The 144,179-nt window shown below is 40.6% G+C and overlaps 1 protein-coding gene across 1 annotated transcript; it reads left to right on the top strand.

Annotated features, from left to right (window-relative positions):
• Positions 1-33,926: 33,926 nt before the first annotated feature.
• Positions 33,927-142,830, top strand: LOC104567912 (phospholipid-transporting ATPase VA). The gene is given in 22 exon segments (XM_010214771.2): positions 33,927-34,611; positions 74,843-75,047; positions 93,865-93,950; positions 99,792-99,898; positions 100,008-100,139; positions 102,554-102,687; positions 104,144-104,396; positions 114,851-114,879; positions 114,881-115,072; positions 116,405-116,599; positions 118,223-118,784; positions 123,771-123,874; positions 124,043-124,169; positions 125,913-126,097; positions 127,466-127,787; positions 129,623-129,699; positions 133,524-133,649; positions 137,979-138,179; positions 139,724-139,804; positions 139,902-140,006; positions 140,605-140,792; positions 141,490-142,830. Coding segments are annotated over 22 exon segments (4,563 nt in total). The 5' UTR covers positions 33,927-34,168; the 3' UTR covers positions 142,199-142,830.
• Positions 142,831-144,179: the final 1,349 nt, after the last annotated feature.

The raw sequence follows: 144,179 nt of genomic DNA, 5'->3' as shown, positions 1-144,179 counted from the left end.
GCATGTAGGTAAGTGGGACAGAGTTGGTGTTTGAGACAAGCATGGACAAGCTCCTAAACCCAGCTGAAGCTACCACATGTCTTATTAGTGGACAACTGAACTAGCTCAAGATTGAAAGTAGAGTGCTACTAGTTCTCCCTGACCAGTTTGCATGTTTCCTAGATGAAGTATGATTTAACATATGGGCAGTTCTTTTGTGTGTAGATTCAGTGTAGTTTTGCTCAGATTCACCAGTAAAACGAAACCCATAAAGATGTTTGGCAATAAGTGTTTTCCTTAGACTGTTATTCTCATTACCTCATCTTCTGTTTCACATCTTCTTTTATGGGAAACCTACTGGTAGGCTGGGGTGAAACTTTTCCGGCTCTCCTGTGGTTTTAACTAGCCTCTGTTTCTCTTCTCTTCCTGGTGATGGATGGCAAGCCAATCTCCATGACACTTCTTCAGTAAAGCTGAGAAAATTATGCATTCAGGAAAATTTATTCCCCAAGTACTGCAGTTGAAGGGATCATGACCCTAAATTTATTCATTAACTTAAATTGTCAACAATTTTCATAGCAATTGATTCTTTGACCTGCAAATGGTCAGGAACTGTCAACACATGCAATGTAAGGCTAGCATTTAGTGAATCATGGCAGTTAAGCTTCTAGAAGGTTTCTCCTTCTCTGGGCAGAACTGGATTTGAAAGAGAGACTTCTTTTGATTTATCATTAACTTCAACTGTAGAAAGATCATTTTGCCTCAGAATGGTGAAATCTGTGGAGCCAGGGTTGCTCTGAGGATAGAAATAATGCTTTAAAGATTAAGTTCGGAGTCACTGATGGAATGACTTACAGTTTATTACAAACCAGCACAATGGGACTGTGAATCTTACATCTAAAATTCAAGATTCATGTATACTGATTTAAAATATAAAGCAATTTTGCACAACTAAAACATGAATTCAACAGGTCTGTACATGTAAAGGTGTCAAGAGTAAGCAATGGCTAAAAATGTCCTCTAAACACTTATTTCCTATTAGCTCACACTCGTGGTAAAGTCAGAATGATTGTGGCACTCATGTATTAGGTGCAAAGAGGAAAGATGTCTCAGATACTTCCTAACTGAATAGAACTTCATTCTGTATTTCATATTAATTACCTTTGTGTTTTGAACTTTGTTGACTTCCATATGTTTCTCAAGAGGAAGTTACTGCTTTGAAATATGAACTTCCAAGATCACATCACTCCTGACTACTTATGCCACCTTGCTGTCTGGATTTTGTCTTTTTGTTTGTTTTGTCTGTTTATTTATTTTCTGCATATCTGAGGAGAAAAATTGGCAGACATCATGACACTTGTTAATCAAACCATATTTGAACAGGGGACCTGCTGCACAAAAGATCCTTGTTTTAGAATTGATGCATCCTCTTTTTTCCCATCTCCACCTTAATATTCATTTCAAAGAACTGAAAAACAGACTTAGTGATTGTCAAGATCTGTTCAAGGCCAACGGGTCAATGTTCAATCTCCTTAAAAAGGCCTTCCAAATACAAAGCAATATACTCAGATGTTGCACTTGAGTCTAACTTAGTCTGGGCTTGGTTAATTATCGACTGGCACAATCCACCTGGATCCTGTACTTTGCTGGAGAGCTGTGTTCTTCCTTTTATACATTGCCTATAGCATTTGTCTGCTCTTTGATGTGCAGTGCTGGTATAAAAATGGCATGAAGACAAACATGCTTTCTTTTTCTGCAAGCTGTGTCTGTTCTTCCTTAGGCTATGGAACCATTTTATATATGGGAATAGCAGAATGCAAACAGTGCATGGACTCTGACAGCTGTAAAACCCGATTTCGTAAATACTGAATTTTCTCAATTCCTGTATCTTTTGCCTCCTCCCACATAACATACATTTTCTTTTGATAGGAAAATGGGGCCTGAAGTCTATATAAAAGCATTGCTCACTAATACTGTATGGCAGGATAGCATATGACCCATATTCAGTGAGTACACACCTATCCTTTTCCTTAGTGTGGAGCAAATCAGGATTCTAAAGCAGAGATAAAGTTAAATTTCTCTAGTGGGAAAGAGAAAAACATCTAAGGGAGAGGTAATCTAAAGCGAAGGTTTGTCTCTTGCACAGTGTCTCTGGCACAGAAGCAGATTTAATTGCTGCATATAAACTAAAGGCTTTTCTGATCCAATAAAAGGAATAATTCCTTCTGACCAGATAAACCAAGAAGCCCTTCCCGAGGCAAGATCCCACTGAGGCAGACAGGACAGAGTGAAGATGCAGCCTTCACAGGATGAGATGAATGACCCATCTACTTCTCCAAACTAAGGAAGTATACATTAAGCAAGCCTCTTCCCCAGCAAATAGTTATTCTCTTAAATCTCTAGCAAAATTGATGCTTAGGAATCTTGTCATTGGTAGGGCACAAAGATAGGCAGACTTCTGTGCAAGGTTCAATTTTCATGCCTACTGGAAATAAGCAGGGAAGCATTATAAAACACTTTGATGGCTGCCTATGACTCCCCCACATTTTTAAAGAAAGCATCTATCCATATTGTTCTGATTATATTGTTAATATGTAGATAGATTATGAGAGAATATATATCTTCATTTCCAGAAATAGGAACTCTCCTCCTTCAGTCCTTGTTTCTTCTGCATATATAACATCTTTAATTTTAGATCAAATGGATTAAGTTGCTCATATCCCTGCCTTGAGGGCAGAGCTTGTTTAAGGACACTGCTGGGGTAAATTATTATGATGCCACCAAGAACAAAACTCAATACGTAGGACTATATGGTTCTCTTTGAATTAAAGTTTTGGAACAAGCAAATACCTAGCTGATCTCACACAGTCTTATTATGCACACCTATGGCTGTATGAAACAAATCCTTATGATAAACAAGTTTCCACAATTATGGCTGTGAAAGAACATGAAAAAAGGAACATGAAAAAGGAAGCTTCATTTCTTCTACGTAACAAGGGAGGAGCAATAAAGGTTACTATGCATACGGCTAAATTATCTAGCCAATCTTTATGAACCAATGAGGGACATCCCCTCCACCACACACACACACACATACACACAGTAGAATGTATAGAAGAATATCTGCCCACTATCCTGGTCAAACACTCATCTTAATGTATTTACTAAGCACAAAATAATTAAAAGGATGTAAGCCTCCTAGGAGATCTAAGGATCTAAGGAGAGAAGGATCATTCATGCAGGCTATTCTAAGTCAAAATTATATATTAGGAATTAATTTCAGGTTTTCTCCATTTCTACCTCAGAGATGGCTTTAAGGAAAAAAATCTCTATTACATTTCTGGGTATATTAGAAATCTAAAATCTGAAAATTGCACTACTTAGCCTGTAAATGCCCAATCATCAGAACTGATAGATATCATCTGGGTAACTATCTGATTGAAGGTTGAGAAGGAAAATGAGATTTTTTCAGAAATTCTCTCTCTCATCCTCTTCCAACAGGGTGCTTCAAAGCAGGGTTTCTTCTTTCAAAGCAGAATATGAGAGTCCCTTTGCCCGAATCCTTTACTCCTCACCTTCATCTTCAGTAGGGTGCTGTGTTTACTCTAATCCTAGAACTCTATGCCTGCCTGTCCATACCCAGATGCTCAGACCCCTTATAATATTTTGCTGAAATACACAAATCTAGAGACCAACCTTGAAGAAAGCCTGAGTATCCTGCCCGGTAACAACCACAGGGGGAAGAAAATTTTATTACAGTGACATGGAAATTACATAACTGCTTTTAAGAACTCCAAAATAGCTATAAAATTATTACAGGAAAAAGCTGCACATGACTCATTACCATAAGGATTTAACTCTCCAGTAAAATTATCCAGTAATTCAGTCCAAGCAGCTGCAGCAAATTCTGGGGCTCAGCAGCTGGGGTAGACCCAGTTATAGAAGCTGAACTGCATAGAGACTTGATGAACCTGTGTAGCACCAGAAGACTGCCTACCTGCCTAGTTCTACCCATGGAAAAAAAAAAAGAAAAAAAATAGCGTGACCTCCAGTGCTATCTCACCTAAAGCAGTAAATGTTGCTACCATTAAATGTAGCAAATTGAAATGAAAATATGGTTTATTTCTATAAATCACCCTGGTGCCCTAAACAATTCTAAATTCTACTCACTATATCCAACACCGTGGCCTATACCACACACATATAAGACGCTACACTAAAATCTCATACCATAAATCACAGGGAAAGTCATTTCAAAATGTACTGGTGACCAGATTGCTCCAACTCCCCACCCAAGCCAATCACATTGATTATAGACCTTTGAGATAAATGGCAGAAACTTTGATAGTGCCCCCTCTGCTTGGTTACCACAGCCCCCTTTTATAGACAAACAGGCATTTTAGGTTATGAGCTGTGAGACTCCACGGCGAGCTGAATCATGTCTCGAACGCACTTTTCTATCCCCACATGCTCAGATGTGTGTGTTTGCTCACATGAAAACCATAGCGACATGAAAACCAACCCTGCTTAAATGAAGAACTTGCTGTCTCACACTTAAGTGACACTAATCTTGCCAAAAAAAAAAAAAAAATCCTGCCAATACTGCTCTGAGTAACTCCCAGGCTGTCCCAACTGCCCCACCATGCTCCTTCCCAGTCCATCTCTGGGCTCTTGCTCACCTATCTCCAGGCAGGGGAGAAGGAAAATGTGAGTGCTGCAGGAACAGCTGGAGACAACAAGAATTAAAGTTCAGTGTGTGGGGCAGAGAGGCTTTGGTCCAAAGTGGGATCCAAGGAGAATAAAGCACATGGGTTGCTTACTCAGAGAAAAAGAAGAGCTCTCCATTCTTCCCCTGCCATGGAGATCGTGTGCCTGCACCATGCAGGGGTCTACAGATTCATTTTAATTCACACTTGGAACTTGCTGGAGTGCAACTCTCTACCCATTGGCCCCTGCCATGATCCCCTGTAGTGCATTCATACGGGAAAAAATAGTGCTGCAAAAATTAGAGCTGCAAAAAAGCCAGTGTAGATCACTTGAGCAGATTTAACTGAGAGAGCAAGGAGAATCCATTGCATAAATATTTTCTAGTGCATGATAAATACAGCAATAAAAAGGTTCTATTGGTCCTATTCCTACATACAAAAGGCATTTACATTGGTAGGTAGGTTCACTAGCTCTCCCCAGCTATGTGAATTTTCTCACATACATGAACATGTACAGAATTACACCTCTCCCCTTTCATAATCTGAACCAGAAGGAGATTGGCATTTGTGTATTTGGCCAGGGATTGCAAGAGCTTGGCCAGCACCAAGAAACATTTGGCAATAGATCTGCTACATTAGGGAGAGAACGGTTCTTGTCTTCTGCCTCTGCTTTGGGTTTCAGTTCTGCTTTTAAGAGTCTTTCTTTTTCTTTTTTTTTTTCTTCATGAATCACTGTATTTTAGGCAAAGAAGTTTTATAAGGAAAAAGAGACTTTATCAAGAGACCTCAATAAAAAGAGTGATTGTCCAACATCCTCTGAGCAAGGCCCATGAGTCATGAGACGTGGCAGGAGGGCAGTTCTTCACCCTCCCAAAAAAGTCAGCAGAGAGGGAGAGAATGGGCAAAGCTGAGCACTATTTAAAAGCACTTTTTGCAGCATTCTCCTGAGAAGCTCAGCCACCACCTTACTCCCAAGCATTTCCTACTCACTGCTTGCAGTAAACGGAAGCCCCATTTGCTGCAAGGGAGCATGCAGTTGAGAGCAGCTGATGGGCTGGTGCAGGTGCCTGCAAGAACTGCAGGAGCTCAGCAGGCAGGTGGGAATATCCACAGATCCCAGAGTGAGTCCCACCAGGCGCGAAACTCACAAGTTTTATGAACTCTAGCTGCTATTCGGACAAATGCAAATGTCCCTCAGCAAGTGTGCTGAGGGACAAGCACATGCCTTACACGGCCTTGACAGTTAGAACACACTGCATATTTCTGCACATTAAGGTGTGCCGTGATAAAGGGCTTGCACAGACAAGAGGGGCAGTGACTGCAAAGATCACGGTGCCAGCTGGCGCTGGGACTGCGCTTTAACCTCCTATGGAGAAGAGCAAGAGCACCCCTGTGCAACGCTCCAAGATGTGGCCTCCCAAAAATGTAGCCATGTGCTCAGCTGAGCCCTCTCTTTAGTGCCTGTTACGGAGGAGGCTTTTTGCTGGTTTTTTAAATAAAATATATGTGTGTCTCTGTAAGCAATATACATCAGGTGCCCAACAGACCAGAGCAGCTTCTTCATTGCTGTTCTTCAAAATATTAAAGGCAGCAGCAATTATGAGCTTTATCATCGCAAATGTTCAGTCCTAAATTCCCAATTAAAGTACCTGGCAATTAAGCAGCTCACACTCTGTCACTGTATGGTCTGATCATTTTATTGGGGCTTTATTTTGTTTCTAGTCAAACTGTTCTTTGAACTGTAGATAATCTTATTCCAAGTTGTTATTTACTCTTAAGTGCAGTCTCTGAACCCCTATCAAATATACCTGATATTTATTGCTGGTTTCATTTGCACTGGAATACAAATAATTTGGACTCTGTTTAAAATTTTCTAGTAGGATGTTGGCACAGATGTTGTTCATCTTAAAATAGATTTGTGTTTGTTATTCGACTGCCAGACTTTTGAACAGGTGCCCCTGAAATAAAGTTCAAAGATCCTTAACAAGAATATAGCACAGTAAAAGGTTGTAAAATACTCCATTCTAAGGTTATGGATGGAGACTACTACCAAATTACAGTTTTTGTAAATAAATCCAACTGCTCTACCTCATGTTTGTGTACAGACTTAGGATAAATACTTCAATAAGGAATTAATCTTATTATAATTTTTGTTCTAATTCCCCAGGTGCCAGCTCTCTCCTCCTTTCAGTCAGCCTAGCACCATCTTCTTTATCCTCTCATTAGCAACTGGAGGATTTTCCAAGCAGCTGCCCAGCCTGAGAAAAACCTTCGAGCAATCTCTGAGAAATAAGGGGAGTCACGTGCTCTTCAGACAGACAGGTGGGGACAACATTACTAAAACATAAGAGCTGAACAACAGGTATACTGGCATGTGATCTCAGAAAGGGTGTGCTTCACCAAATTGTATCTTCCTAAAAGTCAATGCCTTTTCTGAGAGAAAAAAAAATGTCAGGCACCAAAACAGCTTATCGCACAATTCCACATAGTACCTGTGCAGATCTCAAAGATTGCTGTCTGTGTTACACGCTTCAAGAGCTAAAGAACCTGGCTGGCATGTAACCCCAAAAAATTGCTTTGGTCTTCTCATGCACACGTGACTTGAGCAAAGGGTGTGAATTAGCATTCAGTTGGTACCACAAAGGCCAAAGACCAAAGAAAATTGCCCTTTACCCCTTTGCCAATTTGCATTTCCTTTGCTCAGAGTGGTGTTCTCGCTGCTGAGGAAAAAGCAGCAGAGGAAGTGTTCAAAGAGGAACGCTTGCGTTCTTCCTGCACAGTGCTGCCCACTCTTTCCCCAGGCTGCCAGAGCAGTTTATTGCTTCTCTCGTGTCGTAGCAACTTACAGTTTGCCGGCTGCGTAGCTTACAATTAGCTTCAGAAGTCCCCTATAAAACAGATGGGAATCATCTTCCCATCAGAGGTGAGGAACGTATCTGCTCCCTCCGTCCCACTCACTGGAGCATGGGCCTAGGCGCAGACTTCTTCCCACTGAGTCTGTCGACTTCATGTTTTCTGACCATGGCATTGGCAGGCTGCCCAACCGTAGCTCAACATTGGCTTAGTGAAGAGCAAGCTTCCTCTACCTGCTGTAAAACTAAGGCAGCATTTCAACACAAGACAAAGTTCTTCCTCATAGCTTCCAGGTAGATCACACTGTAAAGCAGAGCACAGCCGTATGTGCCCAGCAGGTATCTCAGGCACTTCCCCAGCAGAGCAGGAAGCCTCTTACTCAGAGAAGAGTTAACAGACAACAGTGCGTGCAGAGAACATGGCATGGGGCTCAGGATGTTTAAAGCTTAACTGAGATGTGACTGTGAGCCTGCTCACTGAAAAGTATCCACAGACTTAGCCACTAAGCCAGAAAATACCACTTGTTTTGCAACCCTGTCCTTTTAATATGGACAACACAAAAAGTCAGAATTTTCTCTTCCAAAACACTCTGAAGTGTTTTCATCATGCCTGCCATTTAACTGTTTAGGACTTGGAGGACTGGCCTACAGACCTATCTCCTTCTATCCGGCTGTTGTAATTGGGCTACAGAGGAAGAGTGTTGTGTGACATCCTGACCTATTGTCCCATAAACACAAAGTTACCTTCCAATTAACTCACTGCTCCTCCATGAGCAGTCAGGCCCATCCATGTAAACAAAGAAGAAATTTGGTCCATTTTTCTCAGGATAAAATTTCTTCAAAGAACACTGTGAATCTTACTCACATGTCCTGATAGACATGTGCTCATCAAAATGAGTGTAAAACATGCTTTTCCATTTCAGGCCTTCTGTAAAGGAGGTCCATTCATATGAAGCAACAATTCACAACAATATGAAGGAGGATGGGATTTGGTATTTTACAACCAAGTTGTTGTAGAAGTCAGGGGACCTTGAAGCCCCAAGGTCACCCGTGATTCAAAAGTGAGAGTGAGTCGTCTTGGTTGTGAAGAATGATGATACTCAGCTGCAGGAAAGCACATGTGTGCGCAGGCAGGAGCCACACATGTACTACAAGCATCAGCAAGCTCTGGTCATGCTTTTGTTGCCAAGTGCAGTTCAGCACGGAGACCCTCAGCCCCAGCACTCTTGGTATGAAAGGAGCTAGAATTTTACAGAGCACTCTACTATGTCAGACATCCCCGGGCCGCTCTCCTCCGCGTGGCACTGCACAGTGTATGCTTGCTGTCAGGCCTGCCTCCACAGCTCTGCCTAGCCCACAACGCGGCTTTGCTACAAACTCAATCGGATATTTTTGTACAGCTCTGTACTGTACAAAATTCCTTCTCTCAGCTCTTTTACCACCCAGAATCTGAAGGAAATCTCTAGGAAAGACAGTAGGTCATGGGCTAAAGCTGCACATAGCCTCAGATATAGTACTTACCTTACAAAGCTCTTTTAGGAGGCCAGTGTGAAGAGTGTGTGCTGCCACTTTTTCAAGAAGCAAAACTTAGAAAAAAATGTGAAAAATACAGACATTTTCCAATATAATCAGTCCTTCAGTGCTCAGAGGGGACTGTAACTGCACGGAAACAGAGTGGTCTTCACTGGTAGAACATTGGTTTGGGTCTTGAGGGAAAGGAGTCTGGGTTCTCCCCCTGACTTTATCAATGTGGAAGGTGCTGGTCTAGTACTAGGTTCTGTCTGACTCCTTCTGCTAGTGGAACAGGGGTGGTCACAGTCATTAGCAAACTCTTTCAGACCTATCTTGAACAGTCTTATGCAAGACCAAGATGTTAATGTGAAAACTGAGTTCAGGAAAGGATGTCATTTTGTTGCTCCCCTAGATAGGGGATAACTTCCTTCAGGGAAGTGTTTGGAGCAGTTCTGGTTTGTCTTATCCAAGGCAGTGTAAAGAGAACAGCAAGGCAAGGGAGGCAACACATTTTCTGAGATAGTTCACCTGGGACTACTTATTATTAGGGGCAATGCCGGTGCAGTACTGAACAGGGAAGATGGGAAAAGTTTCAATATGATGCCGTCTGCTGCTGCTGAATGACAAGGAGTGACAGCTGGGCAGGGAGCACTAACTAGAGGAGCCAGACATGGGAGGGGGCAGAATGACACCATCAGCCCCCTTTCCTTCCCTCCTCCCCACACTTGCCATTAATCTGTGCCTAAACAATGAGGTTCTGATTCTGCTGGGAATCTTTTTCTTTTTTTAAAAGAGAAAAAGAAATGTGGGATTTGGACTCCTCCACCTTTGCTGGCTGATGAAGGTGGATGGAGAAGTATGAGATTCTTTGCAGGCTGTCAGACAGTGCAGCAAGCCTTTGCTTGGACAGCTGTCACTTGAAGTTGACAATCTGGCAAGGACAGACTTGTACAAACTTCCATATTGCATTTAAGACTGTGATGCACTAGAAAAGCTAGATGTTCTCATCTAGCTGGCTTCAGCTTTGCTTATGTCTCTGAGATTACACAGATGGCACTGACTTGCAATCTGCTCCTGGCTATATCTGTGAATTAGCTACCGAAGTGAAATCTTTAGAGCTCCCTGATGACTTTGACATCTTTGATCACCAGGTGCCATCACCTTCCTGCCTCCCTCTGGGCAGGGCTGGCTTGTGAGGACATTTGGGTTTGTTTCTGTGAGATCCCAAAAGGGATGCATCCTATGTTTAGAATTTTTGAAGCTGGCTGAGATGCTCAGCCAAGCAAACACCATTCATTTCAGCAAGGAGCTGCTATTAAATCCCCAACTCACAGTGCACAGTCAGGGCTGTTTAAGTGACAAATGATTCAGAAATATACTTTAATCTACTAGGCTCCTAAAATGTTTTGCTTTTTAACTATAACAGGTTCTGCATCTTCAGATAATTGCGTTGGAAGAGATACACTGAATCCAGACTTGCAGGGCTCAGGTTATATTTCCACTCTTGGCAAGTTACAGCTCTGTTTTAAATATACACACACACATATATATATATCTCGTCTAGAACTGGTTTGTCCTGAATTGTGACAGAAGCCACTCTAAAATGCTCTGCCATAAAAAGCAGTCTCTAAACAGCCAGATCTATAGAAATGAACCATACACACACTTTAGAGATCAGGTGACAATGATATGTACAAGTTAAAATTTCATTTACCATGCGGCATTAGGAGAAGAGTAGAAATGAAAACATGAGTGATGTGTAGTTTAAAGGTAATCGTGTGTTATCCTTTCATTTTAAACAGAAGTAAGTAACAATGCCCAAACATACAGAGTATATAACTTGATGGCAAATTGATGTGCTGATTTTTGGGGTTCGGCATGGATTGTTTACCCTAAGACTACTGAAAACTTATATGTAACTGGAATATGTGTATATATATGTACATGCACCTAGAAGAATGAGTGGGTTTTGATTTTAGTATGCGCATTATTAGAATATAACAATAGCAAGCCTTGCCCAAACAAAAGAAAATAAAATAAAAAGTTAACATAGCATGGGTTTGGAGTTTTGATAAGGTTTCTAAGGTAAGGAAGAGTTTGTGAACTGAAAGGTGGGGAGGCACTCAACAGAATTTTAGAGGCTCCAGTCCTTTTCTCCAGTGCCACATTGGGCTATTCACTAACTCTTCTTCAGATGCCAGGCAAAAGGAATTGGCCAATTTACCTCGGCTCTGACACTTACATCCTTGTGGCTTTGGGTCAGCAGCCAAAACTCCAGAGAGGGTGCCTCTTACAAAGAGAAAAAAATTATACAGTACTGAGCTAGCTTTAAGAGGCACTTCTAATGTGGTAGTTGTGTTGATCTCCAAGACTAATCCCAGACACTTTTATAGGGAATTAAGATATGCTGGAACACAGGCATCTCAGTCTCACTCTGATGGAAATAGACTACAGATTGTGGCACATTTTTTGGATTACCCTCTTTTCCCACATTGTTGAAGTAAGCAATTATCAGAGAGACATAAATGTCTACTTTCCAATACCAGTGCTACTGTCTGCCATTGGGAGGCATAGATGTCACTGTGATCCTAGAGATCCTGTTCCTCCATTCACCTAGAGGTGAATACCATTCACCTAGAGCATGGTACTGCCTCCAACTGGATGTCTTCTCACTCATGTCTGCACGTGTGTGGGATGCAGCCCGGTCAGGTGGACCTCTGGATTATCTGAGGACTAAGAATTACTTATTCATCATTAAAAACTCATAAACTGAAACAATAATGAAGCATTTTCTATAATTTGGCTTATGACTGCAGGCCAGCTCAGCATCCGCATCTGTTTTTTGTAATGTTTCTGGGTTTCGTTTTATTTTATTCTAACTAGAAGGACACCTGGGCAGAGGATGGAACAGAACTGAGCAATGGGCTCTATACGAATTGTACTCTCAGGTACCATACTATTATCCCACACTAGATTTCGTTGCTACCCAGAGCTATAACAAAATGATGTCATAGTTTTCAATTTGTGATCTTCTCCAGTCATTCCTGCTAAAGTGCAGTCCTCTGTAGAGATTTCCCAGACATAGACTGCTGGAGAGTTCATATACTCCTTTGTTTTTCACTGTAACCAGACACCTCAGCAATAAATCTGTAAACCACAAAGACAACAGTTTCCAAGCCATGGCACCCATCAGGTGCTTCTGGGGAAGTCAAAATAAGAGGGCAGCTCTCCTATGCTCTCCTATTACCTAAGAAGGCCACAAAAGCTGTCTGTAAAAAAAGAGATCCCGCAGTTGATAAGCACATATGGAAAATAGTCTGAATTGCAGAAAATCTTTTTCTCTTATATTTCAAGGATTTTAAGACCATTACACCTTTACCTTATTGGCCCTGGAATGTATCCTATGCCATCAAGTAACTTCAGTCACTCTATTCACAGAGTTTTTCTACATGCAACCTCCAAACACTTACATGGACATTAAAAGTTATCTTCCCCTAAAGCCCCATGACCAACTGCATTAATCTGCAGATTTTGCCATTGGCAGTTCATTACCAACTGCATTTGGCTCAGACCTATCATCTCAACTAGAGTTTGATTTTACTTCAGATCCGTCCCCTTCAGTGCTACTGAGGTTATCAATATTTGAAACTGCTCTAAGTCACAGAGACATGCCTTAAAGGAAGGCATAAACACAGTATTATATGACGTAGCCAAAATATGAGTGAACAAAAGAAGTTCAGGGTTGGAAACTATATTCTGTCCTTACAGCCTTGCTGTATCTGAAACATTTTAAATCACTTAAAATGCTCTCTCACACTCAAAAGAGCCACCGTGTTTTCTCGCTGCCTCAATATGTGGCTGTACATCATACTACTCATATTCACTTTTCCTTGTTTGCTTTGGAAACTCCTTGGCAGGAATTTGTCTCCAACTGTACATGGCATCTGGATCTTGTGCTTTGATTCAGTGTGTTTGTCTCACATTATTCTGGATGAAAAGGGTAGTTCAGTCAGGCAGGTAACTCCTTCTTCATTCCTGAATACCAGTTTTCCACTCGTTCAAAACTTTGCTGGAAAAGACGCACCTTAGATTTTTATGAGGATCCTAAAGGGGGAGGCTGTCACCCTCAACTTCCTATCACACTCCAGAATAAACAACTTAATGCAAAACACTCAAATCAGTTGTCATGCAACAGCTGCACTTTTTTAGGCTGTATTGATATTTTTTTCTTTCATTTATTTTTTGGTAACTGAATCAAATGGCAGAGAAAACTGCCAGGAATGTAGCAAATATGTTCCTTGAATATCTGACCCTTTCATTTTTCAGCCTGATTTTCAACAGATAAAAGACTTTTTTAATCACACTGTGTCTGTTTGATCCTGCCTGTCCCATCCCCAAACCCCTACAATCAAATTTGATACAAGAATTGAAAACAGTGATATGAAGTTCCAGTTACCCTTATGAGATTAGGCTACCACGTAAAGGGAAAGATCATTTAAAACACACCCAGCAACTGGGTCAAGGGAGCAGTAGCATTAGCTCAGCCCATTAATCACCAGAAATCTCACATGATAGAAAGAATTTATTAACAGCCCAATTCAGAATAAAACATGAAATCAGAACTTGTACTTTATTAGACACCTGAGTATCTAGCCATGAGACACAAATCCATATGTGAACCAGGCTTCATTACGTGGTCTGCTGCTAGAACTGCTCATTTTAAAACAAGTGTTAAGAAAAGCCCTCATCCCCTTCATTAGCATGACTCCTTTGACCTCGCTGGCTTCCAGCATCTGCATCTATCCTTCACTCTTTAAGGCTCATTTATTTACTGGATGCTACCTGATAATGGTTACTGATGCCAGCCGATAATGGTTAGGCAGGTAGCAAACTAGATAAGGCTCATTTCTTTCCCCACTGCTTGCAGCTTAATGAGTGGCAAACCAGACAAAAGATATACAATAATCTCTGTTCATGGATTCTGCACTCAGCTCCTATGAGAAAAAAGGAAAAAAAGATATTAAGAAGAAAAAGGTGTTATGGACTTATTAAGGGTAGGTGGAGCCTTTCCCTATTTATTTTTGTTGCAAGATTTTTATAAAACATTTTTTTTGGAGGCAAAAAAATGGAATGTTCATGAAAACATATCCTTTACATTTAACTTTTCTGCATACATTTTTTATTATTTCTGAGTAAAGTACCTCATATTCAGCTAAGACTTGCCTTAAGTCCTCCTCTGTTCTCATGTACATTCTTCATCTTTTTTTTTTTTTTTTTTGCCTGGTATTTACATCTCCACTTCAAACCAGTGCATTTATGTCCTGCTCTTAATTCATGGAGAGTTCCAGTGCCACAGCTGAGCACCAACATCAAGGTTTATTTTGAGACAGCACCTTGCTCACTGGTCCTCAGGGACAGACCTACATTAGCCTGTAGTTCAGATCAGAAGGATGTTTTTAAGAAAATTCGCCTGGCTATCCCCACCAGCCATGTTTTTCTCCACATGACTGTGTGGTCCCAAAACACAAAAAGCGGACTGGGTTCAGATTAAAACTGCCTTTACAGACCACATCTACTGCAGACCACTATGACCTCTAAAGAGTGGTCAGATCATGGAACAAAACTAGAACTAGCCCAAAGAAAAAAATCCTAGAAATGTTTACTGCATCAAACTGTTTTATTCTATAGATCTGATCTTGCAATCTTGAAAATATAGCCTGGCTCTACCACAGTAGAAATGATCATCTCAATTTTAATCATACCTCTTTCAATGACAGTGGCATCACTGGACATGAGGGGAGAAATTGCCCCAGAATCTCCATGGAACATTTCTATAACGTCAGTGCATCAATGTTTATAACTGATATAAATGCACCTTCAGCACTTTTTCTCTGCTCATTTGACTTACTCGCTATACGTAAGGGTGAGTTTGCTCTTTCCTGAGCCTATTTTATGTCTAAGTTGCTTTCCAAGTCTAAGTTCATTAATAACAATTTGAGATCAATCCAGCTGAATGGGATCCACTCAAGCTGAGAGGGTTAAAGCTGCATTGCCTCTGGGGAAATAAAATACAAAAAGCCAAACAACAGAGAAAGATCTCAAAACCAAGGTTAGCTCTGCTGTTTGGGAATGTGAAGATTGCACCCTTTTTGTATATATCAAGTTGACTCACTGTGTGAAAGGGAGGGCTGAGTTCTTTTATTAAGTTAATCCTGATGCAACTTGGATGATTACACATGGGGTAAGTTACACAGAAATAATTAAAAATGGACTGTCAGAGTGTCAAGCTACAATACAGATGTAGTAGTTTTCTATTACACTTGTGATACATTCAGATCTAAATTATCTTGACATCACTATTATTGATTCTGACACTCATTAGACTACAGTGATACATAAGAGAGCAGAAATAATGTTAGTAATCTCTCTGAGGAGTTTTGTTTTGTTTTGTTTTTCATTTTTTAGTACTGTGGTATTTCTGTGGAACTAAATTAATGAAGTTACAAGGATGAAGACAAAATATGAAGAGACATCTGCACTTTTAAGTGCTGCTGCACAAAAAAAACAACAAACTGCTAAAAGCATTTACTGTAGCTCTATATCTGAGGTTCATCCTGTTTTAGCTGGAACTGGAGTCTGTAAATAATAATTCAGCAAATCAAATTAATGACATTGAAAGGAATTACAGAGGCATCTGGGTTACACATTTATCTAACCATTTATGAGTTCCCTTAAAATGGCACTTGATGTTTTTGCAAATTGAATTAGACACAATCTCATAGTGTACATTAGCAGAAATTAAATACTGAACTACTTCCAGAAAACCTACATCTCCAGCATGCCCTCAGAAACATTTTATTGATGAGCATAAAACAGTTTAGATGATAGGCTCAACAACAGTCTGTGCATTTTTATTGAGACGAGTGAACTTTACATGGGAAATAAATCACAGCTCCAACAAACATGAGTGCTCATCTTCCTCTGACCTTGCACACCCGACTTCCCCAGGGACCCACGCAGTTAGTCCTGGCTTGCTACTGAGTTTCACATAACGTAAAGGCCATGCAGGAAAGACTGCTTCAATCAGAACAGCGTCATGTTATGGACTACAAACCGTGGAGAAAGCTTGGAGACAGAAACCCTGGCCACGGGTTGTTCTCCCTCCTGCGGCGCCTCCTCACTGATGGGACCGTGGGATGGTTTGGCACAGAGCTGCTGTAATCAGCTTGCACCCGTTTAGAGAGGGCTTTTTAGCAGAGACCTTTGTTTAAAACTATCTTTATAACCCCTTAATGACTACTGCCCAAGGAGTACAAAACGAACTGGGCTTTCCTTCCATTTCTCATTTTTGTAACTTGCTTTTACACTCATCATCACCACGTTTCAAAAGTTTTTTAAAAATTAACTGTTTGATAAGACTGTGAACAAAGTGCAGCAAGTGCCGCTTCCCAGGAGACCATGGCCACCGAGGGAAGGAAGTGTCCCCTTTTCTGCTTCCAAAGCCCCTTATATATAATAGCTGGTTATAGTAAAGCTCACTATGCATTAATTGTGATTTACTTGTTTTCCATTGCTCTGGATTACAGTCTGACAACCACCGCAAGTAAACACTTAGCTGTAAATAGAAAAGGTACAAGAAAAAAAGGTGTTTCAGTCAAGATGTGCTAGTCAAAGTGTTAACTGAAGTGAACTGGAACTGGAACATAACAAGAAGCATCTGGTGTTTAATGTAGTCATAGTGATTTTGTAATTAAAGGAAAATAGCTACTATGCTGAGGCTGTAAATATCAGGGAGCTCTGGTCTACTTATCGGTCTAAATCACTGACAATTGCCAAGCTGGCAAAGCAGTATGGACTTTAATGATAAAAAATAGTTTGTGTCAGCATTCACGGACTTTGGTAGAGGTGTCTAACAAAAACAAGGGTGTGTTTTAGCATTGCTTCTCTACACTGGACAGGATGGAATTTTAGGCACGTTATAACAATAGAGAAAAAAAGTGATTTCTGCACACTTCCAGGTCCTGTGAGAATATGGGAATTTTAAGACTTTTTATGTGCAACAGTTTATTCTAGTGCCATAGTCTATTTTAGTTTATTCTTGCTTCAAAACTATGCCACTTTTCCCTTCTAGCTTTGCAGGCGTGGACATAAAACATTTGAAGGAAAGGGGAATTCTAATAATGTCCTATCAGATCTATTTTAGAACCAGTGTGGCCAATATGCTGCTGTTCATACCAATCTAAAGGATCCAAATCAATGGAAGTTTATAAAGATTTTTTAGCTCTCCGACAGCTTCTCCTCCCATAGCTCACAATGGGAACCTGAGCCAATGAGGCCATTCATGCTGCAATGCCTCTGCATACACAACAGTGAATTTTAAATGTTTCATTCTTCTTTGCATGCTTCTAAATTACAGCCAGCATCCTGCATAAAAACCAGCTATATTCCTTTATTATCAAAGCAGTTCCTGGGTGATGTATTGGAGTCTTTGGATTAGCTTAGAATGGACATGTCTCCTGTAGGACTGGACCGCAGTGTGAGTTATGATTCTCTCTGGCCTTCAGCTGGGTGCTCACCTGGCTTCTGTGCTCTCCTGTCTGCTTTCTCCCTCTGTTTACAGGTGACAAACTACTGGTTTGTGCACACCAGAAACATTTTTTTGTTGTTGTTGTAGCTGCCTGAAAAGGCACTGAAGTTCTGCTGCCTTTGGATTAAATACAATACAAACACAGCTGAAGCCTAATTCATAGGACTTGAGCGCAACTTGAACTAGCTGCTAGCCTGGGGAGGTTCCACCATGCTTGGCCCTCAATGCTGTTACTAGTTCTCTGCCAAGGCCAGTGCTCGGAGCAGTACAGAGCACCAAGGGCTCCCCACCTGCATCAGGTACAGGACCCGAGGGGTGGCGGGAGTTACAGGACCAGCCTTCATCCTGAAGCTGAGTTTACACATGCTGTTCAGTCATCTCTGCTTCCAAAGGTGACCTACAGCAAAGGAACAGGCATGGGGGGATGACGGAAGAAGAAATGGTGCAAATGTCAAGGATGCGAATCACAGGAATGAGGGCGGGGGTAAAACAAAGGATCTAGCAATAGCTATATTTTTATATGAACTTCTCAGGTCAGTGTGACATAGAATATTTATATTCATTGAAATACGAACATGAGGTCCTGAATAAGATTAACAAGTGTGACAGAGCACTGGAACAGGCTGCCAGAGAGACTGTGGAGTCTCCTTCTCTGGGGATCTTCAAAACCCGCCTGGATGCCACCCTGTGCCACGTGCTCTGGGTGTCCCTGCTGGAGCAGGGGGGTTGGACTAGATGATCTCCAGAGGTGCCTTCCAACCTCAGCCATTCTGTGATTCTGTGAAGTGAAATGCGCTGTTACACTGACACACATCAAGAAATGGCCCCCAAGACAGGCAGTCCCTGAGGAGCTCACTAGCTAAACAGGCAAAGTGGAGAAAGGGGTGGAGTGCGGAGGTGATCCATCCATGAGCTAGAGCCTGTCACTAAAGACAGAGCCAGGAAATCACCTGCATTTTTCAAGTGAAGGAAATGTTGGAAAAGAAATCTCAAAAGATGATTTTTTTATTATAAGATGTGCCAAATTGAAAGCTAGAAAAATAAATGGAAACTGCCCTTTCACTTCCTAGTCTAAAGTCACTTGCTAATTCAATTCCAAACTCTATGTTCAAGCTTATAGCCTTTGACAGAAAACTAGAGTGGACCTTTATTCCCTGTGAATTAATGTTTTCTACATTTTTGGTTTTCAAAACTTCCCCACATGTGCATTTGTAGGGATTTACCTCTAACTGTTAGTTCAACTATAACTTAACAAGGATTTGTGACCAGTCGCTATTGTATTAAAATAAATCTGTGAAATGCAAGAGCTAATCCTCAAAAAACTATGAGAAATATGCCAAATTGTTCAAACTTGCACAGAATGCCATAATAGCAGATATGAAACCTTTTTTTTTTAACTATTTAAATCCTTAAATGAACACAGGGTCTGCACAGCTGCTGTGTTCTGGATGATTACTTTGAACATAGTTCAGCCTAATTTTGTTCATGCTATAAATCTGTTAGCATTAGGTGTTGTTACTCCTTGTACCAACCCCAAATCTTCCCATATAGCCAGAACCCTTTAATCTGTGAGTCTTGAGACTGTTAGCTGAAATAGCTATTAGGAAGAGGAATGTTTTTTAGCTGTTGGGTTTTGGGTGAAGTAAGAGAGAGAAGGGGGTAGGCTTCAGGAGAGCGGGTAACAAAGTGAACTCACCCAAGTTCAACAGCAGAAACAGGCACCTCGAGAGAGAGAACTGGACAGAAGCCTTCAGGGAGGAGCAAATTTCCTAAATAGATTAGGGTAAGATGAGGAGCATGAGGGAATTGACTGTGGTAGAAGACATATTAAAGGAACTGGGAGGAAGAACTGGAGGAGAGAAAAAAAAAAAAAGACAGTCTGGGGTAAGATGGAAACTTTTAGAGCTACTGACCACTCCTGCAGCATTTTGGTGCTGTAGAAAACCTGGAAATCTGGAGACCAATGTGGTGGGGCTGGGTATTTAGGGAACAAGAGAAGAGCCTTCCTTTTGGGACCAAGGCCAGCTAGGTCTAAGACTAGGTTGTGCTGTGTGAAATACAAAAATGGGCTTGGGCCTATAAATATTTATATCCAAGGAAAGGACAGAGCAAATGGAGCAAAAATGAAATTTAAAATAAGCTCTTCCATCTCCAAGACAGAAAAATATCAGCCGAAAGTCAGATGACTAGTTTTTAAATCTAACACTTTTGTTAAGAAAATCTGTGGAACTGGTGCTGCTTTTGGAGTCCCAGTCTGATTCCCTAAGAGTGCAGAGGAGTGAGGAAAAAGGGCACATGGAAATGGGAATGGCTGTTTTGAACAAGTGTCCTTCATCAGGTTATAGGCCCTTCAGCTTGACATATTGCAGAGGGCTGGTTTGGACATTAATGCTTCAGAAATTTCTAGGACTTTTTTTTTTTTTTTTTCCCAAAGGTTTTAGGAGACTGTCACCAAAGGTTCAAAATGCAACAATGTAGCCAAGCACATGTTAGTGCAAATGAATGTTCCAGTTTTATAAAGATGATGGAAGACCTTCAGTGAGTGGACCCTGCAGAAATGGCCCTCTCATGGGTTCATCATTGTCAGTGGGCAGTTTGCTCCTTTGCAAAAGACAACGAGCTCTGCAGCAGTTCAACAGAGAAAATTACAAACTCTGAACACTTTCTTCAATGTTATGTGTCAATAACTCTGATGGATTTTCACAATTCCAGGCAATCTAATGCTAATTCTCATTGATATAGGGTATGTGTTACAACAGACTCTGGACATGTTGCCAGTCCTCTGCGGAAGTGATGTTTGGAGCAAGATCAGTGAGCTACCCATCACATTGCCTTATGTATTTTTGCTGTAGTTTCTGTCATGGGTTGCTTGATGAGTAATAAAAGACATTTACAGCACAGTGCTTTTGCTAGGCAGTTTTTCATGGCAATTGAGCTTTTCTTGGTTGCAGCCACACCATCTTCTATCCAGAAGCCTTATGCTGTGCTAAAACAAAATGGTGTAAGCCTATGGGACTGCTAAAGAGCAATTCACCCCATCACATTCGAATACAGATACTAGTTAGATGGAAGGGGTAGAAGGTTACTCTGGACCTGAAAATTTAAGGCTATCATCACCTCATAAATTGAAGACAATCAGAGAATCTCCCTGTAGTTAAGGCTTTTAATAACAGCCTGATGTTATTTTTTCTTTCATCCAAAATTATTTGTCAAGATGAGAAGATTATTTCCTCGCCACTTCATTTGGCAGTGTTTAATATACAGATTTTATTTTCAAAATGTATATTTAGTCTGTATCTCCATTCATTCTTCTGAACTGACTTTGCTCTTCCAATTTTTCCACCAAAGGTGTAGGACTAATTATTCAAACTGTAACACCATTTTTATGTTGTGCGTGTATATATATGTATGTTAAATAGGTATGACTATAAAAAACCCAGCACTTAAGCAAATAGGCCAATGTACACTGTTTTTAACTTGCTCCTTACTCAGAATAAAAAATGACACTGGTTATTCATTGGAGCATGGGCCAAAATAAATCCATTTTTAAATGCTGGTGTCTCTCACTGAATAAAAATTGAAGGACTGTACTCTGACAAGAGTACAGCCACCTACTTATGGCATGTCAGGATAGCAATAAGTGACTCACCGCCCACCTACGCTCCAAGGATACCAAGACCTGATGTCTCTGTCAAGAAGCTGTCACAACACTGAATTTAGACAAACATTTTTTTCCTACTGCCCACAGTCTGTACAGTACTCACCACTTGTTCACTTTTCCAGGTCATCAACCCCTAAAACATCCCAAGGTGAAAATGCGTGGGAGTACCATAACATAAACACTTCTCTTTATTAGTAAGTTTGTACTAATATTTGCTTTAAAATCTGTTTGCTGATAAATGCCAATTAAATAACAACTAGCAGCACTACTCTGACTCTCCCGTTGGGTCTTTTGGATGCTTTAATTTGTGCGGCAATCAACAAATCCCACACAATTTTTTATGTAAAGTGATTAAAATCCCCAGTAGGAGAAAGGGAAGAATTTACATAGTGGGAAGAAAGTGGGAGGAAACATCTGGAGCAGCAGGTAGATTATGAGAGTTCCCAGCTGTGTCATTAGCTTGCTGATGATCTGAAAATGAAGCATAACATTGGCTTTTTCCTTGTGATGATCAATGAAATGCAGAGCATATTCCAGCTGTGAAGATATTCAAGAACTGGTCTGTCTGATAAGACATCAAGCAGTGTTTCCTGAGTTTTCTTTATCCTTTGAGGAGCTGGTATCTGCCAGTGGCTTGAACAATGCCTAATCTGAAGTGTGTTTTATGCACTTGGTAATTAGGGTAAATGTAGTTGGCAAGTGATAAAAATAAATTTTTTGTTCCACAGTGATGACAAAGGTTAGGTGGAGAAGAGAATGTAAAGAGAACAGAAAAAAAAAAAAGGTAAAATGAAAATGAAGAGGAGAACATGCTTGTAAAATAATACATCAAATGGACTAGGGTCAAATCTCTGCAGGACGCCAGCAAAGCTATGCTGCCTCCTTCACGATCCTCTCCCAAATGCCTGCTGCCCATTTTGCTCTCAACCATTGGCTGGACATTGTATGAAAGAGTGTTAAGTGGTACAGGCCAAAACCACTCCTGGGACTATGCTACAAATTAAGCAGTATGGATGACCATATGCTGGGGCTTGTGCCGAAGTCTTCTTCCTGCTTCATTTTTAAATGTGGGGAGTCAAAGGAGATTGGGTTCTGTCCCAAGTTGTTTTGGGGGGCTTATACATGGAGAAGCTTGAGGTGGGGGGGAGCACATCACAGAGTCTGACTGAACTCTGCTCTCTTTGCATCATTGGCCTATCAGCCAAATCAAGCCACTTGATATTTAGTTACATGTTGTCACATAGGTGTCCAGTCTTCTAGATGTACACAAAGGAATCACACCAACCTGCTAAAAGCTATGATCTCAATTCCTACAAGCAATGACTACTGCAACATCACTGGGGCAGCTGGAGCCCCTTCATGAAGTATCTTTTATGTCTTAGCTTTACAAATATTCAGCCAGGGGCAATGCTAGTACCAGCGCACTTGCAAGCCCCCGGAGTCGTTCTACATGCACAGCATAAGCAGTTTCCTCCATCCTTTCAAAAGGGAGATAAATCCTTCAGAAAATGGCTGCTTTGTGGTAGATGGATTTTTACCACTGAAGTTTAAGGGTGACAACGCAGGTCTAACATTTAATACTCAGGTAGCATTTAATTTGCTGATTATTTCAGTGTATATGTCCCGTATATGTGTCTTTGCAGTACCTACCGGCTATGGACTAGCAGCTCAGATCTGGGTGCCTTCTCTTGCCTCTTTCACCCCTCCTGCATTGCTGGAAAAGTTTGAACTTTGGGAAGTGGCAGGGAGTCACACTCTTTTCACTGGTTTTAGGCACCAAATAAAGTAGGATTTGAACTAGTTCCTTCAGCAAAAGGTAGGTGATAAAAAATAATAATCCTTAAACCCCTAGATACTCAGATTGTGTTATTATTTGAGAATCTTTGTTTTCATATAAAAAACTTATGAATTTAGTCCTGATTGCCTGAAAATGTGGGTCTCAACACTTCAAATATCAAAATATAAAATAAAAAAAGACCCAATTTTACTATTTTTCTTCTGCACATTACAAGGGCTTAGGGAAAAACAACAAAAAATATTATTTTCATATGCCAATCTGATACAAAATGTTCATACCTAGGTAATAAGAAGGATAATCTTTTGAGAGTGGACATGAGCTAGTAGATGTGGACAATGTAACAGTAAATTCAGATCAGACTATGCAAGCTAAATGGTGATGGGCTAAAATATACGTTCTTGGGTAGGTTTGAGAAGAATTATAGGAGGCACAGCAGGAGAACAAGAGGGAAGTGGGTGGAAAGAGGATGAAGGCCATGATGTGGGTTCGTGAGATATTCTTATTTGCACTGAAGTCTGTGGTGAAGATAAAGCCAGATCTACACTAGGAGTGTTATATGAGGTAGCTTTGTATGGTTAGTCTATACCATGGCAAAATGCCCATCCTTTGGTTATCACAGAATCACAGGATGGTTGAGGTTGGAAGGGACCTCTAGAGATCATCTAGTTCAACACCCTTGCTCCAGCAGGGACACCTAAAGCATGTGGCACAGGGTGGCATCCAGGCGGGTTTGGAAGATCTCCAAAGATCTGGGTTTATGGGCTGTAGTAGCACAGCTCCCCTTCTGCTGATACAGTGACACCTTTAAAGAAGGGAAAAAAAAAAGAAAAAAAAAAAGAAAAAATCATCCTGGTAAAACAGCACTTTTGCTGACATGTCTTAATCTACATCAGAGGTTTGTGCTGGCACAGCTAAGCTGGTCACAACTCACACTTCATCACTCTCCTGATTGATGTCCATACCTTGCAACAGTTTGTCAAGCAGATCAGGCCAAGTCTGAGCCAGGAGAGAGGGAGTCACAAGACCAGGCAAGGCAGGTCAGCAAGCAGAATAGAGGTGAGGTTTTCATACTGTAATCTCAGAGACTGAGTAATAGGGGAAAGAAAATCAAAATATTTAAGCAAACAGTATTTTCCACTGCCTACAGGGTGAACTTTTAATTCCAACCATAGAAACACAGGGAATCTTTTGGTTTAAAAAATAAATCTTTGTTTTTCCTTGCTTTGTTACATGGCTTTTTTTTTCTGCCTGATGGTATTTTGTTGAAAGAGAATTATAAGATATATTCTTTCTTAATATGAAGATGTATTAGCCTGTAAAAGTGAAAAGTAGCCTGTTTGTGTTGAATATGTGGATCTTAAAAATTCATGGTCTGGTGCTTGATTACATGGGACAAGTACTTTATTTTAATGAAAACATTACATTGCCATTGCAATTCTCCTCCACCCTTTAAATTTATTATGCTGGCTGCTCTTCAGTTTTCTTTTAACTACTGTTAAAACACCACCCTTTCACTCACATTCCTTTTGGTTTCTCACAGATTATTTATTTGAAATAATAGTTATCTTAGGTCCAGTGCTTTTCGTGTAAGGAATACTGGAGCTTGAGTTCCAGGATGGGATATCAGATAATATAAATTATTGCTGTGGATTATTGGAAGTGATTAATTTAGTTGTGCCAACCAATGCTCTACTTAATTCTCTCAGTTTTTAATATTACTATACAAAGCACTGTATATATGATAGACACAGTGTCAGTGTGCATGCGTGTGGGTATGACATGCATGCAGAGGTGTGTGTTCATACAGTGTATGTATGACAGGTATTTTGTATGGTATGTATAAGCTACTTTGTATGGTATTTATAATCTATATATGGTCACTCTCAGTCATCCAGGGAGAATTAGGATTACCCAATAATGCAAAAACACACGTAGTAAAAACCTGCTTAAATCAGGCCATCGGGACATGCAGTGGGGGGAAGACTGGAGTAAAGAAACATATGTGGATCAGTGATGCTGCTGACAAAGCAAAAACAGCATCTTCCAAAGCCAGGGAGCCTGCCCAGCACCGCAGAAGTGCTCTTTGCAAGGAGCCAGTCTGCACATCTCCTGTCCTCTGGACCACAGCAAAAAGCAAACTACCTGTTTTTTCCACTCCTGAGATGAACTTAGAGACCAGAAAAATGCTAGCACTGATTTTCTGGTTTTTCAAAACTGGGAAAAGCTATTTAGTTTTAAGAAGTTTCCCCTCCCATTTTTAGTACATGGTCTTTGATGTACCAGCTGCCATTTATTGTATTAATGCTGAATTAGAAATCAGCTTACAGGACTTTCAGCTGCCTCTGGAAAGCTGTGATGTACAGTCCTCACTTGTACCGAGCTGTGCCTGATACTTGCATATTCCCCATCTACATGCACCTTTGACAAGCTATTGCTTGCTACATGGTAGAGGCCTACAGCACAGTAAGATGCTTATCTCTGTGGAATCCCCATTTCACTATTACACCAGGACGAATAATGAGCACCTCCGAGCCTTGATCAGGTTTTTAACCATTGGAAATTCATTTAATGAGATCTTTTAAACTGACTTCAGTAGAAGATCGATCCAACTTATTTAGCACCGCAGAAACATTTGGATAGATACTCTATTAAAAGCAAGATCCCACTGAAGTCCATCAACTTTATTGAGTTAGAAGCATGACTTAGTGCCTACAATCAGTTGTGCATAATGCAAACAGACACAGTAATGTTGTCATATATAAACAGTGTTTTAAAGGTATGAAGTCTTTCATAAATCAGTGCTTAGAAGTTTTAAGGGACTAGAAAACAACTATTTAGTTGGACTTTAGCTATCAGCACTGCATTTGGGCACAGGTGCAAAAGCAGTGCTTGTCAGGAGTTTGGGTTTCCATATTACATGAAAGTCCTACTTTTTTAGTTTATAGGTAGTTTATAGTCAAGCCCTTTTTAATTTAAATATTTTGCAAGCAGCAAGTTCCTGAAATCCTTAAGTTGAGGGTTTCTCTGATAATATGGGCAAACAATTTAAGAAGCTTGTCAAGCTGACTGAGTAGCAAGATGGGCCCCAGCTACCAGGTATAAGCACTGCTGAGTCAGGAATCCCAGCAAGTCTTTACCCCTGTCTCCAGGGCCGGTGGACGAGCAGACTGTTCAAAGATTAGACTTCTCATGGTAAACCCAATGGGCACCCTGGAGAATGTTGCCTTATATTCAGTGGAAGTTCTTCAAACTCATTGTTTCTGTCAAAGACATTCAGCTCTTTGAAAGTAGGTTTCTTTTTTTTTTTTTCTGATCAGTTCTACTGACAGATGAGTTCTCCAAAGGCAGGAAAATCGTCCTTTCACTCTTTTGCTATTGGATTTTTTCTTCTCTTTCTTTGTTTTCTTACCATTTTGCTTTCATACAGTCCATTTACACCACTTAGTACTAAGTCTGACCATTCTGAGTCAATGCTAGGGCAGGAGACAATAAATCAGTGCTACATCAGACCTATGGCAGACTTAGGATTTTCTTAGTCTTCCTAGGACAGAAAAGAACCTGAAAACATCTCTTTTTATCTGTATACCTAGCATTGAACCGAATAGAAAGTTTTTTTTGTTTGTTCATTTGTTTGTTTTTTAACTTTTCTGGTTACACAATCCAACAGGGAACCCTACAATAATGACCAGTCAGCAAAGAAATCATGGGATAGAATTGGTTTGCACAACTTTCTCTTCAAGCAATACTGAATAATGAACAAACAGCAGAAGAGTCTGCAACTTTCCTTTGTTAAATCTCAAGCAAAGGCATAGCTTTCCTCAGACAAATTGCTTGTAAAAACACATTCAAGTGACTCTAATTGGCCTTTTGGGGAACATTATCAAGAAACCTAGATATAGGAAAATATAACTGTGATGGGTCATTAAGGTCTCTTAATTTGAACCACTGCTATCCTAACTTGGCATTCAGGAGCAATATCCTGCAATGGTATTTTCTTTTCAAAGAGACATAAAATTGTGGGTTTGCCTCCATGTGTACAGGAAATCCTATGGCAGCTTCTATATGTATAGAATCATTACCAAGCCATTGCTGTTAAAAAATACCAGAACTGCTTTAAAAATCACAGTGCTTTAACAATCATACATTGAATTTACTTATTTTTATATTCTCCTATTTATTTTGTTCTTTTAGAGTTCACAGATTCAATCTTTTTTTTTTCCAGCCATGAAGATTTCTTGCCTTAGTGAGCTAGGATTCTTATAAGATCCCATTACATGAGGATATGCAGTTTTAAGGACAGCAACAAATATTGTGAGACTCACCATAAAATAGGAGGAGTTGGCAGTGGTGCAGTAAGGATATTAACTTTCGTTTCCTCTCAAACTGCAGTTTCTATAAATAGCATCTGCCTGGCTTTACTGCTTCTGCAGTTAATTATATAGGTTTTCCTGCACTTACTTTACTGCAGTGTCTCTACGAACTGGTACTGTAGTTGATGGATTGGATACGGTTGTTCCATAGTAAACATCTCAGATGCAGAATTCTAAAAAAAATCTTATTAAAGCAAGTACAGATTTAGTGAGGAGGTTAAGGGGGTGAGGAGCTGTCTCTGTATTCCCACTGCAGCATGGACAACTCATATTCTCTGTGTAGCATCACTGTGTTTTATATTTTTTGGCGGGTGTGCCTAGCACTCTTGAGTGGCCACAATATCACATGTGTGTGGAGAACAGGAGGGTGCAGTTTCCCAGCAGTTTCTCCTTGAAACATTCCCTGTTGTGTATGTCAATATGGTTCAACCTGATCAACGGTGGAGAGCTGTGCTCTGCACACACTACTGGTGGATTTGCTTGGGCAAGGCATCAAGGGTGCAGTGCAGTTCACCCCTCTTTGGATAGTTATCAGGGGAGACACCTTACTCCAGGCTAGTCACTTTTTTTATCAGTGGAAGCATTTTCAAGAATGTGCTTCACCTAACCTACTTACCTACTGACCTGCTTTAGCAGACATTAGAAGTGCTCTACAAGTGCCAGTCTCTCTCCACAAACTGTGGTGAGGACTTAGCTTGGGTGCTTGTACCTTGCCAGATGAAGACCACCCATTCCTGTTCTGGCTAGACAGACCTTTTCAGAGTACCTGGAGGCCATTATCGTAAAGTGCCACATTTTACAGTTCTAAATGATGATAAATAGCTCTATCTGGTCAGGCCCTCCAACTAAAATATTACTGATCAGAATTTGCACAGTGGTATCTTCCACATGTGCTATGCCTTTAAGCTAAATACATCTAAGTACATTTAATACTCTATTTCTTTACTTTCCAGCCTCTGCAACAATTTAACTGAAGTTTCTTATCCAATGTTTTATACAGTAGTATGGATCTTCAAATCCTTCGTCACCAGTCCATGCAGCATCACCAAGGGTTGCAATAGGATCATAAAGCAGATGTGGCAGGTCAGGTGGTAAAGGCAAAGGTGTTGTACCCATCTGCTTTCCAGGTATGCTTCTTTCTACCCAAGGCACCAGCAAAAGGTCCACACTCCGCAAAGCTGCGCCCACTTCCCGCTTTAGCACCAATGTTGTAGACACAACTGGTCTGTGTGTTTCAGATTGGGCTGCTGAGCTGGGTCTGCCTGTGGAAAGCTGGAGAAGGAGAGATCCTGCAACACGCACTCGGTAGGATGTGAAATGCAGGTGCCCTCGGGGAGCAGTAGATGGGAGACATTCAAGTGGAACTCATGCAGGGTGTGAGGGGTCTACGTAATATTGCTCTCACTTCTGAAAGATAAAAACTGCTCCATAATAATGTCTTACTGTTATACTGGAGAGCTCCAGTAGGACTGTTGAGGCTCTGCACATATCTATGCTACAACCCTGCTCATATTGGGACGCCCTTCTGTGGGAGTCTAGTAACTAAGAATGGGATTTAGAGAGTGGCGATGTTACATTTTCCATTTTGTTGCTTTGCAAAATAGATTATGCATAGGCATATATGCTTTGCATATGTAATAAGCATGTGAGTGTTTCTATGTATCATCTCCCGCAGAATGAAAGAAGTAGGGATGATGCCATTTTGTCCTTTGTTCCTTCCCTTCCAATCCTGGCATTTTGAGCAAGCTTTTCACACTGAAAGCTTCTTGACTTCTTTCTACCAGCTGGAAACAGGAGCCAGATGGGACATGTCTCATCTGCAAAGGCAGAACAGATTTTGTCTCATAAGTGGTACCATGTCTTTAGCTATTTTTGCAACTCTTTGAGTACCACATTCTGACTGAGGCCTCTGGGTTCTCCCATAACATTAAGCATATTATTAAAATAAGTAATTTGGAATAAAGGTATTTTTTATAAGAATCCTAAGAATCATTATAAGAACTTATTGATGTTCTTGGCAATATCCAACATTAGAAATCTTTATTTTAGGGTTACATAAGTATTATAAAAGTAGCCCAGTAAATTAGAAAATGTGTTAAAATTAGATTTTCTTAACATCTTGATGGCAGGAAGAAGTTAGTTATTAAAATGGAATATTGATAGCTCCAAGCATTCAAAAATCATAATATTTAAGTTGAATCATGATTTTTTATTTCAGTAATATGTCGTAGTGTTTTCTTTTTTCTCCTCCTGAGTCTTTTTCCTTGAGGTTCAAACCATTCCATGCGACCATCAGGCCAAAGGCTTTTTTTCGTAGCCCCTTATAATACGCACTCATATATCAATGGAACTGCAGGCATTATTTCAAATATAATCAGAGTTGGTGGCTCTGAGAAGATGAAAAATGCTGATCTCCCTGCTCTAAGAAACCAGTCTGATCACAGAACAAGAACTGGATAGTGTTTTCAAAGGATACATGGTTCCTAAAAGGTCACGTTAATACAATGATGAACTTTGGACTGGACAAGACCGAGTTCTTAATGGTCTCGGCTATCAAAGCTGAGCACTATGCATATTATAATCTTAACTTATGCTTATAACCTCCCTCCTTTTCAGCACTAGTCCTTGATCAAAAAAAAAAAAAAAATCCACTCCCCAGCGCATAGGAGCTACGCAGGGCTCTGCACTGTTGAAGAGAGTCAGGCAGTGTCAGAGTGCCTGGGACGAGCTTTAAATTCAGATACTGGGCACTGGACACTGGCATCTGGTCACTTGCAGGAGAAATCCGGGAGCGGGTACGCAGAGAAATGCAGAGAGGTCTGGGCAGTGAGATGGAGAGCAGCCAGAAGCGGCCATGAGTCACTGAAGGAAGAGCTTTGCCCAAGATGGAGACATTTGTGGGTGGTAGCAATAGCTAAATTTGTGCATAGAGCAATCCTCAGACATTCTTTACTTTTAATATATTGCTCCAATGACCCAACAAAATGGTAAAAGGCCAATGTTTTATTTTAGGTTATCCAGTAAATCTAGTCTCTAGCAATGACGGAGCCTTCTCCAGACAGCCCACGTTTCTAGAGAGTAATCTCTTGTAAGTACTGTGCATCACCTGGGCTCATCTAAAGCCAACCACCTGCTCCCTCCTTTCCTCTGGAATCTGCCATAAAATGGAGACTCTGGTGTATCCAAATTAGCAAGGACTACAAATCATACTTGTCTTTGCGCAACCCCAAAGCTAGGGCCAGATTTGTGCATGTGCATTTTATACACCTGGAGGGTGGAAATTACAGCCTGCCTCACATTTGCAACCTCATGTATCTGGCCAGTGGGGGCAGGAAGAGCTCAGATAAGTGCTCAGATACAAACATACGCTTGTTTTTATTAATCATGGATTACATGTCCTTAGGTTTTAGAACAAACATCCAAGATTTAGGGTCTCTCACATGACTGAGAGGCTGTTACAGTAAACATAAAAAGTTTCACTACCTAGTGATATTCTGGCTTGCCTATATTAAAGAAACACCTTAGTAGCCCCCCCCCCCCAAAAAAAAAAAAAAGAAAGAAAAGAAAAAAGAGAAAGAGGCCAGATCGGTGGTACCAGAACAAGAGTTTTGTCTGCTCTGGACCAGTGAGGTGTTGCATACTTGCTACTCCTTTTTTAGGCAAAGCTTTTCAAGGGTGACCCTTAGTGTTGTTGTACAAAGTCTCTAAACTATTTCAAAAGTAAAGTTTTAGCAAACAAACACAGAAATCTTCAAATCTCCCACCCAACTATCTGTTATCATTTTGCTGCTGTATCTATTTGTAACACTCAATTACCTGAGCTGGGGATTACATAAGAAGTTCAGCTTCTATTTAATTTTGTTGAACTGAGTTTCTCTCCTGGTCCTCCTTTGTGGGAAAAAAAAAAAAAAAGGAAAGAAAGAAAAAAAGCTTGTTAATGAGAACTTGAAGTTCTAAAAAACAGAATGCAAGTAAAACAGCTTTTAAAATACAGCCCAGTGGCTTTTAAAGTACTTCTCACAGTTATGGGGCTCTAATTGTCAATTTTGGAATACCTGAGGTTGAAGGTTCAGCCAGTGTCATTGAGTCTAAGCACAGTTCATCCCTGGTTAGGCTCTCAAAAACTTGCCATCACGGGCATTTTCCCCAAATGAATAACTTAAGGTATATGTGAGCATTTGTCTTTTTTTACCTTGAATTCATCTCTGTGGTTGAAAGCTTAATGTTACTACATATCCAGTTCTTAAGTCACTTTTGCTCACCATTTGCTGGACATATAATGGAAAACGTGGCCTATACACCATTTTTATAAAGCATTAGAGTGTTGACTCACCTGTTTCTCAGTGGCTCAGCTCAGCCAACAAATACTTTTACTTTTTTGAAATATCTGTGTGCTGTAACATCTCTGCTAGCATCTACAAAATAATACAAAAGAGTTTGGGCCACACTTCAATGAAAATTCTATACTCTATGCTGGATTTTCAACTGCTCAGAAACCAAATGCAGAGCCAGACTCCCAGATCCAATTTGCCTGCAGAACCTTAACCGAATCCTAGGGAGATAATGCAGGCATTTTCCAAGTTGATGGAGTTAGGCATGCATTCCCAGGCTTTTCCACATATTGCAAGGTGTAGATTTTGCCTTTTTCCTCAAGGAGGGGGCTCCTGTGTGATTGGTACACTGCCACCACCCACAGGCCCCGTGCTCTGATGCTTGCTACGCCTCGTGCCGCTCGATTTCTGCAATCTCAGTGGGCTGGATGGGTTCAGCACAGGCTCAGATGGGCTTTGCAACTGGTGAAGGCAAAGGCCAGGCCCACATGAGGGAGAAGAGGGTGGGAGTGCAGTGCCGAGATCTCAGGCTGGCTGGAGCTCCCATGAAAGCACAGCTTGCCTTAGCTGCCTTATGTCGATGGTTTACGTGTCAGTACTATTTAATTATTTTGCCAGTAATCATCACATAAGACAAGAGGAAATCGTCCTATCATAAGGATCTGCAGAGTTTGCTTTGAGAGGTGACATGCATCAGAAAGGAGCAAAGATTACTGTCACTTCTCATCTAACCCCTGACTGTCACACAGACAAGTGAGGGCAACATCCTAAGGAGGGTGAAATCTGCGTGGTGTTTGAGTCCTGATCCTGGAGGAGCGTTAGATGACTGAGATACCAGAGCCCCCAGCATAGTGAGTCCCAGAGGCAGAGAGTCCAGTGGCCCAAAAAGGCCCAGCAACACTTTTGGGGAAGTATCTGCAGAACTTACTGCTAACAGCACCACTTAAGTGTCTCCAAGTGATGAAGTTTCTGGGTGTTGGGCACACCGCAGAGTAACACTGAGTCCTCCTTATACGATTTCAGCACTTCCGTCACATGGCAGTAGGATTTTTCTTCATTTCAGCTTCGACTGAAGTTAATCTGAAGTGTAAAGCAACTTGGAAACTGATGAACCAAGGCAAAAAACGACATAGAGAGTTTAATAATTTGGTATTTATTAGGTTTGCTTTTCTTTTTCACCTTTTTTTTTTAAAGGAGTAACATTTATCTATTTCTTTCCTTATCAACAACAACAACAAAACAGACTTAAAACCCCAAACAATTCTCCCTTCTCCCCTTGCACAAGACCCCTGGTGAGGAGCCCTAGGTGCTTTCTACTGATCTCAACACGTCTCCAGCTCCAGCTCTCACAGCATCAGGCCAGAGGATCGTGCCACAACACGCATCAGTCCTACAGCACAACCTGAAGTGATCTGTGACAGACTTTATGCACCCTTTTCCTGTGTATTCCTTGCTGGCTTTTCGGTTACCACAATCTGCAGGAGAAAATACACCCAATGGTGCCTAACACGCTCCTAACAAACACGTTATTTTGGGTTGCAGCCTTTGGGGTTGGCATCACTCCTCTCTGCTGTGACCGTGTTTGCCTGGTGTGCCAGGCGCGGAGGCGGATCTGGGAGACACCCGGTTACTCCGTTCACGCTGGACGCATGGATGAGGAAAACGGAGGGCACGCGGTTTCCCTCGGAAGACTCTGAAATGAGTCAGCCCATAAGAACTCCCGTTCGCTCCGGTGCTCTCGGAGGAGAGGCGCCAACAGAACTGCAAGCACTCAGAAGCGGGACTGTTTCATTTACTTGGTTACTTAGGCTCAAACCTCCTCCTCCGCCTCGTCGCAAGTAACGGAAAGTCCGAGGCGGCGCGTGAAACGTCACCCGCCGCCGCAGCGCCGCAAGGGGCGCGGGCGGGGGCCGGCGCCATCCCCGGCGCGCGCCCTAACGGCCCGCCGGGCAGGGCGGCGCTCGCGCCCAACGCTCCCGTTCGCGCCCAACGCTCCCGCTCGCGCCCAACGCTCCCGCTCGCGCCCAACGCTCCGCGCCAACGTCCCGGCGGAAGCGCGGCCGGCTCCCGCCGCGCCGGCCCCGCCACACACACAAACCCGCGCGGGCCGGGGCGAGGCGGCGAGAGGAGGAGGGCTCGGCTCGCTGCCGGCCCACGTCCCTCCCCGGCCGGGGAGGGGAAAGCGAGGGCCGAGCGCGGCAGTTCGGAGAGGGCTGCAAGCGCCCTCCTCCCTGCCCGCCCGCCCGCCCGCCGGGAAGAGGAAAGCGAGAGCCGCGGCGGGCGATGATAACTTAGAGGGGAGGGCGGGAGGTCGCCTCGCCGCGGGGCTGCCGCTCTCCCCGCAGGGTTTCGCTGCCTGTGTCGGGCCCGAGATGTCCCAGGGCAGCGGCGGGGCGGAGGGGGCGCCCCCGATGCCACCGGTGGGCAAGGAGAGGCAGAGGAAGAGGAGGCGGAGGAGGAGGAAGGAGAGCAAGACGCGGCTGGTGCGCTCCAACCTCCTGCCGCCCGAGGCCGAGGCGGAGAAGTCCAAGAGGACGGTGCTGGCCAGCAACCGCCTCAAGACCACCAAGTACACGGCGCTCTCCTTCCTGCCCAAGAACCTCTTTGAGCAGTTCCACCGCCTGGCCAACGTCTACTTCGTCTTCATCGCCCTGCTCAACTTCGTGCCGGCCGTCAACGCCTTCCAGCCGGAGCTGGCCTTGGCGCCCGTGCTCTTCATCCTGGCTGTCACGGCCATCAAGGACCTGTGGGAGGACTACAGCCGCTACCGCTCCGACAAGGAGATCAACCACATGGAGTGCCTGGTGTACAGCAGGTGAGGCAGCCGTGGGGCGCAGGGGCTCGTGCAAGCCCGTGTCTGAGCACATGGCTGCGGGCAGGTCCACGCCGAAGCGCTTTAGCTCACCCCAAGTGCAAGGTGACGCCTGGTCATCCTTGGGACCGGCGTCTCCTGCCTCTTCCTCCCAAATTGTGGGTGTTCCTAAAGTCCCAGGCATCCCAGGCGTCAGGCGAAAGCTGGCTCTGGTGGGAATGCCACAGTGGATTACTGAATTATGAGTAAGCGGCATTTCTGTATATGTATGTGCTCTGGTCTTTGTAGCGTTTTACGTTTTGAAGGGAGGACGGTGCATGGCAGAGTGAAGTGTCGCGAGCGCTGCTTGGTTTGCAGGCCTGTAGGGGAGAACTTTGCAGGGCGAGCGGTCAATTATACAGGGCTATGTTTGCAGGCATTAATTTGCCTTTAGTAATATGAGACCTTACTCAAGTTATCTGCTATCAAATCTTTGCTGAGCAAAGGAGAGAGGCCAAAGGCTTCTTCCTTTGAGTTGGAGCGGGAGGTTTTGCGATGTGCAAATTAGCGAGGCCACGCTCTGTTTGCTTTTGTAAGGAATGCAACACGCTCCCTTCACTGGACGTTTACTTTAAGTGAATCCTTTTTATTTATCGTCTTTGCTGTCACCACTGCCTGTGACTTTCCTACCTCCCTCAGTGTTAGGTTCTCCATCCCCTCCAGACAGAACCAGACGGAAAGCTTTTTTTTTTTTCCTTTTTAATGATCTGGGCTATACTTTTGGGCCACTTCCTTGGTATCTGTAAATCAGACTGAAATGACTTTTGTGTTAACGTTTTCATGTACTCATAATCCAGCTTCACAGAACCTCTATTTTGTTTTGAACTTTGCCAGAGTCATCTCACAAGTAGCTAAAGCCGCGATTTTCCTGGGGGTTGAGGGAAGAGCATAGTTTCCACAAGAGCAAGTTTTAGTTCTGTTTCATGCTTCTAGATGTAGCAGAAGTGAAACACGTGCCAAGAGGCTTACACTGATTCTCCAGGCTGTCTGGGAGGGGTCCTCTGGGCTGACATATGCGGGAAGGCAAGAGAGTAACTCTCCTCTTGCAGAAAAGCCATGTAGAAAAATAGAAAACTAAAAAGCCTGCATTTTCTACATTCAGCAGACTTAAGTTTGTTATTTCACAGACTCATATCGCACAAGAAATCTCAGCCTGGGATATACCCCTGCCTATAGGTGTGCATGTGTGAGAACATAAGTCAGATGCTTATTTACATAAATTAAAGTTAAAATAACAAACCCAGCCAAATTACACGTGTAGGCAGCACTAACAAAAGGCCCTGCCTAGTGCCTAGCTCATCTATAGCTGCCCTTAACTCTGAATAGTTCTGGAATGGGAGGGCAGTGCAGCAGGATAAAGGACTATTCTTGAAGTAAAATAGTGCTAATGAGAAAATTAAAACATAGTCCCCATCAGATAAAAGTGGTTTAGAAATGAGTTGTCTGGTGTCCTGGGTTCAAAAATGAAGTACCTGTTGCAGAAACTGTTTGAAATACCCATGAATGCTAGTACTGGGATATTAACTCTGCAATGTTTCTTCTCTTTGCAAATTTTCTTAGCCTTGTCTGCTGCCAAAAAAAGGAGTGACTATGACAAAAGTTGCCCCTTTGGTGTTAATGTCACTCGTGCTGTTTTGGGAGTCCCACAAAAGCATACAGTAATGCTTATGCTCTGCCAGACCAAAAATCAAAACTGTTCCTTAGACTGCAGAATTTGGATTACTTTTGAGTGACATTTACATGGATTAATTTGGGAGAAGTTTGGGTAGCCTCTGTATTTGCATGAAAGGCGCATGTCGCCTTAATCCCTGTGGGACAATGAATGTGAAAGCTCAGGGGCTCTCAGTCACCTATTCAAATAGCTTTCGAGGAGGAGCAAAGGGTAAACAGAGCAGCCTGCAGAAGCAGAGTAGCAGCTCCCCTATTTCCACCTTTAAGCGGTAATTAGAAATCAGCCCCTGTAGCCTGCCTTCCCCTCCCCCCAAAAAAATAAATGGCAGTAAAATAATTTGGTTTTATGTTTTTAATCTGCCTTTTTCTTTTTTAGACTTCCTTCAGCCTTTTTTTTTAAGCTTTACAAAGTCACTTTTTGGACACCCCCCAGCCCCAACTAAGTTTCCCAATACCCTGCATGACTTCTGTAGATGAAACTTGAAAGAAAGAACTGACTGAGATATTTGTGTCAAGGTTGCTGGGTGTGAGTTTAGAAATGCTGTAATGCCAGGAGCCGGAAGGTTGTGATTTCATTTTGTTTCCTTGTATTTTTGCTTCTGGACAAAATGATGAAGGATAGATGTCACATAAAAAGCAGTGATGACAGCTTTTCTCTTCATGTTTATTTTATGATGATCACTTTATCAGTTCTACTTTTTCACCAGGTTACTCTACGCCTCTTTCCCCCCCCCCCCCTTTTTTTTTTTTGCTCAGTTACTTCCTTATGGTGTCATACAGGCAGATTTGATGCAAATCCTGTCCTCAATATAGGTGCTTCTGTAGGTAGCGAGGGGCAGGTTAATGAACATCACCACAGTCATGTGCTCCCCTAGAGTTGTTGGAAATGCTGGAGAGCATCTCCTCTCTTTCAGGTAGATACTTCACAGGCTTGAAAAAGGCCTCCTTAAAGATGGGGTATGCCTGAGTCTCAAGTAGGTCCTCTGCACTGGGACAGGCTCCCTCTTCTGTCACCCTCCCACACAGCTGAAAGAGGAGAACCACTTCAAACAGAGTATAGCAAATAGCAGCTAATTTTAACAGTCAGCAGGATCTTTTACTTCACTGTACCAGAGTAAATCCATCTATCTTATGTTATGTACTCTTGTCTCTTTAGTGACCGAGATTCAAGTGAGGTTGTGTGGTCTGTCATATATCCTCCATGTGCTGTTTCCCTAGCTGATGAAGGACCAGTCCTGTATTATAAACAAGCAGCAATTAATGATGTGAGATCTACATGGTGGAGAGAACTTAGGGATAGGCAGAGCCTACTACTGCTCATGACAATTCATCAAAAAGCGGCTCCAGCAGCATGAGAGCAATGTCTCCTGCGAGTTTCCCTGCCATAACTTACACAGACAGCCCCCGTTAGGAATCTGAACGTTGTGTGGGGGAAATGCTTTTCTCCTGCCCTGCAGAGTGCTCAACAGCTGCTGTGCAGGCGAGGTTTCTTCCTCCCGCCTTCCCAGTGGTGTGGACTCAGATGACCCTTCCTCATACAACCGCTGCTGAATCAATGACTCAGTGGCTGATAGTTGCCAAACTTATCGGTCGAGTGCAGTAAAAGATGATGCAACCTAAAGAAAAGCTAGAGAGAGAGTTCTAGCTTCTTTTCAAAGAAGGAGAAGAAAGCTTTAACTTAGAAACTCTGCATATTTTGCAGAGTCCTTCAAAAGCTGCTGCTTTCTAGAGTTGCTTAGTGTAAAGGGAAAAGACCTGATTCTTTGAGTTAATTGAAATGAGCTGTTTGAACTGGCAACTTGTGTCAAGGAATGAAGCGTGCTGGAGAAATGCTGACAGTTAATAGGACTGTCTCTGGAGGTCTTTAAAGAAACCTCTTGTGTTTGACTCCATAGAGGAACTTAGGCACTTACTGGAGGAGGCAACTTCACCTAAAACTTAGATTCTGTTCAGGTGCTTAAGTCAGATGCCTAGATCACAGCTAAAGCTCTTGCTTAGTCAGTTTAAATGCAGGTTTAAACCTAACCTGCAGAAAATTTTGTGTGGATAACCTTCACAGCTCTGCTACCAGCTTTCCTGATCTGCACTCTCCTTCCCTGTTCCTCATTTCTACCACCCAGGCATGGAGGTTGAACAGTGGAGATCACAAATGCACAGATTTTCTCATAGTGAAATCTTCTTAGGTTAGCTTCTTTTCTGGGTTCTTTTGGACCTGGCAGGTGACTTTCTTTTTGCACTTCTTGACCTCCAGTCTTTACCACCTCTGGCTACAGATGTGGATCGCACATGTAAATGTCTGTTCCGAGTAATTCTAGGACATGCACATCACTGCTGCTGCTAATATATGATAGAGCTGCACTTCTTCTAGGAAAAGAAGTGTTAATATTCTTATGAGTAGGGGCTTTGTTTTGGCGTGCTGCTGAAAAACACAGTATACATTTACATGGTTTGTAAATAGAAGACAAATAGTGGTAACTGCAATCACAAAAAATAACCATCAGTCATTCAGGAGGAAGTTATATTTTGTACCTCACTCAGAGCTGTGTTGGTGAAATAATGTCAGCTAGTGTTTTTCTAGGAGCCTTATATTCCAAATTTTGGGGTTTTTCTTTTTCAATATACTATCTCATTCTTGCTATGTCCATTTAAGGGTATAGCTAAAGAATGTTTCTGGCAGAGTAGCTTCTGGTCCCAAGAACTGCAGACAGGGCAAGACATTCCTCACCTTAAGAAATAAACTTGTCTCATCCTTTCCAGAAAGCAAAGGTTACAAGATGTGATTCAGAAGGAAACTACCTGGGATTACTCAGTTTCCTCTCTGAGCTCGGTGCGCCAAAGAGCTGACAGCAGAAAATAGTAGTCTGATCTGTGTCAGTGGAGTCAGTGTTTCCTTCAGTTTCAGAGAGGTACTGTTTCTTTGCTTCAGTTCAAGCAACTCTGGCAGTGAATAAACTTCCTGGGAGGTGTAGCAGAAGCTCTTAATATAGTCTAAAAGGAGTGCAGATTCATTCTGCAGAGTTATCCTAGTGTCAGAGGAGATCAGTGCTGGTCTTTTCCTGTAAAATGTAGCCAGCACATAAGAAACCATCCATCCCTGCAAGTTTATGCATGCAGTATTTTCGCTATCCAATGTGCGGCAAATTTCCTAAGTGTACAAGTGTCACTATTTGAAAAAAAAATGCTCACCTCTCATTACTAAGCTGCTAAGTTTGTATAGCATGGATGTCAGGAGAGCAGCTGTGGGCTGCTTCACAGGCCTCTGGCTAACTGCCAAAGAAGATCGCGTTAATCTCCACTGAAAGCGCTGCTGATGTCCCTGCTAACTTTTGCAGATTCAGACAGCGTTTTGAAGGGATATCATAGCTTGTGTTAAGAAGACATTCAGCAAGTATATCTGGCCACTGTGTGCACTCATCCACTTGTTCTTTTGTGTCAGTATTATCTTGAGATCGTGCTTTTTGGTAGAGTTGATTGAAAGAATCTACTTGATTCTTTTAAAGTACATTTCCAGAGAAGCTGCAGAAGATAAAACAATTGCATGCATGGTTTAACTCTGCCTGATATTTGGTTCTTGATTCTGCTAGTTCTAGGTCTAGTCTAATGAGCAAAATTGAAAATGTATATATTGGCATCCCGGCATGCTACAAAACAATATTTTATGGAACTGCTCCTTAACCAGCATGGTAAAACATGACTAGGACATGCAGACTGCTCCTGCCAAAGTAGTTTTGAAGAGAGTAGAGCTTTCAAGCTCTGCATGGGAGACTTTAACTGTACTAGGGGAGCAATAGAGGATCATTCCTGTGCAGGGCAGTTGCTGTGCCCAAGAGCAGGCTGCAAGTGCCCATCCCTGGCCCCACATCCCTTGGGGTATGTTGTGTTTATGTGCAGTGAGGGCAGTGCAGCTGTCAAGCCAAACACATGGCTCCAGGGCTGTGCATTATTTTCAGGATTTACACTGTGTGGGCTTGGTTTTAGCAACCACATATATTGAGAGCAGTTAAGCACATGAAAACTGGAAGACTGTTTCTCTTCGTATAGCTCTGGAGGAGAACCAGTTTCTCCAGCTTAACTTCAATCTTGCTGTTTTTATTTGGGTGTTGGCACTGATACACATATGAGTGGCCAGTAACCTGGTTGGACCCAGATGAGGTCCTCAGCAGAAACACAATCTGGAGCCTGCTGCTAAGGCTGCAGAAATACACTCTGTCTGACACTGTCTCACTGGGAAGTGGCAGCAAGACTCTACACACCCTGGGCAAGGAGAACGTGTTTCCGTGGATGATGTATTTACAAATGCGGAGCAGACACAACACTAAGACACACGCTGAGCCCTTACTAATAGTGTGTGGAGACACAGGCAGCAGTTTTCTCTGATTTGTGACAACCACAAGCATTGACCTGTGGCAGAAGGCGTCCCGGAATGCAAATACTCAAAAGGCACTTGCTTGCAGCTTTTCCTGAGATGAGTGTCTGTGGTGGTGTGAAGGGGAAAGAGCACGACATCCTGTACGAGAAGCTTGAGTAGCCTTACTGCTGAGCTCAGCTGATAAAATGAGTGCAAAAAATGCATTTTTGACAGTGGAAGATTTGATAATGATCAAAAAGGGATCAGGGTAAAGCAAACTTCAGACTTAATTTGAGGAAAAAGACCCACACAGCCATAAATGAGTTAGTTTAGTCTTTCCTGCATGACCATGAGGTGGGAATGAGGGGTTTTCAAACTAAGAGTTCTCAGTGAGTGAAATATCTTAAATTCGTAAGCAGAACATCATCCTTTTTACTATTGCAAGGATGCAGCTACACAGCCTGCATGTGGAATACTGCTAATGGCCAAACCTAACCCTTACAAGTCCTTTGCTCCTATAGGGCAATGTTTTATTCAGTGCCTAGAGTACTGCAGGTGAAGATCTCTACCATGGTCATCCTGTAACCTGAGGGCCTTGCTGTTTTGTCAGAGGACAGTCCTGCACTGTCAAGGCACACATTTTAGAGGTAGGAAGCATCTGCTGTCTCCTATACTGTTTTATTATAGTTATATTCATGTGTGATTACAGCTTCCCCAGAGTGGTGTGACAAGTAGGCCAGACTCTCCAGTGCAGCAGCCAACATTTGCATCATGTCCAGTCATTTCATAAACCTGGACTCTGCTGGAGATTTGTTATAATAGGCATGGAGGTCACTTGTTTTGTTTTTATGTTCTGGTTGCCGGGAAATACTGACCTACTTCAAGGAAGAGTTTAAACGCTTGACTGACAGCTGCACTCCAGTTCTGATGTGTCTGTGCTGCCACTTCATTAACACGGAGTGTGTGAACACAATTAGAGTTTTTGGTATGTCTCTATTTTTGAGGGAGCTTTTAGTTTAGTCCTTTTGAAGGGAAAGAGAAAGGCAATTATGAAGTGACAGCATTGGTATCCTTAGTTCTTTTTTTTGTTACCTATCTGATGCTTGCCAGACTTCTCCTGAGCTGCATAGCCACGTACCTATATGTTCCCCCCTGCATCTGTTCCCCTTCTTGCCTCCCCTTGGACCGTTCCCTTGAGCAAGAACCTCAGTGTGCCTGTTTTGGCTGTGTTAGCTGATTTCGTTTGTTCACCAGTCCTTGGGACAGTTTGTTGTGAACTCTCCCAAGACACTCAGACCAACACATGAAGTGCTGAATGTCTCCTAAATACAGAGGATGTTTGGGATCTTTCAAAATCCAGACACTGACTAAGGTGCCTCAAGAGAGATGCCCTTGAACAGACTTTAGGAGGAAGATTAACAGCCAACCTCTTCAAAATGCAGGAAGTTCAATAAGTGCATAAGAAAGCAATTAATTCTGCGAAAAAGTAAATTCTAAAAAAATTCATCTAACTCACACAAGTCTGATGTTGCAACAGTAGTGCGTTATTTCTGTGTGAATCTACAGTTATATTTAGAGGTTCGGATGCTTTCCAGGCTTTTTTTTTCTCTCTTTTTGGAATTTCCGTGTTCTCACTCTCAGCTTCCCCTTGTTCCCTCTTTGCTTTACTGAAAAGTGGGAAGCAAAAGCTTAATCATACAACTGTATGTACCAGAATAAACACACATTTCATAGACGGTTTACCAGAATAAACACACATTTTATTTTTATCTGCACACTTGAAAGCACTTTGATCTTCCTCCTCTCACTATCATATGTTCATATTTGATCAGCGGTGCTTGGAATCCCTGTTCTCCCGACAGGCTGTTTCATGTCTTAGCTCTTCTGCACACGCAATTAGCTGTCTTCCCCGTGCAGCGCGGCGAAGCACCCATGTGTGGCTGCCTGGCAGGAAATCCGCTCGAGCACTAATTAGGCTCTCTCTGACCTGACAAGGGTATTTCCTGAGGCAATTTATCAGGTTCTCTCTGGGGCGCATGAGGTGAGATTTATTGCACGTCACTTTTAGCTGAAAGTTTTGCATACAAGTCATCTAAACTCTTGCCATGGACAGCAATTTGAGGTGTGGGGAGAGAGGGAAGGATCTTTCCTGTCTATTTGGGACACAGACACTAGAAGTGGTTGGGAGAGGAGGAGTTCTTGCCTCTGTCCAGTGGCAATACAGCAGAAACCTGATTAGACTTACTCAGCTAAACCTGAGCAAGATGAATTCCACCTGTAACCTCAAAAGGACTACATTTTAATTCCTATCCATGCTCCGTGCAATTTTTGGACTGTAGAGAATGACCTGTCCTGCTCAACATTTTTAATGATTAATTTAAAAATTGCACTTTATAAATCAAGATGTAAGTATATTCCTCTGTCTGAAGAAGGAGTTAACTCAGTCTGCATTGTTTCATCTCCCGCCTATTCTGCTTTCAGCTTTATCCATTAACATGTTGTTCATACTTCTGAATTATATTTATGCAATTCATCTCAAAGCTGAGAAACAGTGTAAGAGATTAGTTGTATAAATAATTTTCCTCCTTGAATAACTAATTATATTTACACTTCTGTGGAGTTTTTCAGTCTACCTAAACAAATCTTGGTGTTTTTGGTTGTTAATTGCTTTTTAACCTCAAATGCAGCTTTTGGGATTGGGCGTTGAGACATAAGGTAGAAGGTGCCTAGTTCTGCTGTCTTCCATTTGTCTAGAGGTACCTAGTGGACTGACTAGAAGGGCTGTGGAGTGTCAATGCAAGAGGTCAATGCAGGCACTGCTATTAGTGGGTGAAAGTGAGGCCTCTGTGTCACATATCTCACAAATACCACATGTGGTTATTGGGCTTATTTTTATGTCCTGTAGAATCAGATATTAAAACTTGCAAACGATAATGCGACGTGAGCAGGGATTGAACCGGGTGGGTCAGTGGTGAAATTACTCAAGTAACTTTGAATGTCACTCATTCACCCTTGGTCTCCATGTTACTGTGTTGGAGTTTCAGCGCCTGCGTGGCTGTGAGCCTGGCTATGTGCAGGCACACCGCGAAGCCACGGAGGTGCAGCAGCGTAAGGCGCCTAGCCGTGCCAAAGTCCTAAGTTTTGTTCGTTTGACGGCAGCACTGATACTGTGCTCTTCCTGGTGGTTCAGGCTCATATATACTGTCTCCTGTGGTTTGTTTTTTTTTTTTTTTTTCCTTACATATGTGCCTCATTTATTTTCAGTGCTCTCTGTCTTGCCTCAGGGATAGGATCATGGCTGTATGTGGGAGATCCTTTTTTTGTCAGATCCTGTGGGAGCTCTCCAAAATACAAGTTTAACAGAAAAACTGTGCCAGGACTAAACCAGCTGTTAGTGAAGTAGGGCTGATGTTTAATCTCCCTCACCCATTTTTCAACAGCCCCATTGAAGGCCCATGATACTGCCTCAGTTCCAAGAATCTGGACAGTGGACTCCGTCTTCGAAGTCTGACCAATGTTATATAATCTACATATTGACATATTATCAGTGAAATAGCTTGTCTTTCTGGAGTGGGACATCTGCCAGCTTGGTCTAGAAAAGTGCGTGTGTACCCATAACACTCTGCATAGAGTCTGCCAAAGAATATTGGAGCATAGGAACCCCAGCCTGGCCATGCGTTGCTGTGCACATTGCAAGCAAAGCATCACTGACATGTGGAGGAATTTGGGAGAATAAACCGAGCAAGTTTTGTATATTTGTGCTGTGGTCAATAGCTAATTTATTTTTAATCTGGGGCTTTTTCTCCAAATAATAAGTCAGGTAGAAATTATCAGTTATTATCCCGATTTCAAAACTTGTTTAGCATTGGTCTGATCATTACTCGTGAGAAAACAGATGTGACTCATGAGAAAATTTGAATCCAAAACATTTGATCCCTTTTCAGACAGAAGTACTAAGGAAGGTTCTAGCGTGATAAGGACAAAAACAGTGAATTTTAAACAGATGAAGTATCATCAGGCATGTATAGTATCTTCACCTTTTAAGTCCTTTGTTACATTTACATTTTAGGGTAAAAACTCTGTAAAATCCTGAAAAGCCCAATGGAGCACAGTGAGCAGAAGAGAAGGACGAAGGTTCCTGACTTTATTTTCAATGGCATGTATTTTGACTTTGAGGATTTTCGTAATGCTTATTTGGTCCTGACTTAATTGATTTATGTCCCTCCTCTGCTGCTGCTGCTAAGTTGGAAACTTTTCGTTCTGTATCTGGCATCTTGTCCTAGGTTGTTTAACTGTTGTGCTCTATCACTGGCTGTAACTGTTTTGTGTAGTGTGTCCAGCCTTTTAGTCATAATAACATTCCCTTGAGCTGTCCTATCTGGTAACTTCTGGAAAGATTTTTTTTTTTTTAACCACTATCCACATTTATAGAAAATATGTCTGAGCTGATACTCAAGAAAAACTTGAGCATTTTCTTTTAAAGATCATAGTGCTTCCCTCTTTACTAGCAGAAGGAAGTTTAGGAACATAACCACCTCTGCACAAGCGGGTAAGGCACATGGGTTCAGTGCTCCAGCTAGTTGAGCGGTGTTCAAACCAGATGCAGACCCAATTGCTATTCTTTTGAGGGCAGAGTTCTTTCTTTTCCAGATGTCCAGCACTTCTGTGAAATGTCTCCTCATAGGTGTTTTTTTTTTTTTTCCTGATCTGCTTTAGTAACTAATTAGTTCTAATTAGATTTCACAGAAGCTGGTTCCATGGAAGACATGGACGATATGAAAATACAGGAAGAACATACATCTGCACAGGAAGAATGCCCAGAGTTCCCTCTTAACTTTATAGCTGTGCCACACATTGTACATATTTGTGGGAGCTCTAAGGTATACAATACACAGAGGGAAATTATAAGCCACGTATTTAGAAAGCTTAGACTTTTATCTTTTTGCACTGATACAATTCAAATAAAAGGCAAATGAAGTGAAATAGATTTTTAAGGCAAATGAAGTGAAATAGATTTTTTCTTAAATGGTAATTTCCCACTCAGTTGCTTGCACAAGGCATATTTATACTGCACACATTTAGCAAGAAGAAGTGCTGTCCCAGCTGCTGTATCCAAATACCCCCAGAGCACCATGCAGAGGTGCTGCCTTCTCTGGAGCAGCATGGACTGCTGTGCTGTCCCTTAGGAGAGTCAAAACACAGCCAAGCCCACATGAGCAACAGCTTCCTGTCTGTGGATGGCGCGTAGCTCATGAGAGTTTGGGATCCTGCACCCAGCTCTGTTTTATGCGGTGCCGGAGTGTCTTTAGACTGAAAAAAAGCCAGTGAAAATTTTCAAGACATGCCAATGGAAATTGAGTGACTACATTTAATCTTCAAAGGTTATTTCACTTTAGCTGTGATCAATTGGATGGTAAACCACAATTTTCATTACTGGCAGTTAATGTAGCAGTGTTTCCTGAGCAATTTCGGATGAGGAAATAATTCGGAATATACGGAGCCCTTGTGAAAGCTTTTTTTCTCCTTCCTCTTTTTTTTTTTTTTTTTTTTTTTTTGAGAGTGGAACACACATACAGTATAGGTGTGATTTATCACATCAGCATAGATCAGATTACCAGAAGATATATGCTGCGGGGTTGAAAAACAAATTAAACTGACTGAACTTAAGAGATTCAGGTAAAGCAGGTGTAAACAAGTGCAACTGCAAGTTGTTCTCCTTCTACTGCATTTCCACCATCTAATTTCATTCTTATTGAGAACCTAAGAGGTCTGAAAAGGCTTATTTGGAATTCTTAGCAAGAGAGCAACACATTCTTACCAGGTTTTGTAGGCTTCCAAAAAGTGGCCCATTGGCCTCACAGCAGCTTAGGAAATTCATGTTCCAGGGTCATGTTTATGCTGCTTAAAGTCAACAGGAGAACTCTCTTTGAGCTGTGAGTTTTCTCTGGCTTTCTAAAATAAGAGGCTTTCTAAAATAAGGTCCTTTTTGCTAGTCAGACATAGCAGAATCTGAATTTCCCAATAATGATTGAGTCAAATTTTATTAAAAATGCAAAGTGCTAATAAAAAGTAAGTTGAATTAAAACCTTTTAATAGTTGTAAATAGTTATTAAAATAATTCTGAATTAACTATTATACATTATTTTAACAAAATAATTGTGACATAGTAAATAACATTATTACTACTAAATAATAGTAAATGTTTGTAAAATACCATTTTGATCAAAACTTATATTTTTAATATGTTCCTAGCAAAAATTGTGCTTTAATTATGTATCAGTAATATTGCAATAGAGCAATCTTGTAGAAGAACAGAGGATTTTCAGTAAGTATAAGTAGCAAAAAGGCAGGCTGTACAGATACCTGACGGAAAGGTGAATATTATGATACCTCTAAACAGCTCCGCTGCCTAACATGGCATGTGTCTCCCCTCGATAAGGAGACATTCCCAGTTCCCTAAAGGAAAACACTTCAGGCTTCAGAAACTCGGTTTGAGACTTAGCTTTATTCAGTCTGACACCCATGATATAGTGTATTAGGTCAACTGCCATGGCCTTGACCTTTGTAACAGTCTGACTACGCCTGCGCCTGCCCCACACCCTCCCCATGGGGCTTCGTCCGGGGAACCAGGGAGCACCTTTACGTTGCCCAGCAAGGAAGGGCCTGTGCTGGCAGCGCAGCAGGCTCCTGGGTCTGTGCAGCACCCCACGACACAGCTTTATTCAGACTAGGCTTTCAGAGATGCTCAGCAAAGCTTGTTAGCCTGCATGAGGCACGTCATTATGGTTGCTGATGGTGGTGTTGCTTTGAGACAAAAGCTGGCTGTAAGGAGCTGGTTCAAGTATCTCCCAGTCAAGTCTCCAGAAGCGAAAGGAAAGATGGAGGTTAAAACATACACTATCATAGGTAGCAACATAAACGTTCAGTCTTTGAACTAGGAAAATCTATTTTAAAAGGTGATTGGGAGTTCAATAGACCTTAAAATGTTTATGAAAGGAACAATTGCTGTCTTTTCCTTCTCTGTAATGGAGCAGAGGGCATTTTGTAAACATCAGTCAGTTTGTTTTACAAGGTGAGTACAAGGAGAAAATTGAAGCAGAAAAGGATTAAGGCACCTGTCTAAGATCACTGGGAAAACTGCTGGAAAATACAAAGGAGGAATCCAGATGCTGATCATTGTCCTTTCTCATAGGCCCAGTCAGATTTGCTACCTTGTGAAGAGAAAATGTGTCTTGATAGTTAGCAATGATCAAGTAGGTGGCATTTGTGTGTGAGAATCGATGGTCCTTAATTCCACCTGCTACGGATAGGTAAGAACAGAGGCAGCCTTCATGGATCACTAGCATTCAATCTGCCTCCAACTCCTTCAAGATATTAAAAGAGCACTTTCGTAGCTTTTAGAAAGTTGAATGCTGTTTAAGGTCCATAATAATCTTTGATGCTAGGGAAGTATTTTTCTTCTATCAGTGTTGTGTGTGTGGTGTTTTTTTTTTTTTTTTTTACTTGGCAAGCAATTGTGTTTTGGGGTTTTCTGTTTTGTTTTGGTTATTTTTCTACAATATTTAGGATGAGGTAGAAATTAGCTTTGCTACAAACACCTTGCAGATACACATACATAAAATGCTTGAACTTGCCAAAACAAGTTATTTTTTGCATCAGCATTCTTGATGTGTTTTCTTCTGCTTGCATGTTTTCAGAAAAGAATGCTGCTTACCAGCTGCTGGGGACAAAACACTGTTGCTTTTAATTGGTGCTTTAGAGGTCACTTACGGAAGAGGCCTTAAAGGAAAATACACAAAAGTTTATTATTTGAAGGACTTTTGGATAACAATAAAATATTTAAAATAAGGCAAAAGATAAATGTAGTTCGGACTCTCAAGGGACGAAAGAGGAGCTATTTGAGCTTAGCACCTGAGCCTTGAGGCTCCTCCTGCGGAGGCAGGAGGAGACCGAGGCCGAGCGATGGTTTTAGTTTACCTCCAGCACTTGATCTCTTTTTTTAATGATGGGCAGTTTTCTGTGTTGTGACAGGCTGCAGTTTTGCTTCACAAGCACACGGGCTCGCCTTCCGGCAAAAAGGGAATGTCGCCTGTGAGGGAAAGTCAGCTGTCCCAAGGGGAGCTGTCATCTTCACAAATGAGAGCTTTAAACAGGACATCAGCCAGTGAAGATGAGATTATGGAATCCTTCCTGCTCATCCAAAACCTGCTCGGTTCTTTTGTTTGTTTGCTTGGAATTTTTGTTTGTTTTTTGATCCAGCATCTTGTTAAGTTACTGAGAGGCCTTCAAGCATTTTGGGGAAAAGAATGGCCTTGTGCTTTAAATATGACTGTGGGGAGTCAGCGGATCTTCACCAGGGTCCTCAGCCAGATCTTGAGCAAGTTTCGTTATCTTTTTATGCTGCAGACTCATAATCTATAAAATGAGAACAGCATGATTTACCTCATGGCATTTCTGAGGTTTGAACTGGGTCTTTTAAAAGATGTCATTGTTATGACTCAGTCCCCCTTTAAACTGAATGGGAGTTCTGTGTTGTCTTTTTCCTTTGCCAGGGATAACTTTCCTTTTCAAAACAGCTTATTGATGTAGAAAAGCATAATTTCCTCTGCCACCACCACCCCGTCAAAAAAAAAAACACTCCCCAAAGTCTCTGGAGGTGTCTTATAAAGAAATAACCATTTTTATAAATGCTTCTTTACTGAAAAAAAAAGAAGATAATGCACAATAGCCATTGCTTACAAGTAGATATACAAAAGGTTAGATAGAAAGGAACAAAATAAAAATGTATGAAGAGTAAAAAGAAATAGGGGTAAAAAGAGAGGATACTCAGAAGTTCTTCATTGTGTTCCTTAGCTAGAAGTAATCCTGTGAAATATTTGTTTCAAAGGTCAAATAGAAAATGACTTCAAAGCAAAAGAGGCCTGTACGAGCTTCATTTTGGACATATTTAAGAATGTGAAAAACTCTGCTCATGAAGCATCTAGCAGTTTTTTACTGTAAGGAACAACGAGGCAGCTAGTAGTGCAGAGTCTGGAGTATTAGAATTGCTTGTGTCCTTGGGCTTCAAAAAACCATTTTGAAAAACTTGGTCGAAAGGAGTGATGGTAACTGGAGGAAACATTAAACCTAATTCTCTGTGCTATTCAGTTCCTTAGGGCTGTACTACGTGGCAGCGTAAAGGACTTCAACATCAGTATCTGATCATAGGGAGAACTGGGATTCCCAGAACGGGAGCAGATAAAGCATTAACCACCCTCTGTAAGCACCAGCAGGCTTCATCATTTAAACTGCTGAAGCTTCTTGGTTTTCTCTGAAACATCTATAACATTTATCTTGCCTTAACTTTAAATGTTTGGATATTAGTCACACAGTCCCACCCAACTCTTAGACCTCCTCACGAGCCAGGGCAGAAAGATGAGCTGTTTGACCAACCCATGTTCCCTTGCAAAGAGTCACCCACCTTCCTTCACTTTCCACTGGCTGCAAGGGAGCCCAGATAGATAAACTAGCACAGATGAGATCCCTCACTTTGGGTCAGCTCAAATCAGATGGAATGATAACATTAATGATAACACTTCATCTGTCTCTACAGAAGGGTGTGTGTGCATGTGTTATCGGTTAGCTTAAGGTTAGCTTAGCAGCACAGGAAAGTACTTACTCTTGCACTATTCATAAGAAAATTGCATCACACAAATGACTGCTACCTGCCAGTTTGACTTTGTGTTAACTATCATATTTAGACAAAAAGGTATGCAGCTTTAGAGGTCCCTATAGCTGGTGCAGCTCCCCTGCTCGCTTGTATTCTGCTGCTTTATGCAAACAGCACGTCCTTCTGGCGAAGCTCTTCTCTTAGCGCTGACTACATCACCGTCCTGCTCCCATGGCAGTGGGATCTCTACAGAATGGAGTCCTCAGCAAAAAGGGGGAGTATCTGAAAATGTTACAAGTTTTTAAGTGTTTGCCCCACACCCATGCTGTTAGTGATATATTCGTTTTATATACATTAGACCGTTCCGAGCAATATGGATGTAACTTCGGCCTTGCAGAGGGGAAAGAGAAATTGCTACGGAATGAATACAGTTGACAATTAAATTGTGATGGTGTTTTGGGAAAAAAAAAAGGTTTAAATCCAGTGTGCATTTCTTTAGATTCTTTTGGTGATAATGGCACATCCTTTTGTCTCTTTCTGAACTCTCTGTTCTTCCTTCTGTTTTGTTCTCCAATAAAAAAATGAAGAACAAGTTTACAAATAAGAAAAGGTGGATCATCTTTTGTTTAAACGGAATATGTGTTTTATTCGTTGACCCAGAAAAATGATCCATTTTTACAAGCTTTAAACTTTGTCAAATTCTGTTGAAAATATTATTTCTTACTAAAGAAAAAAAAATGAAGGAATTATTTCCAGCTAGGCACTGCAGAAGAACTTTGGATGAGCACTTCAGGTCTGAGAATGAATGTTAGAACACAGGAATGTCCCCAACCCTGACACTGTCTGGGTACTTTCCTCCTGAAATACATCCAGCAATAGATTTCCACCTGCATCTACAGATCCCAAGAGATGTAGATTTTGTGGAAAGTAAAAACAAGTTTATAGTGAGTTGGCTTAAAAATATTGGGTTGGTACATCAGTAGGAAAAAAAAAAAGATGTGCAAATAAAAAATAAGATACAATTCAGAAACCTCTGCTCTCAGTTACACAAAGTGAAATGATAAATTTTGTAATGGCTGGTGCTCGGGACTGAGGCCCACTTCAAATTGCAAAGGCTGTGATTCAGTCTGCTTCAGAACTTGCCCAGTTGAGCTATTCGGATCTATCTATCTCGGCAGACTTGTTGGCCCGGCCTGATTTGGCACAATTTTGGAACGTTGCAAACAGAACAAGTAGGCAAAATGTAATTTAGTGCACTCCACGGAACGACTGAGCACATTTTTATCACACTTACTGCTGTCACCCCATTGTTTATTTCTAGGCCATGCAGAGTTAAACAAATGAGGTTTTTTTAGTTTTTTTTCTTCAAGTCGAGAAGCCATAAGTTTATTCTGTAAATACAACTTGAGTGGACTTGCAGGAAAGGGTGAATTGCATGTTTTCCTTAGGGAGTGCTGTGCAGGTAAATAATGTTTCAAATAAAAGGAGCCTTAATTATCTTTTCCAAATAAAACAGAAAAAAAAAAAAAGCTCTTTCTTTCCTCCAGATTACCTAATGGTTTTCTCTTGGGTGGGGTGGGAGGGACAACAAATAAACAGAAAATGGAAGCGCTCCAGCTGCCTGTAGAAGCTTTGTTTTCCCAATGTGCATCAATCTCTGCGCTGCTTTTGAGGAACAGCAGTGATAGGGATTCCTCAGATGGGAAGTGACTGGGGTGCGACCCGCTGCAAAGAGCCCTGTTTTCAGTGATAACATGGCAGGTGTTTTGAAAACAAGCTGCTTCATCCCTTCAGATTGCCTACAGCCTACAAATGCCTAATTTATCTTCTGCGCAACTAAGTGGAGAAAAGGGCATAAGAATGCTGATTTTTAAAAGACAACCTTATACAACAGACCACCTTCCCATTTCTGATCTGTCACTGCAGCAAAACACTTGCACTTCCTTTTCCCCCTGACCTTTGCTTAGGCTCAGTTCTCATCCAGTGAATCTTGATCTTTCTTTGCCTAATCATTTCCCTCAGAAAGCCTCTCCTTGTATAGATATTAATAGATGAAGCCACTTCTCAGCCTTCTCCCTGTTAATTAAATAGATTGACCCATGACATAGAGACACCCAGTATTATCTTTGACATTCACGATAGGCCATGAGCTCAAGTTTTACTTCGATTTTCCTCCCACCAGTTTTACATCTACTCATCTCACCAAGCAGGGATCTTTATTAAATGTTAATCCATTCTCGACAACCTGAATTATGAATAGGAACCAAAGAATGCAAGGTTTCTCCCACCTGAAATCACTTGCACAAATCATGTTATTTCCACTGGGTGCAAAATTATTCCTCCAATTCTGATTTGTAAAAGGGCAAGAACCAGAAGTAAAGTGTACTGGTAGAGCAAATAAAAATAGTTTATTATTTTAGACCATCACTACAATGTGATGCTTTGTTGCTTTTTTACTCTAGAACAGAACAATATCTTTCACTGCTCATTAACGACAGTATTTTGCCTTTAGTTTTCCTGTAAATCAGCCATCAATACAGGGGGAAAATCAGTGACAAATATTGTGCAAGATATGAGCACTGTGAGAATCAAACCCCTTCTTCTCTCCCGCCCATGTTAACATAGAGACGTCAGGGTTATTTCAGAACCTTTTGCTTGGCAGAAATGTGAACTCGCTAGAGATCTGTTCCAAAGCACACGGAAATCAGAGAGAAAGAACTTACCAACTTCAGTGAGTTTGGGATAAAGCACTGGGACTTTCCTGAAAGGAAAAAAATTGCAAAACATATCTAAGGCATCTTAAAGCAGACCGCTTTGTTCTCAAAAATCGCTTTTAAGGAGCTGCTGGAGACTGAAAATGTGTATGATTTGATTAGTTTGAAGTCTAGGATTTTTTTTTCCTGCTTATTCTTTTTAGCTGGTGGGAAAAAAAATGGTGCTTTGTTGCAACTTTGCTCCAAATTGATCACAGATAAATTAATGAGCTTTGATGTGGCCAGCAAAGCATACTTACTGATTTAATAACAAATACAAGTGTTCTTGGAAAAAGCCTCTCGGGCGTATACTGCAATTGTATGTTTGTTTTTCTCTCCTTTTTGAATAGTAATAATAAAAATATATGTATATTTTTAGGAATGTTTCCTCAAGCTGATTGTTCTGATTCGGCTAAGCATAAACTCTGTAACAGAAAGGATAAACAAGAGTAGCTTTGTACTTGCTCCAGAGCAAGAGACGTTGCATTCGAAGTCCGAATCCTAAAAGCTACTGAGAACTTAAGCTGGCCAGCACTTCTGTTGCTTGATACCAGCATGTCTTGCACTGTCCAGAATTAGAAAAAGAACATATATGGGTTAGAAAATTGTCTTCTTTTCCTAAAATTCAAGGGCAAAATAGTAACTTTAACTTTGCTTTCCTCTGGTTGTTCCTAGCCTTTCCTCTTTAGATAGGGAGCTTGCAAATTATCGAAAAACCCTTAAATGCAATGAGAGAGCAACTGAAGTGTGGGATTTTGCCCACTCTCTTTAGGTGTCTAGTTTGCACCTACAATTTACATACTGAAAGACTTTTCCTATATATCTTCAGGCTATTCATTTTCACTGTAGAGAGCTAGGGCATTGGAAAACTTTTGCACAGAGATTATTTCTTACTAAAATAGATCACCTGAGATCTCCTTCGGGAGGTGGAGATAACCAACTGTGTCCCCTTATTACCGACTGACAGTGTGTTTTCAATTGTTACGTGCCACCAGGAGAAACACAGGGCTGTGTAGAGTTCACTGTAGAGTCAGGGATTTCATTCTTAGAAACAATTTATGTTTTTATGTGCCTGACCTGGTACTGGCTTATTCTAGTTCCTGATATGGGTCAATAGTCGCATTCACAATGCATCATAGATCTCTTACTATAACTAAACTGTTTGTTCAGACTACTGCTACAACAGTAGTTTGTCTTGCTAGTTTGTGTTACTCTGAAATCATGTGGCCTTAGTTTTCGATGGCCAATTTTATACCTACTCAGTCTTGTCTGAAGGCTTTCCTCATGTTTAAACAGCAATTCTCCTCCTCTCAATTCTGCCCGCCTGTAAACAGGCCAGTTACTCTCTGGAGTTTGTTTCCTGGGCTAAGAAAACCAAGGAGAGGTGGGTATAAGGAATTTTTCCTTGAATGACTTTAAAAGCTTAGAATGAGAACAAGTTTTTTGACAGACCCGGTACGATTTCTTTTCAATATTTTGGTTACTGGAAGTCTCAAAGCAGTTCTTCATTCTGAATCCCTTTGCCCCTTCCATAATGGTGTGATTCCGTTACAAACCCATACGGCAAGGCCATCCATAACATGCAGAACGGGGATGGACTAGGGCCTTGCACCTTAGCAACTGCACTTCTCTCACTATGTTTTCCACTTCAATAGTCCAGTTTGGAGCTCCAGACTCAGGAAGGATAAGGGATCTGTAATTTCAAATTTCCAATAAATCCTTGGTGGTTTTTGAGAATGCAAACTCCCGCTAAGTTTCTCGTGGTAAGTTTTATTTTGAGATTTTTGCCCTTGTTTTTATTTCTGTTCCAGTGGTTATTTTTGTCGGGGAAGTATTTATGAGTGCCCTTAAAATGTACGCTGTGCGTAGCTGCTGAATTAACAAAGAGCTGATCCACTGAAAACTGAAAGCCCAAAGATTTTTTTATCTCCTCCAGCCGTCTAGTAGATTTCTATCGTGGTTGCCTCGAGAACAGAACAAAGTTGTCGGGAGATGCAAAACCCTAATATTAGTTTGGAAGGAGTAAATATTTATATAGGGAGAAGAGTATGACTTATTTAAAGGCTGACCTAATTTATTATTTAGGAAAACCAGCTTTCTGTATCCACCCTGCAGCCAAGAATTGTTCTTCTTTTTCCTAGGGAGTATTATCATTTCAGAAATGAACCACGTAACCCAGAATATACTGGCAGGGTCAGTCTCCCAGAATGGAACTAGTCATTAAACTCATTTATGCTCCTAGCAGATCCTTGTGGAGGTCTTGCCGCGTGCCAGCGATGAGGCCGAATGGCTGCCAGGTCGCCCTTCTGTGGCAGTGACTAGCTGGCGCACGCCACGTTTGGGTCGCTACCCGCAGTGTCCCAGGAGGCTCGTCCGTCATAGCATCTTCCCTCTGCACTTCTGTTTAATATTAAAAAAAAAGGAAAGATCTTGGGAAGTGTGAAGGTGGTAGGGAAAAAATGCTGGAGATTAGAAGCCTGGTAGAGTTTCTTCCTTGAGGATTTATTTTTTTGTGTGTGTTCTGAGCAGGCTAATAGCAGCAAGGTAAATACCCTGCGTGCTGGTAGCGATTCAAGTGTTAGGGAGGACTGAACAGTCTTGAATGAAGAACTTCTCCAGAAGCAGCTCTGCAAAGCAGAGCGGGGATAGCAGCGTTGTGGTTGCACCCTCTGCTCTAGGCACAGCTATTCCCTGCTAACGCAGTCACCGTGCGACCCCCTCGCACCCTTCAGCCGCACGGTGTAACTGCCTCCGCGTCGCTCAGGTCCCTGAGGATGATCCAGATGGAGCGGTTCTAGTCGCGGGATTCTCTTTTTGACTGGCGTGACTTAGGAGCAGAGACACTAGCAGTGGTGCCGGCAGTGGGAGCGATCACTGCTGCGGTGAGCAGCCTGCGGCGAGCGAGAGGCGTTCAGCGGCGAGGAGGCATCGCGGCGTCCCCCGCAAGCGGTGCAGGGAAGAGTGAAGTGCTGCGGGCTGCTGTGCGTGGGCTTCGATGGGGCATAGAGCCATCAAGCCTTTCCCTTCCTCACATGTGAATAAAATGCAAGTTTTTATTGATGGGGTTAGGTGGTTTTCTATTCTATAGGTGGCTATCTGGGTTTCTAATAGTCCCATGGTCCATACTAACGTACTTAGTGACTAATTGCAAAGCACTTGATGAGTTTTCATCCTGTTGCTTCTGATGGTGTCCCTCTATATCCCACTATGCTTTCCTTCTTTGATGTAATAGCTCCCTGTACCTGTAAGGTTATCACATCTCGGTGAATAATTTGAATGCACTGTGCAACACAGTTATTTTTGTATTTCCTCATAAAGCCCTTTCCTTGTTTTTGTTTGCTGAACTCTGGCCAGATTCTCCTCCTTTTCATTCCACTGCTGAGGTACCTGTCAAAATTTCAAGCTTCAGAGCGATGTGAGGAAAAATCCCTGCTAGATGGTGGGATCATCTCTTGTTTTCAGCAAATTATGCCAGCCCTCCCAAGCTGCTTGTCAAGATAGCATTTCCGTCCTTGGTTTCATCTCGTGTGAAGGCCCCGCGTGCGTCAGTGCGCTCTCAGGTCCCCACCTCAGCCATCTAGACCAGTGACTTGCTCAAGGGGTGTCACATTCCTCTTCCACCCACACTCTGCAAGGCCACACTTATGTGCAGTATTTCATAGGTCACTTTAGTCCTTCCTCACATGTATAATTTCTTTCGAGTGTTCAGCAGAGGGGTCCTTGGTGCTCTTTGCAGTGCTGAGAAGCCATATATTTAGTCTCTGCATCTCATGACTTTCCAGTCACTTAGGAATAGGAATCTCCATCCTCCTAAAGGATGAGCTTTCTTAAAAACTGGGTGAATATAGCTCAGTACTAATAAAACCGTCAGCTTTATTTAACGTAACTCTGCCTGTGTAATAAAACAGACACAAGGCAACTTACTCGAGTAGGTTCTATACTTGATGTATTTGATCTATCAAGTTTATGGTGGTACATACTACTGCCTGCAGATCATTAGCTTTGATGGTGGCTAAAACTGGAGTTAATCAAGCGCTCTTCTGTGACTACCTGTCACTGCTCCATACGCTGTCGTTGATTATTCACCTATGTCAACAGACTTTCAAGTACTATATGTCATATTATACTGCTCTTTACACCTGATACCATTAAAAATAACATTTCCAGCAAGCTTCCATGAAATGCTATACTGAGCACTTACAGTTGGACTTTTATGTACTCTATTTTTTCTTCATCAAACTTGCAAGCTTTTGAAAATGCGATCATATTCTCCTGGTAGGTGCTTTTCTATGTAGGTTTTTTTCTGCAACCTGATTGCAGTGAGAATTTTGACATGCAAGTCTTTGTGAGATCTGTGTCCCTCATCATTGCTACTCATTTTGTGTTTAAATTATTTCTTCATGTATCATACCTGTACCCTAAAACTATTTTTCTAAGTTTTGAACTTACATTATCCAATTCTCTTTTTTAATGGGAAAAAATGAAAGAGTGTTGAAAATATCTACATAGTCTTCTGTTACCCTAGGGACAAAATCCAGACTATGCCAGTTCAGTTAAGAAATGATCATAATAGTCCACATCTTTCCATAAACTCTAGAGTTTCTCATGAACTGCAACTTTTTTAAAATTTATTTTTATTAAAAACTGTTTAAATACAGTCTAATAATAATACAGTGTTTTTATTTACACATGGCTTTGTCTCCATGTGAAGAGGAATACAGTGACTTTGCTCATGCATAAAGTTGAATGAGACACATTAGCAGTTAAAATAGTCATGTTCCCCAGATAGCTGTAACTTTTCTCATTTTTCCACTAAGATATTTTAGATAAATATAAAAGTATGGATGATTCTGCTTGGGGAAAGGAGTACATGGCTTTGAATAAAAAGGAGCCAGAGATTTATACTATAAAGAGATTAGAGAATTTGCCTCCATAAATTGTAGGTATTGCTACTGGATCATAGGTTTGGCTAGATTATTAGCTTTGCTCCAAGGTATTATTAACCACCTTTTGAATTTCTAATAGATTGTGTCTACCACAGTTAGACGAGGAATAATAAATGTGGTGCTTGTTCCTATTGAGCTGTCTATTCCCTGTGATATTGAAATGCTCACGTCCTGTCCATGAGATATAAGACAAGTTTCCATGGAAAGCAGAATGACAACAACATTATTAAAATACCCCAGTTTTTCTAAGATAGCATAGTTCTGGCACTTGAGGAGAATAGGGAAACTGCCTACCAACTTCTTAAAAGCAAAATTACATGATTTAAAATTATTTCAATGTTTCATGATCTGACAGTTTCGATTCTTTTCTTGCTGCTGCATACTTCTCTCCTTTTAGTAAATGGAGTCATCTGTGTTCTCTGACTTTTGGATGATGATGGTCTTGACCCAGTGCCAAGCACAACTTGCCTTGGTTTAGAGCTCAGTTCTGGGCCAGTGCTCTGCCACGAGCTCCACACTCACTGATTGTGTGAAGCTGTAGGTGGTAAACTGCTGGAAACTGCTGGAATTTGCCTAAGCCTTTCCCAGGTTCAGTGACAGATTCATGATCTGTGGAAAGCTGGGACTGCTTGACTCTCAGTACTGTATTTTAAGCCTGTATTTCTCATTCTAAAGCTGTTCTGTGAATGCTAGCTCCAATAAATATAAACAGGTTTTGAAGAAAGTCCAATGCAGGCTTCCATGACTTCAAATGCATGTAATATGTTGCTGGGGAAATGCCGAATTCTGCCTGAGTGCCTCGGTTCAGCAAAATACTGGGATAATTTCAGGGGCAGCTTTCAGCAGACTGAGCTCAGATGAGCTCAGTGTTCAAACTTGGGTGTGTTAGAATACTCCGCCCACTGCAAGATGAAAGCATTTGAAGCAAAAAATGTTTTTTTCCATCCTAGTGGCAAATCTTTGTGAAGATTTCTGACTCAGAGCTATCTATCAGTACGTACATATGTAAAGGTAAAATACCTTCACAGAAATACCTGGAGTTCTGCTGCATGTCCTGCTTATCCATCTGCTGCTGTACTTCACGTTTCAATTAAGGGCTGAGGAAGACACAAAAATGGGCTACTTTTTAATTACTGGATTTTTTTTTTGCATTAATACCCTATAATAAGAAATAAAGAGAGCACATTACTAAGGTGTGCTGGTCATAAAATTCCAATTTGTGGATATTGAACTTTTTGGCCTGGTTTATGTCATTCTTCTTATCCTTCAGGAAGGCACCCTTCAGTCCTGCCATCCTTGGTTTCCAGGCTGATATTTAAATGAATTCTGAGTCGAAGCAGGAAGAACGGGTCCTGCTGCACAGGAACATAAATGCAATGTTTCCCATTGAAACTAATATGGAAGCAAAGTATGAATGATAACAAAGTGTGCTATTGGCTCTTTAGTTTCACATTAAATGTATAGAATCAGGAATTTGAAATTTCTCGGTGCTTGCCCAAGTAAACTAAGGTGGCTGGGAAAGCCACAAGTAGGAATGCTCTGTGTTCTGACTGTAGCATTCGTATTTTCCTCAGTGGGAATGCTCTGCTTTGAGAGCAGCAAACATTTTGTTATTTCATAACAAATCTGTCATTTTTAAGCTTTTTCCATACTGTTTAATTTCATTCTTCTGTTTATATTACTTGAAGGTGTTCTACTTGTTCACTCATCTGTTTGGCTGTTTACTGAATTACAAAAGAGTCAGCTGGGTTCAGTTAGTGCACACACTACCATTGTTTCAGGTTACTCTAAAGTAGGCTAAGGCAAGACACAATGGTTATTTCCATGATTCTCCTTGTATATTGCTGTTTTGATTAGATCTATGGCCATAAAACCATTTCAATGAAAGCTGAGATTCTGATCTTATGAAATACTGGCAAAATGGTTTTGTGTAACGCCAGCATATTATTAGTAGGATCTGCAGAAGCATTTTCTGAAGCAGCAAGGCATCCAACTTCCTAGTAACTAAAGTGAAATTCATAAAAGAACAGGAACAAGCATCTTTCCATTAAAAAAGGAGCAAGCATCTTTCAGATTGCACTTACTGCCTTTATGTTTAGCAAACAGGAGACTTAGGCTCTGTTTCTAACTCTTCTGCCAATTTTCTCAGCCTCTTTCTTCCTCTCTTCATAGCTGTGCAAATTATAAATCCTGAAAAAACTAACTTGAAATTTCATCTGCCTGCATTTTACTGTGTTTAGTGACCATAATGGAGCTTTAATTTTATTTTCTCCCATGACAGCAAATATCGTTCTAGGACACTTAAAGGCAGAGAAACAGAAAATATTCAGGATAAGGAGGAAATGGTATCTTCCCTCCATTCTGTATTTGAGCTTTTCTGTGCAGGAAAGTAATCCCATGTCAAAAACCAAATATTAATGTCCCACATCTAAATGCCATTTGATACTACTGTGCATGCTAAGCTCTACTGTTTTGTTTTGTTGTTGTTCGTTTTTCTGTAAATTCTTTTATTCTCTCTTTTTTTAAAAAAAAAAAAACTTTATATTCATTCTGTATAAGTAGGGGTAAGAGAGGTGGTTATGTCCCAACTCACTGGAAGGAAAAGACTGGGCAAAGAGATTTCTTTTTTCCTTGGTTCCTGGGGAGCCACAGAGGAGCTAGGTGGTCTCTCTGATTTGAGGTGCATCTTTCTCAGCCTTGAAAATAAAATGCAGCATTTTGTTTCTGATAATTCCTGTGCTGTATCCTTCTCCCTGTAAAACACTATGCTGTTTGCATGCAAGTGAGTATGAATAGTTTACTGAGAAATACTCCAAGTTAGATTCTCTCTAATGCCTCCCATCTGCTTTGCAAACAGTTTTGCTGAGAGTGCAGCCCTCAGCATATATTCAACATATATTCAGCATATATTCAAGGTGAGTTCTCTGCTACACCTGCAAACACTGTTGTGTTTCATAAGCTGACAGGCCCCCAGAAGTGATGGGCTGCATCAGAAGACAGAACTGTGCAATATAGCTGTTTCACAGTCCCTCTGATGAAGCATAGGAGCCCCCAGAAAAGGAGCCCCAGTCACAGAAGCAGCAATGTTTTATCATCAACTAGCCCTTCATTATAAATAACTGACTGAATTTTTCCAAAACCAGAACATTTGCATTTTTATTTTTTTAAGTTAAAGGTCTTTTCCTTGGGCTGCCTCGTTGTATGTTTTCAAGTAGCCATCAGCTCCCTTTCTCTGCTTTTCTTCCTCTTCCCAGGCTTTATGTGTACACCTCACCCTTTCCAGCTCTATGTTTGGGCACCACATGCACCTCTTCTCCTTGCCCAGATCTGTGGAACAGATTCAGCTACTCTTTTGCTCTTCATCACTGTCTGAGACTTGCGTGCAAACTCAGGGCTTTTCTGAAAGGGCGTAAACCGGGCCTGAGGGGGACCTGCTCACTGAGGTGAAGATGGAAAGAAAAGAGAGAAATTGTTCTTCTTCCTTGTCAAAAATGAATGAGTGAATTTCAAGGCTAGCGAACATATACTGTTGGAAGACATCTTTTAGTCTGAATTGCTTTCAGGAAAGTTAATTGCATTGTAACTAAGCTAGGTTTGGTTCCACCAGTGGCTGTCCTAGAAGTGGTTACACTGAGCTAAATGCTAAATGGAGATCCCTGCGCTACCGCAGACTGAGGCGGATGAACAGAGTGATCTGAACAGTGTCCTGGTCTTGTGCAGCAGGTTACATTCGTGATGGAGCAGCACATGAACAGCAGTGCTCACTTTCATGCATTTTGGAAACCAGTTTCCTAAAGTCTACTCTGGGATTGCCAGTCTTTCTCAGGGTTTGCTTGACACTCTCCAGAAACTAATACTTAGAGAGATGTAAACTAGGAGTTAGTATGTATTTGGCAGGCACCTTTATCCTTGCAGAGTGCAGTGGCTCCCATTTATTTTGAGAATTTATCAGTTTGGATTTTCTGAAGGAATACTTGGTAGTCAGATGAAGTCTTTGGGGCTGCCTACCGCATTGCATCTCTGATAAAGATCATGTCACTATTTTGGTTCTGTCCTGTTCTTTGAAAAGACGAAGGAAAATGATGCTTTGTATGCTGAATTCTCAAACAAGGTTTTGGGCCAACAGCTTTTCTTTTTTTTCTGATCTTAAACAAAAAATGATTGAAGACGTCTTCTATACTCCATAAATATTCTTCTTATTTTTATGCAGAATGAATGGATACGAGTCTAAAAATGTGGAGGAAGCCTATTTGTTTAGATTACTCCTTCCCACCCCAGCCCAAATTAAAATATTTAGTTTAATCCTGGAGTATTTATACATCCTTCTCACACCACCCTCTTGCTCTCATACCACAGCTGAGTTAATGAGTAGGTCAGAGGTTTCTCAAGGTTCCTCTGCCTCGGCCTTGGTCTCCACAGATAGCTAAAGGAAGCAGCCTGTTCCGATCCCTCTCTGCGCTGTCGTCCCGAAAGGAAAGATGGACGAACATCCCCGAAGAAACTCATGCAAAAGACTATTCTGTTATTTGTCTCATGGTACCGCTGAAGAGCTTGGTGAGAGATTAGGGACCTCTTGGGTGGCAGAGACAGAGAATCCCTCTTTAGAGGGAAAACTGTCCCTCGAGACCTACATGATAGAAGGTGAAACGTTAGGTGCAGTTCATTTGCCTGAACAGAGCTGGCTGTGGCCATTTGTGATGCCTTGGGATATTCAGCCTTCCACACCAGGCTACAAGATAGGAAGCAGGAGCTGGGAGAGATTCATAGAGTGGCAGCTGCAGACTGGGCACACTGGGCATCCCACATGGTCCCGGCTACTTCGTTTAGGTCACAGAAACAAACTCGCTGTGTCCATGAAATTCCTGTCTGTTTTCTGCCTACCGTGAGCTGCTGTAGGATGCAAAGTCATTATTTGCTGGCATTAGAGAAGGAAAGTGACTGTAGCAGTACCTGTAGGACCAGTGTGGAAGCTGACAGAGCAAACTGGAAATGAGGGTCTTGAGGAGAGTTTGGCATTAGGGAGAGAAAGGAAAGCGTAAGTTTTTGATGTGGTATTTTCTACGGTGGGGAGGGAAAGAGTGAAAAAATGAACTTCAATCACATATTTGAGTAATGTAATTGAAAATGGAGATGTGCAACAGAGAAGCAGACTTGCTATGCGAAGGAAGTTTGAGTGTGGGCTTTGATTGATTTAATTTGGAATGGTAAGCTGAGACATCAGATGTTTGATTTTAATGCTTATATTCCTGACGTTTAAAGTTGTATTTTGCTTTAAGGATACGACACAAACCTTTTGGTCTCAGGTTGCTGAATACTGGCTTTTCTCTACACAGCCAGGGTGGCCTGCCACCTGCTGAGGTGTTTCAGAGCTCCCAGACTCTTTTGGGCTATTTGTTCTCCCTGTGCGCTTCAAATCCTTCCAATAAATAGTCCCTTTGTAATTGCTCGCTCTCAACTTCAGTTTCTGGGGGTTTGAAAAGCAGAGTTGTTTGCAGTTAGTCACTTTTTTTTCTTCTTGCCATGCTTTTTCACGCAAAGAAGGTATGAATTTTAACTACAGAGAAGTTTTTTTCTGGACTTTGGCCAATAAAACTGTTTTTCTGCCTGAATTTTGAAATAAAAGTAGGTACCTTCCTGAACCGGGGCCTGGATTTTTAGCCTATTTTTGGAGTTCAGTGAATAATAAGTGAAATCATTCATGAACATTCTTTTTTTCTGGGAATAATATTTGCCAAGAACTTTAGTAATTACCAAGAAAAGTTTAACTTAATGAGGTATCCCATTCATGCAGAAAGAGTCAAAACATAGTATTCATTCCTATTAGTTGGCTTGCTTATTTTTAAAGAAATAAAGTACAGGCTTTCAAAAATGATTTTAAAAATTTCCATTTGCAATCTGAGTGTTATAAAAAGTGCTCAAGAATGACACTATCTCCTTTTAACAGGGCAATAGTGAAAAAAAGAAAAGATTGTATTTGTAAGTGACCGTCTTTATCATTAAAAACATCCATATGCATACACAGCTGCCAACCAATGCACTCATGAAAACATTTAGGCTATAACTGCCTGAATGATTAAAAAATGTGAGATAATTATTACAGAATGATATTTTTGTTGTGAAATTGCATTCTCTGTTAAACTAATGGAAAAAAGCTATCAAAATGTATATTGATGGGATGTGGTTCTATAGAAATTGTCCGTTTTATTGATGATAGTTCTGTAGTTGTAGCAATGATTACCTGCTTCCCTGCAGAGCTATCTAATTACCAGTTGTCTGAGTAACTAAGTTAGCAGGTTCTGATGTGCCGTGTTTGTCAGCGCCCTGTACCTCATGAGCCATAACTCATAGCACTTGGACTGTAAATCAATGGGATAGAAGGAGAGTGCATTTATCTCTGTAAAAGCAAAAAGTCCAAAGAACCGTTCTGGCTTAGAATTTCATATCAACTATATTCATTGATTGGTGCCATTGAGCTTGGGTTATTAATGAGATGAAGATCAACCACCTTGAATTCAGAGGAGCAATAGGTTGTGCAGAAGCAGGGGCTCTCGATATAATCAGATTGACATTGAAAACACTTAATGAATTCTCATCCTAAATTTTTTATATGCAAGTACCAGCAGTAGTCAAGTTGTTGAATCTGAACTGCTGAAATGTTTCTTACATTTCATTTAAGTAGTAGAGCGTTGCATTTGGTGGTTTTCACTTCTTCAGTGTAGATCTCTATCATCTGTTTTTCACCAAGAACTTTGAATACAAAATTTGCATCCATAGACATATTTGTTTTGACTCAAACCCTCAAGGATTGATATCAGTATATGTGGTTTGCATATAATTGGCCTTCTAATTCTTCTCTTATGGGAACGAGGAACATTTTTTTATTCTATGAAGTTGTATAAAAGCAAAACAGTCCTATAAAAGGATGAGTATATCTGCATTCAGATTGCAGCAGGACCTAGAGCTTATGCACACCCTCATTTCAAGCTGATGCCAAGTCAGGAGCAGATCCATGTGTGTGCTGAGTTGTGAGTACTGAGAATTGTTCCCAGGCCCTGGCTTAGATGTGGCCTTGTCAATCTTAATTGAGAAAGCGTTCTTGAGAAACACCTTGTTATTAATTTACACCAACATTTAAGAGACTTTCAGACTTCTGTTTTGTTGTGAGAATGATACAATATCTCTCAGCACTAATGTATATCTTGAGGCTGTTTGATTTTCCTTGCATTAGTATTTTTGTCTTGCTGGGGCAAACAGTGAAAGGTAAAGACAAACCACATAACCTGTGGGAGCAGCTAAATATAGAAAAATTAAGCTACACATAATTTAGGATAAGTCACTATGCTTAAAATGTTAATTGAATCAGCCTGAAGTACAAGGTAAAGCCTATTCTCCTGCTAGCTACACAGAAGAATTAGGGCTCTTCTGAGGTATAATGTCTTTTACTGCTCCTTCTCTCTTGGGGATGTGCTTATCCTGGAAATAGATGTTTATACTTCAAATCAGAGGCTCCCCAGGGATTTGTATTCGTATTGCCTCTCACAAAGTAGCTTTCTAGATCTAAATTGAAAATGTCAAACAGTTCTATCACTTTGAACACCAGTACACGCACGAGTGAGAGCACTGCAGCAGACTCTAGTTCTGCTGTGTTTCATTTACATCTCTTCTGAGAAATCACATTGCTCTTGTGTTTAAGAACTTAGACAGAGAAATATAGGGAATCAATAATAGTAAATACTATAAAGGGCATTAAAAAGATCTTAATATTTGTGTTCCAGGGTCTTAGCTTATCCTCATTTGCCTTCAAATTAGGAATAAACTTATGGGAAGCCAGTTATCCCAAAATTGCTGACCTCTTTTCTGCTGAGCCAGGTGGCAAGAATGACTGTGGAGTGACATGAGCAGTGGCCCAGGAGTGAGGCAGCCTCCCACCCTGCTGGGGACTTGTATTAGGGCTTAGGGCAACCAGTCACGTCAGACCAGCACAGGGTCCTGAAAACATCTGCTCAACAGAAGTTTGCAAGTAATATTCTGTCCAACTTCTGAATGTTTTGGGGTCTCTTTTACTCTCCGATAGGCATGGGAGGACAAGACCAATGTTTGCACATAATTGCTATCAAACCTTTCTTCCATGGTTAGTAAGATTTATGAGCAAATACTGTTTTTTTTTTCACTCTATCACCATCACAAAAGCACAAAGCTATGTCCAGCTGGCTTTGCCTGCAGCCTGTTAGCCTGTTACCTGACCATGACTGTCAGATAAAACTGTCTGTTTTGCCATACCTGACTAGGAGTGCTTGTTGCAGACATCCGACTTTCAATGGACAGTACATAAATTGTGGTTTTATCCAGGATAACAGGTTAAATCTTCCTTTTTACCTCTCCGTGTCAAGAGAGGAAACTGTGCCTGAATTGGCAATTTCCATCTGATACATCTTCTCTGACAGAGAGGAACCTAATTGCTTAGAAATGCTACAGTTAAATTTCGTAAGAAGTAGGATATTATGCTACAGCTCTTTAAGCAGTTGACTTCTGTGTGAGAGGAGCAAGGTCTTGTCTTTGGCCTAAGCTGCATTGTGGCAGCACAGCTAGAAGCATTTTAGAGGCAACAGGTGTAGAGCATCGTCACAGTCGGTGTGAGATTAAGCACTGCACCCTGAGACCCACTGTGATATCTGTTGGTGTTTGGATAGGTAAATATTTTTACTATTCTGAACTTGAAATTTAGATTATATCCTTCATATGTAAATGTCAAGGTATAAAAGCCTTTTTTTTTCTTTCCTTTACTCTTTAGGTAGTTTCAGGAATGGAAGAGGACACTGTGTGACCTCTTCCAGACAAGAACAGAAATGGAAGAAAAGGATAGAACTTCATAATTTCAGGAGGAATTGGAGAACAAGATCAAAGATTTATGTTTCAGCCTGAGAGACTAATTTTGCCCATTAAATACTAAGTTGGTGAATTATTAACATTCTTTTCAACAATGGTCGTCTTAACATAAAGTAGCAACTGAACTACATTAACTTCTAGAGTCCTTTTGTGTGGTGATTAGATTAACATGTGAGCTTCAAAGCTGACTTAAAAAGAGATGTATGTGTATGCCATAGCTATGTGCAGGAGGATATTTGGGGGAAAAAAAAAAGTCTCCCAAACTGGATATCAGTCAACAACTCCAGCAGGTCTCTGCACGTAATTACCAGGAAATACCTTTCCTGATAAAATCCATTCTACTGTTACATGTTCAGCTAAAAGAACTGGAATTACTTTTTTTTTTTTTTTAATTAAAACTGCTGCATTTAGGAAATGCCTTTCATTTAACAGCTAAGCTATTTCTTTACAAACAGCTTTCTGTGTCTAGATAAATTATATGTAGTGAATACATTAATGCATTCATGACCTGTGCCATGTAGTCCTTAGATCAAATAGGCAAGGGTGTAGAATCAGATGGAATGAGAAGGAAAAAAAACTTCCATTGAAGGGTCTGAATCTTGCTAAAGATTAGGATTTCCCTCATTAACTCTGCAGAGCCATGCTAGGTTTACTGTTTTGGACATACAGGTGACATATGATAAGCTTATTTTAAGTACTCTGCTGATTACCAAAAAACCCTTAAATGCAATGAGAGAGCAACCGAAGTGTGGGATTTTGCCCACTTTTTCTAGGTGTCTAGTTTGCACCTATAACTTACATACTGAAAGACTTTTCTTATATATCTTCAGGCTATTCATCTTCAGTGGAGAGAGCTAGGGCATTGGAAAACTTTTGTACAGAGATTATTTCTTACCAAAATAGATCACCTGAGAGCTCCCTCGGAAGAGTTGGTGCTTCCCCTGGAATTGTTCGGCACAGGCTCTGGTACCCAGTTAGGGAGACTTTGTGCTAACCCCTACTTACCCATCCTGCTAGAACTAGGCATTAGATAATCTTCTCTCCCAGTGTATCTATTTAGTGGAAGAATTATATGAATTTATTAGCATTCTCGCAGTAAACAAAGGAATACCTAGGATCATACCCCTTAAAAATGTGGATATTAGATGGAACTCCAAAGCAGTCTCTAAGTTGGAAAATGCAGTTCCAGAAGGTGGCTTTTCTTTCTTGGGTTTGTGTAAAGTGAATGTTCTGCTTTTATGTTTCTTGTTATCGCAACAACAAGTTTCTTGGCTGAAAAATCATTTATTCCGGGTACTAAAATGTTTCATTATTGTGAACAATAGTAAGGTCTTTATCAACATAAGGTATAATGAGATAACACTGCCAAAGAAGTTCAATGATTGCTTCCCCATTCTGAACCTGAGGCACTGAGCTTCCCTGACTGCGTATTATTTTGCAGAACAAGTTTGACTTTCAACAGAAAAATTAGTACTTTTCAGAGAGCTTGAATTTATTAAAAGGCACATTTATACCTCATTATTCCCAAACATATGTGTGTGTTCCTAGTCCTTCTGTTAGGAATAACGTCCTTAACATAGAGTTGCACTTGCTAATCCAACAACAACAACAACAAAAATCCATGAAAACAAGGAAACTTCTAAGTCCTCTTAAAATAATGTGCAGATTAAGGGGTTTATTTAAAAACATCAGTCACAGAGAGGTTTTGTTCTCTTAAACATTTCTCAAGAACATACACTGTTAATCTGCTTCTGTCTGATTAATATCAGATTCAGAGCCTCTCCATGATTTATTTTAATAGAAACAGATGTTATCTTTTATGGTGGGACGAAGACATATTCTGGGCATTATGTAACCTGCTTTGGCATTAACTTATGCTACGTATTTTTCCTTAATTCTGCCACAACATTGTAATTGTACCCAAATGGTTCCCAGTATGTTTCCATAGATATTTAGCATGTTCAGACTTAAAGTAATACATGCATTAGTCTCATAGATAGCGCTGGTTTTAAACTCTGAAACCTGCTACCCCTGTAGCTTTCAAATTGTGATTGATACTGCTTGTAGCACAGTAGTTTTGTGGACTGCTTTGTACAAATACCTCAGAGGAAGAATGTAAAGAGGATGGGGCCAAAATCTTCTCGATGGTGGCCAGTGGACAAGGGGTAATGGGTACAAAGTGAAACACAGGAAGCTTCATCTGCATATGAGGAAGAGCTTCTCTTCTGTGAGGGTGACAGAGCCCTGGAACAGGCTAACCCGAGAGGCTGTGGAGTCTCCTTCTCTGGAGATCTTCCAAACCCGCCTGGATGCCACCCTGTGCCACGTGCTCTAGGTGTCCCTGCTGGAGCAGGGGGGTTGGACTAGATGATCTCTAGAGGTCCCTTCCAACCTCAGCCATTCTGTGGTTCTGTGGACTGCTTTATTGTGAGTATAACAGAGCTGAAACAGGTGGCCTGGAGAGGTTCTGGAGTCTCCATCCATGGAGATATTTAAAAGCCATCTTTTAAAGCCCATGGTCCTGTGCCGCATATTCTAGGTGAGTCTGCTTGAGCAGGAGGTTTGGACTAGAGGTGTCTTCCATTCTCAGTCGTTCTGTGAGTCTATAATATATTTCAGTGCTGTCACTGGTTCTGGTTTTGCAGCTTGTGAAGAGCTGCCCCAAATCTGTACCTGCCATCGGTGCAACAGAGTGTCAGGCAGCTGGGTCACGGAGTTAAAAGGGAGGGTCAGGGCAAGGGCTGGCAGGAAAGAAGAGCGGACAATTTGTGAAATCCCTGAGTGTGTGAAAGACCTATTTAGAAACAACCAGATACTAGAGCCTCTCCTACAGACCGCTCAGCCTGCTGTGGGATTTCTCCTTGCTTTGTTATTTGGGCAAGTCTCCCTGTCTTGGTTGTTGTGTTGTGCTTATCCTCAAGGGTGTTTTGGTTAGCTTGTTGCTAACCAAGAGATTCATCCCAGCACCTGTAACCAGTTCACAAGAACTGGTTAAAGAATTGACTAGTTCTATCCCATCCACTTGCTGTCTCCTGCGATGGAAAGAAAGGCCTAGGTTGACATTCAGAACTGCTCCAAAGTGCTGTGTATTTGCGCTCTAACTTTGACCTGCCTCTAACAGAGGGCTTTTCCTCAGAGTTTGTGTGTCGCCGTGTTTCTTTTAATGCCCACTGGCTCTACAACTGGTTTGCACTTGCAGAGAAGGCAGAGAAGTCTACTCTCTTTTGCAGTGAGGACAACTGGCCCTTCAAAAGCAGGCTACCTGACAGGCTTGGATTTGGAAGCCAATTTTTCTTTGGGTGTTTTGGGAGGCTTAAAATCCTCTAGTCTGTGTTTTCAGTCTATACATGGAGTGACATACTGGGTAAGTCAGACTGAGCAGCCCAGGAGATATACATACATATCCGCTATCTTTTGCTAAATGCCGTCTCAGAGGCCTTCCTAAGGCAGAAGTAAGAGATTTCTGGGCAGTGTTACAAATAAGTAGAGGTTCCCCAACCACTCCGTGCAAATGCATGTCTGTCATTGCCACTCACAGTGTTGCCAGTGGAGAAATACAAGAAGCAAGAGGTGATTACCCAGTAATCATTAGGTATAAAATTTCAGGTATTAAAGCCTTGCACAAGTGGAACAGATTATAGCTGTGTGGCCTTTCATATTTCCTACCTAATCTTGCTTGCTGTTTTTTTCTCTAGACTTTTCTAGACTTTGGAAGAAAAAAAAAAAGCCTAAATTTTATATGCATATCAAGTTTAAGGATCTTTTAAAATCTTTAGTCTTTTAAAGATTTAAACTGATGCTCATAAAGCCAGAAAAGTGCAATTATTGGCATAATTTTCATCAGGTCAAGCTTCAGGAGAGACCAGATGAAGAAAGCGCTTGGTTAAAGGGGAAATTAAAAACAAACAAACAAAAACCAAAAACATAGAAAGAAAGTAATATCTGAGTTTCTGTATTTTTTAAATGTTGATTTAAAATTTAGAGACAAAGTTCATCGATATCTTGGGAGATTTTGGGGTGGGGTGTTTTTTTTGCTGTTAACCAAAGCCATTCCTAAATTTGGCACAAACCTGCAAGCTATTCTGGTTCAAAGTAAATCATAGGCTTATGCACTAGGCAGAATAATACCAGTTTTTAGATAGCAATTAGAGTAATTTTCTCTATGTACACACATTTGAAAGCATGTTGCAAACTTTCCCTTCTGTGTTCAGAAGTGGATATGCTGGAATAATTGTGTTTCACTGCTGCAGAAGTACCTTAACCTCTAAAGGAGTTTAAACTGCCATTGCCCCAACTGCTGTTGGCTGGCGGTGTTGGAGCCAGGGCTTTTGGAGCCCGGACAGTCAGCCCTTCAGGCATCCATCTTCAGATTTCAACCAACGCCTGCCTATAAAGACATGCACGGAAAAGCAGAATGAGTGGCAAGTTCTGTTTCAGGTAGTGACAGAGAAAAAGGAGATTTCCTTCAGTTAAGGGTTTGCAGCCTGAGCTGCTTGTAGATGTGTTGATGGAGATTGGGTTGTGGGCAGGAGGCTGGACATTTTCCATATGTAAGCCCAACACAAACCACAGAGTAGTTGGGCAGAGCTGTCTGAGCGTAAGTGTTCATCACAGTAGTTTAACAAGAGTAGCATTATCTATAGCTTCTTGTAAAATGGCAAAAGTGTGTGGCAACGTGTGGGTTTAGAAGACCTTTATCTAAATCTCCAGTTTTGAAAGATAAGAATTAGTATCTCTGACCTCTTCCTGGGTTCATGCAGCTTTGGTTTCTTGCAGTATCAGTGTTAAATTTGTTAAAGGTGCTCAAAACTATCTTGAGACTTTTCATAAGTAAGATAAGTCAGTCGAGTTGTGGGGTGTTAGCTGGGTAGTTAGTTGTGGGAAGGTATTTCCCAGGACTCTGGGAGAGTCGCTCACTAATCCAGGTGTTCCCATCTGGTCCTGCGTTCCTGCCAGGAGTCTTGGAGCATCTCAACAAAGTATTCCAGGAAACCAGGTGATGTTCCTTGCGAGTTCAATATCTAATTTAATGCTTAAATTGTTGATATCCTCCAAAGTTGGTCATTACTGTCAGGAGCTTAGCTAAAGCATCTGCTTAAATGGCATGTTTGTTGGAAAGCTGAAAAATAAACCATTTGAAAATATGTACCCATCAAATCATAGAATCATAGAATCCTTAAGGTTGGAAGGGAGCTCTAGAGATCATCCAGTCCAACCCCCTGCACACGCAGGATCACCTAGAGCACGTGGCACAGGACTGCATCCAAGCAGGTTTTGAGATATGTAATGATGTTGTACATATTGTCACCTCTATTTAAGTTAGGTTGCCTATTGCAGCAGACCTATGCAATGTCCTTAGAGACATAGCAAGAGTTCTGAAAAGCATCTAGAAAAATAAAGTCTATGAGGTTACTGTGAGGCAAAAGTACTCAAAGCACTGATCTTAAAATAACATTTGTCAAGCATTTTTTTATGCCCTACCTTAAACAAACACAAAGGAGAGTTTAAATTTTAAAGAGAGCATGTCTCTTATAAGAAGTGTGGCATTCCTAACTCTTTATATCATATAATTTATGGAAATTACTGGCACAATGTAACAGGAAGAATAAATATTTAGTAGGCACTAAAAAGCTTGGGTGCTAAAGTCTTGTCTCTGGAGAAGTCTATGAAAAAGTTCTTCCTGTATTAGAGTTGTGGCATTTCTAATAGGCAGAGGCACAAAAGTTGTCTCCAAATGAACTAACTTTGTACTCAACAGAACAGAATGAGCAAGTTTAAGGAATGTTCCTAAGGGGCAGACATTTCGGTGCTATAATACCGGCACTGACACCCTGAAGGTGGCATTGTCGCTGGATTTTGGGAATAATGTTTGCAGAGGCAGTTCATTTGGTGCCGTGAGAAAATTCAGAGCGAAAACCTCTTGTTAGCAGAGAGAGCTGGATGAAGCAGACTCTAAAGCCAAATGATCCCTGTGGATCTACTGACAGGGCTTTCCCCCGGGGCCTGGGCGAGCGCGCCCGGGCTCCTGCGTTCATTCTCTCCTAGCAGAGGCACTGCGGTGCAGGACACCCACCCTTCCTGCCACAGGCAGGCTATGTAGGGCGGCCGTTGCCAAACACGTGGGAGATGAGGAAATGCCAAAATAGCAATGCTTTTTGAACAATGGAAGTCACATAAAAATACGAGTCCTTACAGCATAGTGCAGGCCTACGTGCTATTCCTGGATAGGGAGCGCTTACATAGTGCCCCTCATTGTACAAGCCCTTGAACAGCACCCGGTTTCGCAGTTAAATGCGAGAGCATCGAGGGTAATGGCCACACGTGAAGGGTTCAGGCCTCGCAGGCTGCACAGCTAAGGAACTCTTAGGAACCTAAGGAACCTTAAGGCTCTGCGGTGCAGCGATTTGCGCTGCGTTAGGGCACGCTAGGTTTCCAAGCCATCCATCCTCATTAGCAGAGGAAATTAAATGCTGGCTCCAGCCTGAGTGTGAAGGGAATGGGTAATAGCTGCAGCTAGTATGTGAATCACTTGCCCTTCTTAGACTCTCATGTTTCACACTTAGCTCTTATGCATCATTTGTAGCCTTTATCAAAATAGAAAGCACAGCCGTGATTTCCTCTTGTCTTTTTATAAACTAGGTGTTAGTAAAGGGCGGTGAAGAAATTCTGGGGTGTAAAACTTGAGCTGATTCATCTATTCTATGGCACCCAAGATGTTATTGCTCAGGGCTCAGGCTAAATAAATGAATAAAAGCGACTTGAGGTACTAATTCCTTTAACACCCTTGAAGGCATGACAAGGATGAATTAGGCATAGCACCACTATCAGTAACTCCAAACAACACCAGCATTTCTCCTGCATTTCTCCATACTTACAAGCCTGTTCCTGTTACTGCAGAAACTGATGTATTTTAGAATAATTTACTTGGGAAGAAGAGAAAATGGCACACACCCGTGCACGCGCGCTCGCGCAGCCCGTGTCAGAGCCCTGTCCTGCCCGATGAGAGCTGCCAGGGCAGGCTCTGCGTCAGGGACGAGGTGCCAGCAGCCGCCTCGGTGCCTCCCCGGCCTGCAGGGCATCCTGGTGGCCCCGAAGCGTCGGAGCAGCCGCTGCGCCTTTGCAGGAGGTGTTTTACCCAGTGAATAGTGGGGCTGCGCTGAAAGGATGTCGTTTCAAAAACACAGCGAAGGAAAATGATCTATGCAAGTGCCAAGAAAACACATCAGTGTTTTTAAAGCTAAAAACGTGGAGTTCTAACTAGAATTAATTAAGCAAGCACCTGCTCCTTTTTTTTCCCCCTTTGCTCTGAATAAAATATAATACTAAAAAAAAACAGTCAATTAGCATGACTTTTAAAAATAGGTTTGGTGGCTATATCTAAATGAACAACATACACATTAATGTTTCACTAGGATAAATGTTTGAAGTGACAAAGAAATTGCACTCCAAAATAAAATGTTCACGATAATGAAGCAGAAATGAGCTACGTAGCAGATGGCACTATGGTTAATATGGTGATACTGCAGAAATATTTAAAAGCAATGATAGTGTCCTCTCCCTGTAGAGCACTAGGAGTTGCATTTTTCCACAGGAGGTGTTCTTGCAATTTAGATATAGTGACTAAGACTGGAAATTTTTTTCAGACATATTTTTTTAGCTCCTTCTTCCAAATTTCACATGTAGCTCTATACAAACATTGTCCCTATTGAAAAGCAAGACAAAATGGGAGCCAGTTGAGGGTTAGTTCTTAGTTGGCAATCACTGGCGTCCAGGACGTCTACACGACCTTTCTGTGGAGTAACTTGAAAGTACTTGAGGAACTTCCAAAGAAAGACAGTGTGCTCCTGCTGCAAATCAAATCAGATCTTATCTGAAGGATGATGATCTAAGCATTTTTCTTTATATATGTCCTTTAAATGTCTTTTTTTTTTGTTCTTTAAAGGAATGAAAAGAAATATATTAGCAGATACTGGAAGGAAGTGAAGGTTGGAGACTTTGTTCAGCTTCGCTGTAACGAAATTATACCTGCTGACATACTACTCCTCTCTTCAAGTGATCCTGATGGGCTGTGCCATATAGAAACAGCTAACCTGGATGGTGAAACAAATTTAAAACAAAGACAGGTGGTGAGGAGATTCTTAGAGCTGGTAAGTTGCCATTTCTAACCCTTGCTTATAATACAAACTTGTTTTGGGTGAGTAAACTGCTCACCAGTGCACTCCAAGCTAGATAAATCTGCTTGTTCTAGTAGGGCCGATGAATTACTGTTATGTTTGTCATTAAAATACTAGCATTTGCCAACAGCTGATCTCATAATAGTAGCAAACGTTATACCATAATTTTTCCCTGAGTTTGAATAGAAATTATTTGGGGCAATTGTGTGCGGTTGGAAAATATTGGGCATTTTTAATGGCTCCTATTGTAGCTTGATTTTTGAAAACACATTTTAACTGCCCTGTGAGAAAAAGATATTTTAATATGAACAACTACTTCTCCTGCCTGCAGACCAGATCAGTTTCAATTAAAACTTCATGCTGCAGATTATTCCTCTAGCACTTGGAGCATTAAAGCTTCTAAGATTTAAGGGGGTATCATGCATGCATGCTAGAGCTGCATGTGCTGAAAATTTGTTTTGCTGCTCTCTCATTATACTTATCTCTGTCCAACAGCATTGTTTTAAAACAAAGCAAAATCGAGGAGATCAGATAGCGTCAGCAGAATTAGAGGAAATTACCTGAAGTTTTACTTGATCTAATAATGTTATTTCATTAGTATTTATTTGTATGCCCTCTTCTCCCATCCCTCATGCCAGCTAATCCCAGTTTCCTGTGCTTTGGCTGCGATGTGAAAAAATGCATCTTTTCTAAAACTCGGCTAGTAGCTCTTCTCATTTGACAGGTTACTATGGGAGTTTCTGTCCTTATGACTGTCATCAGAAGTGAGAACAGCAGCCTGTAGTTGTACTGAGGTATATCAACATTAATGAAGCTAAAAACCAACCAATGGGATGAAAAATAATGTGCCTTCCTAACTTCTTTATGTTGGGCAAGTCATTTTGTGGAAAGCTTGCAAAAAATGTGAGGTAAAAACTTGTTTAATCATCAGTGATTCCCTCATAGATTTTAGGCATCACATCACTTGCCACCACAACAAGGGGCTTAATCAACCACAGGCAAAATGTTTCAGAAACTTTGCTTGTTCCCAAGCAGCTCACTGGACTACTTTTCAGAAGTCCCGTCCTGTACCCACTGAGGGGAAATTTGTCCCAGTGGGTAGAGCTCCAGGGAGGTACTTACATGATGTGGCCCAATTCTTTGCCAACACGGACCTCAGGCATGTTTTGAAGGACAAAAACTAGAGGCTGTGTATAGCGTGCTGAATACAGGAATGCTTCCATGTTCTCGGGAACAGTTACAGGCTAAGGGCGTATACCAAGGGTCCCAAAGCAAGACCCAAGGAGACACCAGCTCCCCCACTCTTTCACAATGGATGGTCAGATCTTTAAGACCTTTTGACACACCACAGTAGATGGGATTTAAGTGTCCAAGTACAGAACAACTCAAGACTGACTTTTAAGAGCCTTGTTGCCCAGAGGAATCCATTGGCCTGCGTTAGGTATCTAGGTCTCTCTGGAAGCAGAGTCACAGTTCAGTGCTAGGACTGTGATTCCTGGTGCCCAGATAGATTTGGCTCCTGGGAGCCAAAAGATGTGTGTCCCAAGCATCAGCTGTGGAGTCACTCTTCTATCTCTTGCCCAATGAATACATGCATGCAATGTATGTATGCATGTATTTCTGTGCAGGAATACTGAGAGGAACTACCCCATTCTAGTGATTCTAGTGAGTGGCATATTTGTTGAGGTTTGAATTGCTGATCCAAGCAAGGCAGCTAGAGAATTTAGATCTGGGTCTTTTACATAACCATTAAGCCTGTTGTGTGTAAGTAAGTGAGTAGCAGTGTCATTTCCTCCCCTGTCTAGGGAATCAAGGCTGGGCTCATGTCCCAGATTGCTCAGCACACCAGGGCATTTATTGGTTGGCTTATGTGGCTTATCCTGCTTTGCTGAGTGGCATCTGATCAGGAGTTCTGAGGAAATCAGTTGAACTTAGAAATATCTTTTAGTCAGCATTATAGACAACTCACACACTTCGAATTTTCAGACTATCCACCTACTGTACCTCTGTTCCCTGTATTATAATAAGAATATGACATTTAGCTTTCTCCGAAGCATGATCCCAAACCTGAGGATAAATAAATCATTAGATCATGAGATACCCAGGTGCAATAGCAGTGGAGTCCATAATAAATTAGCAGAGGTTAAACTGGGTTCAATGATAAAAAGCTCATTCATTTCCATGAAAGCAGGACTAGGCCTCAAGAAGTCCAGTACTGAAAGAAAGCTTGAAAGAAAACCACACATGACTACCTCCCCTCTCCTAAAATAGCCAAGAAAGCAGGAAATATCCAAGCCCTAGTTCCTGTGTCAACTGTGTTGTAGGCAAAGTGCACACCTGCAAGTTCCAAATCCTCAGCAGCTGCAGCGTCGCGGAGCCCCTCTGCAAAAGCATCGCCCGGGTTCCCTGCCAGAAAACTTGCCATCCTCAGGAAAATAGTATTTGCCAACACCTGCCCGAGCCCCCTGTTAACTCAGGCAGCACCTTCCCTCCGCCCCCACTAGCAGCAGTAGGGGATTAGTGGTTCTGGAAGGTGTTGCCCTGATGAGGGACACTCAATGACGGGATAGAGGCAGCCGCTTGGGAAATGTTGGATGAATCGGTCTCAAAGTCAAATGTTATGGAATATAATGGCGATGCCTGGTTTTTGGACTGATGTTTAGTCCTTGTCTAGATGTCCTGCTGGAGAGGGCTTATTGGTAGAGCTCATAAAACACTTTGGAAGACCAATTTTTTTTTTGTACCAAGTGCTGACCATCCTTTTTAGCAAACTTCAGATGAGTTTGTTCCTACAGCCCTTACAGGACCTCCATCCCGACCCATTCACACATTGGATGCCTTTATATTTTTGTGTTATCATTGTACTCTGCCAAATAACTCTTGGTAACTCTTTGGTACTGTCTCATTCTACAGTACTGCTGTTTGAGCAGGAAGACAAACACAGATTATGTCGTTCTAGCCCTCTCTTTCCCACACTGCCAAACTCTTCCCCACCAGCCTTACAGAATGACGAGCTCAATCATGTGGTTTATCATAGGACAAGAAACAAAGAATTTTTGGAAGTCTCTTCTTAAAATACCAGCTGCCCATAGTGGGCTTTGAATACTGGCTCTGTAGCAGTGCCCCAAGCATTCAAAAAAAGCTGTGTTGCAAAGCTTGGCATTTCTGTATTTCTTGTATGAACCAGCTGATTGCTTTTGAGCACATGCCTGGGAAGTAGGTCGATAGAGGGTAGCTATTTCTATACTCGTAACTCTGCTGGGCATGGGAAAGGAGGGAGAGTAGTAACAGTTGTTTTAGGCCACTTTTATACTTCCCTAATTCTGTCGCTGCCTTGTGCCCACCCATGCAATTTACAGTCCCACAGATCTCCTGCAAGCTGCATTCCAGAGAGAGCCGGGTTACCAGTTTGGAATAGCTCAAGTGCAATGTGCTCTGGGCAGCCCTCTTGCAACCACAGCACACTCCCCAAATGTCCTTTCAAGAGGAAAGCAAGCCCAGAGCTATTATGTTGGGCAGAGCTGCCCTCTGCAACGGTAGCTCTTCTGCCAGCACAGTCTGAAGTATGTTCGTTTGTCTCATTTCAGTACCAGCAATATACATGATGCATGGTCACAGAGGGTGTAAAATGGCTTAGAGTTCACCTCTTACAAACCTTTGCTTGGAAAATACTGTCCTGTCACTGGCAAAGGTAGTGATCTCTTTTTAGCTTGACTCTGGAAGCAGCAATAAGCAATTATAGGAGCAGTTCAGTATCCTTGTCTCTAGTGTTTTGCAGGCATTATTATACTCTAAACATATGCTCAGAAGATCCAAGATCAGCATTTGCAGGCTTCGATTAGACCTCTCCACTTGTGAATTCCAAGAAACTGTTTTCCTTTATAGCACGAGTGACCAGAAATATCGTGGGGCTTTTATTTTTGTTTTTTTAGCACTGCTTTGATATATCTGAGTAATTTACAGTAGAATGAGAACATATTGCTTGTTAGGTTTGTGTATTTGTTAATGAATGTGATCTGACCCAAAACTGCTTTTTGTACACAGTTCTGCATCCTATTGATGAACAAGCTGTACAGGTAGTCACTGATGTATTCCTCAGCGGCTGTAAATCTTGCCTGTCTGAAGACTCTAGTGTGAATGTATACATTGTTACTCTACATTCACAGTAATCAGCTAGCAAATAAAAAAATCAATAGGTTAAAAAAAAAAGAAAAAGGGAATTTTCAAAGACCTTTAAAGTTTTTCCCTAGAGACTCTAAATCTTGTCTCAATCCCCAGATATTACAGTGACGTTATGTGTTAAAATGTTTAAAATAGAAATATGCTCTCTTTAAAGTCAAAAGAGTAGTAAAATTGTCTTCACACTGAAACACAGATCAGATCTGTGAAACACCAGGGAGATAAGTAAGGAGCAAATACTGCACTGAATCCCTAGTGAGTGATATAACGCTGCTGGCATTGACTGGTAAGTATCTCTGGGGAAAAAAAAAAAAAAAAGTATTTCTTGGTATGACACCGATTTCCTTGTCATTTCCAACCCACCGTTGCTGTCCAGTCACAGCAGCCATTTCTGATGTACTGAGCCTAATAGGAGCCGCGTTATGGAAGGAGAATCAATGTGTTTCTGTGTTCCTCGGCGGGCTGTTTTGCCACCACACCCCGGTCGCTGCTTATGGAATGTTTTACGTGCGCACGGAGCGTGTGTGAGCCACGCTGCACACAGCGGATAGGCAGATACAGCTCTGACTGCAAGCGCTCAATCCTCCCTTTCAGGTTTCATAAACTTGATTTAGGGTATTTTGATAGTATGAATCTAGACTCATGAGAAAACATTTACATTTTCTTGCTGCCTTGTAGTACAAAACAAACAAAATACTCCCCTGTTTTTACTCAGTATGTCCTTTAACAAAATCCACAAAGACTCAGTGTGGATTCTGGAGCAGCTTATGGTTTATTAACCACTGGCCATGGCGGGGATGTTTATGTGGAAAGCCTCAGTTCAGCTAAGAGTGAAGCTGAATCCAGCAGCTGCCACCCCTTTTGAGAAGACACATATGTCCCTCTGAGAGCTGACAGGGTATGGCCCTCTTTTTTTTTTTATCTTGCAAGAATATGTCTTTGTTGAAAACAAATTTGTGCTACCATGATTAAACAGGTTTAGATAAGCCTTGCAAATGGCTTTGTGGCTGCTTATTTATTTTGTCTAAAAAAAAAGCACTTTTGACTTCAGTGTCAGCCCGCTTGGGAAGGTTCACTTGCAGGCAGGCTAGCAGCAAAATAACTCATCAGTCTGGCTTCCTTGCAGGTCAGGATGTCCACACTTGTGGAACACGTGTAAACTCAGAGCATGTGCGGACTGCAGATGTTTTTGCATTTCTGGCCCAGCCTGGAAGCTGGGCTGAATGAAGAGGTCTAGCATGAAAGCACTATGAATGCCTATTTTTGCACAGCGTTGAAGACACATTGAGTACAACTGGCCTTAGGGAAAGAGTCCCACAGTTCCCTCCTCCAGGCATTACACTATCTATCCTGTCTCTTTCCGTCTAAGTCCTAAGCAGAAAGTGATCAGAGGAGATCAGTTCTTCCTGGAAGAACTGCACTCCAAGCCCTACTGTGCTGGTGCTGCACTGCAGGTGAGTTTAGGTCCTGAGGAGGACAACTCGTGCTGTTTGGGTGAAAACAGCACACAGGGCAGACACAGCATCACAGTGTGCATGTTCACTCTGCTTTCAAACTCTATTTCTTTCAGCTTTTCTCTCTCAAAAAATAAAGCAGTTTTCAAGTTCTGATAAACACTAAAATTTCTCATGCAGCCATCTGTGTGGGTAAAGTAGCCAGATTAAGAGAATAGCTGAAGTTAGACCAGCACAACTCTCAGGCGAGACTAGCCTTCATTTCACCCTTCTCTGCAGGGTCTACCAAAGCAGCACAAGCACAGGCATGGCCCCGTTACTCCTCGTCCCACTCGTGCACACATCTGTAAAGAGCCAGCTCTCTGTTTGCATCCACCTGAAATTAGCAGGAACGGTACTGTGTTATAACCAAGTAAACGTGGATTAATCAGTATATTGCTCTCATTTAGACTGGGAGTACTTCAAAAGGATGGAACGAGGCCACGTGAGCACTGGAGACATTTCTAGCATCATCTTTTTTTTTTTTTTTTTGTGGTCGTGCCTTTCTTTTTGCAATACTTTGAAAAGGTTTACAAGGCTAAGAAAAGTGACTTGAAAATTCCAGACATGCACATGTTAAAACAGCAGATTAGTGCTCCATCCCACACACATTGCCAAAATTAGATTTCCCCGCGGGAAAAGAAAGTTAAAAAAACCCATCCAAATAAAAGAAAACAAATGTTTTTCCCTATGAACTACAAACATATTAAATTAAAACTATTTTTTACATTTTATCTGAAGCTTTTAGAGAAACAAGTCATTTAAAAATTCCCAGGCATGGGGCATCTGGTTATGTAGGCTTTTTGTTCTTAGTGCAAAATATCAGTATGTCAAACACCATGAAAACGTATGTTCAATTCAGGCCTTTTTTTTGTAATTTTTTTCTGATGGAAGTGGAATCACTATGAAAAGCTCAATGTTGGTACTGCTTTTTTTTTTTTTTTTTGATAATACCATGTTCAGAAGCAACTTCTGTGGAAAACAATGTGGACATCTCTAATTAGAGATGAAGCATCTACTCTCTAGCAGTGGGACAGATGTACAGCAGCCGCATGCAGAATGGCTTGTTGCAGTGCAATGGTTTCACACTCCCATGTTAGCTAAAAACCCTTCGGAAATGTTAAGAACAGTTTCTCACTGTGCTGTTTTACCATGGCATTTGTGAGCAGCCTAGGAAGGCAGTCTGGTAGCAATTAGGGGGGTGAGGGGAAGGATGCACATTTTGAAGAACTAAAGAATTCTGGTTTGCTTCCTGTTTGGTTTGGTTCGCGCAAGATCGTCTCCTCTTTATAGTTTCCGTTAAGCAGGTGTCCAAACCACAATTTTGATTGTCAAGAGAGACTTATTAGAGGGACAGATGATTTGAATAACAGTATCAGAAACTTCTGGATACCTTAATTGAAGCATTGGGGGGAAAAAGAAGCCCAGTTTGCACAGGTGCAAAGTGCTTGATTTTTACTATTGGCATTGGCTGCTTGTTTTTGTGTGTGACATGTAAATTTGTCACATCTAGGGTAGTCTGTAGGGTAATCCTTCCTGTGCTGCAGGGGCGCAGTGAAGCCCTGCAAGGAAATGCGTCCTGCCTGTGGCTGTGCTGCGCCTGACCTCTACAGAGGGGGCAGATTTCAGTCTCCACGTGATGTGTCTCACATCTCTCCAGTCCTTTGCTGCTGTGAAGGTGTTAGAAAACAAGAAAGCATTTCAAGACTGTGGAAAAAAATGAAATGCTACGCTACTTTCCTCCTACAGAGAAGTAAAAGTAAATATGTACATTTAAATCAAGTTAAGGAGAGGTTTTCCCAATTAGATCTTCTTTTCTTATTTGTTTGTAATTACTTTTCAAATCCTAGCCTAATTCAGTATTACTAAACAGAAGTTTTGGGGGCTGCTTAATCCTTAGTCTGGCAGTGGCTTGTCAGCTGGGAGAGTGAAATATCTGGAATATTTGTTCTCAGAAATCAGATGTCTTCCTAGATGCTGAGAAGTCTAGGTTTTAGGGAGAGGGGATTAGAGCTGGAAACAAAACTGCTGCTACCTAGTTTCTGAGGGAGGGGATCCTGCCCCTCTACTCAGCTCTGGTGAGGCTACACCTGTAGTACTGAGTGCAGTTCTGGGCTCCCCAGTACAAGAGGAACGTGGAGCTTCTAGAGAGGGTCCAGTGTAGAGCCATGAAGATGATTAAGGGACTGCAGCACCTGTCGTATGAGGAAAGACTAAGCGAGCTGGGCCTGTTTAGTCTGGAGAAGAGAAGGCTGAGAGGAGATTTGATCATCAGCTTCAAGTACCTGAGGGGTGAATATAGGGAGGATGGGGCCAAAGTCTTCTCCATGGTGGCCAGTGACAGGACAAGGGATAATGGGTACAAGTTGAAACACAAGAAGTTCAACCTCCATGTGAGGAAGAACTTCTTTCCTGTGAGGGTGACAAAGCCCTGGAACAGGCTGCCCAGAGAGGTTGTGGAGTCTCCTTCTCTGGAGATCTTCAAAACCCACCTGGATGCCACCCTGTGCCACGTGCTCTGGGTATCCCTGCCTGAGCAGGGGGGTTGGACTAGATGATCTCAAGAGGTCCCGTCCAACCTCAGCCATTCTACCATTCTGTGATTCCGTAACCTAATTTGCAGTATCAATGATTAGGAAATACAGAAGGACCTCCTTTCCCCAGCAGGAGGGTTCACGATATTAAACTGTGTGTAACCCCAGCACTGATGGCAGGGTCTCACTTTCCTTTGGAAGCACCAAGGTGGAGAAAGAGCCTTTTTCTTCCAAAGTAGCTCGACCAACAGCATGAGGAACTCCTCTATTTATCTCAGTATCTAGATTGTGAACCTAATCCCACTTCTCTTTTCTCCATCTGCTACCTTCCAAGTCCTTTACTTGTTTTAATACCAACAAGGCCACAAAGAGCAGTAAACGTTTGCACTGAAATGCTCCTTACATAGGAAGTGGCTGACCATCTGTCTCAAAACTGTTATTTCTATAAATTTATGAAAATTTCCATTCTTTGGTTATGTTCAAGTTCGCACTTTCAAGGTATGCTATGACTAATGCTGGTTTGATGCTTTATGTATGCACGCATGTGTGTGTGAGAGCAAGAGAAGGCTATAGGTGCCCTGTAGATGAGAAGGTGCTGTGGGAAGATACTGCCCTCAGCATGTGTAATATAGTGCTTATACTTCTGTCTGGTTCTGAAATAAAAACATCAGTTGTGTGTGCAAATTTGTAGACAGCAATGCTAATATTTCTTACTGACACTCTACTCCCTTCTAAACAGAGGAGAATTTGATGTTTAGCCTACAACACAGGTATAAGTTGCCATAAGCATTACCACCTTTTCCTTAATTTTCCAGACATGTTTGCCTATTAAATTTTTTGTCTGACTTGATTAGATAGCAGTTTGAAAAACACCTCTCATGGCTAACGTATGCTGCTATGCCTGCATTGCCATGTGCCCAGTATGGCTAAATCACAGGGATGGGGGGGTTTAACACCCCCCCACCCCCACCCCCTGCTTACATAGAGGGAAGGGATAAAGAGGCCTTTATCCTGCAGGTAACTGCATGGGGATGGGCCATGTCAGCTATTAAACAACAAATAGGAAATGGCATAAATGCTACTGCTCCACAAGAACTTCTTCAGAGATCTTTAATTTAAGTTCTGGAGGATGTGCCTGAAAATGACATGAAAGAAAAATTACACAATTAAGCCATTTTTCTCATTGCTGTTCTCCCTGTTGGGTTTACTCCTGATGTTTGTTTTTTCCATTTGTAGTTCCACATGTCACATTTATAGAATTCTTAAAAAAGTATTTGCATAAGGACCCAGAGGAGAAGATAGCTGATTCAGGAAACCTGCTCAGGAGTAGTGGACTCCGCTCTTCCTCTGATTCCACACTCCATATTCAGGCATGTTTTAAGTCCACACTTACTGAACAAGGTGCAGGGAGTTATTGAAGACAAGACAAGACCCGAGCAGGAACTCCATAACCCTTGTGCATGCCTGAAGTGTGAAGCTGGCCACAGAGCTGAAGAGGGAAGTGAACCTTACACCTAACCTGACGATACGTACGGCTACGTGCTCATGGCCCCGTGCTCATTTCCCAGCACTGCTCTCCAGTTGTACAACTGGCTATGCTCTCGTGATTTGCTTTTCACAAGGCTTCTGCAAAGCACTGGTGTCTGCTGAGAGAAAAAACACGCTTTCACGAAGGCTTCCCTGTGTTTCTGAAGTCTTTAGCGTGTTGATTGAAAAGGTATTTGTTCAATAAAGCAGAGAGTGGGTGAGAACAGAGAGGCCACACAGCCAAACTCTTGCCCCAGACCCTTACCCCAAAGTGTTTGCAGCTCTCCCAACTTCCGTCCATGCTCTGCGTGCCAACTGCAGCTTTGCTGTTCTCAGGTTGACTGTTGATCTTCACATTCTCCCCTCCACCCTTCAAGCAGGGCGGGAGGGAAGTGCAGAAACAGCTGGGATTAAGTGGGGAAGGTACATTCTTAATGCTGTGTTTGCATTAGGAGCATTAGTAGAGCAAGCATGCGATGATGAATGTTGTTACATGATACAATTCCAAGGAAAGACTGCATGCCAGTGTCCAACTTGGAGAGCTTTCATAGTTATATAACGTTCTCGCAGTAAAGACTCTAATGGAAAGACTGACAAAACGGTAACAATACTGATATGAATGCTGCTCTGTGATATTGGAATGAAAGGTCTGTTTTCTCAAGGACTGCTTCTTTCTACTGCACTTCCCTTCAGATGGTGAGGTCTGGCATCTCTCAGTAATCTGGGAGGTCGCTGGATGTTACAGTCTTCATCTCATAATCAGATTTAGCTTAAGTTTTTGGAACAATTCTTGCACATAATGACTTGAAGTGTAGACATTGTTTTATCCAGATTTCATGCCTTCAAGGTGAGATGGGCACGTCAAGACTTTGGTGCACATAATACATTCTGGCACTGTAGCCTCTACTGGTAGGTTTTACCAAATTCCTAAGAAGAAGCCTCCCATCAACAACCAGCCACTCTCTATGCCATCAGGAAAGTCTTTACCCGAAGAGGTTGTGGAGTCTCCTTCTCTGGAGATCTTCAAAACCCTCCTGGATGCCACCCTGTGCCACGTGCTCTAGGTGTCCCTGCTGGAGCAGAGGGGTTGGACTAGATGGTCTCTAGAGGTCCCTTCTAACCATTCTGTGATGCTGTGATGATTCTGGAGTTCTGCCTTTTATTTGTGAAACAGTGTAAGAGAGTTACTTGGCATTTCTCTTCAGGATTCTTCAAGAAAAAGGGTCTTAGCTTTTCCTATTGTTTTTTCTGGCAGAACTTCATCCCACAAGCAGTCTGACTTGCCTACTGCCCAGGGTGAGAGCATGAGAAGGCTAAGGAATATTTGGAAGCTCACATGAGCTATGGTGCAACCAACTAAAATGCCTGTGCAGCACTTAGGGCTCTAAGCTAATCACCATTTTTTTTTTAATTTTTCTTTCCCTAGCAGTTTCGAAGCACAGCAGAAAGACTGCTGGAAACATTTCCTAAAAGGGGCGAACTCTGTAGTGTGGGGGCAGCATCTTTCTGCACACTGTGCAGGCAAAGCCAGGAGAGGCCACTGGAGGAATAGGGCATGCTGTATGCTGAGCAGGCTTGGACTGTGGCTTAGTTTAACAGCTGAGCTCCAGTTGAGGTTGATTCCTGTGGATGAGGAACCAGCCATTCCTTTCTTTCAGTGTCTGGCCTTTGGGACAGGGAGATACCACTTTCTTCATTGTTCTGATCTGGATTCATATTTCAGCCTTGACAGACTCTGTTTCCTGACCATTGCCTGCAATGCAGTACTCAATGAACCAGTTCACTCACATCACTATCATTTCAATATGTTGCTCAGGACTGCCATCATCCTAAGGGATGTTAGAGTATACAATACTGTATATGTACATTTTCAACATTGTTAGCATTTTCTTTTCGTGTGTTATCTGCAGCTGACTGAAAGCAATTTCTTCAGCTGGCTGTCATAGAATTATTGAGGTTTTCATAGGCCTACAAACAGCACAGTTTTTCCTACCAGGCTGAATATTGTGCTATTCCTTCATAATATTTTCTACTTCTACTTACGTCAGCGAGAGGCAGATCAGCCCCCTAACATGTATTTGGCTTGCTCAGCTGTTCTAGTGTTTCTAAATATTGAACATCTCTGTTCCCTTTAAACAAACACTACTGAAAAAAATCCAATTATAGTAGTAGTTGTCAGTGTGGAAAACAAAGCTATTAAGTTCTGATATACAACTAGATCTGTTTAATTCCTAAATAACATAGAACAAAATGTTTCTTCTTTTTCTTGTGAATTAGTGGCATAGATAAATTCTGCCTGGGAGACTAATGCAGTTTAGACATTAAAACATTTCACTGTTTTTGTATATGAACCGTCCTCATGCTTTGGATATGTAAAATCAATATGTAATTCCAGTTGCACATTAATAAAAGGTCAGATTAATTTTATATGGTAAATGCAGGGTACTGCTATATAAAGCAATAATAGATGGTTGCATTGCATTAGGGGGATAAATTCTTATTGAACTTAAAAGCTTTTAAACTGGAAAGCTATGTTTCTGGGTGAAGCAGATTTTTGTCTATTTAATATTTCCCTTGAGTTGTCCCCATGACTCCATTTCTTTCATCTCTGCCCAGACGTACGAACCAAAGCGAATTCCAGACCACCCATCCATCAGTTTTACTTCAGTGAGAGGTCTTTGTAAGAGCCCCAGCATGTCCAGTGAGCAGAGTATGATAAGCAGCTAACTGTCCGTCTGATGCAAGGGCATTTTGGTGTATTTATGCCATCCTAGCGTGCAAAGAAGGACTGAAAACCACACTGAGGTTTTCCGCAACTGTAAAGTAGGGCAGATGAAAAAAGGAAAGCATTTTAATAGTATACATTATTAATAACACTAGCAGGCCATTAAAACAGCCATACAACACACGTTTAATGAAGGGGAATATGTTGTTTGAACATGGTGTAATTGTCAAGCTAACTCATCTGGCAGGGCAGCATGTTTTGCTTCTTGAGCTATGACAGTTTGGTGAGGTTGCCAGCAGAGTGGGGTAGGTTGGCACTGAGCTGTAGAGATTCAGAGTGATGTTACAGCTGAGGCTCCAAAGTCGTGCTGGGGAGAGCTAAACGGAGTCCTTTTTTGGGGACAGATTTCTGGAGTTACCTGATCTCTCTAGCCATTGCTTCCCAGTCATCCACAGCCACCTGCATGGTAGGGGCAGGGCTTTTTGTTAAGGGAAGCTCTGAAAAAAACACCTTTTCTTTAGCCTACCATTATGTTTTCCTCTCCTGTGTACATTTCTGCTTCCCTCCAGAGACACAGCCCAATTATCATGGACTTCAAGTTATTGTTTTAAATGAAACCCTTTATCTGCTTTAATTAGTTTCAGTAGAGCATTAAACCCGAATCACAAAATCCTTTACATCTGCAATTTAACTTTAATTTGAAGTTCAAGTTTGAAGGAATCAATATTAGCAAATGTCTGCAGTCTGCCAAAGTCTGCTTATATAAGGAAAATAAGTTTTCCCATTGCTGCATTTAGAATAGGAAAAAAAAATCCTAAAATTTAAGAAACTGAAGTAAGATTTATAGGTAATTTATCAAAGTTTTTCCTAGGAAGAAAACTCCTGAAGAAGGAAAATACAGTCTATGGAATCCTTTAATACATTAAATTCCTACCAAAAGCAGGTACTACCTGTCCTTTTGACAAGTTCCAGCCTTTCAGAAATATTTATGATTTCCTAAAAGGTTAGCACTTTTTCAGAGGAAGACAATGAACCGGCTTAGGTTACTTTGGTGAAATCAAAATGAAAGTCAGATATTTCAGGAAAGAGAATTCTGACTATTGAGTCAGATCTCTTCCCTCTCCCACCCCCCCACCCCCCTTTTTTTTTACTCTTTTGTTGTTGTTATGCCACAATACAGCCTAAGAGACGTAGTCAAGCTCTTAGTCAGGAGTCAAGAAAGAAATTGTCTTCAGTCATGTGTGGTAACTTTTTCTTCAGTAAGTTCATTATTTCATAATGCAGAAACCTGAAGGGTCTATTTTTAAAGTGGGATCACTAAAAAGGAAATCTTAGCGCTCGAGTGAAGTGTTTTAATAATAATCAGGGACTGAAAGCTTCCGAACCATATGGGAAGAAGTGACTGAAACATTTGCTTCATATTTTTCAGGACTGTGTTCTGACTTAACAGAACTGTGTTGTATCATGATAGGAGCAGCAGCAGGTTCCCAGTGTTTTGCTTGGCCACACATCACTGGCCAAGGCACGCCACCAAATTTATCTTCTCATTCCCCTGCGCAGGCCTGTGTTCATTCAGTTATTCTGGCAACATTTACTGACCAGCCAGCGGTTGCTCTGCAAGAAAGGCAACCAGACACATTTCTTTTGTGTTTACAGTTGGAAGAAACTTGCATACTATAGCCAGTCTATGTGCAGTACATCTCGGTAGCCCTGTTGTACTGTTACATGGCTCTGATGCCATCATCATGGTATAAAATTGAAAGCCAACTGATGGAGAGACATCTGGCTGAAAGACCATCAGTGCGCAGAGTTGGAGCCCGTATGAACGATGCCTGCATCTGTGCATGCTGTGTCAAAAAAGCAGTGACAGTACCTGGCATGTGGAAGGGAGCTGCAGCAGCTGCGATGAAGGTAGTCATTTGGTAGAGCCTGCAAGTGCTAAGATGGTGAGAACAGTGTGGACAGGGAAGTTTATACTAGTTCTGTTAACCTCCAAAGAACTGGAAACAAGCTCACTTCCTTTTTCAGCTTCACAACGCCAAATTCACATTTCATGACTCCTAAATACCCTCCATCTTTTATATTGTAGCACTTTCATAGTCTCAAAGAGAATTTGAGGCTCATTGGAATGGATGGAGAGAGCACAAGTGAAAATATGGTTGTGCAGCCTTAGGGTATTAATGCAGGAGGAGAAACCTTTGAGTTCTGGTTCCTGTTTCTTATTTTCTTAAAAAAAAAAAAGGATATGCTTGACCGCTTAGACTTTGGCATACATGGTCAGCCTTTTCAAAGTCATCACTCACTGAAAATGGCATACAAACTTTCTGGCCCTTCTTTTAGATTTCTTGTTTCCCCAAGTGGCCTTCACGTACCCTTTTAAACAGTTTTCTACATTTTCGTAATATTGATGAGTTTGTGTTTCTAATTAAGGCCTACTTAGCAGTAGGAACTCTGCATTAAGTGCAAGCAAGGTATTTTGTCTTAGTCATGTTTTACAGGGACTCATCCTCAGAATTAGTGCTCAGAATTAAAATGTACATTGTAGCAAAGGGAAAACAAGCTAAGGAAAAGATTTGACTGACATGAACGTAATTTAGTTTGGCATTTGCTCTGCTACAGTTCTGTAAAATACTTGAGGTAGTTTACTTGAAGTCAGCAAATCTCTCGCAGGTTTTTATCAACTGGGAAGTCAGTTGTTGTTCAAATCAACAGTGTGCAAGGCACAAGTTTGAGAGATATGCAAAGGTATCATATAATAAATTCTGTTTCAGAGCAGAAACAAATGCCTCCAGCTGTTTTTTATGGCTGACCTGATCTTGCTGATGTGTACTGGGAGAGCCCGAGAACAAGAAATAAGTTTTCAGGGAAATTAAGCACTGGAAAACCTCAGTACAGGTCCAGTGAGGAAAAGCACAGACCTTTTCATCCCTCTTGAGATTGGGGCAGCTCTAGTACCCAGCAGTTCTCTAAAGGAAAAGTAAAACACAAAATTAGGCACATCAGGCAATTGCTGTACAAAGTTCTAGGGAAGTGGTGACCTTGACCATATTTTATTGTGGGGGGTTTCTGTGTCTTCACAGTGACAGAAAATTTCCCTATAAGACAAAAAGTAGTGGCAGAGTATTTATTTTTTCATGGACTTGCACCCAGGAAACAACACAAATGATGCTTTGGGCACTATAAAACCAACACTATTTCTTTACCTTCCTTCTAGTTAGAGCTTCTCTTAGTTGTTAATACATGAGAGAAGCATCGTGGCTTGCTTCACTCGCTGCTGAAGTCTGGCTAACAGCATAAACAGGAAGGAAAATTTGATCTTCGTGAAATCTTATTGTTGACTTTGTGCTTCTTTATAACCACTGAAAGTAGTCACACGTGGGTAGCGTTTACATTTTTGCCCATTTACCAAAACACACTTTTACATCAAAATGGTGTCATCAGCTGTAATGCAATACAGTGTATATCTACACTTCCATTTCAGAAGGAAGCAGTGGAGCTATTTGATTTATTAATAAAACAAACAGCTCTTGCAATAAATCAGAGTTTAGCAGCTCTGTTCCCTTACGTAAACTACTATTCTAATTGGATTTCTCCCTCACAGATACTATCTGAGTAAAGACCATAATCACATATTTCAAGTTAATTGTAACAGAGCACAAATACACAGACAGCTAGATGTCATGATAAGGAACTTTTAGTTCCAATACTGAGTCATAAATGAAAAGTGTCCCACAAATAGAGCAGAAAGAGTATGTTGTATAGTAGTGGTGTAGAAGTAGGGCAGGTTTGGTCCTGTCTGATCTTGACAAGCACTTTGTTTTGTGAAGACTTTAGCTCTATGTTTTAAAGATGTGGGGGGTTTTAGGTTTTTTTATTTATGAAGTTATTTGTTTTGTTGTCAGCTATTCCTGGGAGAAAGGAAATCCAGCCTGTAAACTTCCAATTGCTGTGGGAGTTAATGTGTCTATACAGCGCTGAAACCAGGCTCTCTTTGCTGAGTTCAGCAGCCACGGAAAGCCTTCATTTGATTAGGCTGACCTTGGCTTATTAAGTGTCTCTCGGACTCCCTCTAAGGCATTGATCAAAGGTATTAAGATTTTTCTATTTTAAAAAAGAAAAATAAAAACCCAGTGCAAATTTTTGTGGAATAAACTTCTAGCATTGCCGCATGTGATAATAAAAGACAAAAATAGTTCCCTTTCCCATCCAGGCATTTCCCTCCAATTTGTGAATGCAATTCCAGCTGCAGTGGCTAATCTCCTTTAACACAGCATTTAGGTGGACAAGCAGTATGTTTGAAACACCGTGAGCAAAGTTTGTATGTTATTTCTCCTGCAGCTTTTCTTCTGTGAAGAAGCATGCTGAGGCAGGGAAGGGAAAAAAGATTGTGCTCTGGGGCAACAGAGCAGGGGCTGCGTAGACAACACAGATTTTCCCATCCCACCAACCTTTGGCATCACTTGGAAGAAATCACCTTCTTCAAAAAGCTGAAGCAAAGTCAGCTGCTAGCGAGTGACTCTGCACTGGGAACCTTTAATGCTGGAGGCAAGGACACAGGCACAGCGCACGGTTTAAGTGCTGGGTAACACATTTCTGTTCCCAAGGCCTGAAGGCTTCACACGGCTCCTCTCAGCAGCAAGCGAGTCCCTCCTGGTGACTGCGAACGGCGTCGGAGAGGATGGATGGGCAGCTTTGCAAAGTGCCTCATCCTAGAGCCTAGCAGTGTTTTAGGAGCTTCGCTGGAGTGGGCTGCTCCTGACTGCTCCCAGCACCAGACTTCAGGCATCGAGAAAAAATTAAGGCTGACCAGGAATAACTTCTAATGAGCTTAGGTAGCAACAGCATGTGGTGCTGAGAAGATCCTCTGCATTTCTTGCCAAGGCTCGGGTGCCTGCCTGCCTACTTTGACATAATTTAGGAAGTCTGAATCTCCGCAAAGCACTCCCCTTCCTTGTTCAGAGCTGCCTGATGGTTTTACTATCTTTTCTTTTCCTGTTTACAAGCTGAATTCAGCATCTAAATGTGATTCTTTCTTCTAGTGGGCTGTAGCTATCTCTAGGTGACAGCCAGTCTTCGTGGTTCTGCTATCATCTCCTGTTTTTTGAAAATACTTCAAAGGTTTCCCAAGGTGTCAGGTGTGGGTGGTTTGAAATGTCTCCAATTCAAGTCTGTAAATCTGTCTGTCTTCCAATCATGGTTGGTAGAAAAATAGAGGGAGTTGATAGTGATGCTGATATATCTTCTAGTCCTTTTGCCTGTTATTTAATACCTGTTTTCTTTTTGTTCTTCTGAATGGAGTTCATTTTAAAAGTATATGTTGGTTTTTTTTGTGATACCTGTTGTTTTCAGAGAAGCTGCCAATAAGACTATGTTATTGTCCTTTGCCTACTGATCCTGGGCTGTTCCCATAATGCGGTCTAAATGGCTGTGCTCAGTAGAACCATTATAAAAACATAACATTTGCAGTGTTAGTACTGTTGAAAACTTAATGATGTGTTGATCCACTGTTAGTTTTTTTCATTCAGAAGGGGTATGAAGCGGTTTCCTAAAGGCTTTCCTCATTGATGGAGACAAACAGCTGTCTCAGCAGCACCAAAACTGCTCACCTCCACTACTTTCACTGTGTAGTTTGTTTAGTCTGGCCCATCCATCTTAGTTTGGAAGACAGAAGAACCTTGATTTTTATTTAACAAAATTAAATAATTGTGCACTGATAGGACTTTTTTCCTCAGGCACGAGAACTTTGTGACTCTGGTAAAAATCATATGCAGAGTCAGCAAAAATACCACGTTCAGACTAATTAGCTAGAGAAGCAAGAGGATTTTTAAATGTTAATTAGGAAAAAGATATTCTTCTGTATGCGTCTAATTTTCTGTAGTAGGTTAATTTATCTGTGTTGGCGTAAAGCAATTAAGAAGTCTTGCTAATATTTCAAAAACTCATAACTGGCAATTTATTGGCTGATGTTGTCCTAGATTTGCAATAGTTTCACTTGAACATTAAATAAACTTTGGAATATTTTGAGCCTTCCTAGACAAATTTGTTTTCCTCTCCACACCACATTCATTTGACCTCTGGGTTTGACTGTTTCTTCTAATGCTTTTTAAGAGTCATATTCTTTCACTTGTGGAACAAAAAATCATTTTTGTATGGGACATTTTTGAAGGCATCTGAGGGGGTACCTTGTTGTCCAGGTCCCTTTGATTTTCAGTGTCATTTGTGTGTTTTTGAAAAGCCTTAGCTTTGCTATATTATAAAAGCAAGCAAAGAAAGAATTCTGGCTATAAATTGCAAGTCTTTGCACTAAGTAATTAATACTTCTGTTTTTCCAGGACTCAGAATTTGACCCCTTGAAGTTCACCAGTGTCATCGAATGCGAGAAGCCAAACAATGACTTAAGTAGGTTTCGAGGTTACATGTGAGTATTTCATATAATATCCTTCGGTATATACTCCCTCTTTCTCTAATATGGGATAAAATACCTGCTGTTTTGGTTGGGGCTGTGTTCTCATAATTTCTGAATGTCTAGAGAAGAATATTCAAAGCTCTTTCAGAGGATCCTCTCTTCAGAGGGACACAGGAGCTGTACATTTCCATCCCTTAGGATGAGGCCCACCTTGAGCAGTTCGAATTCTAGAAACAAATGCATGAAGCAGTGAAGTTATAGATCCTCTTTTCCCTTTCCCTCGCTCTACAGATCTAAAAAGACCATCTGGGAATGGGAGGAAATAAAAACCAGGTCAAAAGAGCCAACAAACACAGTCTGCTGTACGTTATTTTTATGAAGATGTGTCTGTTTGATGTTTCTTTAAAAATAAGTGTCACTGAAGAAAATCCGAAGGTGAAGGAAATCCGAAGGTGATATTTGAGCCATGCTGCTCTTCCCTTCCTCTCATTCAAACAAAATAAAGCAACTATGGGTTTGCTTATGCATCACCATGCAGAATCACATACAGCCACTTGACTTAATGCTAAATAAACAGAACTGCCTTAACAGTGTGCTCATCTCTGGTGCATTAGTTGCACTCAGAGGCAAATGTTTAATATGTACAGAGCACTTGGCTTCTGATACAGGCAGGACTGTACTATGTGGGCATGTCAATAGTAGTGGTGAGCAAGGAGATGCACTCCTGCATGGCTCTTCTTTCTACAGTCTGTGGCCACATGCAGGGTGAGAGACCAGGATATTAGTTCTTTGTCGAAAGTTTTATGAAGAGAGTTAAGTGCACGCTAATTCTGTTTAGAGTACAATGATTTATTATCCTGATGCATTAGGAATGATGGGCAGTAGTGAATTGCGTAAATGACACACAACCTGAAATTGCTGAGGTTTGAGGAGTTTTTTATGGTGATGCTATTTGTCAGCTCAGTTACTAGTCTCGGATGGCACACATTGTGTAGGAAGCACTGTCAACTGGTGTAAATCAGGAAAGCTTTTTTGAAGCTTTTTTGAAGTTACATCAAGTTTACTGTGGAAAAATGTGTTGCTTTATTTAGCAGCACAAAGCCCTACAGTTCATTTAAAGATAAAAAGTTCAGGGATAGACATTACTGCATGAGGGTGTGTAACTGTCTCCCATGATAAGAGAGCCTGCTCTACTGCAGAAATGACATTTCCAGATACAGAAAAGAAAGTTTGGTAGCTTTTCGAGCACACTTCCTAAGTGTTAATCTCAATCCCCAAAATATTGAACAAAGGCAGAGCAAAGCAAGATATATGCATAAATTTGTCTTTCTTCATGTGTTTACCTCTGTACTCAATGTGGAAAATGCATCTAGTGTTTAAGTTACAGAACTCTTCAAATAGCAGATAACTTGGAAGCCCTTTTTTCAAGATGGATTGTATTTTATCTTCTCTGCATTTTGACACCTTGCAAATGAGATGGATGTTTTTTAACACAGAAAGAGTTATGAGTATGGCAGAAAGCATCAGGTCTCATCAGCTCTGCTGCAGAGATTTACAGCTCAAGGAGCATGTGGTATTTGAAGCACAAAGCAGGGACTGACTCAAAAGTAAACTTCGTTTTGGAAGGTGCTGGCATTCAGCCTCTCAATTTGTCAAGTGGAAGAGTTTTTTTTCCTTCCTTATTCTTTTTAGATTTTCTTCACCGGCATTGTGGAAGTACAGATCTATTTCAAATCACTTATCAAGATGAGTAGTAATTAGTACATCTGAATTGAAACATGTTATTGCCATGTCGAAATTAGATTTTAATCATCATCAAAATCTGACTGATAGTGCTTGAAAGACACTTTCAGATAGCTTTCAGCTGATCAAGTAACATCCCAAGTAAAAAGAAGTACTACTGAGATATTTAAACAGGGTTGCTATGAAATAGTGGACTTTGAAGAGATCTATTTAAAAGCTGTGCTGACACATTACTGTCAAAGTTTGCTTTGAAATTTTGACCATGTTAGATTTCTATTTTAGAAGATGACTGTTTTTATTTCTGTTTGAAGTATGAAAAACACCTGTGGTTCCAATGGCTTCAAGCAGTTTTTAGGGGGACAGAAATGTGTGTGTGTGCGCTCTGTGTTTGGTGGAGGGAAATTCTGTTCCCCACAGTTGGTCTGAGATATGATCACTGTGGATAAATGTAACACGGGGCAGGGTGAAAGGAGACATGATAATACAGAACAACAAAATACTACAAAACTTTCTGCAAAGGGCCTGGCCATACACTTTCCTATGTCTGTACATGTGTAACATAACATGTTACTACATATGATTTCTTGAGTCATACTGCAGAATCTGCACTGAGCCTTGTCTTTGTGCAGACAGGCAGCCTGTTCTACACAAGCACTTGCCTTAATAATATTTTGCAGTTTCTGCACCGTCGGGTATCCCAAGCAGCTTTTCTCATTTTTATTTCCTCTAGAAGCCCTCAGTGTAAAAGGAACCAAATAAAACCTAGCTTGCCCCTTGCCTAGGTGGGTCTAGCCAGATTATGTACAGTATGCATGGCAAACGTTCAAAAATCCCGTGCCAGATTCCAAAAATAACAGATTTGGCTTTAACGTCTCTTCTGACTCATTTTGTGTGTATATGTGCAAGAGGCTTTTTGCATTCTGGGTTTCCAGCTTTTCTGTGAAAAGTAGATCTTTTTTATTACTTCAGACAAGAATAGAAATCTTTATCTAATCATGTGCTATCATCAGAAGACTTGCCTGGGAAATACCAAAATGAGTATAGCAAGGAATGATAATAATATATGAATGCATGTGGACATTTCTTCTTCAAAGCTTGTCATAAGTTTAAAAAACAAAACTAATATAAAATCACCCTATGAACCAAATTTATTCTTTTATTAAAAAGTATAAATCTGTGCTTTGGTGTCTCTGACTTGCTGCAAAGACACAATCTCTTCAGAGTCAGGAAGATTCAGGCTGATGATTTGTGCTTGGATGAATGAGTTTCAAAGTTGCTGAATATTTTCCTTGGTATTGTCAAGGAGCAGGAATTAAAAACTGCCCTGGCATTTGCTTTGTAAAATGTTTGAGGAGCTGGAGAGTGAGAGAAAATGCTCCTTTCTGAATGCAATTTTGGTATGTTGATATGTTGTCTAATGCCAGGAAACAGACCAGTAAACAAACTAGCAAAAATACCACTGAAATGAGCTATCATAAGACCCTTTTTTTGAGTTATTGTGTTAAACTATGAGGCTTATTTTCATACAGACACTTTCTCATTGCTGTAGTGAAGTAGGAGCTAACTGCATCTGGTGAGCCCATTTCTCATAATAGGTGAGGTGTGTGTGTGTATTTTAGATGTTTATATACTGCATATTTGCAGTGACATCCATGTGAGAAATTGCAGAGATAAAGGGTAGTGCACCTGTGCTCACCAACACATTTCCTTGTGGAACAGCCTTTGCATTCCAAACTTCTGAGCAGCTTCAGCAGGCAACTGCTTTGAATACTGAGAAAAGTTTCCTTCTTTGCCTCCAAACTTATACCAGCCTGAATCCAGAAAGGGAAGAAACGGCCTGTTCGACCTCTGTATCAGCCTTCAGGTTTATAGCTCTGCAGGGCTGGATCTAGGCCGCCTCAATGTAAGGTTGTAGCATTGGCAGGTCCGTTATCAAAGCAAGAAGTTTATCTAACTCTGGTTTTCACTATTTTTTACCCTAGACCTTCAGGTCTGTATTTTTATTCTTCCTTTGTCATCGGTGCCTGATTGGGTTATATGTATGTTCAGGTAGTAAGTCACTACCAATGAGGTGCAGACAAGAAGGAAGCAATGACTCCGAGCTCGCCCAGCTTATGTGTCACAAATTTTGATGTTATCCGTACTGTTTTTTAAAGGTCTGGTGAGCAGCAGGTGATTTGGGGAGCTTCACTGGGCAATAAAAAGATAAAAAGCAGTACCAGCTGCATATAAGAATAAGATCATCTCAAATGAGAGTATCTGTGACTGAAGGCGGTAAATTGAAGTCTTGGCATCAATAGGTCAACTTCAGTTGTTGCACCATTGCTATAGAGTAGGTTCAGGTATTGCATAAAGCAGGAAAGTAAGAGCAAATACATAATTGTATAGAACATATACACAATTGTATATGAAGGTTATCATATACAGTATACTTATCACCGTTCACTGATACTGCTAAGTGTAATGAATGGGTGAAGGTTATAAAATCATAAGCCAGAGCGATTATTTCTTAAGTAGGTTTATCTTTAAAAAGTCCTTTTATTAACGGAAACTTTATCTATGGTTTGGAGACTTTATTGGAAATTCAAGTTAACATCCTAATGATTTATCAGAAAAGTTAATGAGGAATGCAATATTAAAAAGTAGAGGAATAGCAGAATACTGGTAACTAATTTCTGCACTATGTATTCATTAAGAAATGATTTCCCAAAGTGCAAGCCTAGTCAAATTCAGGTAATTCTCAAACTGGCAATCAGTGCTCACAGCTATCGCGGTGCTAAAAGAGTCACAATTCTGAAGCAGTGTAAAGGTTTTTTGGGACACAGGGTACTCAAAATGCTCAAATCCAGGAAGCTGTGAAGTTGGAGGTGACAACAATACCAGTTTAATTTTGTTATCATACTTTGTGTTTTCCCAGGATTTCTCGTAAAACTCCCAACTTGAATTCATTCTTTTCTTTCAGTGGGTTTTTAGAAGTGATTGTTTTGGTGCTCTGTCAACTAGGACCAATCATTTAAGTATTTCAGACTCTCCTTTAATCTGCTGTGAGGCATTAAGATACTGTGGTCTATTAAATGAAATTTTATTCATTCCGAGAAGGTCTAGAATGACTACTTGATATGTCTTTTTACCTAATGTCACATTGTGCTGCGATTTTTTAATTGTTGTTATAATTATTTATCACTTCCCTTGTGACAGTTAATTGTCATAGGGCTACTTTCTGTTCTCTGTCTATTGAAATTTGAGTCAGTCCATACACAGCAGGCAATTAGAAGTTCACAGAACGACATGATCGCAGGAGGGTTCAGGTTGAAAGGGACCTCTGGAGATCATGTAGTCCAACCCCCCTGCTCAAGCAGAGACCCCTAGAGCACGTGGGACAGGGTGGCATCCGGGTGGTTTTGAAGATCTCCAAAGAGAGTTGTGGAAAAATGTTACTTTGTTCCATTTTTCTCATGTGTTCTGGTGCTGGTGGATAAGAATCACCATCACGTTGGGTGTCATTTCTTTCCTGGCCACTCAGTGAAACTCTCTGAAATGAAACTGGTACCCTCACTGATGAACCCATGATATTTATTTCCCTTTCACTGAACCAACATATGCTATCCCTGACACATCCTCCTTGGTGTCATTGCTTCTGAAACACTGTTCCTTCCCAGATGCGTAGATACCAATGTGTGTAGGGTGTAAATCGTACGAGTTGCGTAGCTGCTCTTAGATGGCCTGGGTTAACTGTGGCCGCGCAGTCAATCTGGGCACGTGCAGAAAGTCCCAGGCATTTTCCAAGCCATAGATGTGGCCCGCCTGTCTGTAGCGACTGTTTGTCCGGTGCATTTGCACATCCAGTAGCCTGACCAGAGCTATCAATCCTGCTCCAGCTGGGCTGCCGGCGTCTGGGATTCCCGGACAGGTATTCTCCAGCTTCAAAGTTTGCCAGAGAACCTTCCCATGTATAAGAGAACACATCTAAGGATGTGTCTCACCGTCAGGCTGACATGACTTCTTAAACTTTGAAGATGTTTCCTGTGCCTGTATTAAAGAAGAGTAAGATTTAAAAAAACTTAATGTTTTGACATGCTGTGCTTTGTTCTGTTTTAAAATCTTCTGCAGGATACATAAAAATGGAAAAAAAGAAGGACTGTTCAAAGAAAATCTTTTGTTACGTGGATGTACTATTAGGAATACAGAAGAAGTGGCAGGAATAGTAATCTATGCAGGTACAAGTGCTTTTCTGTCTGCCTGGTCACACTGCCTTTCTTACAGTTTCTTTAAAATACTAACAAACAGAAGTCTGTATTACATTGTCTGATGCAATTGCTTCTGCAGGGCATGAGACCAAAGCTTTGTTAAATAATAATGGACCCCGTTACAAACGCAGTAAGCTTGAAAGACAGATGAATGCTGATGTCCTTTGGTGTGTCCTCATACTTCTAATCATGTGTCTGTTTTCTGCCATTGGTAAGTGTTCTTTAAAAATAGAAGCTTAAGGACCACACTCTCCTGGGATTGATGGGTTTTGTTTTGTCAAAAATACATGTATATGCCAAAACATCAGTGCATATAGCTGATTCCATAATATGTATGTTTTTGGTACTTTCTGTCCTCTTTGAAATCAAGATGTCTTGATACATAAGTCAATCTAAATTTCTTCTTAGTATCAGACAGATATATGCTAGTAGTCCCGGAGATAACGAATGCTTGGATCCTACTACCCAGCATCAAAAAATGCCAAGTGCAGAAGTCACTTTAATGCAGTTCCCTTAAAATTACAGGTGGTACAGTATAACGTGCCATTAATCAGACAACAACGTAACATATGAGCAGAGGGTAAACATAATGAGCACAATGCCATTCCCCAATACCGTTTATTAAATCAAGGGCACAGTGTACAACATATACTGAGTGTCTCCAAGGCTGCAGCTTTAACATAGAAGAAATACATAAAAGTCGAAATCTGCATAAATCCAATTAGAAGACTCTCTAGACTTCATGAAATGTTTAAGAAAATGCTGAGGTTCGGGTTAAAACTCTTCAGGCTGTTTTTCTATTCATTTGTGGGAAATAATTGAATTTTACAGCTGGCACCCGAAGTGATTGTTTATATACTGCATATGAATTCCATATTCTTGATGTTTGTGTGTTCTGTAATGTTTGTGTGAGTAATACAGGCATAAATACCGGCATGTTTCCTAACAACCATGATGCAGTTTAACAACAGCCTTATGTCATTTTAATACATCGTTGTATGCCTTTTTCCAGGTATTGTTGAGTGTTACTAAAGACAAGGTTTTAGAGCTGTGAATTAACCTATTTGTTTCCACTGAGCTCACGACCCCGTGTCAGAGAGCCCTGATGTTGGGGGCTCTGCTGAACTGCTGAGGTAGGTTTAGCTGCAGGAGGTCCCTGCCTGCGCCTGCCCCCGCTGTCACTGCATCAGAGGTGACTGTCCCAGAGCACTGGCAGCAGGGCAGGTGCCACAGGAGCTTCCGTTCAGCTTCCACTGCTGCGATGCAGGACTGTGAACGTGCCCGTGTGTCGGTGACCTTGCGGATGCACCTTCTATCTGGCACTGCCAGCCTGGTAACCACCAGCAGGGGACGATGCAGCTGCCAGCGGGGATAACACCCAGAACAGCTGGAGGCAGATTTGCTAGAGCATTTAGAAACCAGGGGTGCCTGGTGCTTCAAGAAACGCAAAGCTGCGTTCTGCAGCAATCAGGCATTTTTTCACTTTCTGTCAGGAAAATGCTCACTAAATGGGTTGAAAATCTCAGCCAGAATATTTATAAAACAAGTCTTGACATAGTTCAAGTGTGGGACTTCAATTTTTGCTAGCAATTATAAAAAGTATAGAGAAACGTTAATATAATGTATGCTTATACTGGTAATGCAGGGAACAAATAATTTTCCTTGTTTGGTTTAAAGTTTCAAGTAAAATAAAGTAATCTGAAGGTAAATTATCAAGAATTCAGTACTGTTTGTGTTTATGAAGATACCAGGGACCATTTCAAATATTGTCAGACGTAGCTAACATTTTATCTAAAGTAGGATTTTGCCTTTTGTCTGCTCTCATGTAAGGAAGATCATTTTAATGTTTTGTTGGCTGGTTGTTTTGTGTGTGTGTGGTGTGGATTATTGCTTGTTTTTAACCTCTAAAACATCAGGCATACCATTCTAGGTCTCTCCTTGATGAGCTCGAGAAACTGCTGTGTATCTTGGAAGATGCTGCCTGCAAATTCTAGCAATGTACTTAAAAAGGCAGCTTCCTGTCTCTTTAAGAAGAATAATATGCCAAAATAATAATTGTGACTTTATTTAGTTATTTGTGCAGTTAGTAAATAAAGGATTTGAGGTTTTCTGGTTTTAGTTCCTCAGCTTCCATGCTGATGACTCTGCTGAGGCTGTTACTTCATTAGTTCTGCAGACTTGGTGGGTAAGATTCACATGGAAGGAGTAAAGCCTCTTCTGACTTCATCAAGCTGAAACTAATCTAGTGATACCTGGTTAGTGACTGGTCACTACAGTCATCTTTCATTTTAACACAACTATCTGTTGAAATAAAACACTATCTGAAAATGCCTTTTTTTCTCTCTGTCTGCAGAAAGAGCCTAAACTAACAATTTTGACTAGCAAGGTCACTTTATTAGATAAAGTTATGTGAAATACATCTTACACGATGTCCTTAGTAACAGACAAACCTCTTTGCCAGTGCAGAGAAAAAAAAAAAACAGAACATTTTGAGGCCTATTTCAGAAGTTATACAAAGTAGATGAAAACAAAGATCACTTTCTCGTGTAATTCATCTTAAAGTGCAAATTCATACCTAAAGTATTTTTTTCTTGCAGTTAATAGGCATTTTTCTCTCTTTTGCAGGTCATGGCCTATGGGTGTGGCAGTATGGTGAAAAAAAGAAACCAATTTTTGATGTTCCAGGACCTGATGGCAAATATTTGTCCCCTGTTCTAGCTTCAGTATATTTATTTTTGACAGTGATAATAGTTTTTCAGGTAACCAAGTTGAACATGCTATTTTTTGTGTTCACGGTTTGATGACAGTTATAAATGTGTAGTATGTGTAATATCCCTTCACCCACTAAGACATTCAAGAACTTAATCAAGCACTTAAAGGAAGCATATATATTCACTGTAAAATTCTATTTTCATAGAATTTCATATATAACCAGAAAAATAAAAAAGCATCATTAAAGAAAAAAAGGTCTACCAAGTGAAAAAAAGCTGAAAATTTATCTCAAAAATTAACAGAGTAATCCACACAGAAAACTGTCAGATATCCATTGGCTTTGGAAAGAAAAACCAACTGAGAACCTTCCCTCAGAAATCCAAATGTTATTTTTTATTTTAAAAAAGTAGGAGAAAATAGGATACACTGGGTACTCTTGTAAGAAAACAGGCTTTGTGTCTCATATCTACCTACTGTGGAAGAACACCTCAAAGATTAAGGATGCCACTTTGGGTATACTGCCCAGTTAAAATCATGAGGCAATATATAACTTTTTTAAACTCTTCTCAAAGATACATTAAAATAGAAAGATAGTATATGGCTCAACTCAGGAATGAAAGAATAAGGAATGAAAAAGGATGAGGTAAATTACTTTTTGTTCTAAAGTATTTTTTATGGTATCAGTTAAATGCAGTTCACCACAGAATTATTTTAAGCACCCACCCTCCTGCTGTAGTTTTTCTTTAAGCAGTCACATTTGCCGGTTATATGCATGCCATAATGTATCCCTCATGTCTAATGGAGCAAGCTAAATACAGCATGCCATCAGGAATTTCTGTGCTGAAAAGCATCTATGGGGGAAAAAAATGAGGCACAAATGAGGTCTTTCATGACAATCCTCAAGAAACTATTGAAAATTGTTTCTGGAGAAGCTTCTTATTGCATCTCTTCAGTAATTATAAAATGCTTTCTTCATTCAAATAATCAATAGTGCAAAAGCAAAGGCCAAAGGTGGTTTCCGTGGAGAACGTTACACTTTTCATTTTGTTTCTCCTTTCCTGCAGAACGAATTTGTAAATAATCTGTTATTTAGTTAGAATAAATTTGAATTTATTTTTCAATGCGAAGTATCCACTCACATTTGCAGGATTCTCACTGTATTCTCTGATTTGTTTGTTTGTTTGTCCTGTCTTTTCCTTTCCTAGCTAGTTCCAACTCACCTTATTAACCCCAGAAAGGTTTGCTTCTGTCCCTGTTCAGATAATCACCCTTCCAGACATAATCATGGATTTCAGCTCTGCAGTTGAACATTGACTTTCCTAATCTAACACAGTAAACTCTTCTCAAAGATTCTAGTAACTTTATCATAGGCTTGTAGGCCTATTTAAACCCTTGAAGTACATAGACTCCTTTCGTCCTAGTCTACCATTAGTTAATTAAATTTTATCAATTCAATGTATCCTTGCTTCTATGTTCTCCTAATTCTCTTTTTATGCATTCTAGGTTATGATTCCAATTTCTTTGTATGTATCTATTGAAATAGTTAAAATTTGCCAAGTGTACTTTATTCATCAAGATAAAGATTTATATGATGAAGAAACAGACTCTCAGCTACAGTGCCGAGCTTTAAATATAACAGAAGACTTGGGTCAGGTGCAGTTTATCTTTTCAGACAAGACTGGGACACTTACTGAAAATAAGATGGTTTTCCGACGGTGCACTGTTTCTGGAATAGAATATTCCCATGATGCTAATGGTAAGCCCATGATCTTGATTTCTATCTCGTGGTTGTAGTTTGGTTCAATCTACAGTAGGCATAAAAGTTATTGTATTCTTAAATCAAAAGGAAAAAAAAAAACAGATTGCATGTATTCACCGTGCAAACTTCCTAATAGCTGTTTCTAGATTATTACATTTTGATGTGTTCAGCTGACAATGACATTCTTATCAAAATACTCTGTATGTATCAAAATATTCTACAGTATGTTGTCAAGACACTTGCAGTTTCTAGCTTTAGTTTCTAATCTGGGAAAGCACTTGAGCACATGGTTAATTTAAGCAAATTGAATAGTGCCATTGGTATCAAAACTGTATTTAAAGCATACTATGTTAAATATCAGTTTTAAGCAGAGATAGACTAGATGATAGATTTTTAAGTGTAAAAGACTAGATTAGTTTCTGATTGATTATCTGGAATGACATTATCCTTTTGAGCTGAGAAGAAAATGTAAACAGAACTGCTGGTTTTCATATTAACAAGAAACGTAATCTGATATAATAGCATATTTTATGTTAGCTTTGATAGATTCTTTTCAGTGCTCTGAGTGACAGGTCTCAGATTTAAATTTTCTTCACTACCCTATGAACATCGTAGCTGAGGGAACACTCCCAAGTATCAAGTTTGGGCAATACTAAGAGGCATTCTTTGTCACAGGGAATATGAGGATGCCTGTGTCATCTCATCATGCTCTGAGAATTATTGATGATTTCCCCTATTTTGTGATTTCTTTTGTTATAATTTGTGCTAAGCTATTGTCTTCTAACATTTCTTTGTTATCCTTTGTGATATAATGGATCTTAAATCTTCAAATCATACTCTGTCTGTATCCTGGAAAATATTAATAGCTACAGTATTGCATTCAAAATAGCAAAAAATAAGTTTCTTAATCTACAGAATGTTTTAAAATCACTGATTAGAAATCTTGAAGAGTCATTACAGAAGTTCAGCTTAGAAAAGTGATATGGGATTAAAAAAATAGTCAAAACAGACTGGAAAGTCTAAAACATGCCTTGAGAAGTACATGGGGTTCCTAACTGGTAAAAAACATTTTGGAGCTTAAGATTATTAAATGATTGTTCTTTTTTGTCCTACTTTAGAGTAGTACTTACATTTAAAAGAAAGTAACCTTACATTTAAGGCACTTTTCTTCAAAAAAGAGTCATTTGGGTGGTATTATTATCCCAGTGTTACAGAAAGAAGTTGTTAAACAGGGAGAAGCAGTGACTTCCTACCTTTACACTCTACATAAGAAAGAGAGAAGAGTTAGGATTAAGGTTATATTTCTGGACTCCAGTTCTGCTTGTTCTCTTTATTTATTCCTTTTTTTTTTTTTCCTTTTTTTTTTCTTGCCACTGATTGTTTGCTTGTTTAGATGAATTTCAGAGTGTACTGTGTTCCTTGCAGGAATGATCACATTACTGCCAACTAAAACAATGTAGAAAGGGTACTTTCATGAGCACAGTATAATCTGCTGATACGGAGGCTGAATTCAGACTCCTCAGCTTGAGTCTTGAGTTTCAGATCTTTATTCTTGAAATACTGCCTATTTAACTTTTTGTTTCTGCATACTTTCTTCTTGTAATTTCAGGTTACAATATAATAAGTACAATCAAGTGAAATTCACTGTACACAACAGGATCAATTACCTAAAATGAACTAGAGGATTTTTTTTCTTTCAGTTACAGCTATGTTTGAGTTTTCTTATAACTACAATTTTAGTTGTAAATACTTCAAAACTGACAGTTCTTTATGCCTATATTTTAATCATATATTTTCTCCTCTTCAGAAAATAGATAATTCTCTGCCTTTCTATGCATGAATGGTAATCATATCTATTGATTTTTTTCCCTATTCCCAGGATTAATGAGGTGATAAAAATTATTACTCATTCACATCTTTTGTTAGGTTCTGTTCTCCAGACTGATTTCCCAGTCATCTCATTTGGATATGTCTTCCGCATCCCTTTTGGTTATTAGGGAGTACATCAATAACATTTCACTGCTTCTGTGCTTAATTGCAAAGGATTTGTCAGCATCTCTTCTACGTTTCATAACAGAGAACTGAAGTTCCTCTCTAAGGTGTTTGAGAATTATGTTATAGATTACACCATTCAGCTCTCCTCCTGAGATTTTTCTTAGGATTTCTTGAATTAGAAAATCTAGAATTTTCCGCCTGACAAGAGATCCAGTGCTGCCAGGGACTGGGAAGACCGAGTACAATGCACCTGCCTCTTCTCATCCTCTTCAAAGGTGATCTGTGTCTTTCTTCATTTCTCTCAGTAATTATTCAGGCATAGTGGTTTGCTGCTTGGAACCAAGCTATGAGCAGCCTTTCAGATGAAGAAATTAATTTAAAATTTTTGTCGATTCAAATGCTGAAGATAACAAGTCATTTTCTAGCGTGGTATCTTGTAGAAGTAGATTATTCAGGATGGAAATATACTTGTTCTGAGCTCTTTGGCCTAAGTTTGTTATTCTACCGTGGCTGGCGAGCAGTGCCTGTTATTACAGTTGCTTGACCCTTCCCATGATAAGATCCTGTTTTCAGTTATGGATAGTTTTACAAAACTTTAACTATTTGGTTAAAGTTTTCCGTGGCAGATGTCTGCCTGAGGCACTAATCTGGGGGATAAATTTCAGTCAGAACTGTTCCATTCAAGCATATCCAAGAACAAAGCTAAGATGAAACACACTCTTTTTTCCCACGCTGAGGAGTTCTGGCAAAATTTAGCTGGAAATGATCTAGAGGCCCTATACGCTGGAGCTCAGCCATCCATGCACACAAGGGGGAAAGCTTATGCCTACACTGGGCATACACATGGGGTCTGGCATCTCCTCACTTTGGAACTTTATCTTTTTTGTTGTTGTTGTTGTCTGCATAATCTAGGAGTGCCATATATGTCTATTAATTAACAGACTTCAAAGTTCTGTGCTGCATTTTAAGTTCCCATAAAATTTGTCCACTGGTGCTGTCCCGTTCTGTTCTGTTCTACAGGGATTATTATACTACAGTTGTCATCATCGTATCTGAGTGCCTTCCACCAGTGCACCATGCATACATGCAGAACGTTATGCCTTGTCTGTTCTTTCACCTTCTTCCTCTCCTCATGTGGGAATTCTGTGTGTGCAGTGTGCCGTTTGTTTGGGTTTGGGGGGATATTTAAAAGGCAAATCCTATACCGTGTTCTTTTAGGGTTGACATATTTGAGGAGACATATTGACATGTTTGTTCTTGAGTCCTGGGGGCTTCTGGCAGTCCTTATTTTCCTTGGAAATTTGATCCATAAAGTCCTGTAAGTTCCCCAAGAAAGTTCTGCAGGTGAGTTTTATGATTATGAGGGAGAGTTCTGCTTTGTGTTAAAAGTAGATATGTTAATCATAGTTTTAATCACAGAGACTTACATGGTCCTTATGCAGGATTGAAACTGTTGAACGCTCCTAAAATAAAAAATGAAACTCTGAACTAGACTAAGAACTTTATGGGTGGGCAGTAGAGGGAGCAGGGAAAGATTTTGTGAATTTGATGGAGAAAGTATTTTGCTGCAGAATTCTGTTTTAGCTCTAAGTTTCTTATGGTGCTGATGACGCTATGCCCAGGAATATTGCTTTGTTTTAGTCTAGAAAAGAGGTGACAAAGAAATGAATGATAGAGGCCAGTAAGTTCCACCAGCCTAGGACAGAATCTCCTAGGCAATAGTACGAAGTATTACTCCTGTATACTGCTATGTGAGAGCTTAGCACCTAGAAAGAATCCAGAAACACTTCTGAAGGCTGCAAGGGAAGGGGTAACTGTACTCAGCACTTGGCTCATCCAGTTTGTCCCATAATGCAAGCAGTATCAAATATTCATTATTGTTGAGGTCAACTATGGTAGCTTGGTGATGGACATATAAACTGGTTAGCATCAAACTACAGTAGTTTGCGGTGCCAGATTTGGCCCTGTGAATACCATGTTGATAGGAATGGGATTCTTGTTACCTAATTTTAGATATCTATATTTAAGATAGTTACCTCATGACTACCATCTAGCTAATGGAGAAAATTGTGCATTTGTAGGATGCAGTTCATCAGACTCACTTTAGACAACTACATTTCTTATCTAATACATGTCTTTTTCTCTGTATGTTAGAAATCTGAAGGCAAGTGGGAAGAATTCCTGCTTCGTATTTGTGGTACATTTTTTGTTGAGTATGGAAAATTAAGTTCCGTTGTTTCCTTCCAAGGCTCTCCCTGATTTGGAGTGTGTTAATTCAAGATTCATAAATCTAATGGAACATTCCAACATGTCCCGTTCATAAATGCTGTGGGCATTTATGGAATATCCTTTGACAGTGTACTAAGGTTAAAACACAGAAATAGACAGAGTTGTATCCATATGTTATTGTTTGAAGCTGACATCTTGCTATGTGTTTCCACAGTAAGATCATATTACAAAAGTGTGCAACACACGACAAAAAAAAAATTCTTCTAATCAGACCGTCTTCCTAAACCAAAAGAACAGTAGCCCCAAAGAAGGGGAACTACTACTCTATATTAAAATTGTGTTGCTATACCATGTGTCTTCTCTTCAGGCTAGTAGCCATCTTCTAACAGTACTTGAAATTGGCCATACCCCAAGACTGTCTGCTGATCCGAGGTAGTAGATGCCCAAACACTGACTATGCTTGTGAAAGTCATTATATGATTTAGCAACGACCAGATGCTCTTGGCCTGACATTTGTCCTCAATGTTTTCCAAATGCTAAATTAAAGCACTCTTGCCCATGGGTGGGGTCTCTGTTTTTCTAGTTTTCGCCTTCCATTGTATGGAAGTTTTGACTGAACACGCGTTGTCATTCCATGAATGCAGCCACACACATGGCTGAAAAAAGTTGAATTATTCATTCTTTGCATTCCTCCCCCTTCCTTCCAGTGTCTGTGAAAAAAAAACCTCTCTGGATGACACAAAAAGAAGAGCGGTTAGGGTGTGCAGAAGATGTTGAAAACCCCAAAAATCTTCTCTTGGTTAGCCAAGTTTCCTACGTGCCGTGTTTGGTAAACAAGAAGTCTCTTGCTGTCCTCTCCATTTTTCTTGGTGAAGATTGGCTAGCAACTACTTTCGTGGGAAAGTGCAGTATATGAAAAGATTTTTTTGTGGGCAGGGGAACAGTTTTGTGATGAAGCTTTCCTTCTTCTATATGCAATCAGGAGACATAGATTGCATATTTCAGCTGTGTCGGAGAATTGACTTTATTAAATAAAATTTAACACATAAAAGTCAAGTAAGTCTTTTCTCTAAATATGCTTCCAAGGGGACTGTTTATCTGCTTTATCTTTACAAGTTGACAACCTTCAGGTATTGGGAGAGTCCATTTAGGCCTTCCCCAGAAAGACCAAACTTTGAAAGATCAAAACTTCAGTAAGGCTGGCTATTTCAGGCACTCTGAGTAGCATATTTGTAGTTTCTCTTTTCATTTGTTACTGCTTTCTGAAAATTTTTAATTGGTCACTGAGGAGAGAATTAGTGCCAGAAAATGTGGAACTAAGTTCACTGAAAGTTACTGATTTTAAATTCCTTTGAATATGGAACAAATCATCATGAATGTATTTTGGGACAATTTGGTTTTACATACAACACAATTGCTCTGAAAAATTTCTGGAAGAATCGCAATAATTTTGATTTCTAAGGGGAATAAAGAGTTCTTAATGTGAGATTTAGAATTATTCTTTTTAAGCCCTGGGGGCTGACAGGAAGAGTGAGGAATGAAAATAATGTTTCCTAATCTCAAGACTTCTCCTTGTAGAGAAATTCTTGCTAAGTATATTTGGTTGCGTTGGCTCACTTTTACAAGTTTGTAGCCCACTGTCCACTTGACTGACTCTTTGCATAGACATTAGAGTGAACTTTATAGTGGAATAATATTTTCCTCATAAAGTAATGAGGAAATAAGGTTTTGTGAGCAGGTACTGCTACACACACAAGACAACTTCACAGTAATTTCACGATAACAGCCTTATAAAAATGGTTTGCTACCAAATGGAATAATCCCCAGCCCACACACACAGAGCTGATTTAATCTTGTTTAAGGAATCTAGAGCTCTGTTCTTTTTAGAGAAAATTCTTTTAGAGTTTCCTGAACTAGAGTTTTTAGAATTTCCTTTCTAGTAAGTGGAAGATACAGCTGGGTGGTCATAGTGTCAGCCTGTAAAATAGATGGCCCAGAATAGGACAGAGCTAGTATGGAAGGTATGTTCTTACAAGGAGGGAAACAGGTAATAAGCAATAAATGAATAAATGAAATAAAAGTATCTGCAAAAATGCTCCAGCAGCTACTGTTGGTGTTTTATTGATCTTTTACTGTTGTCTTCTGAAAGGTAGAAGACAGTTCATGGAGTAAGTATAAGGTGTCATTTCTCCTCTGTATTTTCCTTTGTGCTATAAATTTAGAATGAGCTGTGAGGCTGCGAAATTTGACTTTCATGAATTGCACTGCAGTGGTTCTAAAAGTTGTTTGTGTCTTTACCCTTAATAAAAAACTCTCTATCAGACAAAAGATCAAGGCCTTCAGTTTTCAGTGCTGAAACTGAAAAGCATCCTGCAACAATGTCTTTCAGGTTATAATGTTCACAGGAAAAGAGTTGTGCAGTTGAGAGGGCCGAGTGGGTGGCGAGAACTTCATGTTCCCAGAGAAGCATGCTTCACACAGCTGAAGCATCATGAACCTTGGCCATAACATAACAGTGGAATTGTTTCATTATTTCATCAAACTTCTTCATTCTTGCTGCATAGTAAAGGTTGAAAAGTGCTAAGGCCTGTTATTTATATTAAGCTTATCTTGGTATAAAACTGCAATTATGTAATTCGTAACAAAAGAAGTACATATGTCTTTGTAAAATAAGATGCTAGTGTAAAGATTTCAGTTTTTTGTCTTGTATCTACTTTTCTTTTTCCTCTTTTTCCCAGTGGCAGCAACAATTAAATCAATGAGCTACAAAGGAAATCTGTATAGAAAGCAAGAGATAGCTAATATTACATAGGCAGACTAGGGAGGACTGCCTTATTGGGCAGTAACATGTAAATAAGCAGAGTGCTGTTTTAGGAAACAGCTTTTGCTATGTTGAATAAGTCAAGTATTTTTAGATGTGATGTAAAAAGAAAGAATGAACAACACAGATAAGGTATGCAAGCATAACTGGTATTTTTTGCATGAAATGCATTGTATTTTTAGGCTTAGATTTTTTATATGTGGAATAAAATAATAATAATAATCTCAGAATCTCCAGAGTCATACATTTCAATATATATTTTCAGAGCAGAAGCTTAAATTAAGTCTGATTATGAAATATCATATTAATTTGGAAAGACTTAGCAATGTAGGCAATCACCCCAAAACACATTGCCTTTTATTAACAACTCTGCTTGGAAAGGCATTTGACAAACTGGGTGGTGCATTTTGCAAAAGCTGAGAAGAGTAATTACACCTATTCCTTCCTCTGTCAAAGAATATGCTCGTTACGGCTAGGAGTGCAGTTTGCCTTTCAAACGCACAGCATTCAAAGTAAGGAAGATTATTCCTGTGGCACCCCCAATCTCAGGCCTTTTCTGAGAGGCTGAGTGTCCACAGACCCCACAAACTCTTCTTTCGTTTGGAGTTACAGCTAAACATCAGTCAAGATCAGGCATTGAAACATGCTTCTTATGATCAAGTCAAGTGGCAATGTGCAAAAAGCTTCACTGCTATGTCATCCTGAGCAATGATTTTCACCCTGGGTTTTGCTAGGAGCCTATCTGCAGCTAGCAAGCCAATTCTTTTTTGCAGATAGCTGCAAAAAAATATGGCTGAGCTTGCAGGATCAGGCTCGGGTCTGTCCTCCACAGGCTGCGTTCGAGGCTGCACCCTTCATCTTACCTCCTTAGTGCAAAGAAGGACATAGATCCTTCAGTGTGCTGCTCAATTCTGGTACTTCAGTCATTTCGTTCAGAGGGCCTGCCAAGGTTCCACATGGCTCCTGGCCTCCTCACATACCTGGGTTTCCACTGCATGCCCAGGATCTGTGATGCTGAGGGGAATGGTGAGTAGCCCAGCCTTCTCCCAGGAGGGACTCAGGCAGCAGCAACAGGATCAAGGGCCTAGAAAGGGTCTGTGGGTATAACACAGATCATTTCTGTCCCTCTATGTAGGCTTCAGCTGACAGAGGCAAACCTATGATCAGTTACATTAAATGCACAGTATAGGGATCTCCACTTCCTTTGGGAATTGGCATAGAGACTTACAAACCAAAAGAAGGTGAGAATGAGCAACCAAGAATGTTTGGAAAGGTTGAACCTTTGCTACCTCAAGGTGTGTGCCAGAAGTTGCAGGAAGCAGCACTTACTGTGTGAGTAAAATGGCCTTTATTTCCTTGCACCTCGTTAATGTGCAACAGAAGTGACCTCCCTAACTTGTTGAGACATCTTGTAGGCTTGGTCACCTGCATCAAAGGACAAGATGGGCATTGAAAGGAGAAGCAGACAGTGCTGTGCTCTTCCATTTGCAGCTGTGGGGCTCGCTGTGCAGCTGCCCCTCACGGTGTGGGATATGCCACTGCTCAACTTCTATCCCATCATGTAGTGCAGAGGCACATGAGTCCCACCAAATAATGCTAAGGAAGGAAACTCCAGAATCACCCACAGTTAGTCTATATCCACCTGAAGATCTGGGCTTCATGGCTGTGGGGCAGTCTGTGTTCTCCATGTCTACAGACACAGCGCAGCCCTTTCTGCCTGCTTGGCCTGGATTCTCTTCCAGTGCAAGCCAGAGGGCAGTGGAGGGTGTTGCGTGTCCAAGCCTGCTCCTGGCATGTGGTTGGAGCAATGCCAGGGTGCACATATATGTGCAGCCAGGAACAGGGGAGCTCTCCCAGCCTCCACATTTCAGACACAACCTATGCACATTCCAAGTGGAACTGAAAAAACTCTGACATACGATGCTGAAGTGGTAGCAAATCGCCATACATTGTGTGGGGCCTGGCTGCTTTATGGCAGCTAAATCATGGCTGTAAATTGCAATGGATGGGGATGATGAGTTTTTGTTTGATCCTAAAACGAGCCATATAAAAAATGATCCCATGCTGAGTTCATTGTATGTAATGCAGATTTTTTTCTCAAGGAATATTTTGAGAGAAAAATCTTCATGTACTCTCTTTTTGTTGTTGTTAAATGCTGGAATAATTAACTTACATGCTGGTGATTTATCATTTGACATTAGGAGAATGCAATTTGTTACAGCAGAGATCTGAAACAAAGCAGAGCCAAAAGTGTGTAATTTGCACTGAGTATCTGTGTAATACACATTATTTTGGGAGTATAATGAAAAACTTTTCGGTAAATACCTAATGAAGGAATTAATAGATACCTGTTAAAGTGATGAGTGTCTGTCTAATGAATAACCCAAATTATTAAATGTCCACGGTCTTTGAGGATTGAAAAAATGTTATAGATCAGTTAGCACTAAATTAAACCTGTCATTAGGTAGACTGGATTCTGTGACTTTTACACCATTTCTTTCTGTTTCGGTTATATCTTCCTCATATCAAACTGCCAGGGTTGGTTTCTAACATTAGTTCTTGTAGATAATTATTGGAATAGTACTGTGTTTGTTTAAAATTTCTCATTTGTAAAACTGTATAAAGCTGTTTCACCCTGTGTTTGCTTGCTGTTGCTCAGAGCAGCAAATAATAATAGAAGCAAGTGTTTTAATGGTTGAAGATACAGTAATTCGGAATATCAAAGGGTGCATTACTCTGTCTACAATCCTGGAGCGAATAGAATCCAGGGCTAGCAGGAGGATGGGAGTCAGGAGCCTGGATTTAAGTTTCCATTCCACACGAGATGGCCTTGACTTTGAGTAAGGCTCTTACTCTGTCTGTTCCTCATATCTGTATGTAAGATAAGGGCAATAGCTGTCTGTAGGTTTATTCTGAAGATAAGTGTATGACAATTTGTATGTCAGTTAACTGGATAGATGTCATATGACATCTTTGCTGAAAAGTACTTTTTAAGAAATGACCATATTCTTGTCCAAAGGACAAGAAAGTTTTTTTGAATTGTTTATTTCCTTCTCAAACTGCAAGTGAGGACCAAATTGTTTGGTTTCGTCAAGCTGGGCTATGAAATAGGCTTCAGGGATACAGTGAGTTACCACAGAGAGGTCCTGCCTTTCATAGTGAGCGTGATGATGAGGGAGGCAGTGCACAGCATTATGTTTTTAATGTTATCTCTATCAGCCTTTAAATATTACCATTCAATAAGACAAGACTTTTTTACCCCTAATAGTAGAATAATTTGTTCTTATCATGGAAGTGCAATATATGACAAAAAAGGTCACTTCAAAGAAGTCACCGTCTCCCCTTCCCTCTTTCTCCACCACATTTAACATATAAAACACTCCTTCCTCTGTATTTTTACTGATAGCCAGACGCTTGGCCATGTACCAAGAACCAACCTGACTCTGAGGAAGAGGAAGCAGCTCCCAAAGGAGGAACTTTATCCCAGCGTGACAGTATCTGCAGCCATCAGAGCATTAAAGTAGTCCACAGAAGCCAGAGCACGAAAACTCACCGGCGCACAGGCAGCAGGGCTGAGGCAAAAAGAGCAAGCATACTCTCCAAGCATACTGCGTTCAGTAGCCCGATGGTAAGTCATGAGAAATAAGTGCACAACATCCTGTATCTTTTAATAGAACAATGTCCTGAAAAGGGAAAGATAAAGATACATGTAGCACATCGTGTACCTCGCATAGATTTCATCTTCTTGGCATGTTTTCCTCCGTAGTCACAGTTGTTCGTACCAAGACAAGCAAGTGTGGCATAGGTCTTATCTAAATAGCTTCTCTTTAAGAAGAAGCTAAAGCTAAAGATAACTTGAAATCTCTGTTTTAAGTATAACTTCATTCTGAAAAGATATCCTTTCCTTGTTTGCAGAAGATGAGCTTAGCTTAAGGTTTGAAATCAAGGCTTTTAGTTGCCTGTTTGTGTTTCATTTCATTTTTGTCAGAGGTTTTGTCAGAGTGCTGTGTTATACACCGTGACGATCTCAGGCATCACAGACATACCTCATAACGTCACTTCCATTGTGAATCTTGAATATCAGTAGAGTTCCCATGTTGCATTTTAAAAAGGAAGGACATTTACATTACTATTGTGTAAAATAAAAATTCTGTTTTACATGATCTGAATGGTAATAATGAAGCAGAGAGGCTAGATGTTGTCTATAGAGGATTTGCACGCATGCACTGTTGATAGGGATTCACCCTCGAAGTAATTCACAAATACAGAGAAAAATGCCTTTTGCACTGGTGGAACTTCTTGCTTTCCATGAAGAGTAAGCTCTTTTGGTAAAATTTGAAGCTGTATGGTTTACACGTGAGGTTTTGTATTTGGGCAGGTTCGTTAGTTGCTGATCATGAGCAGATAAAACAAAAACAAAATTCTTCTGAAGGAAGAGCCTTAGGTCTGTTTGGCTTTTAAAACTTTCTCTATTCTAGCATCCCTGTATAGTGAGAAATACCTATTTTCTCTGACAAAAAATAGACAAAATATCGGAACTTACCGATGAAATAGAGTGGAAAGTTCTTTGTTGCAATATAGAAAAAAAACACATGAAAAAAACAGCCTGAAGTGTCTGGATAGTTTTTGCAAACTATCCAGAAATGCAAACATTTTTGAAACATCTTTGAAATGCTTTGAATGTCATTGGTGATCAGTGCCTCATCTGCAGGACTTGGATAAGGAACAACACTGATGTGTCAGAGGCTCAACTGCAGTCATGAAACACACAAGTTAAACGACTCCTTCTGGACCCTTTTGTCCCTGCTGAGCTGGCAGAAGGGAGAAAGAGATGGAGGAGAGGGGCTGAAAAGTCTGCACTGCTGTATTAGACTACCAAAACGCTCTCTGATATTGAATCTGAATGCTGCTTTGGGGATGTGCAGAAACACAGCTGCTAATCACTGCTTTTTATTTCTAGGAAAAGGACATCACGCCTGACCCTAACCTGCTAGAAAAGGTGAATGAATGTGCAAAGCATCTGGAGATCATGAGGAGCCATGAGCAGCCATTATCCCACCTGAGCCCTGAACTGTGTGACATTTTTGACTTCTTCATAGCTTTGACTATATGTAATACAGTTGTGGTTACTGCACCGAATCAGCCCCGACAGAAGGTAGGTTAAAGAAATAGCAAAAGAAATAGAGTTTAAGTCTCCTTTGTAGTGATACTGATTTATCTCATAAGTCGAGGAAGTTGAAAACTGCCTGTTCCAATGAGAAATGGAGGTAATCATGAAACAATTATTTGTACCACTATGTGAATGAGTGGATTTACTCAAGCATTAGCTAAATGGAATATTTCAGTTATTCATATGAGGAAGAGCTTCTCTTCTGTGAGGGTGACAGAGCCCTGGAACAGGCTGCCCAGGGAGGCTGTGGAGTCTCCTTCTCTGGAGATCTTCCAAACCCGCCTGGATGCCACCCTGTGCCACGTGCTCTAGGTGTCCCTGCTGGAGCAGGGGGATTGGATTAGGTGATCTCCAGAGGTCCCTTCCAACCTCAACCATTCTGTGATTCTATGTGATTTTATTTATATAGGTTTTATCTACATTTAGCGATACTTTTGAAGCTTTCCTGATTTCTTGCACTATAATTTATTCATGTATTAAATTTATGTCTGCATGCATGCATATGTATGTGTGTGTGTGTTTGTGGGTAAATGAATTTGGAAATGTGCAAGACTTTCCAGGAAAGACAAGAGTATAAGCTGTGTGTAAATATTTCGAGTATATGAAGTAAATTTAAAAAAAAAAACTTAGCTTTAAAAAAAAAGAGAGAAAATGCTTGAAACACATTCCTTAAATCTTTCAAATTGTGTAAAACAATACATCTTAAGCTGATTGTGATTAATAATGACCAGCCTAAAACAGTGTCACTGGTGAATGAGAATTTCAACAAAGCAATCCCCCAAAGATGATCTGTAAGACAAAACTATAATGGAATGTAGTTTTAAAGCTAGCCAGCAGCTGGAATTTCCATTCTGAAGAAATTCTGAGATTTGGTTTTGTTCCAAATTATAATAAAAACTGAACTAGTAGAAAATGACCTGTTTTGTTCTAGGGAAACATTTGAAGAATGCTGAAATTTGCTGTTTCAGGAATGCTAAACTGTTATAAAATAATATATATTACTATGACTATGTTATTACAATTATTGACATCATATCTGTATAAAAGATCTAAGTAAATAGAGGTAAGTAATAAAACTGAACACTAAAAAGAAGAGTGGAAATTATTTATTTCATCTTGTTTCTATTGAAAATGTTATTGACACTGGCACATTCTCGTAAAACATTCTGGTACCACACTTTTCAATACAAAACTGTTTCATCAACATTTTTTAATACCTTCGCTGAATGCCAGAGGTTCCTACCAACAATAGCTTTTAGTATGCATTACTGATGGTGGTCCAACATTGGTACTCTGTCAATTGGTCATTTCTGATGAGATCACAGAAGAAAAAATGTTTTTAACAAAACCGTACATGCTTTCACACAGAGGAAAAGGCCAACAGTGGTACAAATGGTACAGTTTTCAAGTTCTAGTTTGGGGTTTTGCTTTGTTTTGAGTCAAATCTGTCCATTTACTCTTCTGTTTCAAAATACAAATGATACAACTTTTTGCTCTAAAAGAAAACATCCGGTTTAAATCATTTAGGTTGAGTATAAATGTCTGAATTCTTTTACAGGTTTTTTGGGGGGTTGGTTCATTGTTTTTTTTTTTTTTTTACTTCTCCAGGTTAGAGATCGATTCGAACTAAAATCTCCAGTAAAAACCATAGAAGATTTCATCCGAAGATTCACTCCAAGTCGCTTGACCTCTGGCTCTAACAGCAGCAGTTCCTCTAGTCTAGCTACGAGTAAATCAGTGCACAGATTTGGCTTAAGTGTTCTTTCATCCACATCTACTGAGAGCACGTTGTTAAAACTGGAAGAAAAGCTGTCATACTCTGCACAGATGAATAACAACGGGTACGGCTCCCAGCAAGGCAGGAGCCCCGTAGGGAGCAGAGCTGAGGAAGGAGAGCTCCGTTACGAAGCAGAGAGTCCAGACGAAGCCGCTCTCGTCTACGCGGCAAGGGCCTACAACTGCTCCCTGGTTGGAAGGCTGTCTGACCAGGTATCAGTGGAGCTACCTCACCTGGGAACACTGAACTTTGAAGTATTGCATACGTTGAGCTTTGATTCCATCAGGAAGAGGATGTCGGTAGTGGTCAGACATCCCCTCACAGATGAGATAAATGTTTACACTAAAGGAGCAGATTCAGTTATTATGGATCTTCTTCTACCCTGTTCTTCAGGTATACCACTTACTTAGCTTGGAAGAGGTGGGAGGGTTCTTGTTAACTGTTAAAGGACTCATCATGTTTATGGCAGGTAGACCTGCTTGCTTTGTTGGGCATAGGGAATGGTAGAATGGCAACAATTGCTGTTTTTTAATAATACTTTGTTATCATAGCAAATTTCCTATAACAAATTACTGATTCTTTACCTTACAAGAATGAGTTAAATTAATTTCTGTACAAGATCTTCTACAGGCAAATTTAATCTGAAGGAATGTTTTGAGACTTTGCCAAAGCACTTTATATTTCTTCAGGAAAACTTGCCTGGCAGTGCTTGGCTATTTCAATATTTTACATGAAGCCCAAATACTTCTTACTGTAGCTCCTCTATCAGTTTCATTTGTGAATCCTAACTTCCTTTTGTTGTAATATGTTTGCATAAATCAACACTTACATTCTGATTTGGCTATGATGCTAAAGGACACTGTGAATCAGTCAGCCATCAGAACAGAAAGGCTGTGGCATAATAAGAAGGAGAGATATCATTTAGACTAGAAATCTGCTTGAAGTATGAAGCTGACAAGCGGGGGATAGACATGAATCTGCGAATACGGAGAACTTTCGAAAGTGCTTGGCGCTCAAATGTTGCATGAAAGTGAGGCAACTTTACATAGCTGCTAATTGTAATCAGTTGAAGAAAAACTCTGCAAACTCTCAGAATTTACGGGACACACAGAGGCTTCAGTTTATGTGAATCAGTTTGCATCTGATTTACTGAATATTCAACAGTGAAGCTAAACAGTGTTTAAAGGTTCCTCCGGAGTGAATGGACACAGAAACCTAATGTGCTAGAGGTACTTGCCTTGTGTCCCTAATGCATTGACTTTGTGGTTGCTTTTACATTAGTTGGAGTAAACAATGGTGAAAGGCTTATACTGTGTAATTTTAGTTTAATGAACTACAGAAAAATCTTGGCAGTAGTTTTGTGTTTACAGCCACATGAGTCAAAGCAAAGCCAAAAAATTAAGAACAACTTGTCCTTAACTAACAACAAAGTATTCATTAATAATATGCTGGTAAAGATCTGATATGACAGAGGTACATAGAGCATCTGTGGTAACTTGTTTGCCTCCAAAGTACTAACAGAATACTGGGAAGACTTACTAATAACATACTTAGGAAATGATGTTTGGAAATTAGTTCTTAGAGTTATATAAAACACCCTACAGAGCGTTACAAGAAGAAAGAGAAAAGGTGATTTTATGATGAGTCTCACTTGCATTGTCACCACCTTCAAACAAACAAACAAACAAAAAACAGATTATGTTTAACGCTGTTCATTCACAGTAGATACAATGGGTCAAAGAATTTTCAGGCCTATTCCAAGTTGAATCGGAGGGCTCACCGCAGTAAAAGGAACAAGGGGAGCTAAACCCCTAAAATTGCAGCATAAGATGGAGTATGTCAGAGAACAAGAGCAGTGCTTCTAGAGGTCACCCTTAGCAATGAGTAAATTCCAGTGCTGGGCAAATAGAGTCATCTTCCACCATCTTTACAGGCAAGTGAATTAAATGTGACTTTAGAATGGTGCATTTTAATGTGTTTTTAGCCCAAATTGAACTATGAGTTTTAGTATATTTTGCTTTTCTAAACAATGGAAAGTGCAGGCCCTGAGACATCGCAAGTTTCCATTTCTTTCGAGCTCTCTAATCCACTGTTGGCTTTAGTAGTTCTGTATGTTTCAAATGACTCATCTAAGGAATATTTAACAATTCTCTTGAACATCTTTACTAGTGGCAACAAATTAATGACTTCTGCACTATCCTAGCATTAGTGAATATTTACGAATTCTTGAATATTTTGCCAATTCTAGAGGCAATTCCACCTTTTTCACAGTATAGGGTGTAAACAGGGAGATCTAGGATAGGAAAAATGTATGTGTTGTTGGATCTGTCCGTGGTTTCCTTCTGTTCTGCGTTGGTCATGAACTCTGAATGTGAGAGGAAATGTAAATACTGCAAAAATACAGGCATTTATCATTTCAAGCAATTGACCAATAAGTGAATCAACATGGCGGCTAATCCTAGTGCTTTTTTATGGCTATATTAGTGCCTCAGTGACATGTAAATTGTGTAGAAGTCACCTACCTGTGCGTTTTGAGACTTTGCAGTGCTCGAGTTCTGAAAGACCACAACACAGTAATACATGCCCATAATCTGCATACTGAAACACGACGTTGCATGACTAGGTTGTAAGAAGCAACAGCCCAAAATCAGACGTGAAAATACTGTGATTTAATGTGCTGAATGCTGTAGCTTCAACCATATCTTCTGAAAAATCGGAAACCAGTGAGCTAGAAGACTGAGTTTCAGAATTCACTCACTTTCATTCAACTTCTTGTGCCTACCTGTAGTCTGAAACCTGACGTTTCTGACAGCATACAAATATTTTCAAAGATTTGAAATGATTCCCAAGTGTGTGTTGTTTTTACTTTGTCTCAACAGTCGCCACATGGATCATAAATAAGGTTACTGTTTGAGTCAATAACCAACTCACACAGGAACTGCGAACATAAGTCATTTAAAAAAAAAAACAATGACTGGGATGAGTTCCTAAAACTTATGATTATGGAAAGAAATGGAGGAAGCAGAATCCTACTAGCTTTCTGACATTCTTCTGTAGATTTGTTTACTTGTTTTCACTTCCACAGTGCACAGTGGTCACACTGCTAGGCAAAGAAAACTTCGTCCCAACTAAAAAGAATCTCAGCAACTGGATTTGGGCTGCAACAGATTTCTTTCCATCTTCCTTTTAATATCTGAGCACGAGATGAATTTCACAGTAAGATTGGTGAGGTGAATGAAAAGCTAAAATGAGTTTTAGCTCTCATTGGTATGCTGATGGAGAAGGGAGATGCAGTGCTTCATGCTAGAACTGAGAATTCACATGGAAAAGTTGTGTATACCTCTACTTGGAGAGAGCTGTTACCTTTGTTCATTTATAAATGGCTTGTATAAACATTTGACAGTATGAGCACTGCATTAGTGCCCGTCATATTCCGACAGATCTAGTTAACAGTGTCACTTAACCTTAAAATGGTAGTTTGGTGTTTTTAAGTAGCTGTCCAAGTTTGCACTAATTGAACAGCTGGAATGGCTAGTCCCATAAAAGCTGTTCTTTAGGAACAGCTGACTGTGTATGCTCCTGGATTTACAGACATAGTGAGGATTGGCCTGTCTTTATGTATGTACTCGTACATAATGAGTAAAATGTGCATGTATGTACTCGTACATAATGAGTAAAATGTGCTGATAGATGGTTGAGGTAAAAGGACCAAAAACTAGGCTATTGGGATTCCAAACTCCCAATTCCTACCTCCAACAATATCAGTGTTTCTGAAAGTTGGTAGTGGAGCTCTAAGGACGCAGGTAGGCACCGTGCCTCTGTGTAAGTATGAAAGTGCTGAATGTGGCTGTGTTTATAGATGGAGTGACAGAGAGATGTGTATGTACATAGCTGCGCATAGCAGGCTCATATTGAATATGAATGCACAGCGGGAACATGGGAATTGAAAACAAGAGGATAATCCTGTCGTCTAATTTAGATACCTGAAGTAACTGCATAAAGAAGGGGCATAGTGACCATAGCTCACACTACAGTCAAACAGGAAAGGTGGACACATCGAATGGTCCACTCAGACCCCCTGTAATAGGCCCAGTCCAGTGTTGAGGCTTCTGGTGATGAGTGGCATTCACCCAACTCTTCAACTGGTTTCTGCGCAAGTACCTGTAACACAAGTACTGTGTTAAGGAACAGCTTTAATTACAAAAGTAGAATCCTAAAGTGATTCTACAAACCTCCCCAAAACATGCAAACTGAAAAAAAAAAAAAAAAAATTTTGATGGCATCAGGGAATTAGGACAATTGCCTAGAGGTATCAGACATTCTCACTCAATGGATTCAATTTTCAATTTAAAACCTGTAAGTTCCTTTAATGCTAACATTGCAATTCATATTGCTGAAGATTGCTATGACAGTACGTCGTATATGAATCCGTTTTGATCCTAGATGATAAAAGAAGAAGCACAGCACCTTTTCTGAATTTTCAAAGACCTCATTTCAGGTAACGAGATGGAACAAAATGTGTTACCATCATATGCATTAATTTTTTTCGATCACCGTGTGAGCACATTGAATCAATCCCAGCTGAAGAGGGAAAGGAAGCAGAAGCTCAGTCTGGATTTTGAGTTCTTTTACATGGCTTTAGGTGAGGAGTAAAGCTAAGTGGAAGATGTGCTTTTGCATTTAAGGTAGAAGTTAGTTGTCAGATCTGCGTAAGTGTAAATTCGGCCATAAATGAAATCAGACTCAGATACTTTGTTTATTGACTTAGTCGCATAGCTACATGATTAAAAGGAAACAAGGATTACAGTAGCAGAAGTGCCTCTCTATATATATACTTATATATACATATGTATATATATGTATGATATGTATATCTAAGTGTGTTATATATATACTTAGATAGACAAAACTGAGCACTTTTCTTTTTAGAAAGGTCTTAACCTCGGTGGAAAACTAAGTGCTATTTTAAAATAAGTGTCATTTTTCTATACATAATCATATGTGCAGAAGCATTTGCTAATAATTCATTTGAAAACATACTTCTGTTTCTGACATGAATGTTTGCTGTGCAGATTAATCAAGATTTCCCAAAGTACTCAGGGAAAACATACTTAAGAATAAAAGGTATTTTTTAACACATGTGCATGGTGAGTTTTGAATAAAGAAGAAAGAAAAGACAGTAGAAAAAGTGGTTGGTTTTTTTTTCTCTCTAAATGGAGTGTTTTACTTGAAAGTTTCCCAGGAGACATCAGCAGCTCTTTAAAAGTATCAGTTTTAAAGCACCAGTACAGAGACTACCATAGACACAACTTTATTCTCTGAGGCCATGAAGCTGCTGTTATTTTTCAATCACTAATTTCTTCTTTTATTCTTATCTAGATGACCCTCAGGGCAAACATCAAAAAAAAATCCAAAGCAAAACCCAGAATTACCTTAATCTGTATGCTGTAGATGGGCTGCGGACCCTGTGTATTGCAAAAAGAGTAAGTAAATGCATGCTCTTAGTTTGCTTTTATGGAGAGCCTTGACAAAGATTACTGAAGGCATTTATTAGTATATTGTTTTTGATTTATAACTTTTTCATTTTATTCAATAACGTATGAATACCCCTGCATCCTTTTGACTGTGCCCTCACATCCTCCTTTAAATAGGTTCTCAGCAAGGAAGAGTATGCCTGTTGGTTAAAAAGTCATTTAGAAGCAGAATCTTCTATTGAAAATCGTGAAGAACTTCTGTTTCAGTCAGCACTGCGCGTGGAGAAGAATCTGCATCTGTTAGGTAATGAAATGAGAGCTGGACGTGAAATTAAAATGTGTTGAAAAATTTTGAAAGCTTGGCTGTAAATTCCATTCTTTGCTTTAAATGGTTCTTGACAGTACAGAGATTGACTTATTCTGGATTTTGTCATGGCTGTCTTGTGCAGCATCACAAAGGAATGGGATTTTAATTAACTTAACAGACATACCCTGTTTGCCTTGTTCATGCAATCTTTTTATCCCTGGCAAAATGGTGGAATAATACCAGAGATGAATTTGACACAATAGCAAAAATGAGAACTGCTGATCTAAGTAGGAAAAGAAGGACTTGGCTGAGCCTCCCTACCGAATTTCATTTGCTTTAGTGCCACTTTAACATGTCAGAGATTTCCATGGCTCCAGGGGCACCAGAGATGCTGTAAAGCAAAGCTCATATACCACACTTGTGAGAGACATCAACTCTCATATGCATCAGGTTCAGCACATGCACTCAGGGCCTGTGGCTTCTGTGGAAAGGGACTGCAGTATTTCACACTGATGTAGTTTGCATCTGTGTATGTAAAATGTATTCCAAGAACTATGTAATACTGCTTCTTTGCTTCACTGAAATGTTGAAAGCACTGATGTTCTAAAATGTCTCTATATCCACTATATATAGCAGAAGTAACTGAGAAAGCAATAGAACTTAACTGGTAAAAATAAAACCTTCAATAATTTCCAGTTTATCAATCTCTGTGAGAGGAGATCGGCCAGCTTCTGATGTATCCAGCACAGACCTGCAAGGTTCCCTGTATAACCAGTGGAGAGAGAGAGAAAAGTCAATTTATTTGATCTTAGATACCTGCTTTAAGATTAGATGAATCACGCACTAGAAGCACCACTTTCTCTCCTCTGTCTTAAAGGGAAGCATGAGGTGGCTTCACCTGAGCACGTTAATCAGGGAGATGCCACTGTGGATGTGCATGTTGACTCTGACTGCACTCTGAAAAAAATACCTGAGGTGGAACTAACCGCTGCTGGACAAATGAAAATGAGCTCTAGACAAAAGTAAACTACCTGTTCTGTTGGGAATCATTCCCCAGAAACCTCACACTGTGATTTGTGTCTTGCAGTGATCGCTTATTATTAGCTTGTGGGAATAAAAGAGTGTGTCTGGAAAAGGAATATCTTTTACTTAGCACATTGTTTGGATGAGAGCTTCCATGGTATTTGCAGTAAGAATATTTTTCCACCTACATGAGTGGTGCTCAGATTATTGCTAAAATGTTTTTCTTCAAAAAACAACCATAGGAATAATAAATGGATGAAAGAAGTTTACTTTGCTTTTCCTGATGTTTCCCAGGTAATTTGCAGGCCTTTCATCTTCAAGCTACCTAGTAATGAGAAGTTACATTTGCTCACATTAAGCCTATCTGAAACTCAGGGGAGTACAGATATATCTGTGGTGACAATGAACTTCGTCCTGAACTGCTTTTGCTGTAGTATTTGAATATTTTGTCTCCTTCAGTGGATTATTAGAGCATAGGAAAGATATTCAGTGTGTTACAGAGGTACTAGTAGCAAGATACATTGGAAACCTGAACAGCCACACTTTACTTTCATATCATGGACAACGGATTTAAGATTTATTTTCTATCCCCATCTCATTTGGCAACCAATGTCCTGTAAGAACCAAAAGCAGCAGCAAGGCAGGAAGAAGGTTTCTGCTTGGAGCCTAATGCACTGTTGCATTTAATATAGACTAATTTGCTTTTTCTGTCTTTAGGTGCAACTGGCATTGAAGACCGTTTACAGGATGGTGTTCCAGAAACCATTGCAAACTTACGCAAAGCTGGGTTGCAGATTTGGGTTCTTACTGGAGACAAGCAAGAAACAGCTGTTAATATTGCTTATGCCTGCAAGCTACTAGATCATGATGAGGAAATCATCACTTTGAATGCTGAATCACCAGTAAGCAAATCCAATGCTATAATTAAGTCTACTTGTGAACTAGCTTTTCTTTATTTTCTACTTGTACAATCGGAAGTTTGATGGCTTTTTTCCTTTCCCTCTTCTCTTTTTTCCTGCTTCATCCGTAATTTTCAGGTAGGACATGTCTTTAAATACTTTACAATGAATTAATGCTGTTAGCTCATAGAGTCATGCATCATAAAGCTTTTGAAGACATGTTTGGGTAGTGGGCCTCACCGTGAATGAAAATATGCCGTAACAGCATAAATGCCTTTCTTTGGTATGCATTCTGAAAAAGCTTCCCTAGTTCCATTTATTGGCACCACTGAGTCTCTAAAAGCAACGTGCTATTAAACATGTCTTGAGGAAGAAAACAATTGACTACCTATTGAGAATTTATGCTTTATTTTAAACCACTGAATTTTAGTATTTAGATAACTCAGTCATTCATGTTTTCTCAGATGACTTTTTCTCTGGAGATAAAAGCAATACTTAAATCTCAGAACTAGCACTGTGAGTCTGAAAACCACATCTACAGTAAGGCCTTGCTTCCTAACAGACCTCTTCTAACTCTTTTGAATTACTGATCTTTCCTGTGCTCAACTTGTTGCAAGCAGACAATCACAAAGACTTTACTGATATGGTCAAACATACAAGGAACCAGACTGATAGTGCTGTAGTCCTTTAATGGGGTGATAAAATTGGACTCCAGATCAGCAGAGGAGAGGTAGGCCAACAGCATCCAGCTCCCATTCCTTTGTAAAAGGAAGAAAAGATATGAGCATTTTTCCTTCTTGAATATATCAACTGAAATGGTAAATTGATTTTTTTCATGTTATTTTCTTTTTTGTCATATTTTGCCGTAAGACCAATATATTATTTTATATTGAATGTTCAGACATTAGCAATAGCATCTTTCAGTTGAATATGTCTAGGAAAAATACATTAAATTCTCCTTGAATAATCTTTAAGTGGCCTTTAAACAATGCATAAGTATTTGATTTGAGTTGTAGGCGTTTGCATGGTGCTCCTCGCCATATTTAACTTGGTATTGATACTGATTATATCATTTCCTTGCACTGTTATTCCGAGAAGGAGCTAAAAGAAATTAGTTTAGCATAAAATAATGCATGCTAAAGAGGAATTAGATTTTAAGCCTTTCATGTACCCTTGGTGGTGTATCTTCTGCAACAAGAATTAAGTGGCTTTAGAGGGAATAGAAGAAAACTGTATTAGAAATTGAAACTGTTCTAGTGCACTACATATGCCACATTCCCAGTATTGCTTATACCTAAAATGTACAGCAAACAAAAGTTCAGATATATGTTCCTTCCACTCAACCATATTTATTTTGGATTTCTTTTTCAGGAAACATGTGCTATCTTGCTGGAACAGTGTCTGCAATGCGTAGAGTCTAAATTTTCAAACAACACAATAGACGAAGCTACTGGAAACATGACTGTTGGGTTCACCCCTCTCTATCCACCTTCTTCCCCTGTGCTTTCCAGCTTGGGCCTAGTGATTGATGGAAGGACTCTAGCTTATGCACTGGAACCTACTCTAGAAGATAAATTTCTTGCTCTAGCCAAGCGATGCCGTTCAGTACTGTGTTGTCGTTCTACCCCACTTCAGAAGAGCATGGTAGTGAAACTAGTCAGAGACAAACTCAAAGCAATGACCTTGGCAATAGGTAGGTATCTGAGTTTAAATTAGCTTGCCTTCATGTATATTTTGTCTTGAGAATTTCATTTTCTTTTCGCTTGCAAAGGGATCCTTCCAGCTGCCTCACAATGCAAATAGCTTCTGATTTTGCTTGAAAATGTTTCGGATTAAGTTTTCTGATGAGTCTAGCATTTTTATTCAAAAGATATGGAACTCCAACGTAATATTTGGATTTCCCTCTTAGAGAACTGAGGTTCTGGGGGCCAAGCTGTGCAGTGTGGTTTAGGCATGTTCAAACACTGCTGTGAAGAACTGAGTAAGATGATACTATGCAAAATTTTATCTTGTAATCAGCGTATTACTCAGGACAAAACTGTTTTCAGTGTCATTTCAGCCAGTCATGATTAAACTCAAGGTCCTGCATTTTTCATCACAAGTAAGCCATACAGCACAGGACGTGACTTGGCCTTGTCTGTATGGAGAATGGTTTGTGAGTGTTGTCATCTCATACCTGGTCTGATTTGGTTGGCAGAGGAGAGATTTTGTCAGTCGTCCTACTTTAAATCCAGCAGCATCTTCCATATCTCCAAGCTTTTTACATGAGAAAAGTCAAACAGCTCTTCTTCTTAGGTTTATGTTTGTGTCATCTTAAAAGATACAGCGATAGCATATACTGTCACAAACACCCTAGTTTCCATTACCTATCTTGGTTAATGATAGCAGTGAAGACACAGTGACACATGGGTTAGATCTGCCCATCAGAATCCCAAAGTACACACTGTGAGTGCCAAACAGCAGTGACATCCACATCACCAAGTGTATGCTCATTGTAATAATCCTTATGCTCACTACATTAAATCTCACTCAGATCTGCCTTACTCATGCTGAATATATACCTTTGACAGATCATGAAATAATCATTTGCCTGTGTTGCAAAAAAAGTCCGCTTGGCTATCTTGAATTATCCACTGTGCTTAAAAACACCAGTAGAGATAGATGGGGAAGCTTATGTTTTCATTCTTTCTGAGTAGCTTGAGCCTGTGAGCTGAATTCAAGCTCCTGCTCTTACCTAAAATCCAGGTTGTCCCATCTTCACTTTTAACCAACAGGAGCTAACTGGAGGCAGTGTTTAAGTCACAGATTGGTTGGCTTTGTCACATAAGTGGATACCACTTATATGTGCCAGCGGCAGAGGAGGTGCCGTGCGATGTGTATGCATTCTCAGCCACTGCACTTTGGGCTCAGTGTGTTGTCATCAGATACTACAGTTTCAGTTTCCACTGGTACACCAGTTGTAAAGCTAATACGTGTCCCATTCTGGTATTCTTTCCAAATTACCTATCACTTGTGATATCATTATATGAGACAGAGCAAGGGATAGTGACTGTGCAACCACTGCTATTAAATCTAGCTGTGGTGGTGTATTGGGGAGCTCAGACTGGTCAGGCAAAGTCAAGAATTCATTTGATTTTTTTTGTTTGTGTAGACATCCTGACGCTTTAGGTCCCCTTGCACGTTTCACTCTTAATCATACCTGATTGCAAGTAGGAAAGCAGAAAGTTTTTCTGCTCGTTTTTGCACACAGAATGTTTTGTGTTAGTGCACTTCAGGTCTGACACTTTCATTTTAGGACTTACTTAAAAGAGAGATGCTTGGCTTACTTTTGCTTGCCATGATATAAAAATCTACAAAGATCAGAATGTCCTGGCAGCTTTGCTGAGCTTTGAATGTTCCAAACATGGATCTTTTCCAACTCCACCTCTCCCTTCCTATATGCACCCAACACTGGTTTTCCTTTGCTTTGCTGCCACTAGCTGTTCTGGTATGCTAGCGTCAAACAAAACTGTATCTTGGTATCTCTAGGTGATGGTGCTAATGATGTCAGTATGATCCAAGTGGCAGATGTTGGCGTGGGGATCTCCGGGCAAGAGGGCATGCAGGTAATTTTTGTTTGTTTGTTTTATTGATATGTATTCTCTTGCAAAGGACGGGATAAGCACTTCCCAGAAGTCAGCTTGATCAAGCTACACTTGGATAGCCAGCGGAAGTTATGCTGAGGACAGACAGTTACACTTCATAAGAACACCTTGAGCTTGAGCTTGCAATTTAGTGGTGAGCTTAAATTTGGTACTGCCTCCTCAGAAAATTCAGTTTGCCAGATCCCCTCTAAGAAATATGATTTAAGAAATCATTTATTAAATACTGTTTCTGAGGAGGAAAAAAAAGGCTTCGCTGTCTATTATTTATATAAAAAGTGAAGATCCACCTTCTTCTGGTTCTGTCCTTTCCTGTCTCCTGCACTGCTCTGTTATACTTCTCCTGTGGAAGAGCTGCACAAGCCCATCCAATTGCAGCAGCTATTCTCCATAGTGTTCCTTAGCCCAGGCACCCACACGTCTCACTCACCCAGACAGCCTGCTCTGACAGCAGATCAGTGAAAAAAGAGAAATATGCAGATCTTTGCAGAGCCACTGCTCCCTACAGCACTCTTCCACATTTTGTTTTTCTCCCATTTTCCTGCCACGGGGAATAGCAAGATGGAGGGACTTTCCTAGTAGTCTTTTTGGTATATTAAGCCTGTGATTACTGCATTTGCCACTGTGTAAGAAGATCACAGGGAGGATGTGTGTGCGTAGGGTGTATAACAAAGCTATCCAGTGCTCTGAATGCCACCTCTGCTTCCCTTACTGCTCGTTCAGTGAAGGTGCAGTGCCAGCAGTGGAAGTGGCAATAAGCTGCAGAGAAGGAGGGTGATGATAACTGCCTTCCACAACTTAACCTTCTAATAGGTTGCATGAGAAAATGAAGTAGCTGAGCATGAGTACAATGAAAAGCCCTTCAGATAAGATAAAAAGTGTTTCCAGCCTGAGGACATGATCTGATGAACATGCTCCTAAGAGTTACCAGTGGGTAACCCACGTTGCATTTTTTGCAGTTCTGGATGGATGTTTTGTTCGAAAGCAAAGAGAAACCTTCCTCACTAAGTGCACGTGTTGGCTGTAAAACTTTACTCCATAGAGCTTTGTGAAAGATATAATCTAACTAGATTAAGAATACAAATACAGGGCATAAAAATCTAACCAAGCCATGAACTGGGATGCTGCCTGTATGAATTTCCTGAGAGGCGGATCCCCCAGAGTGCTAGGACAGCACTCTGGAGAAAAGTCAGTAGGTGGTTTTCATATCCACATACTCCTCCCAAAGCATCCTCTCTGGCCACTGTTGGAGGCTAGGTCCTGGGAAAGATGGGCTTCAGCCTGACCCAGCGGAGCTCTTAGGCTCTTTTCCCTCCTCATTCTCTACTCAACCAGTGGGTGGCATCAAAGCAATCTCCGCTGCAATTGTACGTCCATTGGTGTTATTCAGGCAGATTTCAGGCCAGCCACCCATTGAAAATACTTCCTCAAACTAGGTAACGGATATAAATCAGATAGGAAAAGCTACTGCAGAAGTATTCCAATGTTCACTGTGTGTATGGCATCCCAGCCATAGTCCCTGTAAGTCTGACTTGGATGGATGGAGAGAGCAGGAAAAACGAAAGTCTTGGATTAAGCTGATACAGCATTTGTTATTACATAGTTTTCACAAGGCTCTGAGAGCTTCACATAACTTCTGCAATGTCAACCTGAAAGCAGTCCAGGCAGCAGAGAACCCAGAGAGACTTATATTTGTGGGGTCATCTCCAAGCTTATCAATCAACTCAAATATATATATTTATATATATCCATCCCTGACCCCTTGGTTTGAACTTTATTCAGTATTATCATTTCACTTTTCTTCCTGATGTAGAGCTGTAATGCTCACAGCAGTTTTTAACTCCTGTCACCGTTATTCCACTTTCAGTCTAGATCATACAATTCCAATAGCTAATTTTCAAATGCCCTTGGCTTTTGTGGTGTATTCAAATCTGAAAACTATATGCCCATTAATCCTTTTTTTCCCCCTAAATCAAGGTTCAAGAGAGTGGAAAATGTTTATAAATCCTTTCCTTTACTCCAACCTCGTAAGGAACCATGCAGGCCTTTTTAGTATAAACATCTGGCAGTATCTTACATGTGCAGGTACTCAAAATCATTGAGCATTTAGGTGTCTAAGATGGCAATATTGTCTGACTTACTTTGCTTCTATGAAGGGAGAAGCATGGGGAGGATTAATCACACTTCTTTGTGAAAATAAAAAGACGAAAAGTAAAAATGTAAAAATCAAGAGGATATTCTGAGATGAAAAAAACAGCAGATGTAATTGAATGACATTATCTTTCCATTTTTCTCTAATCAAAATGGATTTTAAGAAAAAACACACTTTTCAGTGTGTTGCAAAGTAATGTGACAGAAATACAAAAATGAAAGGACAGTTATAGTTTTATCTCAGCACTGGATCAGAATGAGATTTAGTGAAGGAGAGGAAGCAGATGGTGCACATCTTTCCTCAAAATGCAAGATAACGATATGTCTGCAAGACAAAACAGACTGTTCTATACAGGGAAATCCCAGGGTGGGTCAACCTATTAAAAAGTGTCCTGTTGTGCTTATGTACATATTTTGCTTTAATTATATTGGATTTGTTCATCTTGCATATCATTTACATTTTATCTTAGTAGTTTCTGAGAGCACATATTTGGGAAAACGAAAACATTTTAGTGATTTACCAGGAAAAGGATGTAGAAAGAATTAAAAGGAAAGATATCATTTTGTTCTAAAATACACCCAAAATAGACTCTGTAGAGTAGGAAGAAGACATTGGTGCTTTGGAGATAATTCACCTTTTATGATACCCTGTTGAAGTGTGAGAAGAAAGGTAATACCAAGAAATATATAAAGATATAACATGAAATCTTAATATGATCCTAGCGATATGCAGGCTCATGAAACAACTATCATTCTTTACAGTCATTCTTTACAAGAAATTTTCATCTAATTTTATAGTGCCTTGAATTTTAGTCAGATGTAGACAGAATTTTTTTGAATTGTTTGTCTATTTGATTTGACAGGCTGCACAGTCCCAGAAGAGTCTCATCTGGCATGATATTTCATAGACAGTTTTAGACAACATGTGATTTTAAAAATTCCTCAAAATAAGGGACTGGTAGGAAGACCAAGTAAACTTCATGAGCCAGGTTTTCAGATGTTAATGAAAACTAATATTTGTATTGTTTTGCCTTTTAGAAGTCGAGCAGTTAAGATGCAACCACTTAATCATCCTCTTCTCCTTTGGAGATCTTCAAAACCCAATATGCTTAGACGCAGTCCTGTGCCACGTGCTCTAGGAGACCCTGCGTGTGCAGGGGGGTTGGACTAGATGACCTCTAGAGGTCCCTTCCAGCCTTAAGCATTCTATGATTGTATGATTCTCATTCAATTTTTACTTTGAAAGTGCAGTTTGTCCCAACAGTAACCCTTTAGTTTTACAGAGGATAATTTTACAGGCACAAATGTTCACACATATACCCTGAACCTTCCTGCTCGTGCAGCTGGAACACTGCCTTTCTCCCACCTCTCATGTTCCTGTCCTTTGTCACCATCCAGGATGTAGTCTGAGATCTCCCTCGGGCAAGGACTGGGTTTTCTTACATGTTATGTAGGGCAGCTTATGGGTGTTGCAAAGCAGTAGATGCATTTCAGATGCTCCATGATGGATGTGGCTAATCTTCACCACAGCTTCCATTGACTTAATACTTACACTGAGATGAGAGGAGGACTAGATTCATTGCTGCTATTGAAAGGGGCGCCTTGCAATAATGATCCCAATTCTTTTTTCATTGAAGGCGGTCATGGCAAGTGACTTTGCAATCCCAAGGTTCCGGCATTTGGAGAAGCTCTTGCTTGTTCACGGACACTGGTGTTATTCCCGACTTGCCAACATGGTGCTGTATTTCTTCTACAAAAATGCAGTAAGTGTTTGACTTGGCAGCTTTGTGGCGCCACATGTTTCCAGGGTTTATTTTGTGCTAAGTGAGCATTAGGTCAGCCTTCAAACGGTTTATAAATAAGCTGCAAAGAAATTTGCAGAGTTGAAAGACAGCTGGCTGCCATTTGCAGAAATACAGACCCCACTCCATAACAGCTCCAGTGTGCTGCTGAATGTGCGAATTAGGTAAAAGAAATAACAAGCACTGCTTAAGAAAAGTTTCTTTATAGAGCAGTGTTGCAGAAATTTAGCTGGCGAGACACAGGAGTCTTTAATGCCAAGGCTATCCAGCCCTGGTCCAAAGTAGCAGTTGGGCGTGTTTTCTCTTACTGACCCTGTCTTGCAATCGGTTATGAATCACTGTGCATTTTCCTCAGTGACCTGAGATACTTTGAATCCTCTGTGTTTCTCAGATGCAGAGATTTGGAAAATTTTATTGATTTATCTTACTCCCAACTAACCAAATTAATGCATTAGAAGGGAAGCACACTGTGGTAAAGAACAGTCTGAGGGTCTGCATTTCCTCCCCGGTATGTGAAACAGGAATTGTTCAGTACTGGGCACTGGGCCAGTAGAAGTTCAACACATTGGTCCAGCAAAGTCCCTGTGCATTACTCATATAGTAACAGAGATGATTGAAAACTAGCACAACAACCAAGAATTCTATCGACCGTGTAGGAGTCACTGGCAAGTATAGAGACTTACACACTCTAAACACCTACAAGTCACCTTGGGAGCAAGGGATATGGAGAAGCAGGGAAAAGAACTCTCAAACCTCTGTGTGCTGCAGAGGGTAACATGTAATGTGTGAACCATCAAATGGGAGAATGGATTTCCTCCTCTCTATCAAATCTTGCAAGATAACCTTGCAAGCTTTTATTTTTGTGAAAGTTGCTTTCCAGATTCCATCCAAACCTCAATGTTTTAGTCCGTGGTAACTTTTTGATGTAAATTCTCTTTGTCTGAGTAGTCTCTGCATGATCTGAATCTGAAGATAATTATTTTTTCAGAAAAAAAGGCTGTGGTTTGTTCAAAACATTATCAACTTAAGGAAGCTAAAGAATAAATAAACCAGCTTTGTATTGACACAAGTATGGTACAATACCTTCTCTGGTCTGATCAGAAAAGTGTATGCAAGCACCCTCCCAGGCACAAAAGGGGCTTGCAAAGTCTGAATTCCTTCCTGAATAGTAAGCAGTTTAGAATAGCAGGCAGATTTCAGTAATGCTGCTGTGAGTGGAGGACCACCTATAGAAACCACAGTACCTGCTGGTGTTTGAAGACGTGAGTTTTAAGGCTTGATCCTGAATGATCTTGAACTCGAATTCCTTATGCTTCCAAGATACCCTTTGGCTTCACAATACTAAATCTCTTGAACCTCCAAGAAATATATTCAGAGACATCTTACTTGAAGGAAAAAAAAAAAGATTAAAGATTAAGGCACAGAAGTACACATAAGGCATTCCAGCAGTGGACAGAGATGTTTTTATACATTTACATTGTTATAAAATCTTCCTTTGATATAAAATATTTGATATAAAATCTTTGATATAAAATTTTCCTTTGATATAACTTCCCTTGATTGCATGGTAAGACATTTTCAGAAACTGCTGCCTTAAGGCTAGCATATAACTGAAGAATCTGTCTTTGGCTGTGTTTTTGCAGACTCCAGAGCTTTATGAGCAACACTTGTTGCAACTGACTCTAAAACGGTAGTGGAGTGTGCAGTCTATAGCCATGAATTTGTCTGACACGGTGGCTGCCTTCCAAAAAGAATATTCAAAAATGTGAAATGGAGCACCTGATCTTTTTGCAAGGAGACTATTCTGGATGATTGTCCATAGAGCTGAGATAGCTATACTGCATATGTTCTGCAAATTTTCTACTTTGTCAGGGTTTTTTCCCCATTTGTTCATATAATGACATTTTCCATTCTCCAATACAACCTACGTAACTCAGAGTTTAACTCCAGAAGCTGCAAAAGTCATTTGGGAACTCAGCTGACTTGTTCAAGAAGATGTTTGGCTTGGATGGGATAATAAAAATAAAAACATAACTTAAAACATAGCATGACTGGAAATAACTGAGCTTGGTAAAAAGGGGACTAATATACACAAACTTCTACTTATGTACTGATTCTCTCCCTTTATGCATTACCTGTGTAAGGGATCACTGGACGTTTATTGACTAACACCTTAGTTACTGAGAAATTCTCTTTGGAGCCGAATTCAGAAAATAGTCTCATCTGGGAAAAATAAAAGGAAATCTTTTTTTAAAAAAAGAAATGTATGACAAAACAAGCATCTTACATTAAATTTGATTTGATTTGATTGTTTTCCAGAGAGGTGACGCATGAAAACAAAAGGAAACATTATATTTGGAGTCAAATTCAACGTTTTGTTTAACCCCAAATAAAATTTCAGAGGAAAAACAATAAACTGATTTCAGCTTGGTTACTAAAATGTCATTTATATGCACAGCCTTCTCTGACAGCACTGCTGAGGCCCATTCTAGGGATGGTAGAAAGGTTAGATGGAAAGTTTTCAACTAACTCTATTTTCATCAATATACACATTTTTGTAAAAGCCAAAGTGTTTCACTGAGACATGTTAATTTTAGTAATGTTCTAAATGGGAAATTTTCTGAGGCCCAAGATTAGCTGGCTTTTTGCTATTTCTGATGACAGAAAGTGTCCAAATCCATATATAATTCCAATTCCATTTTGAGAAAATACTCAGGAAGTTTTGTTGTATTTTGGGTGTGGAAAGGAAATAAATTTCAAAGTCTATTCAATATCAAAATGTAATTGCCATCATCCAGCCAACTGCTGTTTGGATGGGAAGCTCCGTTAACTCAAACTTGTTTTGAACAAAGAATCCTACCTAGGATGAGCAAGGTATTTCTCTTAAAATACATTTCTTCACAGGAGTGCTTTCAGAGGTGATCCTTTAGCAAGTGCTGCCATTTAGCTTTTAACAGGTTAATTTATTCAAAAACAGTGGGACGTACATTACTCCTGGTATAGAAACTACTTAAACATAATACACAAACATTGACTCCACATATATATATTCTTCTTTGCTATATATACAACAGGACTGACCCTCTTATTTGTGGCAATTTTGCTTCACAAGATGTGTTTCCTTGCCCCTTAACAGTTTTCCCTGACTAAGCAAACTGTAGCTTTCTTCTCTCATGGATAAGTTTCACAGGCATTTTAGGGTACTGATAGAACATATCTAGATTTTGTTTTGTCTATCTGAAGGTGATAAAGGGTTAATATATGCCAGCTTCTTAAGAGCTTTGAGGAACGGAATATAAAACAGAGAAATGAGAGGCCATGTAATTTCCCTTCTTCATGGTTAAATAGGTGATACCTCTGAGCACCTCTGAGGTTTTTCTAGTAGACTTCCATTTAGTGTTTATCACTTTACAAAGAATACTATGAATTACAGTTTTAGGAGGACCACATCTTGGTCATTTGCTCCCTTCCCCAAGCAAGTGTCCCTCTTCTATGGCAAATCCCCTGTTACAGATGAGTTCAGCACCTCTTTTGAACCCTCCCAAACTCTAGGTTTTACAGGCTGCAGTCATGTTGTAAGAAATGAGTTAGAGATTTCATTCCTAGTTGGCTGATTCTAGCCAAAGTACATGAATTTTTGTTCTGATACATATGTAACTGGTTTCTTTATTCGTGTGAGAAGACGGGAGGACTGAGGAATCTTTAGAGCACTACTCATTTGCTGAAATTTGAAGCACAAATATCAGAATATTTAAGCAAAATTTTGTTAGACATTACAGTTTCACCTCCCTTGCTATTGCTAGTCTAATGACAGTCTTGAAAAAGCTCTGCATTTACCATTTGCAGATCAGCTGAGCACCTGAAACATCTCAAGACAGCAGAAGATATTATCGTGGAAATGGTTATTCTTATGACAGCAGTATAAGTGCTGTGGTCATACATACCTAGTGATCAGCAGTGGTTTGGAAAGTTTTTTGTTGTGAGCTAAATTGTATCTTAGAGTTCCACTTGAATTGAAAGCTAATTTCTTGTGATGCCAGCCCAGACTCAGGATATCTGAGGTTCTGGTGGTGCAGAGGCTTCCAAGTGTGCCATCTATAGCTTAGTTAAGTGAACTTTTCATCCAGAAGAGTGTGTTAAAGGCTAGGCATCTTCAGAAGGATTGTTCATGTGCTCAGAGTTCGCAGATAAGTCCTTGCAGAAGCTGCAATCTGAATGATATCAGAACATAATGCCTTTGTGTTAAATTCCAGAAAAATTATACTTACAGCCTTGCTGGTTTTGTTTCAGATGTTTGTGGCCCTTCTCTTCTGGTACCAGTTCTACTGCGGATTCTCTGGCTCATCAATGGTTGATCAGTGGTATCTCATCTTCTTTAATTTACTATTCTCTTCTCTTCCACAACTGATTACTGGTGTGCTGGATAAAGACGTGCCAGCTGACATGTTAATTGCTGTACCTCAGCTCTACAAAAGTGGCCAGAATATGGAGGTAAAAACTTACGGGTTTTGTTTTTTTTTTTCCTAAATAACATCATTTTCAATTGAAAACTCAACTTGCTTCCAAAGTATGGATGACTAATAAAAAAAAGGAAGTCTGAGAAGTAACTATTGTTATTTCATGAATTTTTTCATCTAAGTATCTACATGTCAAAAGGACACTTAAAAAAAAAGTTATATTCTAAAATATATAAAAGAGGGGATCTGGATGCTTTCAGTCAAAACTGTGTGGCTATCTTGTTGTCTAAGCCTCACAACCAACCACAGAAGTAAATCAAATTATACATTGTAGACTAGTGCAGATATTCACAGAATAACCTTACAGTAGTTACCAACTCAAAACATCAGGTCCTAACCCTTTGCAAACAGGCAAACGAGAAAGATGTGTTTAGGAGTAAGCACAGAGGTTGACATACTTCAGCTCTGAGGGAATTAACCATCAGCAAATCGCAGGTTCAGAAGGCTTTTGTTGAAAACACCTTGGCCCCATCTGCTTAGATTATGCAAAGACTGAAGGAATTGCAGAAGGGATTCAAGCCAAACCATTTCTGATGATTGCAACTACAAAACAATTCATATCTAATAATTACTTCCGAGTAAACATCTTTCTTAAAAGTGTATCGTCTGAGAGGAGGCACTGACTGTCATTTGCCTCCAAATGTATACCTGCTTTTGGTAGGCTACCCACCTAATGGCATTCCTAGGCAACGCCGTGGAAGGAAAATTTTCGTATGGCTTATTCTTAGTGTTTTAGTCCAAATTCTCTCTTTTTCATCCAGCTGTTGTTTTTTTTTTCTTTTTTTTATATCTGTTTTTCTGTTCCACTGTTTAAAGTTCCACTTCAAACATCCGTAATATTCATGTCTTTCTTAAGGTGACAGAAATCTTGTCACAGTTTAGGCTTGCTAGAAGGTTTTGGGTGCCTTTCTCCAGCTGGCAAGCTGGAGAGAAGTCTCTCAGGTTCACAGCAGAATTACTTCCCAGAGTCAGGGCTAGGGATCATTTAAGCTTGTTTGAAGTCTGGTGAGATTTTTTTCAGAGTCCTTATCTAAAAAGGCATTTTTAATTCCCCCAAATCCTGCTTTAGATTCAATGGTTGGAGAATGTGTAGAGCCCAGTGGTTGGAGATCTACCCTATGTATCACACACTGAGGTGTAAATTATCACTAAAGATCATTGGGGATCTTCTTTTCTAAGTCTGTGCATTTTCTGTTTTCTCTCTTGTGAATAAATACTCTGTGTTTCTTTGTACACGATGTAGAAAGCACTTGCTCGTGTTTACACCTCAAATAGCTCCTCCAGAAATCAGTGGTCTGACTGCAGTGCATAAAGTTCAGCCTTTGTAAATTCCTGCTGATCTGAGTGTCAGCATCAGATTATACCTAGAGTGAGGGGAGCAAATCAGCAGAAGATTCTGCACCCTGAAGAGAGGGACTTGCTTCACACTTCAACCCAGAGAGAACTAACCGATTGGCAAAGGAGTGAAGTTGTTTGCACGAGTCCTGAAAAATATCTTTTTTGTTTTTTGTGTGACAGGAGTACCAACCACACATGTTCTGGATGAACATGATTGATGCTATGTATCAAAGCCTGGTTTGCTTCTTCATCCCTTATTTCGTAAGTGTTTGGCTTAAGACAGTCTTTTATTTCAAGCATTTGGAGCAGAACTGGTAACAGAGCTTGTACTAACTAAATTCTAACTTTTTCTTTACAGACTTATTATGATTCAGCGGTGGACATTTTCTCCTGGGGAACTCCCATCACCACAGTAGCTCTTTTCACCATCATACTACATTTGGCTATTGAAACAAAAACTTGGGTAAGGGTCTTGAAAGACTATACAAAAATTTGGTGGCCTATCCTAGCTTTTTTCTGAGTGCCATTCTTTAAAAACACAACATGCTTGTTTCATTCACTCAGCCCATTCTATTTTTGTCAAGCATCATGAACAAACATGAAAAGGATTTTAAGCTGAGACCTGCAAACAGCTTTGTAATTTTGTGCATGTCGCAGAATCACACAGAATCGCAGAATGGTTGAGGCTGGAAGGGACCTCTAGAGATCATCTAGTCCAACCCCCCTGCTCCAGCAGGGACACCCAGAGCACGTGGCACAGGGTGGCATCCAGGCGGGTTTGGAAGATCTCCAGAGAAGGAGACTCCACAACCTCTCTGGGCAGCCTGTTCCAGGGCTCTGTCACCCTCACAGGAAAGAATTTCTTCCTCACATTGAGGTGGAACTTCCTGTGTTTCAATTTGTATTCACTGCCTCTTAATAAGAATTTCTGAAAATACAAGGCTGCAAATGCTTTCGTGTTAATGAATTTGTTTCCAGAAGTTAATAACTATTACTTTGTAACTACAGCAAATCTCGCAGAAAATAAAGAATCATTAATCTTCATGTTTTGTTTGTTCTAGACATTTCTCCACTGGTCATCTTGCATCTTCAGTATTCTTCTGTTTTTCTTTGTGGCTCTGGTTTACAATGCATCCTGCCCAATATGCCACCCTCCTTCCAATCCCTATTGGACTATGCAAAGGCTGATGGGAGACCCTATGTTCTATTTCACTTGCATTATATCGCCAGTCGTTGCATTGCTGCCCAGGTATTGTATCATCTTTCATATCTTTCTTCCATATGACAGCAGTGCACACAAACAAGTGGGGAGGGCAAGAAATGTTTCTTGTTCTTTTCCCTCTCTTTTTACTTGACCAACCAAGCAGTTTCTTTCAGTCATTGTTCATGTAAAGCCAGGCTGTCTAACCTATTCTATGCTTCTGACCACAGGAATAGATCACATATCGTGGGCACAGACCACAGGAGTGGGATAATGATAGATTGTTCATCTACTTTCCTGGCCGTGCAGGGATTTTGGAGAAGGTGGTCAGCTGACAGGTTCATTCTGCTGCCCTGTGAAGTCTTCCATGATACTTTCAGATTCAAGCCTTCCTCCATAACAGTGCATAGTACAGATGTTCTGATAGTGTGTTGTGGACTTACAGATGTAGGAGCCTCACTCTACATACAGACTGATCCCCACTAACTTTCAGTGTATTTCAGGAAAGATGAAAGAGCATATGTAATCATAAGTGGACAGATTTATTATAATGCTTGCTATTCATTAAACTATTGCCAGAGCATTTAGAGCTTTTCTATCTGCAATCTGTCTTTCGTCAAACATAAGAAAAGCACACAAAACTCTATTTTCTTATGTTGTACCTTTTCCTTGGATATTTTCTCTTAATGATATCTTGGGTACTTCTGTCTTTTGTTCTTTTCACATGCACATTCTTTTCTTGCAGATTTCTGTACAGAACCCTTCAAGGGACACTGTTCCCAACTCAGCTTCAGCTCGGACGCCAGTTGAGTAAATTGCCCCCGGAGATTCGCACCCAGCTTCTGACCAAGTTGAATGTCAAAAGGGAAATAACTCCTCAGACACAGCCCTTTGCAGATAGCTTCTCGCTAAACCTTGGCTCAAATGCTAGCGGTTTTTATACAGCTTATAACCAAAGCAGCCCTTTACCAGCATCTCATCAAAGAAGCGAGTCTGCTTTCCCAGAGCCAGAAAGGGCAGAACATACAACAGACCAGACTGTGGCTGCTTCTCCCCAAGGTGCTCTGCTCTATGGGGAAAACAAAGACTCCTCAGCAGCAAGTAGTCCGGGAAGGTCTGTGGGATTTCATGAAATGACCCACAGCACTTTCAAGGTGGAGGCGCTGCCGGTCGAAACAGCATTTCCGTGGAGCTCGGCAGCCCATCAAGCAGACTTCAGTTTGCTGAAGTGGATCACATCAACTCCACTCTTCAGTCGCTCCGGAGCAGTTTTACAAGTGCCACCTAGTAGTTTACAAAATGAATCACAGGACAGTATGTCTGTGCTTGGCTCTTCTTTGCAAGTAGACTTCAAAGGCTTGAAAGAACAGAGTGCAAACAACTTCCAGGACAAAACGAAAGGGATTCCAGCTGACAATTGTAAAAGTGACAATTCTGAGACCACCTTTTTATGACATGGGCCTCAAAGATATTTATATATTTTCTATTTGCACACACTTATAGTGAGTTATTACTCTATTTGTTTCCAAAGATGAAACAGAAAATCAAAGGTACAGAATGATTATTTAAGAATGTGTAAATACAGTATGTTGAAAGGAGAGCTTTAAATATAAAAAAGAAACACTTGAAAGTTCCATTTATATTGTTTTATTTTTTCATCTCATTTTGTAAGAAAATGCCATCTGTTTATTTTTCAGATCCTTCTCTTTTATTCTGACACATACTGTAAAAGCAAGCAACCTATCTGCCATATCCAAAAGAATTAGATTCAGGAGCAATTATTCATATCCATATAGGCCACTCAGTAATAAGGGAAGAAAAAAATCATAGTAATAAATAATTACTATGGTGATAAGTAGACACCGTATTCCTTCCATCATATACTTGCCAGGGTGTTTTGTCACAGGAGGAAACCATTAGGCAAGACTTTGAAAGTATTGTACACTTCTCTGTAAATGTTAACAGTATCTTACCACCGCATTAATAATACTGGTATTTTATAAATGACACCATATTTTGATATTGCAGCCATAGCATTTTATGTGTCATGATAAAACAATAAATAAATGACCGTCCATATTGCAAAGTGATTACCCCGTCTGGCATTAATAGCAACTCAGGTTCTCACCTGGAGTAGTGAGTGTTTAACAGGTCACAACCTTGTATCAGGCTCTTTGACTTTTGAAGAAAAGCTCTTGGTTTTTGTGGAACTCTGAGGTGGCCAAGAGCTGGTGTTGACACACTTGGAGGAGTGTGTGATCTCCTGTGCTGGAGCGCTACAGGGAACAGGCTGCTTCAGTGGAGGATCCCACCCCCATTGCTAGTGGGCGGGTGGCGGGCAGGCAGCAGGAAAGCCTGGTTGTCTCAGCCAGGTCGAACAGGCCCGTGGTGATGAGAAGGGGGCAGGGCCGCGCGGTGCTGTGCTGAGGGCACCCCTGAACCAGGCGCTCAGTGCTGGGGCCGGCGCTGCTCTGCTCTCTGAGGCGGCGCCTGAGCTAACCCCACAGCCTGGGCCCACGTGTTGGTGCATCACCCTCATGGATCCCGGGGCTGCTTGGTGCTCTCATACGTAGCCACCGAAATTGTGTGTAAAGTAGCTATTCTGCTTCTTAGTTGTTTTGTCACAGGTTTTCAGAGCGTCTTTGCTTTCTTTGCTGTAAGTTGGGTAAGGTCGGAGCCTTTTTACATCGTGTTGTTTCTTGGCAGTACAGCGCCAGGTAACTTGGTTCCCACATACATTGCCTCAACTATGAAACCACGATGTCTACCTTACGCCACTTTCTAGTTCATTGGGGAATTTAAGGATTTATATGCTTGACCTCTTCCCAAAAAGTAGAACTGTTAATATTAAACTGTAAAAGGCAACAAAAGGAAGAGATGAAAACAATCTAAATAAAGGCTTTCTGCTGGTATATGTTACCCTGATTTAAAAATGGCTCATCAATATGTAGCTAAACTGTGTTCTGGGATTAGAACTAATTAGGGAAAAATATGCTGAAGGATTTACAGGATTTTCAGTCTCCTCCCTGAAGAGTTTTAGGCATGCCGTTGACTCAGAGAAAAAAATCATACCTGAGACACAACTTCCGCCTTTCAGCCGCTAGCTAAAGAGGAATGTTGGTCTGTGTGTGTAGATCATAGCAAAGGAAAGAACACCTAACAACTCATTTGTTAATGACTCAGATGTTTATGACATCTTTTTACTTTATCCTTAATAAGGAAATGAAACACTGACCATATGCATCTACACTGAAGGTATCAACATATGAACGTTTTATTCCAGGCTTCTCTTAATAATCCCAGAAACGGGAACTACTGGGACAGGCCTCCTGATGTAGACCTCTAAACCAGGGCAGAGATATCATGCCTTGGATCATGATACTATTGAAAAGGGAGCCTGCATGACACCACGTGGTGGGGGAATCTGCACCCCAA

The sequence above is a fragment of the Tinamus guttatus genome, unplaced genomic scaffold (assembly GCF_059628265.1).
Source record: "Tinamus guttatus ecotype Peru unplaced genomic scaffold, ASM5962826v1 Tinamus_guttatus_pri_ptg000369l, whole genome shotgun sequence".
Lineage (NCBI taxonomy): Eukaryota > Metazoa > Chordata > Aves > Tinamiformes > Tinamidae > Tinamus > Tinamus guttatus.
This window is presented reverse-complemented; position numbering and strand designations above follow the sequence as displayed.